The sequence below is a fragment of the Lytechinus pictus genome, chromosome 16 (genome assembly GCF_037042905.1).
Source record: "Lytechinus pictus isolate F3 Inbred chromosome 16, Lp3.0, whole genome shotgun sequence".
Lineage (NCBI taxonomy): Eukaryota > Metazoa > Echinodermata > Echinoidea > Temnopleuroida > Toxopneustidae > Lytechinus > Lytechinus pictus.
The window spans coordinates 26711506-26855684 of record NC_087260.1 but is presented as its reverse complement, the minus strand read 5'-3'; the positions used below and the strand labels follow the sequence as shown (position 1 = coordinate 26855684).

Here is a 144179-nt window from a genome sequence, read left to right as displayed (position 1 = left end):
AGGTTTATTCAAATTTTTTCCTCCAAGAACTAGAAAAATTGGATTGACAACTGATTTAGTGCATTAGATATTTATTGCTGCAACTTATTTCATTATAAGGGAGACATATTATTCACACAAGTATGAAATACTGAAAAAATTATGATTTTAAGTAACAAAATAAGAAAACGGAAAGTGGAGATGTGACATCATCAGCCCACCTAATGAATATTCATGACCACTGTTTTCACAAAATATTGCTAAACTTTATTAAACTTCAATAACTTTATTTGTTATCCGATTTTGATAAAATTTTCTGCATTTTGTTCAGTGAATTCTACTCTATGTATTAAGATATAAATATTTTTAGCCCGGACCATCCCTTTAAGCGGGACGAGTTTCACAATGAAAATGTTTCCGAGCTTTGTTGAATAAATATGAACAGAAAAACGGCATCATATCATTTGGATTTCAACAGGGTGAATATGAATGGTGAAGTAGATATATGCCTATTGAAAAAAAAATTCTAATGCCATATAAGAGAATAACCCACAAAATTGACATTCTAATTTTTATCAACAAATAGTTGGACAGGGGAATTTCAATTTGGGTAAAATATGATATTCCACAATGGGTGATTTCAAGTCCGGTGTTGGCATTAGAGTTGGTGTTACTGTTGGAATTTGGATTGCTTTCCCTAGCTCCAAAATCTATTCTGAGTTTGTAAAACTGATCCAGGCCACATTATTTACATCTCAAAAACTAGGGAGTGACTTTTCAGGACCATCTTCATTTTATGTTTGGTGTTATACTCGTGTAAAAATTGACCCAACACCAACACTGAACTTGAAATCACCCAATGACTGGTAAATGGGATATGACAGTCTATGGTTACAGAAGGAATCACTTGGAACAAGTTGAATTAATTACATGTATATCTAAAAGAGAAAATTCAATGGAACAGATCAATGACTTTGAAAAAAGTGAATGAATAATAAGAAATTGATGAGCATCGAGATCACTGATGTCATGTAGATCCTCCAGTTGGCAATGTGACCAAATCTGTGATGTCACACATGTACAAGTTCTCTCATTAATTTTGTGCATGTTTACACCTGTATTTCACTTAAATTTCCTCTTAAAATATTTATCGCAAGATCAAGTTTGTTTTTAATGAGGGAACAGGTTCGACATATCTTGGATGAATTCAGGGGTGGATCCAGGATTTTCCAAAAGGGGGGGGGCACATTTTCCCGACATAAAAATTGAAAAGCAAAAAATAAAAAGTTTTCAACCTAAAATAATGACATTTTGTCCACAAAAATTTTTGACAAGAAAAAAAAAGGTCTTCACTTTCAAGAGGGGGACATTTCTTTTCTAATGGCATCTTTACATTACAAATTTTAATTGTGAATCTCAAAAGGGGGGCACAGGCCGGCTGTGCCCCCCTCCCCAGATCCGCCAGTGGATGAATTGTTTGTCCTATCATTGAAAGGAGTTTTAAATAGTTTTTTGGGGGGTATAAATGGGGAAGTTATATATGTGTAACATCTTGTTCACATTGCCAATAGGAGGATCTACAAAGCATTAATTTTCTTGACATTTCAAATTCTTAAAGGACAAGTCCACACCAACAAGAAGTTGATTTGAATAAAAAGAGAAAAATCCAACAAGCATAACATTAAAAATTTCATCAAAATCGGATGTAAAATAAGAAAGTTATGACATTTGAAAGTTTCGCTTAATTTCACAAAACAGTTATATATACATCCTTGTCGGTATGCAAATGAGGAGACTGATGACATCACTCACTCACTATTTCTTTTGTATTTTATTATATGAAATATTACAATTTTCTCCCTGTTGTCGTGTGAAACGATGATTAATTCCTCCCTGAACATATGCAATTAGCATTGTTTAATACTATGTTTCAATCAAGTTGGTCCTTATTGTCAAATGTGTAAAAAATGAAATATTATATAATTCAAACAATAAAAAACAAAAGAAATAGTGAGTGAGGGACATCATCGACTGTCTCATTTGCATGTCACTGAGTTGTGCATATCATTGTTTTGTGAAAAATAAGCGAAACTTTAAAATGTCATAACTTGCTTATTTTACATCCGATTTTGATGAAATTTTCAGCATAATGCTTGTTTGATTTTTCTATATTTATTCAAAATCAACATTTTTCTGGGGTGGACTTGTCCTTTAAAACATTATTACTATTTGTCCACTATTACTAGAACTTTTGTTGATCTTATTCATTGATTGTTATGCTTTCACACAAGTTCTCATGGTTTCATTATCCTTTTTGCATGGAAAGATGTCTGTTTTTGAAATTTTGAACTCTGAAGTTACATACATGTACATGTGTTTGTAATCAAGTTTTTAAGGCAAACCTGTTTGAAAAAAATAAAAACAACACATCTAGTACCATAATATTTTCAGTGACTGCAACTCAATAGCATGTTTAATCTGTTTTTTAATTTACAACGTTACTGTATTTTTTTTTTCAAATTTCATATAAAAACTGGATCAACAAAAAATATATATACTTCATAAATGTTAAAGGTGCAAAATAGAAGCTCAATATATATATATATACAGCAGCCATTTATATGTAGTATAAAAAGTATGCAAATGCACATAGAGACTGGTACATTATTCTAATAATGTAGCTTATCTACTCTTTGTTTATGCTTTTTAGAGCCCATTGCCAACAATACATGTACCTACTACCTATTACAGATTGTTCATGTGATTTGGCAAGTGAACTTATCATTTGGCAATTGTCATGTGATAAAGTACTGTTTAAACATCATTAATGGCAGTGGCTATTCTGCAAACAAAAACCCTAATTGACACTTGATGCTTCAATCAACAAATGTGTCTACCACAAAGGAAACAAAAAAAGTCAACAAAAAGTCTACCACAAGTTGAAATGCAAAATACTGTACCTCTCTACTAGACTTAATAATTATTTAAGACCAATATCAAGTGCTTAAAAAAACCCAAACAGGGGTTTGTGCCTGAAATCAAGCAACTACCAAAAGACTCAATCAACTTATAACAAAAATCAAACATATCATCACTAATTTAGACTGTTACTATGTATGTAAATATGTAGCATTTTCAAGTTGCTTCTCTTGAATATAAGATATCAAATTGAACAAAATGCATACATGTAGGCCTACTTGCTAAATTTCCTAGTACTATAACATTGCAGCATATGAATACCTTATGATTAGAATTTACTCAGTCATATAGAAATCTGTTATCACATACAAGTTCAAATAATTCCTCACAAGATTTCCCTAAACTGGTTATTGAACATGAACCTTATTTCTTATGAGTCATAAAATACAAAATGAGTTTTGATCTAAAACTGCAATTTTCAGGGGAATAGCTACCATGAGAATTTGAGAAAACTACAAATCCCTGATAATTAAGTAATGGCTATGGGAAAGTTGTCCCTACCAGTTGTCACAACTCACAACACAAGATTGCCTATGATTCAAAATTTACATACAAGTACATGTACAATTTACAGCAATAACTCGTTCCTTGTCCAATTTCTTTTAAACTATTATCATTCTTTACTTAATTTTCTATTCTTTCATACACATTTTTATGATTAAGATTGGAGTCCTCCATAATTAAGAAGGCCTACGAAACATACCTAAATATTGAAATCCAAATATGGTTTTCAAAATTCCTTTTCCCTCTGCAGGTTTTTTTATGACAACAACAACGACATAAACTTGTATGCTTATACCCTACATTAAGAGAACACTAAATTCTGTCAATACCTAAACAACATCATTTATTCATCTCAATATCTTGTACTTAAAGGACAAGTCCACCCCAACAAAAACTTGATTCGAATAAAAAGAGAAAAATTCAACAAGCATAACACTGAAAATTTCATCAAAATCGGATGTAAAATAAGAAAGTTATGACATTTTAAAGTTTCGCTTCATTTCACAAAAGAGTTATATGCACATCCCGGTCGGTATGCAAATGAGGGAACTGGTGACATCACTCACTCACTATTTCTTTTGTATTTTATTATATGAATTATGAAATATTTTGATTTTCTCATCATTGTCATGTGAAATGAAGTTTCATTCCTCCCTGAATACGTGGAATTCCATTATTTTAACACTTTGTGGTTCAGGCAAGGAGGTCCTAATCGTCAAATTCGTAAAAATTGAAATATTGTATAATTCAAACAATAAAAAACAAAAGAAATAGTGAGTGAGTGACATCATCGACTCTCTAATTTGGATGTAACTGGCTCGTTCATATAACTATTTTGTTAAAAATAAGCGAAACTTTGAAATGTCAGAACTTTCTTATTTTACATCCGATTTTGATGAAATTTTCAGCATTGTGCTTGTCTGATTTTTCTCTATTGATTCAAATCAACATTTTGTTGGAGTGGACTTGACCTTTAACTTTTTACAGAACAAAAATGTAAGAGGTTATAAGCAATGGTACATTTGACCTATGGAAAAGCCTGGTGGATCTTTACAAGGGCACACGATGGGATAGTGACCATCTTACTCAGATTCCGACTGAGGAAATGCCAGCACCACCTCGTTAGCTGCCGGTGAGCAAGGTTACGGTATCTCCTGTGGAAAGAGTTACAAAAACAAAACAAAAGGGAAATACACTTAAAAATAAAACACCAATAAAGGCAGAACTATAACACCTTCCCCAACCCTCTACCACCACCACCACCATGTCTGTAATTTGATAGATGAATTTTACAAAATATGGTGTAGGAAAATATATCTTTTAAAAGATTTATTGGAATGGTATATATATAAGAGTTTTGTGGGACCAGTAATGCTGTATGGAAGTGAGACCAGGGCCAGTATTCTGAAGTACAGTTTAACTTAACTGTAGGCCATGGTCAAAGTCTTTATTTATGGGTAGCTAAAAATGTCAAAAATTTATCTACATTGTATACATGTATGCTTTTATCTTACATTTACTGTGATCTTTTACAACTCGGTGAAGAAATCTCTTTACAGTAACATGTAATTATTCCCAGAAAGATATGAATAAATAAAACACCAAATGTGAACTCCTACTTTTCTTTTAGCTAACTTCCACAAATGGCTATTCATACTTACATGTACATCACAACTTTAGACCAGAGTTTAAAATACTGTAGGCAAAAGCGACAGCAATGCGGAATGTAATGTTGATGGTTAGGGGGAAACATATACAGGGTGTATCGAAAAAAAGGAAACCCAAATTTGATCAATAATAATTTCAAAAATATAACTCTGGTAATAGTGGGGTTTATATCAACAGATAGATCAACTCATTACCTTTCTTATGATAGCACTCTTGGCTCGTCACGCTCATGCATCACTGAACACCATTGTTCTAAAAAAGTGTTACAAAATTTCAAGTGGTTCACTCTCACGCATCTTTCATTTTCAAAATTAAACTTTTTTAGGATGAAGACAAAATGATGATACATATCATCAATTATTCATTTTCAAACTTTGTTTATTTTTCTTCACTTCTTGGTCATTTCTTTTTTTAAATGTCTGTAACAAATAAGAATAAGTCTCTGAACTCTTCAAGCAAATGCTGATGAAATGAGAAAGAAAAGGTGAGTGTGATGAAACCAGATTTTTTTGCTTTTGCTTTTTTGACTTCTTCCTGATCTTCCTTTGTTGAGATTATGGCTCGTTCCCTCTGCTTCATACTTGCGCACATTAAGCCATATTGTCTTCTTGGTAGGGGGGTCCCAATCCGGAAACATTAAATGAAATGCTTCTTGAGTCTGGAGATAACTCCTTGTCTCATGATACTTTTTTACCAAGAAAGATCTCTGTGCAGTTGTGAGTTGCACCATGTTGGAAATCATGGAGTAGAAGCCTTGTTTAGTTAAATGAATAGACATTTCTAATTCATTCACCAAATTCATTTAATTAAAAGTAATTGGAATGCTTAACTGAAATCATTTGAATTGCTAATCATTTTGGGGCACATTCAAAGAAGCCACTCAATAGGCAATGAAAGTGAACCACCGTGTCTTTTGTATAAATATTTCAAAAGGATGGTATTTAGTGAAGCGTGGACCCTGTAAGCTATGTTAGGTGTCATTGGAAAGGGAAAGAGTTGTAGTTTTTAGTGATATGACTATTATAATAAAAAAATCCATATTTTTAAAATTATACTCAATCAAACTTGGGTTTCCTTTTATTCGATACACCCTGTATATATGGTGCAGAGGTTTGGTTTTGAAGAAATGAGAGTGAAACAGATGGTGAAAAGTGTGTTAGTTGACAATGACATATAAAGAGGAGAGATTGGGAGAGGATTCATGATTTTTCATTGAAAAAATAAAATCTGACTTACTCTATTCTTCAGATTTTGATCAATTAAAAAAAAACTTATCCACATTATCCACACTAGTCATGAAAAATACATGTACTGTTCAATTACCATACAAAGAAATTGACCAAGGTATAACAGCTGTCTTGACCTTCAAGGAATTTTTTGTTGCAAGCCTGTAAGCATAGGCGGTGGATGTGTCCATCCCAAAATTTCAGGTGGACCCCCCCCCCAGTTTTTTTTGGCTTCCGCCGCCAATGCCTTTAAGTAAATGTACATGCTTTAGCTTTAAACTTACTCAGTGTCATTGTGAATATATGCATTCTTGAACTCCTGAAGGAACTGGTAGAGCGCCGTCTCGAGAACATATTTGTTCAAACACACAGGTTGAAATCCTGGATGTTCCGTTATGCAGTTCAGGCCATATTGCTCAGCCTCAAATGCATTCATTTTTCTGATGATCATTTCAACTTCCTTGCAGCATACAGACTCCTTTACCGTTGGCATTGCTTGACAACCCCCACAGGAACACCTGAATTTGCAGGAAAGTAAAAAAAAAAGAAACGATAATGTTACTGCAGTGGAAAAGGAAGGTACATGGAAATACAGTTAGGACATGGCAAAAGACTGATAAAGAAGAACTTACTTCAAAGTGTGCCTTGATAAAACAAAATCTAATCAAACTCAAAGTAGAGGTTAACCAATGAGAATAACACAATAAATTTTTTTTGCCCCTATCCCCTAGAAAATCTACATGTAGTATGAACTTCTGGTAAGAAAGTTTCAATAAAAAAGACACAGTAGATATACGATGGTAAAAATTGACAATTTCACCCCCAAGATTTCTATTTTTGCTCTAAAAGCTAAAATTTTCTAGCCCTAAATCCTAGAGCTTCATTGATTTCATTTATTTAACATATATTCATTAAAAAAAAAATGTATTATGAGAAGACCGGGAAAAACTCTTTGAGACAAAGTAAATGACGTTGAATTTAAAAAAGAATGTCAAAAAGGGGCCTAAGCTTTCGATCCTAGCAGAATCTTTGTCGGAGGCAAAATGACAAACATATAAAGTGGAACAACCATAATATAGACCACAAACAAGCTACAGCAACACTAGAAACAAGGAGACAAAAGGGGCATTAGTGAGTAGAAAAGACCAATCAGGTTAGTGAAGGGGATGAAAGAAAAGGAGTAGGCAGACACAAAGGGAAGTTAGTGTAAGTAAGGCCAGTAAAAGACCTCAAGCCAAGAGGGATTAAGATAATGAGGCAGGCAACATCAAACAGGATCTGGAACAAAACAGTGATAGAGGGTATGATTAAGAGATGAATAACAAGAGAATTAGTGAGAGGTGGGTCAAACAGGTTACAAAGAAAGGCATAATAAACTGGTGAATAAGAGTGGGGGAAAAAAGGAAAAGAATGGGGAACAACTAATAATGTGCAAAAGACATATAAGTATATATGATAAAGCATTAAACAAACTAAGAGAAGAAGGTAAGTGTAAATATGTATCTATAAGTGATATGTATATAAATATATCCAAAAAAGAAATGTATATGAAAAAATATAAATACACATATGGTGTAACTGATATTGTAATCCACTAGGTGTGACGGGAAAAAAACATAAGACTATATAGTAGGGGAAAAAAAAAAAACCCTGTATTTGTGAAAAAGAGGAAGCAAATTGCCTAAAAAGGTAAAAGCAAATATAGAAGAGAGGGGGTGTATTATGAAGAAACCATAGTATACATGTAAATAAGCAAATGTGGTAAATCTAAAAGTGAGTGGAGAAAAAAAAATATATATTATATCGCCTGAATAAGGAAGAAAAAATTGGAGCTGAAATTGTATGAGATATGGGAGGAAAGTAGAGGAAGAAACTATAATGTAACTATTCAAAAGAGCTGAGGGGAAAAATTATATTTTTACATAAATTGAAAGTGGATAGGAAAGAATAATCAGTCGTTCCCCTCTTGGATGTTCAGGCCATGAGGTTGGGTGGTGCGAAGTCGTCTCATCCAGAGACCAGGGGCCTGTTGCAAGACGAGATGAGCGATACGTAGGAACGTCCTAGGACCATTCTTCCGAGATAGGAAGATTGGCGACAAATCAGCGCTTTCCGTTTCACGAAGGCAATTTTGTCTTCCAAGTCCGCGACATCGTTTGATATCGATAGTATCGGAAAAATATTTAGTCTTCATCGTCACCTGAACCTTTTATTTCTGAATGACGACTTTACATAAAATCCGATATTTCAATAAAAGGAGATCAAATAATGTTTTATTTATAACTGATAGTAGAATTGATGTATGGAGCTTACTTTATGAGGTTAAAAGAGAAAAAACTTTAAAGATTCACAAACATAACTAAATAAAATCGAAATTTTCATTATTTCCCTTATTTAGAACACGGTGTCTTTTTAGAGACACCTTTTATTGATATTTCAACGAAAGAGACCCTTGTCCGACATAAAAATTGATTTAACTAAGTAATTTCGACATTTATGAGTTCAATATTCTGTATTTTTATAGAATACTTGTATATAATGATAATTTTGCAAATTATGCGTTAATATGTAATTTGTTGAGGTAAATATAGGGTTTGAATGGAGTAAACAAAATCAACAGTGTCTGATTGTATGAGACTAAAAAGGAAAATATGAGAGGCTGCGTGTGAAAAATCTAATTTATTTATTTTATTTGTCAGATATAACGCAAGAAATACAAATGTGAGTGTTTAGAGTATAAACATACCTCAGTTGCATGATGAGTATAACAGAAGAAAATGAAAATATAAAAAATTGCTGCAAACATGTCCAAGTGGATAAAGCAGTACTTTGCAATAATAATTAAAACATAGAAAAAGGTGTGAATCAATCCGCAATGGAAAAATACTTTTACAGAAATAATGCTAAATATGACAACGATCATAAACGCTGGTCATATTTAAAGATGATCACTTAATTTATGGAAGTTAATTATATAAGAATATAAGGTTTAAGAAATAACATAAAAGATTTAAAATGCGCCTCTTCGTATGGACTTTCCATAATCTTTTCTTTAATGAACTTATCTTCATGTGTAATGATTGTGATGGATTCGTAAGCTAGAGGCTTAACCTGTATCTTAAATTCAATATTAGCTGCAGGTTTTTGTTTTTGTTTCACTGTTTCAAATCCAGCAATTAATTTTCATTGATTAAAATAAATCTCAGCAAAAAAAAATAATTATAATGAAAATAAAATAAAAATAAATAAATGAGTTAGCATGTTTAACATCTTAGTTTTGTTTGTCTTGGTTTTTTTTTGCTGAATGTTATTGAACACGTTTTTTACCTTACATAATTTCTTTTAAAGAAATTTGTTGTTTATCTTTAATGAGAAAGCATGACTGGGGTCGGCTAAAGAGATATAGTGCCGCCCATTTCAAGTATTTCAAGTTTATTTTTTTAATAGAAAAGGGGTGGGGATAAGACGGAGGGAGAATAGAAGAAAACATATTATTTTAAAAAATATTTGGCCCTATACATTACCCCCGGGAATAATACATGTACCCCGGAGAAGTTAAAATGACATCCGTTTTTGGTCGTCCTGCCGTGCAAAAAGACGACCTGAAATTGATGACAACTAATAGCCCCCATATAAAACATAACTTGGCACCATCCCAGATAAAATGCATCAGAGTGCAACAAAAAAAAATGTTTAGAGGTGATATGTCAGTGTGGCTTGCCGTAAATGCATTTTCTCTCAATGCCGACGGTGGCGGGCGGTGTGCAAAGAAGATCATGCCTACGTAGGACATGTCTGGAGGTGTCTTTCCAAGGACCATTCTTCGTATCGCCCAAATCGGCTTTGTGAAACAGTTGAGCGATATCTCGTTCTTACGTAGAATGGTTCTACGAAAGACCCTTTCATGCAACAGGCCCCAGAGCTTCTCTCTGCTAGTACAGACTGAGTCAGGACGGGTACCTAAAGATTCGATGCAATTCAAAAAAGCTCAACAACCAAATCCTTGCTTAGTCACTTAGTGTAAACATTACAGAGCTAGAGTTTAGTTTCCCTTTCTTATCTAGGCCAGATTTAGTCTTAAATTTGCAAAAGCCAAATAAACCGATGTCTATGGACAATTACACGCACTAGATCCTGCTCGAAATTGACGGAATAAAGCCATACCATAAATATTGGTATGTATTTCCACTCCCCCCATCATGCATCATCATGTTTTAGGTCTAAGGCTAGATTATAGATACAATGTATAGTATTTTAAATATTCTGAACCTTATCATGCTTATCCATGTTTTTATTTTCAATTTTAGTGGGGGGGTGCATATGGAACTCTTGCCCCCAAAACGGCTCTGATCTAGCCTAGCCTAGGGCCTAGGGCTAGGCCTAATTTTCATTTTCCCCTTTCTTCAAAACACTTGCCAGTCGTTGTTTCCAAGCCGGTACGCCATCGCTGCCTCAGCTGCTTCCTCCTTGGCACGTTTTTCAGCGTCGGCCTTGGCCTGAGCTTCCGGGACCAGCGGCTCATAGTCATACGGCTTTATTGTACCCAAGGCTGCTGAATACGCTATCTCCACAAGATCATCATCGTTAGACTCGGATGATTCTTCGTCGTCGGATATCTCGTCATCGCTATCCTTGTCACCCTCCTGAGCATGTTTTTGACATTGTTCAAATATTCTCTTTAGCAGCTCTTCCACGGCTATGCTCTTCCCTGGAGCTGAAGTCTTCGCCGAATCTGCCATTCTATAATTTCATTCAGGGCGGAATGTATCAATCTGAATTCAGCTACGACATACACGTGGTTCTGACTTTTTCTGACTTTTGTTGGTACATGTATGGTAAATGGTCCGTGGGTGGTCCCCCGATTTCAAAACTTTCTGAGAAATTGTATTGTTTGTTTGCAAAAATACAGGTTATTATTCAATTAAACACTTTTGAATAATTTTATTTATTTGAAATTATAGACCAAAATATCAAAAATGTGTCTTTGTTTACTTAATTTTGTATATTTTGTTTCTTTAATATACTTTTTAGTGAACGAGGATGTTTTCATTTGGCCCACACACGTGGATCACTGCAGAATTCCGCAGAAATGTACACGGAGCAATGGGGATCGGAGGATTGTGTACGTTTAAGCTACTGGGTGTCACATCGCATGACGACCGCGAACAACGAGTACATCTACATCATCCATGTATGTATTAATGATGTATTATTACTCTTTACCACTACCGATCCTATGCTAGTGGATCAAGTCTAAATAACGTTTAGAGATTTAACGTAGTTTCTTCTGCTTTGCGGCTTTGGGCGCATCTTCTTCTTCTACTGAAGTTCTAGTTCTACTTTCTAAATTCTAGTCATGCTAGGTAAATATAATTATAATTCAGTAGGCCTACAGTGAGAACGGTTGACAGGTCGAAAATTATCATGATTATGGGCTGATAATTTGGTAAGATACCGGTATTATTATTAAATATTATTATTATTATTTATATACTGCGCTTTTCCCAGAATGGCCCAAAGCGCTTACAACAAGAAAAATAAATTGTTACAACTATAAAAATGAAACCTTACAGTTACAATCCTAAAAATCTGGATTGGAAAAAAGAAAGGTTTACTTTTAAGTCCCTTTTTAAATGAAGCAACAGATGGTGATTGTCTAAGAGTAAATGAAAGGTAAGCGATTCCAATATTTTGAAGCGGTTATGGTAAAAGTCCTATCTCCAGCCAGTTTCCTAGTGATTTTATATGTGAGACGGAATGGGTCACTGGAGGCTCGTACATTCCTGCGAGGGGTGTAGGGTCAAACAATCACGCAGATATAAAGGTGCTTGCTTATTAAGAGACTTAAAAACTAACAAAAGTAACTTAAAAACTATACGATGTTGTATGGGAAGCCAGTGTAACGATTCAAGGAGTGGTTTAGAGAAGTGAAATCTTGTTACTTGATAAATTATTCGAGCTGCCCAATTTTGAAGCCTTTGAATGCGATCTACTTGAGTAATGGGGATGTACTTAGAGAGAAGACCATTGCAATAATCTAAATGGGACAGAACTAAAGAACGAATTGCATTGTTACAGGCCGATTGAGTAATATATCTTCTAATTCAAGAAATATTCCTTAAATGAAAAGTTACAGTAGTGCATATTTGAGAAACACGGTCCACCATTGACATTTCTCTATCAAAAAAATTACACCAAGATTTTTAACAGTAACTGAAGGGCTTATGGATATATCGCCAACTATTAACTTTAGATCTGGCAGATTGCGTAGGCTGTGTGGAGAGGCCGCTATGAAGAATTCTGTTTTTGAGTCATTTAACTTTAATTTATTAACTGTCATCCAGTTTCTAATATCTGAAATACAGTTCTGAAGTCGAAACATAGCAACAACTAAATCTCCTGGGATTTTCGGATTGAATGAAATATACAATTGGGTGTCATCGGCATATTAAAGATGGTAGTTGATACAATGATGTGTAATAATGTTACCAACTGGTAGGGTATATATAGAATACCCGATGGGGCCTACCACCGAACCTTGAGGAAGACCAAAATCAAGGTTAGTGGGTTTAGATAGTGCACCAGTAATGTTAACTCTGGAGGACCATCCTGTGAGGTATGACTCAAACCATGACAGATCCATGGTCGATCGTGTCGAAGGCAGCAGATAAATCTAAAAGTGTAATCAAAACAACTCTGTTACAGTCAAGGGAAAACATGATATCGTTTTTAACTTTAACCAGTGCCGACTCTGTGCTATGATGCGACCTGTAAGCAGATTGAACAGAATCAAACATATTATTGCTTTCGATGTGTTGAACTAGTTGTGAACAAGCTGCTTTTTCAATGAGTTTAGCAAGAAAAGAGAGATTAGAAACTGGTCTGTAGTTTGAAAGTTCATTTTGGTCCAAATTCGGCTTTTTCAACAGGGGTCTAACAATTGATGAATGTGCTCCTAAAGGGAAACTACCTGTAGATAGAGAGATATTAATAATGTCAGTGATTAATGGTAATAACTGCACAAGATTATCTCTTAGAAGCCACGTCGGGATGGGATCTAGCATACAGGATGTGTTAGTGAAATTCATAATAAGCTTGGACACGTCAGATTGAGTATATGATTGAAAGCTTTCAAAGAGAGGAATAGTTTCATCAACTGAATCAACGAACCTAGTTTTAGGGACAACATTCAGAGCGTCAATTTCTTTTCTAATCTTCCTTATCTTTTCCACAAAAAATTGAGAAAATTGTGAGCTCAAAGAAGATGCTGAGTCATGTATAGGAAGATGACCAGACTTCTTATTTAGAAGAGAATAAATGATATGATAAACTTCCTTACTATCACAAGAGCTCAATTTCTCCTGGAAGTAATTCACTTTAGCTACACTAATTACCTTGTTAACATTATCATTTTGCTCCAAAAATAGTTTTCGGTCCGAATCTAGCCTTGTTTTGCGCCATTTTCTTTCCGCTTGACGGCGTTGCTGGCGGGCCACAAGTGTAGACTCATTGAACCAGGGAGAGCGCGACTTTGGAGCACAGGTTCTTGTTTTGGGTGGCGCATGATCATTGGTACGTGATACAAAGAAGAATTGGCCGAATTATTTTAGTTTTCCTTGCTTTCTAATAATATAGATCTAGACTCTAGCACTATATAGCTTGGCTTGTGAAGTTGGTCATGTTGGTCGACGTCACATCGGGTAAAATAGAAGTCCACCGCCAGGCACAGACAGAAGTGAAGATAAGTTCCCAAAACCAATTTCACGATGATGCCAATGCAATTGTTTGACAGATCTAGATCTATATATCATGTAGATCTACCGGTCCGTACTTTGTCTTTTAATTCTTTCATGTCTTATTTTTTCTAACATTACAATAATAAAATGTCTAATTCAACTTATAGAGTTTGTTTTTCCAATTGTGACTTTCACCGCCGATCACCGGCCCTTTCACCAATCTAACGTTAGCAAGAGCTTAGTTAGAACTTAGAGTGCCCCAACAAAAATATGCACAAAAGTTTTTTATTGCTGTGGTGAATAAAAAAGAATGATTCCCAAGTTTGTAATGAAAACAAATCATAAATGAGTTGAATTTAATAGTATTTTTGTTACAAATAATAATTCTGATATTTCAAGGACTTTTTGAATGATTGTTATTGACAAGGTCCCAAGCGCTTGAATTAATCCAAGGGTAAAACTAGTAAAAAGGCAAAGGGTCTCTTACATTGTTCTTGGATTTTTGGAGACCTTGATGTTTCTATGTTTTGTGCATAAGTACATGTATTACCAGGTTCCCTGTAGGAAAGTGACCTTGTCCTATTAAACTGCTAATAGAGAGTCCAATGTCATCTGACAACTTAATGGTAAAATTCCTGTATCACTTTCTTTTCCTGCAATAGGTGATTCCTTGAGATGAGGAGAAAAGCACTCCCATGGCTTGAATTGGGGTGGGTTGAGATTCCTGTCAGTTCTCATCAAGACCAAAGGATTATCTGGACCTCAGCTGCTGCTGTTTTATGTTGGAGATGGACACCACAGATTTATATACCGGTACCTCAGATCTTTTGAACTATACAACATCAATTCCATATGAAGGTGCTGCCTCAGATGCTGTCTTTGTAACTCCACAGTGGACGATCATCCTGGAGGCAGCCACCCTGTCCCTGATAGCCATTGCAGCGGGTGCCCTCAACACCATCATCATCTACACCATCCACAAGAAGACTTACCTGCAGAATGCCAGCAACAGATTCATCTACAGTATGACCTTGGCTAACGCGGTAATGTCGTTCACCGTGTTGCCTTTCAACCTTGCAGCCTGTGTCCTCCGGGACTGGATCTTTGGTGTGGTGATGTGTAATCTGATGGGGTTCATCTCACTGTGTACACTGACTGGGTCACTCTTCAACGTGGCTCTCATTACACTCGACAGGTAATTCTTTTTCAAAGATTTCTCCTTTTTTTAATGGGGGGGGGGGAGCGGGATAGGTGGAAGGTGGGGGATGATAGACTATACTTCAATGCAAAATCATTTTTCGTACTGTTTATATTGTCAAATATATATATTTTTCAATATTTTTTTTGAGATTTTAATTACAAAGAGGTTGTAATACAACCCCTTCATGTATAGATTCTCCAACAAAATATAAAAACTCAAATTATGTTATATCTGATCACTAATTCAGCTTCAGCTACACATGGGATTGTTGGCAGAAGCAAACAGCTTTTCACTTTTCTGGCATACCGATTCTGATAGATTTTTTTAAGGTGGGGGATGGACATCTGTATGATGTATTATGATTTGATTACTGTACATTAAATCAGTAAAAGGAAAAGTTTTCATACAATTTGAATCGGCCAGTAAATTCGCATGATTGAATTTTAGTTCTTCTGGATGTGCCTTTCGAAAACCATTTTTCTAAGGACATTGTTTTAAGAACACTTTTGTTTTGTAATTGTTCTTACAGATATTATGCCATTGTTCAGCCGATGATGTATCCTCTGAAAGTAACATCCAACTATACCACTCACCTTATAGTGTGCGTTTGGATCCTTGCACTTGTGTGCACTCTGCCACCCTCATTTGGCTGGTCAAGGTACAGCTTCCAGATGTCCAAATCAGCCTGCATGGTGGATTGGCATTACGAGAAATCATTTTCATTATTTTATGCAATAATGACGACAGTCTTCCCTCTGTTCCTCATATGCTTCTGCTACGGGAATATCCTCAAAGTTGCGAAGAGATCATCGCGTCGGGTCAGCCATGGCAATGTGGTTGTGGAGGAAGCGATTCAGAAGATGACACGGAGGCGGTCAAGACGAACATCTCTGCTGGTGAACATCCGAATGAATTCTCCAACAAAAGCGTTACGGACGGTACTGGTCACAGTCGGTGCAATATTAATCACTTGGTGTCCTTTCATAATAGAATTGATGTACGAGATGGTGCATGGCGATGAGCTTATAGCTGATTGGTTAGAAGCCGGGGCCATGTGGCTCTCCTACTGCAGCCTTATATTCAACCCAGTAATCTACGCTATCTGGAACAAGACGGTGCGGAACGAGGTCCTTGGGATGTTCTGCGCAAGGTCACTTAAGCTGCAGTGGGCCTGGCGGGATGATGATAACATCCTTGCAAGGCGTAGGGAATCAAGACGTCTCAGCATTAGTGGGAGTATCACTGATCTAAGTTACACTTCTGCTTTGAGAAGAAAGTTCACTCTTCAAAGCACCCAGGTTACCAACACAGGACAGCAGACATCAAGCGGCGATTCAGGTTAGTTCTTCAAAACCCGATATCTGCAGTTTGATCATCAAGATTGTAACTTAACTTATGTTACGCATAAACCCAGGATCATGTGATGTGGGATGTGCCTTTGAGATTATACACGTACCCGATATCTCTATTTATTTTGTTTTTCAATGTTTTTGTTGGCCTAGCCTAGCTGTGGTAAAATAGGAGCGCCTTGAGCACCTATACTTCTTGTTAGGTGTTCAAGGTACTCCTAATTATAAATACCCCATATTATTATTGAATTATAATTTATATAGAGACACATCCATTCAAGTATTGAAACGTTGTTGTTGTTGGGGGGGGGGGCAATAAGTTTGTATAGTTGGAATCTTGGAAGTCAAAATTTATATCCTTTGGAAAATATAAAGTGAAACAAATTGGTTGGAATTTTATGAAATTTTGTTGAGAAATTAAATAATTTGAATTGTCAAATAATAGGCCACTCTGTAAAATCACATGTTATGAGAATATATGGATGATAAATAATTAAAACAAAAAAACTGTTTGCAAGTTATTTTGATTAAAATCAGATAGTTCCATCTCTTCATGTATCTCATATTATTCCAGTTGCATCTGGAGTTCACCTGGCGAGTATCATCGAGTCTTCCACCACCACCGCACCAGACACTGGAAACAGCTCTTCCGGAAAATCCAAGCAGGCCAAACTGAACTCTGGGGTCAAGAAGACAAGGGTTGAAAGATTGAAGACTGAACCGACCACACAGATCAGCACTACTGCACAGGTTCACCGACCTTCGCAGATGATCACCAGGTCAATGTCGGGTCGAAGTTCAACCTCAAAGGTCATTGCGAATGGAGGAGGGAAAAGTGTCGGGAGTGGAAGTCGTAAGCTCAGTATAGTTAGCTTTGATGAGAGCACTGTGAGCTGATGACTTTGATATGAATGGTAAGTTGCCACTTGGTCTACAGAAACTATGTCTACCCTTTCCTTTTGGTCTCATCCCAGTTGATCTAATCCTATCTTGTCTACAACACACTTAGTCTGTTTATGAGCCAAAATTGCATTTGACAAAAATTGTAGAAAAAAAAGCAAGTGTGGAAACTAGACCATCTGGCATGAGACTAAATAATTGTGAGCTCAAATGAGTATTAGACTAAGTAGTAATTAGACCTAAGTAATAGTAGACCAAACAATGGATTAAGTAAAAGTATTTATTTATTATCCATAAATGGAAATTTGTCTTGTTTACATGCCATGCAAAAACATAATGAAGACAAATTATATAAATTCATACACATTTACATTGAACACTGGCCCTGGATCGTGGATCCTAAGTTAAAAACCCACCTTTATAGTAGCTTTGCCATTAAAAGGAAAATTACCATGGTAACAGAGTTCAGCAGCCAATCAAAATCAAGACCATCATCCATAGTAGTTTTCATAGTGGCAAACTACACGTAGTATAGGACCGTATCATGGTTCTCTTATGGATAAACAATAAATACAGGTATTTAGCTTTTCTCTGTCTTGGGCTGAATATATAATACCCCTGTAATAGAGCATCTTGCCCTTAATCATTGTCGTGAGTTTTAAACAAAGTGTCATGTGCTTGAATTATCGTGTACGTCCCACCTTGAGTTTCTTGATTTTTTAGTCTTTGTATTAAAGTGTTTTCATTAATTGTGTTCTGAAATATATATAAATATATGCATCCTTGAGGCATGAGGCTAGAATTGCATATAATTACAAGTATGATGTAACATGAAAAGGCTTGAAACTGACATTCATTCTTGCACAATCTTATATAAAGATTTTAAAGTGTACCATGCATGTGAGAAAATGAATTAAACAATTCATAATTTAACCATACTTAAGAAAGCAATATTTTGTATTTTGCTCTAAGTGCATGAGGTAAATGTTATCTGGTTCATGTCTGTCTTGTTTTATACAAAATAATAATCGCCGTTGTATTGAACCCAATGTTTACAAATATTTGAAAATTTATGAAATATCCTTTACTCAATTACTTATTTATAATAAGTTTAATCATATTTACATGCTATCTGAAATTATTTGTTGCTTGCATTACATGTACAGTATGTGTATGTACATGTGTGGTTTGTCTGTCAGTCCGTGAATTTATATCTGTCCATGTGTCGAGGCTGAATATTTTGATATATACAGGTAGTTTGTGTCTATATATAGGCCATATCTGTTTGACATACTGTACATTGTCAATATATGATGTCTTCCCATCCCTAGTTTCTGTGCTATTTACTACAAATGCACTGCAACGTGGGGTGTATTTGTGTGTTTGTTAATGACGATGCAGAACACTTGATTAGTTGATTGTGTGCCACAATTACAAGCACAAGGCTCTAGCACAACGTGTGTGTATGTTTTTACAGTGCACATCCAAGATGCCTGCATCGCATTAACACCAAACCTGTGCATTATTTGTTTTATAGAATTGGTCAGCAGTGTTGACAGTTAATGTAATTTCCTATGCATTGCACTAAAAAGGAGGCCAACTTCTGCTTTCTATTGCGACATCACAATGATTGCCAGTATATGTGCCTCTGTTAGCAGTCCTTGGAATGAACCCTCTGAGAACATTTTTTGTTGTCTCAAGTGTTTTTTTTACCTGTTTTATTATCAGACAAACTAGTAAAGTTGAGAAAATAGGATTTAATGCATCCATGTGGGATGAGACCAAATGTGCTTTAGAATAAGACAGTAGCACTCTGCCATGCCTAGAGCTGTAAAGTTTATCTCTCTAATTCTTGTGTGCTATTTCTGTTTTATATGCATGTATGAGTATCTTGTATGAAATTCTAGAGTTGAGTTGTAAGTTTTTTTGTATACATGTAAGTTGCAGTTATTTTCGGTCCTTGTTGATTTGATTTTCATGTTAACTATACTTAATTATACGTATTCAGTAAACAATATACATACATGTATTAAAGATATATGCCAAAGAACCGAAAACAGTATTCAACTCAACAATAAATTCAGTATCAAATATTTTTTTTTTTTTAATTCCATGTAGTACTTTTTTAATACCCTCTTTTGTATTAAAATGAAGCTATTTGCCAAGTTTTTTTTATATAAAGGGAGGACAACAGCTGCTTCATCTTCATGAAGAAAAGTATTTGATAATTAACCTTTGATTGGAAATAATACATGCGTACTGAAAAGGGTACTCCACTAACTCCAGGCTAAAACTGGGCTGAAATTAATATGATTTGAAAAGAAAAAAAATTAGACAAACAAAACACTGAAAATTTTAAATATAATTTGCATTATTCTGGTGAAACAGTTCTAGGCATGTTTCATGAATATTCAATGAGCAAACTGATGATGTCATATCCCCACTTGTTCGTTTGTATTTTATTGTAAATGAAATAAGGTTTATTCAAATTGTTTGAATAAAATACATATCATTGAAGGTATGCACAATATACTTTTTAGTAACTGTTCCAACATGCCCGAGGAATGTTTCAAAGGTAACAAGTGTGTGTATTACATGTACATGATGTGCATTATTTGTTTTATATGATAGTGATGTCGATCCTTGTTATTTGATATAAAACAATACTCTCAAAACCCTGATCAGTCGTCAGTAGTATCAGTCATTAGGCGTATTCAACCCACCTTAATTAAAGGTAAAAGACAGTAGTTGCAGCAAACAATAATTTCTTGAGAAAGTCTTTTAAATTAAGGTTAATTGTCAAAATATTATCACACTTCTAGTCTAGATCTGGTACAATAAATAATGTAAACTTATCTATTTGTAAAATCATGAAAAATCGATAATTCTGTTGTTCACTAAGGCAAAAAATCATATGTGGGACAGTGTATTAATATTGCTTCGAAAAATGCCCAACATTTGATGGAATTCAGTGCTTATTTTGCTCATTTCTCAGGTATTACGCATTCTCTTCCAGAGATATTTGGCACATATTTTTTATTTATACATACAAACACTTTGGTGGTAATTTCATCGGATTCTGTTCAAACTCATTTTGAGATCATTGCAACTGGTATTTATCTTTAGCAAAGTACCTGTTAAATTACAAGAAATTGTTCAGGCTAGAAAATAAATGACAATTATTTTCCGCATTCAAACCGACCAGAAGAACATCCCTTCGGGGTAAATTATCAAAGTTACTAGCATGCAGAGTATAGTCTGATGAGCAGGCAAGGCGCAAGATTCATGATTGCTAACTCAGCAGCCACCCATGGCGCCCGCTCTTAACATGCTAGGCTAAGAAAGTTCCTGTAATTTGCTTTCCCACTGCCAAAATACCTGCAACCTTGGAAATATCCCCTGAAAGTTCTATTAATATTGACAAGTACGGTAGTACCTAATATTTAGCAGTATTTTCTTTCAGGGATATTACGCGTAATTTGCGTTCACACTGACAAAATTACCTGGTATTTACTGATCGGGGTAGATCAGGGCAAATTTCCTGATTAAAAAATACCTGGAACTGACAAACATTCAGGCGGTCTAAAAACACCTATGAGCATTTTTTTCCTGTTAGCCACAATAAATGGCAGGTCATGTGATAAACTTCAGCCAATCATCTATTAGGATTCATATCACCATCTCTGCCATATATGACAGAATTTTTCAATTTTTTGCTTGATCTCAATTTGTATAATATCAATAGCATTTTGTATTTAATTCTGCTTGCTAACTGCTTTAATTTGAATGTTGTATTCTTTGGAAGTAGATAGAATATTCAGTTGTGTGTAGTCTGTAGAGAACAAATAGAAATAACATTGATACTTGATAGTTGTCCTGTTCCAATCAATTTGTAAAGAATTCTGTTTTTTATTACTCTTACAGTTGACTATCAGCATTGGTGCTTGTGTACATTTGTAACTTCTATTTATACTGTTGAAATATGAAATAAAACTTTCATAGAAACCTCAAACATAAATGGTTTTTCCTCATCAATATGTAGATTAGGCTAATCAAGAGAATGACAGGAGTAAGAGATGCCTAGTCTACTACTGTAGACCCACATCTGCAGTGTGTGTATCACAGCTGATTCAAGGAGTCTGCATAGCAGACTAGGTCTACTAGAGCTGCAGATGTGGAAATGGCTCGCTTCGCTCGCCCTTTCAGGCTTGTTTGCTTCGCAAACCAGCTGTAGATCCCACTTCACGAGCCATTCAGAGTCTGCATAGCAGACTAAGAGATGCCAGCTTCTATGCAGTATATATTCATACCATTATCTGTCAAATTTCTTGAAAATTACTTTTTATATTGTCAGAACTGCTAACCATGATTGTGAAAAAAAAATGCTATTCTTTATTTCATTTTATCCTATTTCCAATCCTGAATTTCTAAAAAAAAATGAAAAACAACCCAAACTCATCATTTTTACAAGTTTCAAAAATCATATTTCTCGAGGAAAAATTCCATTTGGTGTTACTTTTCCCTTATAAATCCTACTAAATTTGATAATATCCTACTAATTGACAGCTCTGTGTACAGAAAAGAGGTGAAAATATTTTTGTCACCTAGAATGCTGTTAAAAGGCCCTAAAAATATATATTTTTGGCAAATTGGCAATGCTCTTTAAACAGGTTGGCATCTCTGTATAAGCTATATTGTTACAAGTGAGTGATCTGGGGTCCATTTCATAAAACTTGTTACAATAACAAATTTACAATAGCAGTTATAATCCACTGAAATCCTTCAATATCATTGGCTGATAGAAAATTTGTTATAGAAATCTCGCATTTGTTATTATAAAAAGTCTCTATGAAACAGGGCCCTGATGTTTGTGTAGCAAGCTGATTTGCATTTCAATCAAGGTAAAGGAAATATACATGTGGGCAGTTTCACAAATAATCACCCTTTTCGTATATACGACCCCCATTTTTCTCAAGTTTTACTTCACTTCATAAACTGACCAAGCCATGATCATTTTAGAGCATTACAGACTGTCGAAAGAACCAGAAATAAGAGACAGAAAATTTCATGATGAAGGTCTCACATACATGGGGTCTGACGTACATATTTTATGGAATTGCCCATGTAAGAAACAAATTCAGAAGTTTTGATAAAGGGAATATTATTCAGAAACAAAAATGATGGTTAATCACAATGGTTAATCGCAATTCTCACTCCTTTTTTCTGAGAGACAGAAGGTAAGAAGAGAGAGAGAGAGAGATATGATGATGAAAGAAGACCAGATGGTACACATTTTATGATTTTGGAACAGAATTATTATATTATTACTTTCTAAGCAATGATAACACATTTGACAATGGTAATAATGGCAATAGTAAATAAATACATGTACTAGTATTATACAATTATTCACAATATAATCTTTTCCATGAGAACCCCCCCCCCCCCAGCCCCGAAAATATTACTGTTAGTGTTAAAACAGAAGGGACATCTGAAATCAGAATTGACAATAATAAAAAACAATTAAACAAACGTACGGATATTACTAAAATTCTATAAAAGTAAAAAAAAAAAAAGTATGCCAAAGAAATAGAATGTATATGTATCAATAATTTCACAGAAGTGAAACAGAAGGATAGAAATCAAACAGAAAATTGAGTTTCATTGGCCTGAATTCAAAAGGTGGTTTTTGAAACCATCGATTGAACCCATGGTTCATGCAGATTTCCTGTATAGATTACGCTTTACCGCATATATTAAAAACGTCCAATGCTGATGCACGCTTTTGTCAGTGCGCCAAATTGACGCCTGTTGCCATGGTTATCCACGCTATTTTATTCATGAGTCCACTGTTTTTAACTAATGAGGCCACTCTTCAATCAGTGGACTCGTGAATTAAATAGCGTGGATAACCATGGCAACAGGCGTCAATTTGGCGCACTGTGACAAAGCACGCATCAGCATTGGACATTTTTTAATATACGCGGTAAAATAAGCGTAATTTATGCAGGAAATCTGCATAAACTATGGGTTTAACCGATGGTTTAAAAAACCATCTTTATGAATTCAGGCCTAAGAGTTCATCAACTTGTTCATACCCACTTTGATATATTTGCTAAATACATGTATGTATTGACCAAAAAAAATGTTTGAAAATATTTTTGAACATTTTCAATTTAATCATATTTCAATGTTATTGAACTGGATAAATTAGTTAATGCCTCTATGAAAAAAGAAGAAATAATTGGGGTTAATTTAAAAAAATACAAAAGTGAACTAATAACATTTTTTACTAACTAATCTTCATTCTGCAAATGGGTAAATGAGTTTTAAAAAAATAAATAATGCACATTTTAAAATGGAATTACATTGTCATTTCCATCAATTTTCTATGAAAATCTGAAATTGCTTATTCATACTCTGTTGAATGGGTTCATTTTAAATGGATTTGTTCCTTTGAATTCTATGAAAGGAATTAAGAATACATTCTTGCCATTTATTTCTAAAAAGAAATTAAAATGGTAAATTCTACCTTCTTAATTTCTTTAATCTATAAAACTAAACAATATATATTCATAAAGTGGACAATGTACTCCATCAACTTCACACAAGCTGTCTATTATAACATGAAACACTCAATAGTACTTTTTACTCATATTTTTTAAATAAAACAAAGTCAACTTTCAATACTCGCCAAACCAAATGTATTCATTCTTTTTGTTCAATTTTTTAAAATCAAAAGTACAACATGTATGTACATTTCTATTGAACAATATGTACAAGATAATCAGTTTCAGTAATAACAAATGCATACATGTACAAATAATATAATAACTTATATTTGGTCTGAATTGATAAAGATTTCAGTCACTATGAAAGGATTACAATTAAAATAATAACAGTTTTCTGAAATGCATAGATGCTCAATCTATGGAACTTGCATACCAATAATATAGCCTGCAATTTTGCAATTCACGCTTATCTCAATATACAGTTTGTGACATTTCAACCATTTTGAAGCACAAAAATTCATGAAATTGTTAACACTGGCAATATTTGTGAAATGATCTTGAACATAAAATTGTGATTGCTAAAGAAAGAATGATTGTAAAAGAGATGATAATATCATAAAGAACATATTTTTATGCTAGGCATACCATTACTACTCTCTATCTCAATACTTATTGAATTTCTCGTACATGTACATGTAGTATACACACAAATAAGCACCAACAGTTCGATAAAGTGTACATTTGTCACCTCGACAAGGTAAATGTAGCTGGCATTTTTAATAATTGCCTTTAATAACTCTCTATATATTGCACATTTTTTGTCATTATGCATCATTATGACCATGCCTAAACACTGACCAAATTTATTTACAAGTACAAGTAGCTGCTTTGCCGAAAAATTATCAAACACAATAGATGACTATGATGGAGGACATGGGCAATACATGTAGGTCACTTCCTATCCGACCATCAAATATAGTTTGAGTCTTCTATATGGACAGAGTTGGCTTGTCTCTATATTCCCTTCAAAATTGCTAAAGAATAAAGTAACAATCTAGATGAATACCCAAAATTAGTAGGCCAAAACTAAAATAAGTGCAGCTATAAGTTTGAAAACAAGATCTTAAGTTTTTGAAATATTTTACATACCGGTAATTTGTAATAAATGATCAACTAAACTCATTAAATCAAATGTGTCATACTTTTGCACAGTTAACTTCTTTTTCTAATATCAGCTATCCGAAACAAGTAATGTTATTGAAATTGTTTTATATCGTATACATACTGTCTGATGAATTTCATGACCTCAATTTAATTTCAAGGAGGTAGTAGAATAATTGTTCTATCTCTTTCAAATAAGCAAATTTTCAGAATTTTGAATTTTATTTAGAGGTCCAAATACCCAATTTGGCTCAATACATAAAAAGTAGTCTGGCAACCCACTGTGGGCTTTGATAAGGTGGTTTCTTTGGTCCTAGACAACATACTGTATGTCAATATGTGCATAATGCTAATCTCTAATGTAGTTGACATATTTTTGCCAAAAGTACTCAGATCGAAACAGGTGTTGGCTCAGTTGGTTGAGCGTCCGTCTCACAACCAGGAGGTCAGGGATTCAAACCCCGGCCGCGTCAGACCAAAAGACATTAAAAGATGGGAGTTGCTGCTACCCTGTTTGGCGTTCAATGATTAAAGGGATTAGAGCCTCGTTGATCTGGCGCTGCACAGCAGCCGCCAGGCCCATGATCAATTGGGCAAAGCAAACTTTCTGAGTATTTCATTTCATGTCTCTTTCGAACAATAAAATATGGATTTTCATCATTTTCATTTTTTTTTTCAAATTGAGAAGCAATTTTCTTTATAAATTAAAACCACACCTTCAAACATTCTTTGAATTTAAATCAATTTCATTCTTTTTTTTAAGTTACAAAAATTGAAAGCTAAAATGTTTGATGGGTAAAAAATGATGTGTCCCAAAGGTAAAAATTCTCAAGGCGAAAATTGGCATACTTTATTTTGTCAAATCAAAGCTGCAATGCAACATAATACAGTTTTGTTATATTAAAAATCAAAAGCACAAAGTTTTGAAATGCCATGCAATGAACTATGTGCATGCCAAATGCAGTTCTGGGGCCTGTTTCATAAAGACCAATACAATTATGGTAAATTATGCCATTATGGAAACTGACAATGATACATTGATTTTGATTGGATGCTGAGCCCCGGGGTAATTGTCATAATGGTTAACTTACCATAATTTGGTAGATTCACAATATGGTGCACCACCTATCGGTTGCAGCGAACAGGCCAAATTTGTAACTTTGGGGTCGACATTGCGCACAGGCGCAGGCAGCGCACAGTGCTAGGGCTTCAAAAAATGGAAACCATATGGCAAGAATTCACTAAAAATGGTCTAAATTTTGCAAAGAAATATGCAGGTAAGTTTCCCTCCTACCTCCTGGACCCTAGTAAACAGCATATCCGGTCGAGCCATTTTGGCAAGCACTGAATAACTGCATGTATGCATTCACTTTAGTACTAGCACGCGCAACAGACCGTACAGACGTCGACTTTTTTCCTCGTAATGCATTAATAATAATAATAATAACGCAGTTCTTGTATAGCGCATATCACATTATGTCATAACGTCCCTATGCGCTTCCAAAGGACTTGAATATTATTACCCCGGCTTTAGCCCCGCAGCCTTTTACAGCGCGGTGGCATTTCAAGGAATAAATTCCTGCCAGGTACCCATTCACAGGCATGAAAATTGGGTATGAAAAAAAAAGCTGAAAGGGTTTTGGAAATGTCGTTGACAAGACGGTGGGCGAAGCCCACCGGGCGAGCCGCTCGCTGCTAACGGGTGGGGTCCAGGGGGCAACGCCCCCTTAAGCTCCTGGGTTTTATCAATTTTACAACTCCAAAAACCTGTTTGAGTTGAATGATTGTAATGAAGTATTTATATTGATTTTTTGTCCAAAATTCAATTAAAAAAACTAAAAAAATACTAAAAAATAGCAATAGCACTTCCCTGGTTTAAAAAAAAATGTTTTTTTTTTTTTTTTTTTTTTTTTTTTTTTGGGGGGGGGGGGGAAATTCAGCAAACAAAAAAACGCGGAAATCCGCGGAAACGCGGAGAATTGTCATGCCTGCATTCACCTCACCTGGGTTGAGTGCAGCACAATGTGGATGAATTTCTTGCTGAAGGAAATTACGCCATGGCTGGGATTCGAACCCACGACCCTCTGTTTCAAAGTCACAAGACTAATCCACTGGGCCACAGCGCTCCATTGCAAATTTCGGCCTGTCCGCTGCAACCAAAGAAGGCGCATCGTATTGTGAATCCACCGAATCGTAAGTACTTTCTGGAGCAGGCCCCTCAATTTTTCTGTGCCATATTATACACTTCCTTAAAAGGTTTCCGAGATGGAAAATAGGGGAAAATTTCACAAGGTATCTTGTCAGTGAGTTACATATAAACAAATTTGCTCTTGGCAATTCACAAGCAAGGATGTCAGTATTTTTTAAAAAGTTTTCATTGAGTGTAAATCACTGACTTGTGAAACCCTGACCTGGTTTTGAAGGAGTGCTGGTGAAAATCACTGATAAATTTGTTCTTGGCAAAATTGTAACCAAGGATATCAGTAGCTTATAACATTCATCAGTGTGAAAAAACACCTTTATGAAACCATCCCCTAGTAGTGATAAATTATCAATGAAACTGAAAAATTTGCTATTGGCCAATCACATGCAAGGATTTAAATAGCTTATAACAGTCGTTGATGTAAACAAATACTTCATGAAACCCTCCCCTAGTGGACAGAAAGGCAGTAAACTTACTGACAAATTTGCTCTTGGCCAATCACAAGCAAGGATTTTGTACCTAACTTACAATAGCTGTCAGTGTAAAAAACACTTTTTATGAAACCCTCCCCTACTGGTGATAAATGACAATTAAGCTAACTGATAAATTTGCTCTGGGCCAATCACAAGCAGGGATTTTGTACCTTGTCAAAGTTCGCCAATACGTGGGTTTAATTAGGACACTAGTATCGGAATGCGATGCGTCCATGCGTATAATGATTCGCTGTCGCTACGTTAGGGTTGAGAGTTTTTCGCGCCACGTTGGCAGAATGCTAAAAGCCGTGTACAGGAAAGGCCGTATACGTGTGTGTGCAGGGCAAGTGAGACCAGGGCGTGGTGTAGTGGGAAGTGAGGTGAAAAGGCTATGGAGATTTCTTGTCAGAATGCAATGTTTTCCAGTTTATTAGCCGTCAGAACCAAGTCCCTACAAGGACCACGCCAACGCTGTTCTGCGGGGTTTCTACTACACTTTTGTTTTGACGAGATAAACGTAAGTTGAACTGGCTTATCATTCAACCTATATTAATTACATGCAATTGCTGTTGAAAGGTTGGAAGCATTTAAATATTGTACCCTGAAATTTAACTTAAATGCTCATTTGTTCTATATACATGTCAGGATTTTCGACAAGTTATCACTATAGTTATTTTTGTCCAAAGGTGACGAATAAGTTTTACTACTGAATTGTAAATGCGTCGTATGAAAAATAATAATTACTACTGTCACAAAAAGAAAACAAGACATGAAATATTCAGTTTTCTATGTATCCCTTGATTGGGTATAAAGTATGTATACAACATTTATTGTGATTTGTGTCGTTGATTTTTTTTTGGAGAGAAAAAAAAACAATTCTATAAGTATTTTTTTTTTTCTTATTTTATATTTCCTTAACTGAGAGATAAATAGAATATAGAATATTATGTAAAAGAAGAACTAATAGAAACAGTAATTCCCATTTCCACAGTCTCACACCTTGGTAAGCCTGTGATACCAGGCCGCCATTTGTGGAACCAGTTTTGTCTGCAGGATAAATGACTGGAGGAAATCTTCCTCGGCACTGCGATTGAGGAATTCGACCATCACTTGAAGACGTCGTATTATATAGCCCACGATAAGCTGACAAGATCGACGTCATGCCAACGGCAGAAAAAAAATGATATTAAATCATCCACAGACTGCTACCTGTATGTATTCATCGCGAATGTGACTCTTTAATACTGCTGTTAGTTTATCAAGAAAATGCATTCATACTTCAAAACAATTGTATTATATATATTCTTTTCTATGCAAATTAATTGCAACGAATTCCAAATGTTTGAATCATTGTACTCTTTTTTAAACCAAATCTTGTTTAAAGGTGAACCTTACGGTTGTATGGAACTATTGTGAATTATCGAGATTTGTTTGTTTGTTGTGATCAAATTCACCAGGTATAATCTATTATTTCTTCAAAGAGTAATAAAGATGGTAATTGGTTTTACCTAGTTTATAACCATCAAACAACTCTACAGACTTATTTAATACCTGTTTGTATTTCCCGAGACTAGTGGTGACAATTTGGCGACCACGAAGGGACCTCTATTTTTTCAAATTATATGTCAACCACTGGTAGTGATTTTATTTTTGGTGATACAACTTGTTAGATATTCATTAGTATAAGACGTTTGCTTTGATATACATGAACGTTTGGTATGTGGTATAATAAAACAATGTTTTGAAATTTTCTTGGTATAGGACATGTAAGTAGTGGATCGGTAGAGAGTGCAGAGCTGGCGAAAACTTGGTTCGAGTGGCGGCTTGGTTCAAGAACGGCGGTAAGTGTAAATCTTAATTATTAGGCTAGTTTAGATTTCAAAATGGAAGTCGAAAAACTCGCTAGCATCGGGGAATCTCTTGGCCTGAGAGGTACGGAGTTACGATCTTTTATAGAAGGAGAGCAAAATCGGGCACGAGAAGAGCGCATGCTCGATCGTGAGAGAGTGAAGGAAGAACAAGAGTTGGTTAGGTTGCAAATGGAGCTAGAGCGTTCGAGAGGTGAGAGAAGCGAGGAAACACTGAATGAAAGTAGAGTGCATGTACGAGCACCAAAATTGCCTACATTCAGCGAGGATAGGGATAATCTCGATACGTATCTTAGCAGATTTGAGCGATACGCATCGGCGCAATCCTGGCCACAGGCGTCATGGGCTACTAATCTGAGCGCGCTTTTGACAGGCAAGGCATTAGACACGTATAGTAGACTGAGCGATACTGAAGCGTTAGATTACGATACCCTAAAGAGGGCGCTCTTGAAGAGATATGACATTACTAGTGAAGAGTATAGGAAAAAATTGCGATCAGCAAGGCCGGACTCCGGAGAAAGTGCGAGCCAATTTGTTTATCGAATGAGAGTTTATCTCAAGAAATGGTTAATACTAGGTGGATATCAGGAAAATTTAGATAATATGAAGGAATTAGTTCTCATAGAACAGTTTTATGATAGTTGTTCAAGAGAAATGGCGATGTTCATAAGAGAGCGCAAACCTCGTAGCTTGGATGAGCTTTCAGAGATAGCGGATCGCTTTATAGAAGCTCGGGGTGGGTGGCGTTTGACCAATGTAAGTCACAAACCTCGAACTGAGAACTCACGTCCTGACTTTCGTTCTAAGATAACAGGTACACCAGAGGCGAGGAAGCAGCCGCCGTCCCAGGACAAACAGACCAACCGACCAAGGCGAGAGGGATGTTACGTCTGTGGTAGCAAAGGACATTTCGCTCGGAACTGCAATGAGAAGAGACAGGGAAGGCTTGCTGCGGGCATGGTAGAGTTGGCAGAACCACAAGGGTCATCGGGACGCGGCTACGCTGGTCTGGGACCACAGCCCCTGATGTCGTCGTATGGGACGGCCGAGATGCAGACTAGGACAGAGGTAGAGAGAGGGGATCACCACACTGAGGAGAGTAACTTCACTCTTGATATAGGTGAGGCAGCATGTCTGTTAATTGATTCATGTATCCCGTGCCTTGAAGCAGGCAGGGCAAACCGGTCTCAGGAGCAAGATTTACCGGTAGTGAGTGTGGCATGTGAGGCAAAGTCTGTGCGTTCAATGCCAGTTGTCCGAGGTCTTGTTAATGGAGTTTTAGTGGAAACCCTCCGAGATAGTGGAAGCACAGCTGCCCTGGTAAAAGAGAAGTTAGTAAAACCTGGTCAAATGACGGGGAAACAGCGACTGTGCCTATTGATTGATAGGACGGTTAGGAGATTCCCACTGGCGCGTATACATGTAGATACCCCCTACTTTACTGGGGAATTGGAAGTTCTGTGTGTTAGTAATCCAATTTACCCTTTGATTTTAGGCAACTTAGATGGAGTCAGAAATGCTAGCGATCCTGACTTAGATTGGAAACCACCAGAGCAAGGGACCATATCTTATGCATTGGCAGCAGAGACCAGACAACAAGCCAGAGAGAGATGGAAACCTATAAAAGGATTGAAAGTACCTGGACAGTTGACCGAGGTAACTCCAGATGGATTTAGGAAAGCACAGGAAGCTGACAAGACACTGGATAAGATTAGACAACGGGTTGCGGCTGAAGAGGTCAAGGTAAGCCGTAATGGGAATAAGTCTTCGTTCAAGATGTTGAATGGTGTGCTCTACCGTGAATTTCAAGACTCAAGGGCAGCAGCCGACGTCAATACTCAGTTAATAGTTCCGCAGCCATTAAGGAAGCAGGTTCTAAAGCTGGCCCATGAGTCAGTCATGGGTGGACACTTAGGAGCGAGCAAGACGGGTGACCGGATCTTAGCAAATTTCTTCTGGCCGGGGATGCACCATGATGTAAAGTTGTTCTGCAGGTCATGTGATTCTTGCCAGCGTTCTTTTCCCAAAGGGAAGGTGACAAAGGTGCCCCTCGGCTCAACACCGCTAATCGATGAGCCGTTTCATCGCGTCGCAGTAGACATAGTTGGCCCGATTGCTCCAATCTCGTCGAAAGGAAATCGATATATCCTCACCCTCGTAGATTATGCGACGCGGTATCCGGAGGCAGTGCCCCTTAGGAATATTGATACATCCAGTGTAGCGGAGGCACTGTTGAGTATATTTTCACGAGTGGGCTTTCCGAAAGAAATGCTCACGGACAGGGGTTCACAGTTCACCTCCGGTGTCATGAAGGAGGTGTCTCGTCTACTGTCTTTAAGGCATATCATGACTACCCCCTACCATCCTCAATGTAATGGTCTCGTGGAGAAGTTCAATGGTACACTGAAGAGGATGCTAGTGAAGATGTGCGAAGAACGCCCCAAAGACTGGGACCGGTACATTGATTCTTTGCTGTTTGCATACCGGGAGACACCCCAATCTAGCACCGGCTTCGCACCTTTTGAGCTCTTATACGGACGGGTGGTCAGGGGACCACTGTTGATACTACGTGAGTTATGGACAAAGGACTTTGATCATCCTGAAACCAAGAGCACCTACCAATTCGTTTTGGATCTAAAGGAGAAGATGGAAAAGACCTGCGAGATTGCTCAACGAGAACTACACAAATCGCATGAGAAATACAGGAAGAGCTACAATAGAAAAGCAAAGAAACGCTCATTTAAAGTAGGTGATGAGGTATTGGTTCTTCTTCCGACTGACCATAACAAACTTCTCATGCACTGGAAGGGTCCATTCCGCATTGTCCAGACCCACGGACCTTTTGATTACAGAGTTGATTTGGGTAAGAGAGTGGCAACCCTCCATGCCAACCTCCTCAAGCAGTATCTACGACGTGAAGCTGAGGAACCAGAGCAGACGAATGCGGCTGTGGTGGACTTGGTTGCGACCTCAGTTATTGAGGACGAGGATGACTCAGAGGTTGGTGGGAACAACCATGGTAAAGGTACTGGCAAGATTATATCATCGCCTAGCCCTCTACTACCCCTTCCCAGTTTGCACAGAACGCAAACATACTCAGATGTTCAAGTATCTAAGGAACTTTCTGATGTGCAGCACAGACAAGTGTCCTCCCTTCTTCGAGAATTTGATGACATACTCACTGATGTCCCAAGTCTTAGTACAGCTGGACATCATGACATCCAGCTCATCCATGACGTGCCAGTGAAAAGCCGACCTTATCCATTGCCTCATGCTAAAAGGCAAACCGTCAAAGATGAGATAAGGGAGATGTTGGCTCTCGGAGTGATTGAACCATCCTGCTCTCCTTACGCTTCTCCAATCGTCTTGATAAGCAAAAAGGATGGTAGTGTTAGGTTTTGTTGCGATTTTAGGAAAATAAACGCCATCACTGTCCCAGATGCAGAGCCGATACCGGACCAAGAGGAAATATTCGCCAAACTCGCAAATGACAACTTCTTTACCAAGGTCGATCTTACAAAGGGGTATTGGCAAGTGCCGCTAACGGAGCAGGCAAAGCCAATAACTGCCTTTGTAACCCCCGATGGACTTTATCAGTTTACGTCCATGCCATTCGGGTTGATGAATGCACCCGCCAGCTTCAGTCGCTTGATGAGAACAGTCCTCAGGGGTCTTGAATTTGTCGACAATTTCATTGACGACATCCTCGTGCACACACCTACCTGGGATCAACACATAGAAGCTCTGCGATCTCTGATGGTAAGACTGAGGGAGTCGAACCTCAAGGCAAAACCAAAGAAGTGTTTTGTTGGATTTGCAAAAGTCGACTTCTTAGGACACCAGCTGAGTAGAGGGTATCTCAGACCACTCCACAACAAAGTAGAAGACATTCAGACGGCTCCAAGGCCAACTACGAAGAAAGAGCTACGGTCGTTTTTGGGATTAGCCGGCTACTACAGGAAGTTTGTTCCCCACTTCGCTTCAACTGCTGTCCCTCTAACTGACCTGTTGAAGAAGGGGAAACCAAACATGCTTGACTGGGACGAGGTACATGAGAACGCGTTCACCAGTCTGAAGGTGATGTTGACCAAAGAACCCATTCTTCACTTGCCTGATGTGAACAGACAGTTCATCTTGAGGACCGATGCATCAAACAAAGGAGTCGGGGCAGTTCTCCTACAAGAATTTGACGGAGAGAAGTTCCCGATAGCATATGCTAGTAAGAAGTTACTAGTTCGGGAACAAGCCTATTCGACAATCGAGAAAGAATGTCTTGCGGTTGTTTGGGCTGTGCTTAAATTCGAGACCTTTCTCTTTGGTAGAGAATTCATACTCGAAGTCGACCACCAGCCCTTGTTGGCAATTCAGAAATCTAAAGTAGCTAATGGGCGAATCCTTCGTTGGGCGTTGGCTCTCCAACAGTACAAGTTCAGAGTCGAAGCCATCAAGGGGCAAGAAAATGTTGGCGCAGACTATCTGAGTAGGGTGTAGGATGCAGAGTCTCAATATCAGACACTAAGGCGTTTAGGTTTATTTTTTTTTGCTATGTCCTATTTCACTGTTTTACTTCTTAAAAACTATATAATTCAGGAAATTTTTCCCTTGAAAAATTGTCTTAAGGGAGGGGTAAATTGTCAAAGTTCGCCAATACGTGGGTTTAATTAGGACACTAGTATCGGAATGCGATGCGTCCATGCGTATAATGATTCGCTGTCGCTACGTTAGGGTTGAGAGTTTTTCGCGCCACGTTGGCAGAATGCTAAAAGCCGTGTACAGGAAAGGCCGTATACGTGTGTGTGCAGGGCAAGTGAGACCAGGGCGTGGTGTAGTGGGAAGTGAGGTGAAAAGGCTATGGAGATTTCTTGTCAGAATGCAATGTTTTCCAGTTTATTAGCCGTCAGAACCAAGTCCCTACAAGGACCACGCCAACGCTGTTCTGCGGGGTTTCTACTACACTTTTGTTTTGACGAGATAAACGTAAGTTGAACTGGCTTATCATTCAACCTATATTAATTACATGCAATTGCTGTTGAAAGGTTGGAAGCATTTAAATATTGTACCCTGAAATTTAACTTAAATGCTCATTTGTTCTATATACATGTCAGGATTTTCGACAAGTTATCACTATAGTTATTTTTGTCCAAAGGTGACGAATAAGTTTTACTACTGAATTGTAAATGCGTCGTATGAAAAATAATAATTACTACTGTCACAAAAAGAAAACAAGACATGAAATATTCAGTTTTCTATGTATCCCTTGATTGGGTATAAAGTATGTATACAACATTTATTGTGATTTGTGTCGTTGATTTTTTTTTGGAGAGAAAAAAAAACAATTCTATAAGTATTTTTTTTTTTCTTATTTTATATTTCCTTAACTGAGAGATAAATAGAATATAGAATATTATGTAAAAGAAGAACTAATAGAAACAGTAATTCCCATTTCCACAGTCTCACACCTTGGTAAGCCTGTGATACCAGGCCGCCATTTGTGGAACCAGTTTTGTCTGCAGGATAAATGACTGGAGGAAATCTTCCTCGGCACTGCGATTGAGGAATTCGACCATCACTTGAAGACGTCGTATTATATAGCCCACGATAAGCTGACAAGATCGACGTCATGCCAACGGCAGAAAAAAAATGATATTAAATCATCCACAGACTGCTACCTGTATGTATTCATCGCGAATGTGACTCTTTAATACTGCTGTTAGTTTATCAAGAAAATGCATTCATACTTCAAAACAATTGTATTATATATATTCTTTTCTATGCAAATTAATTGCAACGAATTCCAAATGTTTGAATCATTGTACTCTTTTTTAAACCAAATCTTGTTTAAAGGTGAACCTTACGGTTGTATGGAACTATTGTGAATTATCGAGATTTGTTTGTTTGTTGTGATCAAATTCACCAGGTATAATCTATTATTTCTTCAAAGAGTAATAAAGATGGTAATTGGTTTTACCTAGTTTATAACCATCAAACAACTCTACAGACTTATTTAATACCTGTTTGTATTTCCCGAGACTAGTGGTGACATACCTAGCTTACAATAGTTGTCAGTGTAAATAATGCTTTATGAAACCCTCCCCTTCTGGTGATAAATTGCAGTTAAATAGCTGACTGACAAATTTTCTCTTGGCCAATCACATGCCATTAATTCAGTAGCAACTGTCAATGTAAACAAAAACTTCATGAAACCCTTCCCTTGTGGTCATAGAAAGGCGGTGAAACTAACTGATAAATTTGACCTTGACCAATAAAATGCAAGGATTCCAGTGGCTTATGACAGTTGTCAGTGTAAACAACTGTTTCATGAAACCCACCACTTTGCTGATGGAATGACGATGACCCATGCAGTCCATGGATTGGAGTAGGTGTAGGAAGGTCATAACAAGGATTGCTCAAACATTATCTTGTCATATCCACTGGGTGGTGGGTGGTAAAACTCACTGAATTGGACATCTAAGATGGCTCCTTCATCCACTGGAAAAACAACAAAGAAAACAAGTTTTACTGTATCCACTGAAAAAAGAAAAAAAATTCTTTCAAAATTGGCCCTTGGTCATGGAATGCTTTTATTATGCCATTCTGAGCCATCCAATACAATTACATGTAGTAAACAAATAAAATTACACTGAATCTTCAAGACAATGAATGAATGAATATACATCATATCTAGAAAATATTTTGAACAAATTTGCATTTCAGATGTTGACGTTACTGGCCATCCATAGTTGGGGTTGATCAGATCAATCGCAACTCTTTGTAAGACGGGGCCCAGGCAGGTGTTTCACAAAGATTTACATATGACTTAAAGTTGCACTTAAAATACCAACACATACATGATATGCAACGCGCAAGCTTATTGATTAATATGCAGTAATGCGCGTCCTCTTGGCATGATCTGACCAATGCGGTCATGCCTTTTATAACGCACGCAACTAGGCATTTGCGACTCTAAGTCATACTTAAATCTTTGTGAAACCCCCCCCCCCCCCCTGGTCATTCAAGGCCATGACCTTGCTTAGATGACCTGCTGATTGCCCTTAATTACCCTTTCACTGGCCTTGGATTTTTTTTCTGCTCTTCGTAACTTTCTGCATTTGAGGTGTACCATAAAAAAAAGTGAAATCTAAGGCTTGACAGTATCACTAGTCAGTAATTTTTTGTTTAAATAATCATGACTAAACTCACCATAGACTGCAGGATATAACGTTCCTTTGATGCCACTGACCGGTATTTGAAGATTCTCACCATTCTTAAAGAAGTTCAATTCCATGTGGTCGTATGTCACACCCTATCAAAGAAAGTCAAAATTAGAAAATTATCATCACTGGACACTGTTTCATAAAATATCTAGTCAGTGATATTCACTGACAAATCAGATGCTTCACTTATTACAAGTGTGAAAAAAAAATAGCACATTAATAATTTAATGAACTTCTCTATTGATTTGATAAACCAATTAACTGCCGTTGAGCATATATATTCTCTCTTTGGAAAAGAAGATCACTAACAAACTCTTCCCAATAAAGCATTTGAAAATATAAAGGCAATATTCAGTCAAGTATTCTCAGTAAGATTCTAAATGAATAACAGATCAATAAAATGAATTTTTAAGAAATAATTAACAAATATATTAATAAAATCAAAATGAAATGAATATGTGCAAACAAAAATTAAATGAACAATAATAAACAAACAAACCAATAGATAGATAGATAGATAGATAAATAAAAAGAGAAATGAAACTTACAATGAGATCCCCCTCTGCGACTTCTATGGTAGGTTTATGAAGAGGCTCTCCTGCATGACACACCGTACCATCTGATCTCATTACCCAAGATTCAGCACACTCTCCCAGCGGAACACGACTTAGATTACTCTTCCTAGTGGCAAGACCAACACCCCAAATGCCTGATAAGAAAACAATAATAAAAATGTATCAAAGGTAAAAGAAAGTAGTTGCAGCAAATCAAGGTTAAATGTCAAAATATTATTATACATGTACATCGAGATCTTGTACATTAATAGGTGTTGTTTGAAGGTTTGCATGGTGGCATGTACAATCGCTGATGTGGTTTACGGTACACCATGTGGAGTATTATAGAAACAGTGGATAGAAGAAAAAGAAATGGATAGGCGAGATAGTGGAAATTTCTCATAGGAGCAAGTGGAACAAAAACTTGAACATTTTCGAACAGACCAACAGGAAAAGTGATTACTATGTCTCTGCCGAACTTGATCAGGAGAGACAAAAAGCATATATGGGACAGTGAATTAATATTGCTTTGAAAAATACCCAAAATTTGATGGAATCCTGTGTTTATTTTGCTCATTTCTCATTTTTTTTCCCAAGCTACTTGGAACACATTTTTTTCTATTTATATATACAAAAATTTGGTGGTAATTTCATTGGATTCTATTTGAACTCATTATGAGATCGTTACCACAACTGGTATTTATCTTTAAAGTGACAAATTTTCATCTCACATTCATTCACAATTTTGACACTAGGTGCACTTGTCATACATCATGCATGAAACATTGGGAGGAAAAAAGTTATTCACACATATCAGTTTTGGAATTTAAAGTGACAGAACATAAAAAAGAAAGGTGACCTTTTGTGGGTGATGAGAGGTGAGTAGAAAAGGCAAGAGGGGGAAAGACGGATGTGAGGATGAGAAAAGAAAAAAGGGAAAGACAGAGAATCAGAGATATGCATACCGGAGTAATATAAATACAGACAGAAAAATAGAGATTTTTGGAAGGGGGGGCAGGCAAATAGAATAAGATAGGGAAAAAGAGAAAGCAAAAGAGGGAGAGGGAGAAACAAAAGGAAGAGAAGCTATGGAAAAAAAAACCAAGAGAGGTAGAAAAGGTAAGATCAAAATGTAAAGATGAAGGAAAGATAAAAACTATAAAAAAGAAGCAAAAAGAGAGAAAGAAACAAAAAAGCGAAAGAAAACAAAAGAGAAAAGAGGAAAAGTAGAATCTGGCATGTGATGATAAGACATATCCCACATATTTAATAATATATCAATACTAATTGTTACTTCTACAAGAAGTAATACCATTTGTTTCCAACTCCAACTTTCTTTAGAAAGTATTACTCACTCTTCTCGAGCTAAACCTCTAACATGTCTGATGCACACACGTATATGTTTCTTATTCACAACATTCATCCTTCTCACTGACTGGTAAAGTTATGATATACAGATTGTTTTGGTCAAGTACTCAAGGTTGACCAACAGCTGGACGTCTTGAATGGACTATTATAAAAAGGGTTCATTTCTAAACTCCAGGCAGATTGGTTTCAGATCAGCTTTGAGTTTATATTCTATACTGCAGCAGTTTGCCGAGTTATCTCCATCTTCAGAGTATAGTCACCATTAAACTTATTATTTGTCATCAAGTTATCATCATCGTCGATAAATGTTTAATATGAACTCTATATCTTGTATTGCTTTGCCTTCATTTGCGCTGGTTGAAAGTTAAAGTGTTATCGATCAAACAGCTATATAACACTGGTATACAAGTACCTGTTGATTGCAGCTTGATTTCAAAGTATGCTTTGTCTTGGACTAACGGTGCATTGCCCAAAGCTCCTCCTGTCCCACAGATCCGTCTTCCTGATTTCACAATCACAACATCATTACCTGAAGAATGACACAAATATTTTCAACAAAAGATGAGTTAACAAGTGATTGGCTGAAAATGAGATCTAGTCAAGATGTATTTATTTTCACCGTCTCATTGACCATGCATTTTTTTTTCAAAGCAAGCATGAGGAAGAGTCTATTGTTGAGGGCTCACAGTCGCTCACTTCTTTTCTACACAAGCGGGTGGTAATTAGATGATGGCATTATCGCATAGGATTTAGATTTTACTACAGTACTGAGATCAACCCTAGTATCAGATCCAACCATGCATTAAAAAAAATCATCATAAGTTGATCAAATTTATGAAGTCAAAGGACCAATGATGGAACTGACAGGTGCCTTACAGGCAACATTGATGAGCCAAACCTATCATTTGCTAAATATGTTTAAAGCAGATGTTAAGCCTTTTATTTTTAGGCATGAGTCTATTAAAATTCTCCCTTTATTTATTTCAACGTAGACTAGCAGATCCACTCAAGGGTTCATTACCATCCTGCCTGTGGGGAATCTACAGGTAGGACTATGGTATGCCGATGCTGTACACAACACACAATTTAAAAAATCATTAAAATATCACTTTTGTTACCAAAAATACTAATTTCCATACAGTTGCAATTTATTTTTCATTAGTAACTTGGGAGTAATTTTTGTATTCACCAGAGTGCTCGAAAAAATTTTGGCATATTTTTGTGTACGCCCTCTATTGGTGGAAAGTAATATGGCAAGACAATTGTCATTTTCCAATCTCTATTTTTAATTAAGAAAAAATAATTTAAAAAAATCAAATTTACTTAAGAGCCAAGTTGAATAGCTGTAATGGAAACTAACAGTGACAAAAAATCAAGCATTTGTCCCAAAGAAAAAGAGAAAATAAGCCAAACATTGCCAACCTTCTTTCACCAAACAGGGAGTAGTAACAGAGAACAAGATTATATCATAACCTTGTCCATAGAATGAGTGAGCAGATCTAGATTCTACTAGCTGGGACAGGGTTACGCGGGCCACGCCCCTGGAGTCGACTTGAGCGTCCATCCTATGAAAAATTCATGGCTATGACGAGGCATCAGATACATGATTTAAGGGAAAAATTACAAGGGGGCTCGGGAGATTTCACCCCTGAAATGTGAGTGTCGTCACATATTTGAAAAAAGAGCCCTAGCCTACCTGGAAAATAAAATAAAAAAGGGCCTCGCGGCTCGCCCTCACCTCCACTCTAGGCGACACCCCAATACTTACCCGTGTTAATAAACTGGGACTCCACTCACGCGCATTTGGGCCGCCCTAGCTTAGAACTAAGCAATATTATCTAGAAATTGTTAAACTGTAGTCATAAAATATGTTCTATTAAATAAATTGATAATGTTTAATCGGTACTCACCGGTTCTTTTGTTGCATTTTCAGACCATTTCTCACAATTCTTCGTAAATATTTGCGGCAAATTTGTCGCCATAGACAGCTATACGTCCATCTTTATTAATAAATGGAGCGCCCTTTACGATAGTTGTTAATGCCGCGGAGAAATCGTTAGGCATTTTGGCCTGTGTTCAAGGCGTTCTTTCTGTTTTATTTTTTATATTGAAGATTGTGCATTTGTTGAATAGCGCCGTCTATGTCAGGTATGAGATCGAGTGTATAAATACACTCTTCCAAAATAATTATGATTCCGACCTGGCGCTGTTTAACTAAATTAGCGATGAATGCTAGCATTATAAAATATATATTATTAACTTCTGACGAAAAGAATAATCAACCGATCAGCTGACGAGAACGCGAATCACGTGATCTTCATATCAGCTTCGATCGCGAGTCAGAAGTGAAGAGCAACTGCCCAGAAAATCAGGAAAAAGCCGTGAAAATGTAAGTTCCCCTTCATTTCTCTCATTTTTTTTTTTTGCTAACGATGCATTTACACTATAAAATTATAATTTAAATAAGAGAAAGGAATATAGCTTGTACTTGTGATATAATATAGAAATATCCTGTTCTCAGAGATTTCTAACCAAAAATACTACTGATGTCGCCTATGAGGTCCATACATGTAATGTTTGGACCTCATTGGTACTAGTAGGCACTTCAGGTGAAAATTAGGAAAGGCTGTTCCAGCATATTTGATGGGCTCACAATGAGGCTCAATATCTACGATTCACAAAACTGTTTGAATTGTCAAATTCCGATATCTAGAAGTCGAGTTATTGTCATCTTTGTGATGAAAAAAGAGGCCTTTTTGTGGACAAAAGAAGATTGCGAAATCTTATTATTCTCTTTGTTTTGGGCATGGCACATTTATAATACATAGCTTATGGGGAATTGTACAAGCTTTTTATTTAAATCTTAAAGTACTCAGATTGATTTGACATATTGGCATATGATTTCTTTGGTTCAAGGGCAACTACCCCTGGACGATAACCCCCCACCCCCACCCCCCACAGACAATTACCCCCCACCCCCCACCCACCCTGGACAATTACCCCCCCCCCCCCCCAGACAACTACACTGTACCCCTATCCAAAAATCTACACCTAACCTAACCCTATTTCGGGGGTAATTGCCCTGTGGTAGGTTTGTGCACATGGTAAACATGACTTGATATTGATTTTCTTTGCTTGAACATTAGAAATTAAGTTTTCAATGAATATAATTTGTAATCAAAGAAAGAGAATTAGAATAATAATCTTAGGATTTCTAGAAAAAAATAAAAACAGATTGATTTCAATTGTCTATTATCTCATTATTGTCTTGTTATTATGGTCTCAATAAAATTGTTGATATTATTATTGTCTCATCATCGTTTCATTATTGTCCCAATTAGTATTATAATTATAATAATTATTATTATGATAATTATTTTTGTTTCATTAATATTATTTTCTAAATAATTATTACAATTATAATTACTATCATAGTAATTATTGTTATAATTATTTCATAATAATAATTATTGAAATAATAATTATTATTGTCTCAAAAATCAGTAGTAAGATAATAATTATTTATAATCACGTAATAAGTTTTAATATTCATAAAATATTTTTTTTTTCTATGAATTGTTTTTCAAAACGGCATCGTGCATCGAAAGTACGTAATACCTACGTAATACATAAGCAGTTCAAGGGTCGTAGCCATTGTATTTGCGTTGTTTACATGTGGAACGAGGGGGTCTTCGCGACATCAGTCTGGTAAGAAACCCTATTTTTTATACTTTTTAAGTGACCATTTGTAAAACCTTCCTACGCATTATGCGTGGGAAGGTGTAGAAATTAATAAAATAAACATATTTCGTGCGATTCTAGTGCACAAAGATGGATTTCCTGGGGAAATCCATCTTTGTGTACTTCCTTCGCTTACGTGTATATGAAACCCTGTTCAAGACTCCCATGATAAGAAGTATATGTCAGATTGATAAAACATCATCATGGGAGTCCTCAAGACTATGTACTACTACTAGGAGTAGGAGTGCTCACCTCGGGAAATCCCAATTCATCTAATTTCTACTCTAGAGTCGAGAAATTTTATTAAATACTGCAGATTTAGGCTGCAGGTACTGTGAAAAATAGCCCCCGAAAATTAAAGCATTTTCCTTTTTGCCTGCATGAATCATTTTTCACACTTTTTGTTGCATTTATAGTAAGACTAAGAGGACGCCGTCACATATTCAAATTCACTGTCACACTCACATCAATTCATGTGTGTGGGACTGATAACTATTTTATCATAATTAAAACAGTCATACTAATGTCTTCATATATTTACCCATGTGTGAGGTATCAAGAACAACCGATGGTATTTCTTTTAGTGGGACGTGTCCGCTTCCAAACCCAGCTCGCCATGGAAAGCATCGAAAACAGCAAAAACAAGCGGCCATCTCAACTTATTTTTATCGACAAAACCGCTATGTGTCACCAGTAGAGGGCGTAGAACCGGAGTCGTCCGTCGATAAAAGAGTGCACTGAAGTTTGTTTGTGTTTTTTTTACTAGAAATCTTTTTCAAATGATCTGTTTAAAATATGTACGGAAATGGCCTACTGATAGATACTTAAAATGCTTCTCCATGAGATAACAGCCAAAAAATCGACATTTTTTTATTGCTGAACGAACAATGACCCTTTGTGTCAAGTTTTAGGCTTACTTTCTATAATACGACTCTTTCAAAGAGTAACATTTGCATAACTATATAATTATGTTTGATTTATTTGCCTCTCTGATGATTGGTAAATATCCCAGAAGGTAAAACCAGTTAGACCAGTAAGAATTTTTACTGGTTTCCAGTAGAATTTTACTGGTTTCCAGTATATTTTTACTGGGCCAGTTTATTTTTAACTGGACCAGTAAAAATCAACTGGAGACCAGTTCCAACAATTGCATTCCAGTTGAAGCAATTAGTAATACCAGTTAAATTGTTTTTACATCAAACTGGTGTTACTGGTCCAATAAATGGTTTCCAGTAGATTTTTACTGGTTTCCAGTATATGTTTACTGGACCAGTAAAAATCATCTGGAGACCAGTTCAAACAATTGCATTCCAGTTGAAGCAAAGTAGTAATACCAGTTAAATTGTTTTTCATCAAACTGGTGTTACTGGTCCAATAAATAATGACTTTATTTCAAGTCAGATCATTTGACGAATTATGGAAAATGAATCTTGCAATTCAGAGAAAGTTATTTTCGTTATCGATTGTTATCATCATTCTTCTTATAAATATCATAATCATTAATTTTATGATTATTATGTTATACCGAGGTTGTTTTACCTGACTGCTAAGAAAGCACGAATGCCTGTGAGCAAGCAACCAGGGGACCAACGGCTTAAGGTCCTCTCCGAGGGACCTGGTAATGAGGATAAATGCCTTTCCAAAGGGCACTAGCGTACCACTTGGGAATCGAACCCGGGTCACCGGAATCCGAAACCCCCGCTCTACCGACTGAGCTATCGCGCCTCCCTGAATGATTATTAATTTGTTATCATTTTTATTACTGTTATCATTGTTATTGATATTGTAATTATTATTATTTATATCATAATTATCAAGTATTAACATTATCATTAAAATAATCATTTCCTTTAATTATGATTAAGAGCTAGATATATTCCTTTGATATAGTCAACTGGTCTGAAGTAATTCATCGTTTGAAATTGAACTGGTCAAGACCAGTAATACCAGTGATTCTGATGATTCTGATCACGTGGTTTACCTCATTTGCATATTTCCTATTTTAAAAAGAAAAATCAGGATTTAGAATGGAATATCCTTACAATGGCACTCATTGTTGTGTAAAAACTTTTTAAATAAGTGTGTGAACTAATTCACAATGAAAATGTGTAATTTCATACATCACATTTAAAATAACAGCAGAAAAATTAATTTACTAACCATCTTTTCCATCACATTTCACTGACCATGGTATATAACAACCCAAAATGCAAGTAATAAATTGATCCAGTAAGACCAGTACGAGGACCAGTTCAACCAGTTCGAGGACCAGTAGAAAATACCAGTAAAGACCATACCATTATGAAGACCAGTGAGACCAGTAACAACCACCAGAAACAAGACCAGTATAAAATTCCAGTAATTCAAGACCAGCTTAATTTTTAACTGGACCAGTAAAGTTTTAACTTGACCAGTATGACCAGTTAGACCAGTAAACCGATGTTCCAATTTCCAGAGTTACCAATTAAAATTCTACTGGTCTAACTGGTCCAGTGGAACTGGTTTTTCCTTCTGGGATGTATTTGAATTAATTTATAAGTGAGAATTGGCGAGATATTTCACGGACAAGCGAAATGTATGTTTTACACAACACACCAAATCAACATGCCAGTCAGTTTTTAATTTAGTTAATACTTTCTTGTATGTCATGTTCTTGTATTTTATTTGCACTGTCATTTTATTAAACACAAGTTGAATAATTATTATGTATGTTCGTGGGTTTCGACCACTGAACTATATCTAGTTCATTGATCTTGCACTTCTGATTGGATCGTGTTGTATTAACTGGCTACCATAATTAAGCCCCATTAAGCCTATCTGACGTATAAACATAATTGTTTTACCGAGAGATCCGTATCATTTTAATTATAATGGACTAAGGGAATTTTGTATTATCTATCTCTCTACCTTTCTTTCTTTCTATCTATCTATCTATCTATCTATATATCTATCTATCACATCCTGCTAAAAAGTTTGCCAAGTATAGGCAGGCGGAGCCATGGACCCCCGGAAAGTTCCACGATTAAAGAGGACAGGGAGATGGAGTAAAGAAATGAAGGGAAAAGAAAATGGGTGAATTAAATTATGTTCTAAACATCATGTCCAAATCTATCGAAAAATGCAATTCTTGTATTTAAATTTGAATTCTTGTATTGAAAATTTTTGTTCGCTCGCTCACATTTTTACAAATAAATTACGGCACCCACACCTTGTCAGGCCCCTCACATTGTGTGGTTCTCGCTAGATTGCTATGATTTGCACGTTTTCTGATTTTTAGGTAAACCTGAGTGAACCGTAGGTGTGGTTTGACAACGGACGTCGTTTGCAAGAGAAATCATGGGAACAAAGAGTCACATATAACGATGGATAAAAGAAAATTGACGTTGCCGGTAAAGAATCAAACGATTAACCCAACTGGAATGATATATTATGTGTAACAGACACATTTCGTCGATGTAGTTTAGTTTAAATGTTTACAAAATAAGTGGCAACAATAACTGATTTTTCTGTTTTATCATAGCATGCATAAAAAAAGTACATACTGAAGACAGAATAGCGGGAAATAATATTGACATATTATACGTGTCCTGATATGCACGTCAAGGATGGGATGGTAATCGATAATCAACTTCCTGTATTTTGTTTTATCATGGGGGGGGGGGGCGGGGGTGCTGGTAATGTAATCCGTTTGTTTATTAAATTTCTGGTACTAGAGAGTAGTGGCGTAAAAATTAAGGGGGGGCTAGATAAGGCGTATATGGTGCCAGTGCTAGAGAGGAAGGTTAATGTGAACCATTTCTTTTCTTTTCTTTTCTTAGCGCTTTAATTGTTCAGACGTTTGTATAAACTCTTTATAAAATTTGTATATCATTATTATCATCGTCATCGTTTTTCGTCATTATCATATACTATAGCAAGTGTTTGTTAGTTTGATTTTCTCTCTTTTTACTTAATTGATACTTAAATAATTCGTTGTCATTCATTCTGCTCATATTATGATTATGCAAATGATATATGTTTCGATTTGTCATAATTATATTCAAGCATTAATGCTTACAATGGCAGTCAATCTTCTGCAACTGAATTTATGTTCAATGATATAATACGTCTGATTTATTGTCAAAATGTATTTGCTATATTTATGTTATATTATATAATATGTGGAAGAAAAATTAAATCAAATCATACTAGGCCAAATCAATATAAATTTGACTACACCCCCGTTTTTAGACGAATAATACTAGAGAACAAGGGATATAATAGTCACATCGCCGAGCACAGTAATAGGGAAAATTTAGACTTTTTGCATTGATCAATAGATGACAGGGGGCTTTCCACAATTATTGGCAATGCGATCATTTTATTACAATATGTTTTTTACACGGGCACAACCGTAATAGGTGGAGTCGCAAGGCTTATGGTGAAGGCTCCTTCCCAAAGTTGACATATGTTTTGGTTATTGAGAGAGGGGAGTCACAAAAAAATGGCCCTTAACATCAGGGGCGGAAGCAGTATTTTCCAGGGGGGATTTTTGTACATAAAAGTATTTAGCAAGCAAAAGATGTCTTCATTCCCAATTAATGGTGATCTATGTCAAGATAAACTTGACAAGCAGAAAAAATGTCCCCACTTGCGTATGCACGACGTTCTCAACTAACAAATATTTTTAATGGTTCTCAAGGGGGGGGGGGCACGGGACGGATATGCCCCTATCTGGATCCGCCTCTGCTTAACAAGGATGACAATGGGCTTAATGTTGAACTACATCACCTACTACAGTTGAACATGCTTTAGCGACCTCCGACCTGCCTAGAAATTAAAAAAATCTAATAAGAATGTTTTTTTCTGACCTGAATGCAAGAGCACTGCTTCCGATTTTACCAATTATCATGATTAGTCTTTATGAATTTCATGACATCAAACATTTACAATGACTTCCATCCACTGATCTGAATATTAGTATAGAGATCAGTGCTTCCATCTCTCGGAGCTGACCCCTTTAGGCAGGAAGGGGGGGGGGGGGGCGGCATGGCAGGGGGAGATGACCGCCTGACCCGTATTATATTAAGTTGTGGAAAAAACAGGGGAGGGGTGGGGAGAACAAAAAAGATAAGAAAATGGGAGAAAGGAGAAAGATAAGTATTAGAGGAGAGATATATACATTGTCTAACTTATCTTAATCACTAATGTTATCAAATTCATTTTAAAAAAATGACGTTAAATTGTAAGTCGCTATGTCCATTTTCAAATTACCCTTGCCCCGCGTAATTTTAGGGCTTAGATTTTAATGCATGCATGGGGGCTCGTGGGATATTCTGCAATTTATATTAAATTGAGAGTAACTATTGTTATTTCGAATAATTGATAAATAGTTGGTTGTTTACAATCACCCCAAAATCAACAAACATCAAATATTGTGGTTTCAACGTGTTATGCGAATTATGTCCTTCGTTTAGTTCCTCATTCGTTTCAATTCCGTTGCCATGCCAATCCCACTGGGGCGTGAAAACTGTGTAAATATGATCGTAAATCATGCAAATAGTTCGTTGATTTTGAAAGAATGAATCACAATTGAAATAGCTAGCTTTCTCGATAATAAAACTGTGTGTGTCTAATGACACTTACATGATCATACATATTATCACATTGCTTGGGTAGGAATTGGGAAAACAACACACATACACGTTTTCTATCTTTGTTAGGCTTATTATGACTTCAATTTTTGTCAGATGATGAAAGGATAATGTGGGCCTAACAAATATTTCACGCGATCGTTTTTTATGTCAAATTAAATGCGTGGGTACGGACTTCCCTGTCAGGGAGTTTATTTTTATTACGCTTTCAAGTGGAACCTTGTTGAGTATGCAATATTTAACCCCAAATTATGAAAAGGAAATCCGGTAAAAATCAGACAGAACTCGGAGATAAGTTTACAAAAATGAGAAACATCGATATTGAGCGTGTTTCCCATTCAGCGGTACATTATTACATCCATCGATACTGAACTTGCTGGTAGTATAGAACGGTATTCTGTCGCGGATTGCTTTTGGATCAATACATCAATTCTGACTTTGGACTATTACTGAACTTAGACTCGTGCTCTATATCAGCTAGTGATAGTAAGTAATGTATCCATAAAGAATTTTACATTATGTTGTTTTGAGATATTATAATTGTATTTTACAGCTATGCATTATGTTTGTCTGGTCATAATATTATTGTTGAAGAAGCAAATAGTTACATTATTGTGTATTGAAGAAATTGATATAGATATTTATAACTTGCATTGACACGTTTTTCTCTTAACCCGATTTTTTTTAAACCAAAGCTACATTTTTTCTCTGAAACAGGAAGAGATTTCCATCTTTTTGTATTCTGATGTGATATTTTGAGTGACTTTCTGTATACTAAGTTAGTCGTTTGTTTCGTTAAAAGAATGATTGATATACACATGTACGGTGCTAGATGCAGTGTAATTGTTATTCTTTAGATTTCCTACTAAACGATTGATAACCTTGTCTTTCCCTGTCTTTCAACTCAGATAAAAGAATAGAATTATCGGCTTTTATAAGCAGTGAATTAAAGAAAAAAGTGAACTATATAGAATGGGTTTAGTGAATGGTCGAACATTATATTTATTTTTAATCATAAGGATTAAGTTTTTTAAATCTCAAGAGATTGAGTCCTTAATTAAAAGACAATCCAATGTTCGACTGGTCACTATTCACAGTCAATCTAGATTTATTTCGAATCTTTGAAAATAATAAATTTCTAGGTATCAGAGCCACTTTAAAACTCTGAAGAGAGGAACATATTTATTTAAATAGAGAGGTGACGTAATTGATGGAATCAAAATGGTTGATGCCAGAGATTTGGACTGATAAAGCAACAAGGTCACAAACCATGTGTCTGTTTTGGATATATCGAGAAACAAAACAAACAAAAAACCCTTTACTAGGAACTTGCCCTAACTTTGTACTATTTGAATTTGAATTCACGTTTAGTCTCAAAGATTTAATGTTTATTTTTATATCTTTCACATTTAATTTGTGATCGGCTCGGTTTGTATACAATCTATTATGCTACGGCGTTTGCCTTCCGCGGTTCAGTGTCAGAATTAATCATAAGTAAACATTAACTATTTCCTCTGATTGTATACCAGTTTATCATATTCTGATCTTCGTTTGCTTTAGGATATTTATAGAGTCATACAGTAAAATGAAAGTACGGAAGGATAATTAAAGGGAATAAAGGGGTACACCCATTTTTTGCCCCTTTGGATATACCCGTTCTGGCCATAATAATAATAATCTGGTCATTCTCAGTGTTTCTCCATTTTTCGGAATACCCTCATGCTCACTTTTACATTTAGCAACTCTCTGAGGCCCACCTTCGTCATGCACAAGATTTTTTTTAGAGGGGTGGGTGTCCAATCGCCCCACGATTGAGAGAGCGAATCGACCAAGCTGGCAACTTTGCGATTCCAATATTGAACGGTCTGGTGAACGCTAGCTGTGGTCGAGATTTTCGTGAAAGTTTCAAACAAAAAACAAAATAAAATATCGAAAATGTTCTGGTCTATTTGCTAGTAGCACAATTAACAAAATTATAACCTTTCTAAGTTTTCCAATTGCACCTTCTGCAATCGCATTTGGATATCATTTTTGTTGACAAGATAAATGAAATAACCAATCATGCTCACTTATTTTACAAACTGATATTTTTCAAGAATCGTTTGGGGGTTCTCGGATATCGAAATAAATTTGACTGCCATTTAAATTAGTAGCAAGGCTTTGCCTTTATTAGTCTTGTGATTCTCAAGCTCAGAGGCAGCTCCATGGTATTTGGAATGGGGTGGGCGGATGGAAGACCGGGGGGGGGGTGTTGACCTAAAATGAAGTCATATGTTTTGTCAATTAAATTACAGGGGTATTGTAGAGCTATGCGATAAAGACTTCTCTTTCTTATACTCTTTATTATTTCTTTACTCACCCTTTTCATTAAAAAAATCCTAGGGATGTTCGTCCCATGTCCTTGTCTCCCTGTAGCACCACCCCTGCTCGGCTTCTATCACTTAAGATTGTCGACCTTTTGTATCATTACAGGTGACTAACAATGGCTCACTTTGCTGACCATGAATGTGAAGGGAACGGATGCGATTCAAAGACCAATGTCTCATTCTGCGTGAAGGAAAATCAGATGCTGTGCTCCATATGCGCCGAGAAGAAACGACATTCAATCATCAGCAACGGCGATGGCTGCGAAGGGAAATGGCTGTGCAAGGAACACGAATCAAGAATTAAATATTTCTGCCAGACCCACCAGAAAATAGCGTGTCAGTCCTGTGCTACCATTGAACATCAGATTCCTTGCAAGCTAATCGATATAAACAGCCTACTGAGAGAGGAACGAGAGCGCTTCTCAGGTTTCCTGCCAAAGTTGGAGCTGTCGAAAGAGAAGGTTGATCAATATCGGAAGACTGTCGACTCCCATTCGGTTTACGCCGCCTCTCTCCTCAGGGGCATCCAGAAATATGTCCTTGAAGCATTTGCAGAAGAGACACAAAGGGTCGAAGAGGAAAGACTGAAAATGGACAATATAGCAAGAGAAGAATTAGAGAAGCAGATTCAAGAGTTGCAGGATCAGCTTCAAAAGCGTCTGCAGCAAAATGAGAAGGAGGCCACCGCGAAATATTTGTCGATTAAAGTTGAGGCAGACGCACTCCTTTCGAAATTAAAGCAGTCCATAAAAGAAGTGTCGATCATTCCAAAACGAATGCAAGAAATGGCAAGGAGTAGGTCTAAAAGTATTTTAGAATTCAGGGAGAGGATTGAGATGATGCTTTTGAATGATCCTCTACTGTTGGCGCAACGCCACCTGGCGAGTGTCATCGAAGATCACATGATGGATAACCTTGATTGCAGCGTTTTAGAAGAGCTGGATCAGATTGTTGAAAGGATCTCATTCACACGAGAAGGTGGTAGCAGGGTTGGGGAGCTCATCGGAACAGAGGGCTCTTGGAAGCTTGCTGGAACCATTGACCTCCAGAGTGAAATTAGACTTCCTTTGCTAGCAGGAAGTGCAGACGACAAGGAAGTTGTGATATCTGATGTCATGAATAGGACATTACACGTGGTTAACCTCAAGACCAAGAAAGTGACGCCAGTGATGCAATCGAGTAATCTTGGATGCGTTTCCGACTGTGCAACTCTTGACGAGAGTACCTTGGTGTGTGGAAACTTCTTCAGCGGTTCCGTCTGCTTCTTTAACAAATTCTGGAGACATCGGCGTGAGGTTCGCCTACAGAATCAGCCAGCGACATCGGGAGAACCTGTATACCTGGACATCGAGCCGAACGGTCAAGTCCTTGCAATTCTTTATGGCCAACCGGTCATCTTTGTCGTCAATGACTCAGAAGGTATCGTAAGAACTATCACACTCGCCCACTGTAAGACAGTCCTTGACGTCCATGCCTTGGTCTCAGGAGATATCCTTGTGCAGTCTGGTATCAACAGATTCACTATTTTTGACGTGAAGTTTGAAGAGAAGAAAGTGATACAGCGCGCTCACTGGGAAACAGCGAGCTGTTCCGTTGACAAGGCAACCAACCTTCTCTACATCACATTCAAGGAAGTGGGCAAGGAGTCCTATGCCATCGACATCTTGTCTCCAGAAGGTGAGGTGTTCTCGGAGAGGTGTATCGAGTTCCCTGCTTCCCATCTCATGGACAGTACTCCTCGTTGCAAATGCTTGAAGAACGGCAAACTCGTCCTCTGCAATGGAGGCCAACTTTCCATGTACAAGAAGGTCCTTGGAGTGAAAGACATCCGGGTCCTAGACAGACTGTCAGCTAATTCTCCTGTCGCGGAGAAGTTCATCATACTCGATGACACGGAGAGTATCACATCTGATATATATGTGTGACTGTCTTAACTGATCATGGCCAAAGGAATTTCAAGTGGGGGGGGGGGGGGCAACGACGGGTATTACAGTCCATCTTAGCCGTTGTGTGAGGTTGAAGCTACTTTTCCCAAAGCCCAAGAAAGGGAGACTCACAAAATGCACAACATCCCTCTGAGGCTACTGCTGGAGCGGTGTTGGGGGGTGCTCTTGCGACTTTTATGAGCCTCCCTCTGTGTTTGGCTTCGGGAAAAGTAGTCCCCCCTCACACAACGGTCAAACTAGACTAATGTAACCAGGGAATAGAAACCAATGACATTTTAGTTAACGTAGATAAAAAAGAATTTGAAGCTTCAAAGTGACAATCCTGAACATGGTGACAAATAACTAGTCAAAATTGTTTAACTGAAAAAGGTAGAACGTTTATTACAACTTGGAACTCTTGTTGGAACGCTACCCAGGGAGTGGAGAGAGTTGGTACATTATGTGCGGGCCAGTTTCGGGTGACCAGTGGTTATAATTACGATGTAAAGCGCTTATGAAAAAATATATAGTAGGCCTATTAAGCGTTATATAAATGAACTAATATTATTATTATCATTATTATTATTATTATCATCATTATCATTATTATTATTATTATCATTATTATTATTATTATTATTAATGTGCAATAAGTTCAGTGTGGGGTTCAAGATGGTGGTTGCCATTATGGCAAAGTTATAGTCATGGAAGTTGTAACTCTGTATGAAGCGGGCCCCTGGTGCACAGCACGGGTGGACTTCTGTGAAAATTTCCAATAGAAATATATATGTATTTATGTTGCCTGTGGCCATAACCTGCATGACACTTCTTATTATTATGTATTCAATGGCAGTTTGTTTTCAGGATAATGATTCATGAATATTAACAATTGCTACCATTTTATCAAACACGTTGGTAGAGTATATCAGCTTAATATATTTATGCAAATATTTTGGTCTATCGCATGCAACTCTATTCATGGTATCTTTATCACGAATTACCATATCATGAAATACTCGCTTTTGATTGGTTGTCGATTCATGGCACCTGTCAGCTGTAATTTATGACAGACTAAGTTAACATAACGTTTTTTTATACAACTGATCCCTTGCTTAAACCTGAATTAATCCCATAAAATTTAGGCTTTTCATTGTCAGTATACAGTCATTATCATTCGCATCATGATCCGATGCCATGTACACAGAGGTTGGTTGTTAAGTTGAAAAACGTAACAAAATAACAAATTATTTCAACAATTTAAATCTATAGCATTTTTAAATAGCAAAGACATCATGATCAATATCGATCATTTGATTTTATGTTTGATTTTATGTATAATTATGGTGGCAGTTTTCTTATTGGAGCCGCGGATATAGAAGCCTCCAGTCCCTTGTTCCAGGTGGCCGAACCACAAAACTTAGAGATTGATAAAAAGTTGATTGTCATGCTTGATTGCACGTATGTATTCAAGAGTATTACATCAACCCTTGCATCAATGGCTAAGCATTGTGTTACTGGGCCAAGATTCTCTGATGTAAATTAGGGGGGGGGGTTCCCCAAGGGTCTTGTTGATGGGTTTTCACGGAAATTGTATTGACGAAATGAAAACCTCGTTTCTGATTGGCCGAGAGCATCATTTCAGTGAGAAATCAATGTAATGCCGCTTGGGAAATCCCTTGTGGATGTTTCTAAAATCCATTAATGTTATTAATGTTATTTATATAAATCTTCTATTGATATATATCTTATATCTTATTAAATCCATGAATATATTAATATTATTTAAAAAAATCATATATTAGAACTTATATTTTTCATTTGAAATATAATTTTAATGTTCATTTAAAATATCAATGAATATAAATGCGTGGTTGGTATCGCAAAAAAGTTCACATTTAAAAGTTATTTTTTGTATCTCCCTACCTACTGTATCTGGAATATTATCTATTTCATGTATCTGGCAAACTGGTTTCACTTCAAGTATCATCGCATTATTGGAGAATAAAATATCCTTACAGAAAAGATGAGAAGCTTAGTAAATCTTTGTTCGTCGTCAGGCATGTGAACCAGTGTAGTTTTGTAGAGATCGAGCGAGGGAGGGAGGGAGAGAGAGAGAGAGAGAAGGGGGGGGGGGGAGAAGAGGAAGAAAGGGAAAGTATATATTTTTTTCAATTTAGACTAGTCATTCGATTAAAGTAAATCACACACACACAAAAGCAAAACAATAAAATACGTCTAGGTATGTTTTGGTAAGTTATTTTAAACCTTTCTATCTGTTAAATGTAATTCATATAATTATAACTATAAACATTATATCAATATTCATGCATGGATCCTCTTCACTCGGAATCTTATGTCACAGATTAATACAATTTTTAACCATCATATCAATGCTATCAATTATATCAATCAGTCAAATATACAAATAAATTGAATTCTAAGAAAAGAATTCGGTCATTCAGAAGAATAAAGTCGTGTTTCGGGGGGGGGGGACATTTTTTAAAATAAGTGACAAAATAGTACCTGCAGAGAGAAAGAAAGCTATACACTGCAAAAAACTCTGGTGTTGATTTAACACCAGCTCGGAATCTATATATGTCCACACCAGAGAAGTATTGAAACAACACCAGTTTGAAATCAAAACGATGCTGTTTTGATACTAATTGGTGTTGTATAAACACCTATCTGGTGTTAGACTAATACCACAACCGGTGTTATTTAACACTTCTCTGGTGTGGACATATATAGATTCCGGGCTGGTGTTAAATCAACACCGGAGTTTTTGCAGTGTACTTTTATATTTAGATGCCATTAGGATTGGTAGGCATATGCCTTGTACTCAATTTCGTTTAACTACGATTTGGTTGCGAAAGTAACATTTGCAACCACATTTCCTCATCCTTTAGAAATTTACAAGATTGATATCAAAACTTAAAAATACGATCATGATTATTCATCAGACACATTAGTTTTCATAGAATCAATACTCTGACGAAAATGCCCTTATACTAGGATTCATAGTTGAATTAAATAAAATCAAGTTTCGTTCTCTAAAACGTATATACTACTATTAATAATACTATTTACTTTATTGCAAGTATAAGATTTGAGTAGTTTGCACGTGCCCCGGGGGGGGGGGGGGGCCACTTCCATTGACGAGTGGATACCATGCGCGACCACGGGGTCTCGAAAAGCACCCTAAACACGTAATTTCCATATTCTTAAAATGCACCCCTTAACAAGTATTGGCGTGTGAAACCCTACCCTTAACAAGTATTGGGAACAAAACGATACTCTTGGCAAATATTCCCTGAAATGAGCCCCTAAACAAGTACAGGAATATTTTATTGTTATATGTCACGGGTCCTTCGGTTGTCGGTTTTCATTTGGTTTATAGTACGACCCCACCTCCCACACCTCGCGCAAATCGGACCGTAACACGTAGGGTTGGGGCAAAAAGGACATCCTTTATAAAACATTTTAATTTTGTTTTATCATCCCCGCAAATTTGACCCTAAACACGTAACTTTCCTAGCGAAATAGATACCCTTTTTTCATTATTTTTGTGTTTTTGACACCCTTATGCTATCTTAAAAAAGACATCCTTTTTACGTGTTTTTTTGGTCGCGCATGGTATCCACTCGTCAATGTAAGTGCCCCCCCCCCCCCCGGGGCACGTGCTTACAAAAATTTCAGAAAGAACAACTACGGAATTTGAGCAAGAGAACAAACAATTAATGAATTAGAAAGGGGGCGTTATAGTTATGGTTTAAGGTATAGCCATGTCATCCCATTTCTTGAGAAGCACATCTTGTTGGAGATTCACCTCTCGGCTCTTCTTTCCTCGCCTGCTATGCTTTCCTTTGCTCTTACTCCCTTTGCTATGTTTCCCTTTGCTTTTACTGCCTTTGCTGCTCTTACTGCCTTTGCTGCTTTTACTGCCTTTGCTATGTTTGCTCTTACTCCCATGGCTGTGACTACCTTTACTGCCAGAGTGAGAGCTTTTGCCACTGCTACCTCCACTGCTACTTCCACTACCACTTCCCGAAGAGGAAGGCTGAGGGGCAGGGGCGGGCGCAGGAGGGGGCTTTGGTGCCGGTGGACGGACTGGTCTGGGTGGTTTTGGTTTAGGAGCTGGGGGTCGGACGGGCTTTGGAGGGCGTGGTCTATTACCACCACCTCCTCCTCCACCGCCACCGCCGCCGCCACCTCCGCCACCACCGCCGCCACCTCCGCCGCCACCGCCGCCGCCACCACCACCTCCGGGATTAGGTTTGGGCGCTGGTGGTCTTGGTTTTCCACCTCCTCCTCCACCGCCGCCGCCGCCTCCTCCTCCTCCACCACCTCCTCCTCCCCCTCCCCCATTTCCGTCGCACTTACAACCTCCATCATCACCTCCTCCTCCTCCTCCTCCTCCACCGCCTCCTCCTCCTCCACCACCCCCGCCGCCTCCGCCACCCCCTCCTCCACCTGGATTTGGTTTTGGTTTTGGTTTTCCGCCGCCACCCCCACCGCCTCCTCCGCCGCCTCCACCACCACCACCTCCACCACCGCCGCCTCCTCCTCCACCACCTGGATTTGGTTTTGGTTTTCCGCCGCCACCCCCACCACCTCCTCCGCCGCCTCCACCACCACCACCTCCACCACCACCGCCGCCGCCGCCTCCTCCTCCACCACCTCCGCCTGGATTGGGTTTGGGTTTAGGTTTTGATCCGCCGCCACCACCTCCTCCACCGCCACCACCTCCTCCACCGCCACCACCACCTCCTCCACCGCCACCACCTCCTCCTCCTCCGCCACCACCATTTCCTTTACATGGTTTCTTTCCGTTACCACCACCACCTCCTCCTCCACCGCCACCGCCGCCTCCACCACCGCCGCCACCGTAACCCCATCCTCTGCCGCCGCCGTATTTTCGATTTCCCCCTCCTCGAGCTTGAAGTTCCAAGTCATTTAGTTCCTCGCTCAAATTCTCTTCTTGAAGTGCCAAAGGATAGTTCTCGTTTGGTATCTGTTCACCAGCGCCCTAGTAAGGAAACAACAACAACATTTTTGGACATACTATCACAGCTTTAGGATGAAGTTAAATGAATATGCGTTCATACTTTCCCTTTTCATGTTATTGGAAATTTGAACAGAGGCATTTTCCTTTAAAAAAATACGCAAACAAGTTATTGAAAGAGAGAGAGGGGAGGGGGCAGTTGCGTACCTGGGATTTTTCACAGGGGGGGCAAAACCGTCCGCCAAAAAATTTGACAAGCAAAAAAAAAAAAAAAAAAAAAAAAAAAAAAAAAAAAAAGGTCTTCAATCACACAATCACAAATGAAGGATTTCGTACCAGAAAAAATTTGACAAGCAAAAAAAAAAAAAAAAAACGGCTTCAAGCTCGTCAGGGGGGCAGGGATACGTCCTTTGCATGGGTTGTGGCTCATCAGGGGGGGCAGACTGCCCCCTCTGCCCCCCCCCGTAGGTACGCTAGTGGGAGGGGGGTGGAGAGAGGTAATTAAGGGAAGTGGGTTTTTAAGACGGATACAATCGTACATTAATACACAAACAAAATGTTAAAATCTTATACCGTATATTGCGTTTTGACGAATTTCATTTTCTTTCTATACGACGGCATTACAAAATGAGCAAGGCTTGAATCTGAAACATTCAAGATATACCCTTTCAGAGCTTCACTAAATCGAGAGTTTATATCAAATTTATCAAATACAAAATGAACCTAATTATATTGGTGGACATAATGCAGTAATATTGTAACTGATAGTGGTCCTAAGAAACGTCCCACGAAATGTATTTGACTAAATTTGGCTTTATTTGTCTTGTAATCGTATTAGTAGCGATATCGAGCCTACTTATGATTCTTCTTAAAATCAGCAACTATTTTCAACGAAATACAAATAGTGCAATGGCATGAATTTCAAGGGTCAATGTTTCCGATGAGCGTTAAATGACGATTTAAAAATGATTTCAATTGATCAATGTTATACTGAAATACTTGTCTCTGATTAGCTGAAAGCAGAACTGTGAATGAATTCAAACACAGACACTTTTATGAAAACCTAATTTGAAAGTAACATATGGCATGATACAGGCAGTATACATGATAATATCAAATGATTAATGCGCAAACATTGAATTAATTTCTTTGAAAATATAAAGGTCTACTAAAAAGCGAAGCTGATGTGAAAGAAATGTGAAATAGCATTTATTAGTAGTTATATTTCACACATGATTACAGTCCCATCGAACAAACCGAAACAAGAACGACCAAAGATTTTGTGTTATTTCGAATGACACCATCGGTCTGTTTAGAGTAGGTTCCATCGGAGGAATATTCTGCTTTTGAAACTGAGATTTTGCTTTCTTTTAGCGTTTTCTTTCTCATTTTTTTACCCAGTAATGATTTATTTGAAGTAATAGAAATGCAAATGAACGTCTCACCTGGTCTTGCCTTTTGAGAATAAGTTCAATCAAATTCTTATCGCCATCATCGTCACTGTTAGACTTAGCCGGCACCAAACCGACTTCGTTCATCCCATTCGGCTGATCGTCGTCGCCTCCGACATCAACATCGCCAGGTTTCGATTCACCTTGTTTGTGGACTAGACGAAGTCTCTCATAGCCTGGTCCGTACTCGCCTTCATCAACGGCAATTTCATTGATGTCATCGTTCACTGGTTCGTACAGGACGTCCTCGCCCTGATATTGTTCATACTCGTCATCTTCGTATTCAAACTGCTCATAGTCATCGTCAACGTCACCGTTATCGACCTTGCCATCGTAACCGTTCCCGCCATTTCCGCCATCCAGTGATTGGGCGTTTACGAGAAGGTCAGCCACTTCGTTTGCCTCTGCGATGCCCTGGGGAAGATTCGCGGTGACTAGACCGAACACCACCAGGAAGAGCATCAAGTAGGGCGGTCTACCTCGCCCCGCCATGACTACAGACGTGTTGCACCATGAACGGAGCTCTTACTTTTGACAAGTCCGACCAGTTTTCGAATCGAATTTAAAACAAAATTCTCCTATACTTACAGATTTTGCATCGAAGCTTATTCCAAACTAGTTTCTGTATAAGATGTTTATTCTAATCTCAAAGGCACTTCTGTCTGAAGTGGATTGGTTAGGCTACTGGGATATGTGGGTTGGGTTTAAATAGGTCCATGGTTTAACATTTACCGAATGCTTCGAATAAAGATCAAGGGCTTCCCCAATAAAGCAGAGACAAGAAAAAAGTAAAGGTATTTTTTGTTTGGAAAAGGGGTTTGATAATGTTATTATAAAGCATTATTTAGCGTGCCAATTGGCACTCCAATGGCGAAGGATATAACAAGACAATATGAGAAACACACGTTGATTACAAAAATTTAGACAAGTAGAAATAATTACCACGACGAATACGAAGGTGATGATGATGATCATGATGATGGTTGTCATCTTTATGTTGATTTTTATTATGATTTCGGTGATGATGATGATGATGACAATAGTGACGACGATGATGATAATGATACGGTGGTGGATGCTGGTATTAGCAATAATGGAGGTGGTGTTGGTGCTGGTGATATTGTTGGGAAACGATGGTGGTATTGGCCGATGGTGGTGGTGATGATGATGATGAAACCCGCATCGTCAAAATGGAAATTAAGGTGTATTTGTATCATTTATACACGTTGCATTTTTTCAGCTAGAGAGGGTACTCAGGGATCGGTTGCCTTAAGAGCTGTAATAAATCTCAACTCTAAAAATCATTCGCTTCTTGACTTCCAGCCAATCATAATCCCGCATTTACGACTTTTTGGTATGAATTTTAAAGTCGCTCTTAAACGCCACTCTTCCCTTAACATACCCCTCTAAGACAGTACAACCATTAAACCAAACAAATCATTGAATAAAAAATGTCATTAGACTTGTGATTGATAATGTTCTACCAAATGTTACCCGTTTCCCATAAAAAAAAATCATGTAACTATTAATTCATAGACTATATCTCCAATTCGCACACTTGAAAACCTGTAATTTGTGCTAATACTTGAGGAGCTGTGTTAGCTATTTGAATGTCAACAATCAATCGACATGACAAGTGTTTGAGCATGCATGTTATTCTTATAGACCGTTAGGAATAAGAAAAGGTATACTTCAAATAGAGCAGTAGTTTAGGAGGTCGTGATTGAGTACCTTCTCAATCGCTGTTATTAGCAACTTGCTGAACTTCAAGATTTAAAACACATTACAAACGGTTTATAAAGCTGTATAATTATTTTCCAATTTGAAATACTAAACTGTATGGTTCCGCTTAAGATATAATTATTATAATCTTCTTCTTTCTATGATCTACCACTTCAAATCATCTCAAAGAGAAATAGAAGTACACTACAGGGGGTAAACATAACTAGAAGTGACATGCATGTGATGTGAAGAATATAAATATTCTGATGTAGTTATGTTTTATAAAGCCCTAAAATATACATAACTCCAATATTATTTGCATCATGCCCAAAAAAATCACACAGCAAGAAATAATATTCCATTTTATCAACCCATACCCGAACTTTAATACTTAACACGCTATAAAAACCCTGAGTAAAAGTTTACCCAATGTTGTTCAGAAAGGAAAAATGCATGTTTGCTGTGTATTTTTACACTTTATTGGGCCTTTTTTACCCAACCAACATGCATGTTCCCATTTTACCCAGTATTGGGTTAACCTTTTTATAGAGTATAACATCACGTTTAACAAAATTGATTGAGATAGCCTGCAATACACCAAATACAGACGGAAATCAATCATTCTATGAGTAGCAAGCAGTATTCATGTTGTAAATGATGAAGCAAATATTTGACAATCACCAAACTTCGGCTTCCTGAAATTAAACAATTTGAATGATGCAGAATTTTACCTTTCTTTTCCGTGTTATTCTGGACGCGTAACGTTCCGCTACAACTGTCATGTCATGAACCGAATTCACCAAGGTTAGCTATTGTTAATGGAACAGTCACATCCACTAGACCGACTCCAAACAGACCAATAGTATGCCATTGGAAATAATGTAATAGCTTTGATCGGTATAGAATCGGTATATCATCGGTATGACTGAAAAATAATTGTTGATTGGAAATGACAGGGCAATTCATCAAAATGAAACTATTCAGCTGCAAGAGAGGCTAGCGGGCGTAGTAAACAAATATTATGCACAAAATATCAATATTTTCACTTGTTGACAAACAGTCGGTTAACCACTTTGGAAACCCTTTGTTAATTATAGCTTCATTTACACGAGAAGGCTACATTTTGGCAAGGTTAATTGATATTGTTCAGGTCTTATACTCTACCAATCTGTATATGAGCTGAACAGATCAGATAAACACATCATAGAAAATGACATCAAACATGTCAAAACTGGACAAGGAATAACGAAGATATGCCATTTTAAAGATTGCATTATTTCGGTGAAACAGTTCATGTTTTCAATGAGCAAACTGATGATGTCACTCCCACACTTGCTCCTTTGTATTTTATTATATGAAATTATGCTCATTCAAATTTTGTCCTCCAAGAACGAAAAAAAAAATGGATTGGCAACTGATTTAAAGCAGTAGATATTTATTGCTGCAACTTATTCATTTATAAGGGAGACATATCATAATTATGGTTTCTTGTATTAACATAAGAAAAAGGAAAGTGGGGATGTGATATCATCAGCCCACCTAATAAATATTTGATTTTATTTATTAATTTACCAACAATATTCACATGTTTCCAGGTTATGAAACAAATTGCATAACAGTTACAAATGTATAAAATACGATGGTAAATGGGACCAGAAAATAGCACATGTGCTAATCAAGCCTGGCCCCACAAATATTACAAAATGCACATTCATGACGACGTGCATATAACTATTTTCACAAAATATTGCCAAACTTTGAAATTCAATAACTTTGTGACATTTTATGATATTTTAATGCAACTTTCAGTGTTTTGCTCGTTGGATTTTTATTCTATTTATTTAAGATTTCAGCCCAGATTACTCCTTTAATTGATAGATTATAGTGTTAATGTATGGAAATTGTTATCGGGTGAACAGTAGATACCAAAGTGCAATAGACTGGGCATTAATAAGGGAATTATGTTCCCCTCCTCACCTCCATATCTCTCATTCGCTATCCTCCATCTCTAAAAATCCATCTCTTCCCTATCTCTCCCCATTTATCCGGCTACCCATTATTTCACCCCCCCCCCGTCCTCTATTGAACAGAAAAAATGGTTCCCAACACCCATGCCCAAACCGTTTTGTTATTAGGATATTTAAGAAGTAATTTCATTTATAAATGGGAAAATGTGTTTAGAGCCTCTGTGAAGTGCGTAAAACTTTTGGAACAATCCACAAGATGCCTGATGAAAAGTGGTAATATGTAGAAACATCTTGCATTTTGACCCAAGCCCTGCAGTGGGATTCGAACTTCAGACGAACCGGTTCACACTCATTGTTATGCAATGCCTATTCATCTTTTTTTTTAATGGGATGAGGTTTAAAAAATGCACAAAAATTCTTTTCTACAATATATTTATGATATGAAGCCTGCACCGTTACAACAATTTCACAAACTTCTTAATTAAAAATACTGGTGCTACTTATTATGTAATAACGCGCGTAGAAAACGTGTTCAGCGTTGATAATCAATAATATTGATTTCTCCTATAGAACCCCTCAAGAAGGGACTCAGAAGTTATAGTAGAATGGTATTGTGTGAAATAGGCACACTGTAAATTCCGTAAAGGTATATTCCTGTTTCCCCCGTTATGATGATATTTTAAGTTCAGTTCTTCGTTTAAAGTTTAAGATGTCGCATGAAGGGTTGTGTCGTAGGTTTGACGAATCGCTCTGGACATAGTTTTATCCTTCAAGACTGACCAGTTTATCGGATCGAAGACCTTGCTTGAAACTAATTTCAAATATATAGGTGAGTGTATCTTCTCTTCTCTTATCTTCACGGTTCCAGTAATAACGATATTACCTTAGTTTCGCTGGTTACAAATATGTGATTGCGAATCTGTTATTCTGTGTAGCCTATAGTGTAATTCCATAATCACCCCAGAATATTATGGCCACTACTAGAGACAAACACCACCAACCCTAATCTAGATGTTCATCAGGCTTTGGCGAGAACCATCTATTAATGAACACAGATTTCATGATAGAAGTAGAAGTAGACACGTAGAAGTGTTTAAGGCATGCCGAAAAGCTGAATTTCAATATTTTTGTCATCCTTCCACATTCTATAGAATTGTTTATTTTAAAACATCAATAGAGTGTTCTCACAACAATTATTTTTTCAAAACTCCTTCACGGGTTAACATGTCACAGATAAAGATGAATACAGATTTTAACTTTTTGTCCCACGTCTATTAACTGAGTTAAAAAATCGAAACTTTATCTTTGGAATCATTTTCTACCACTTTTCCTAAATGATAACATATCTCTTGTTTTGATTCCATGTTTTAGGTGAAGAAAATTGGATTCCATGTTTGTCAAGCCGAATTACTGTGTATCATTCGCACAATGAGAACGAACCGTGAAATTCGGATCGCCTCGTATTCGGTATTTATCGGCTTTCTTTCGGCTCTCATCCTCGTCCAACTTTACTTGTCGAGATCAGACGCCCGGAGAAAGCGCATCGAAGATATTCATCGCCAACAGGAGGAACGATTTCGCGTATTAGGTGACTACCAAGCAGTGTTACAAGAACCTTGTCAGAACCAACAACCTCGAGCCTGTCCGAGGTGCCCGGATACAAAGGTTTTACTTCCGGAGTCACTTCATAAGTTTGTGGATGATCACATGAAGACACAGAGGGGTAGTCCACTGGTGATCGCCAAGGCGCAGAGTAAAGGGTAAGCTCAAACAAATTACTTTTATCACTGAACGTCTTTGATCCAATGCATATTGATTGCAAATTTAAAATCATCGTATTGATTATATTCAATTATCACAAAGAGGGGGGGGGGGGGGTGTGAGTTGGTGGCGGCCATATCCCTATACTATAGTTCCACAACCAAGTAAAAAGAAGGAATGGGTCAATAGTAATTAAGAAAAAGGGGTAAGATATTAAGTGATTTTCTGAATATTATGTCAAAATCTATCATAAAATGAGATTTTCATTTTTTCTCACTTGCTTCGCTCACACGGGATTTTTGTGAAATGTTATAACACATGCTATATTGTGCCCCATCAATTTTTTGGTGCATTACGCTATTAACATATTTTTACAATTTTCCTTTCTTCAGAATTCCAAGTTACTATCTATCAACTCATCCAAAAGAGAAAGACCAAGAGACAGCCCACCTGTTATCAGGACAGACAGGTTGGCAGGATAAAACATTGATAAGACTTTGTCATCTAATGAACAATGCCCATGAGGACGCATTCTTTGTAGACGTTGGCGCGTACGTAGGTAAGGTACTCCAAACGGTTCCATGACATTTGTTCCTTTCTCAATTCCACACACTAATCGAATGACCAACTTCAACCCTGGGTTTAACACTATACTCTACCCTAAACCTAACATAAACCCCTATTGCACCCCTTACCCTAACCCTGCATCTTAGACAAAATTAGGTCCGGATCATTTGTCGCAGGAGCAAATGTCGTGTCACCCTCCAGACACACTGGCTCGTATTCTAAACTCGGGTTTACTTTAAACTCTGGTGTAAAAGTTGTGGTTTAACTATGGATATAGCCAATTGTGACACAAGTCATTTTATCAACTCATATGACACTCAATTGTCAGGGAACCGCAAAAAAAAAATCCTTTGCCATTTAGCAGGAGGATAGAGTAAAGTCAACGTTAGAAACAAACATTTATTGTAGATATTTTCGACTTTCCATAATTTTAGCAAAGATTTAGACAATGGTGTCAGTCAAACCAGACTTCAGAGATACGGGATCCCTCTAGAAGGGAGGGGGCGAAGGGGGAAAATAATGAGGGAGAAAATGAGAAAGGAGAGCATAAAGAGTATAACTAGGAGCAGTCTATATGCCTCTTAACTATACAATACCCCTGTATTTGATTGAGAAACGATATTACGCCACTTTTCGGTCGCCTTACACTATAAAAATATTCTGGCGCTACTCGTGGTGTTTCAAATTCACTTAAAGATCCATTTACTTAACCCGTTGATTTCGTAGGACGCAGCAGGTTAGGAAGGGAATAGTCTTTAAACAAAAGTAATGATGGGAGATGCAGAAAATAGGTAGCCGATAGGTTAAATAAATGGTCTACTATAAAAACGGAAGCGGGGAGTCTATTTCATCAACACCTGTCGTTTCACAAGTTGTCAGATCTTACAACTTTCCTTGATCATCGTATTGATTTTGATTGGCTGTAAAGCTCATGTGCCTGGCTGTTACTGCCGACAAGTCATTTCGTGAAACGCTTCCCCATATTCATGATATTCCAGTCTCGTCTTACAATAAGCATGATAAGTTGCGATTCAACTGCGTGCAAACGTGCTTTCATCCCCGTCTCTATTTGTATTTTATTTATTTAATCACGGTTAAAAAGCCTGCTTTCTGCTAGAACCTGCTTTTCAGCAAGGCCGTGAACAAACAATAATAACAAATAATACCAACATAAAATAAGCATGCAAAAATAAAAACGAAAAACAAAATATACCAAAGCACGAATAAAATACAATTGGCAAAAGTAAAATTGGAGCAAACAAAATGAAAAATAAATAGACGAAATAATATACAAAGTTATGTAAAAATTAAACATTAAAAAAATTAGGGTATATCTATCTATCTAACTATCTATCTATCTATCTATCTAACTATCTATCTATCTATCTAACTGCATCATCTAGGTACTATAGCAATGGGCGTGGCTGCTTGCGGACATCGGGTGGTTGCCATAGAGCCGCATCATCAAAACTTCCAGCTCCTCCAAGAGAGCGTTGCTCTTAACAGATTAGCTGAAGACAGGATCTTTCTCTATAACATAGCGATTGGTAACCAAACCGGAAAGACATGCATGGCAGCTAGCTCCAGTGATCATAGCAATGCCAGGATACCACCCTCAGGTAAGAGAGAAGGTTGTGGATTCAAATCCCAACCGTGTCGTGGTGTCCTTCTGCAAGGAATGATCCACATTGCGCTGCACTCAACACAGGTGAGGTAAATGGGTACCTGGCAGAAATTTATTCCTTGAAATGCGTGTGCGCTGTACATAATTATGACCGCCAAACTAGGGGTAATTATCCAAGTCCTTTAAAGCGCATTATGATAATCGATAATAATGTTTATGATTAGTACACGTAGTATTTAGGAGAAGGAATCTTTTTGAACATTTATGTTCAATTAGGACAGGGACAGGGGAATATACCAGGGCATTCTTTCAAAAGCAGGCCGATGGATTTGCCTTTGAAATATTTCAGTTTTAATGGTTTTCATAATGTAGATAATGCATATTCTAACTATGAAAATAATAACTTTGGATTTCATGAAGTATACGCACTCTCAAATACGCAAACACGCTCAAAGAATTTTCAACGTCTTTAAAATCAATGTTCCGCCTCTCTGGTACCGATAATTTTTGTTTCAACAGGGGCAAAAATCTCAATCAGATGGTAATTTTTACGTTTTTGTACACGACTTTGGAAAAAAGTGGAGTGAGGCTGAAGCCCTCCCCCCCCCCCCCCCGGTTCCGCGACCCCTTCTCAATAAAACATTTCTTATTATTCTACAGAACTGAAGACTTTGTATCACGGGGCCCAGATATTCTTTTAAGCCTTTTTTTTTTCTTTTTTAGGGAAAATAAATATTTCGTAAGATGCATGTATTTGATCATTTGAATTACTTTCTGTTAACGATTTATAGAATACCTTCATCATCCTGGCAAATCTGAAGTCTGCTGAATGGACTCTTTTGTGCCCTTTCTTTAATTTGTAGATCAGAAAAGTCCGCTGTACTGCAAAAATGGAGAAATTCCCATCAGCAGACTGGATGACGTCACAAAGGAACTTCCAGTGTGGATCCTGCACATCGACGTTCGTGGTTATGAACCGGCAGTCATCGCCGGAGCCGAGAAACTACTCTCAAGAGATTCCCCGCCAAAATACCTCATGTTTTCCGTTCAACGCCAATACAGCACAAATGCCTTGGGGAATACCCTGGACTTCTCCGATATTTTGGACTGGCTAATCAAGATTGGATATAAACTAAAGACAGCTAAACATGAAAGTATCAAAGTTGGTAAAGAATACCTCGCCCAACTGGGCTACGATACAGATTACGTCACTGCAGTATTTGAACCAGAAACATAGACACTTTCATCTAATCTATAAACTGCTCTCAACCCAGGTGAGGTAAATGGTTCCCGGCAGGAAGTAGTTCCTCAAAAAGCATTGCGCACCGGAATATTAGGTAGACTAGCTTACCCGGGGTAATAATAGGAGCGCCTTCAGCACCTAGCAAAGTGGATATGTGCATGCGTTATACAAATCCTATACTATTTATTATTTTATCTATTAGATGCGAAATTAATCTTTACAAAATATTCTATGTATAGGCCATATGCTTAAAGGGGATGTCCACCCCAGCAAAGAGTTGCTTTGTATTAAACGAGAAAAGGCGAATAAGCTATCATGAACCCCTTAAAATTCATCAAAATTTGATGCAATCTAAGAAAGTTGTGATATTTTTAAAGATTTCGTTTATTTTTTTTTCACAAAACGGTTATGCACAACACAGTGATATGCAAGTGAGAGAGTCGATAGTTTAACCCACTCACTCTTTCTAATGTATTTTTATAGTATAAATTGTATAATATTTCATTTTGAAGAGACTTGACGATAAAGAAACTCTTAATCATAATAATATAGGTAACAATTGCCGTTCTACATGTTCAAGAGGAATCAAATTTTATTCCTCATTGTGTAGACGATAAAAATAAAGATATATACCATTTCATAAAGAAAACGCACACACGCAGAAATAGTGAGTGGGTGATGTCATCAGTTTCCTTATTTTGATATAACTGTTTTGTGAAATTAAGCGAAACTTTAAAATGACATAACTTTATTTTACGTCAGATGTTGATGAATATTTTTCAGTGTGAAGCTTTGATTGAATTTCGTCTTTTTATTCTGTTAAATTTTTTGTTGGTATATGAAAAATCACTTTACAAAACTGAAATGATTCAATAGATAATCGAAGTATTTTTTTTCCATTTTTGTTCGTAAATGACAGTCCACCAATATAGCCGAGACAAACAAAATTTGAGTGATTCTTTCCGGGCGATTCTCGAATATGTTTTAAATTGTATGCCTACATTTCTTTCCACATAATGAGGAAATGTACCGGAGGGTTAATACTTGGTAATACCAGGAATTCCCTGGTGATACGGAGAAGCCTGCTCAACACATCGTAGCTGGGCTGTCCAGGGGAGCATTTTATGAACTAGAATTGTCATGATTGTCGGACGTTTTATCCGACATGTCCTGTTTTATCCGACAGTTACTATAGCAACAGTGCTTCTAAGCCAATCAAAATCAAGGAAAGTGGTCAGGTCTGACAACTTGTCGGATGAGAAAGTTGATGAAATGTCCCCTCCCATGCAGATGATAAGTTAATTAAAGGGCAAGTCCACCCCAGAAAAATGTTGATTTGAATAAATAGAGAAAAATAAAACAAGCATTATGCTAAAAATTTCATCAAAATCGGATGTAAAATAAGAAAGTTATGACATTTTAAAGTTTCGCTTATTTTTCACAAAATAGTGATATGCACAACTCAGTGACATGCAAATGAGACAGTCGATGATGTCACTCACTCACTCTTTCTTTTGTTTTTTATTGTTTAAATTATACAATATTTCATTTTTTACAGATTTGACAAATATGGACCAACTTGATTGAACCATATAATATTAAACAATGCTAATTGCACATGTTCAGGGAGGAATTAATCGTTGTTTCACACGACAACAGGGATAAAATTTCAATATTTCATATTTCATATAATAAAATACAAAAGAAATAGTGAGTGATGTCATCAGTCTCTTCGTTAATATTTGCATACCGACAAGAATGTGGATATAACCGTTTTGTGAAATTATGCGCAACTTTAAAATGTCATAACTTTCTTATTTTACATCCGATTTTGATGAAATTTTCAGTGTTATGCTTGTTGGATTTTTCTCTTTTTATTCAAATCAACTATTTGTTGGGGTAGACTTGTCCTTTAAAAGAGGGGGGTTGCTAATCGGTGCCAAACCTGATTAGGTCTACGTGTCCTCTCTGAAAATTAATGTGTTAATGAACGAACTCAAAACGCCAAACGGAATGCGAACGTAGATGTCGAAAAATATTCTCTATGCGAGATGATCCCCAAAACTCAATTGAGGAAACTGACACGATACGTCTTTTCGAACATTTGCCAAATATTATGAATATAAAGAACACAGTAATCGCAACTCAGACTTGCCTCACACGCGTATTAACTGACTTTTTTTTAATGAAGGGGGGGGTGTATAAGCTGATGGGAAAATCCCTCCTGCTCTCAGGCTGTTATTTTGCTCGTTAACACTCCTTTCCCATAAATTAGTAATTAAAATCACCTTACTGTTCAAATCTTCGGCCTAATGCCGTGGGAGGAATTCGCGAAGTAATTTTTAAATGTAAAGTGCATTTAAAAAATTAATACTAGTATAAGAACGATAACTGAAAAACAAATGCATCAAATCTGGGCTACTTTTTTCACACCGATGGGAGAAAAATTACAAAACAGAAAATTTGCCACCAGTGTAATGCCATATTTATCGTGGACAAACTTGCAGCCCTTTCAATATATAGTTGCCAAGCTCAGTGTATTGCGCACCGCTATACGTATAGTGAGAAAGTAGACACAAAATTTAGAACGAAAGTCATAGAGGCCGGTTTGATTATTCCGTACTGATCAGAACACATATTAATGCATGTAGAGAACGTGCAAAAAATACTGCTGCCTGTTAACTTGGTTAATATAGAAATTTATAAATTATTTATGCTGATGGAAAATAAATTAAGTATTATAATAAACTCCAATTATAGTGTACTATTCTATCCTATTGGTTTTTTTTTTTCTGAGAGACGGGTTGTACGTGCCTATATATCTATTACCTACTTTGTTTGGGGTACTTTTAAATAGGCCTACTGAAGGGCGAACACCTATCTTCTAATTATCTGTCACTGTTTTGTATAAAGCTCGAGAGAGAAAGGGGGATATGGAAAGGAAATTATGTGTGTGGGGGGGGGGGTGTGAGGGAGAGAGAGAGGTGTGTGTGTGTGTGTGTGTGTGGGAGAGAGAAATAGAGAGAGGTTTGAGGATTGAGAGACATAGGAGAGTTTAACGTTTACATTTTAATAACGAAATTGTCTTTGTTAGCTTCTAGTCTTTAAGAGAAATGACCCAAGCCCCTGCGCGACAATAAATTGCTCCTATGAAACTGCACACGTTAAGCCTAAAAAAACCGAGCTTCAAATCTTACCTATCCAATTACTCACATGATTTTGGACAAAAATCCCGCATATAACAACTCTCACCCTACCCTTATATACTCTTGAGAAATTAGCGGAGGAGCATAATTCGTAAGAGCAAATGTCGCGTTACCATTAATACTAATGTTTATTAAAAAAAAAAACAAGACATGCATACGTCACTGCTCCTATAATGGCCCTGGAAACGGGGTCGGTGCTGGTGTGGAAGCACCCCCAAGATTTTCAGGGGGGGGGGTTCTGCGTGTATCATTCTCCATAGACAGCACCCCCTGGAATTCTGGTAGGTATGAAAAATTAATAGATGTAACCAAAAGTGGCCTTCATTCATTGTTTAGTGACCCCCTTTTTTTCTTTTTTTTCTAAAAAAAAATCGTTCTCACGGCCCTTTGCTCCTGTACAGTATCCCTGACTTTCTCAGCGAGAAATGAATGCTGACGACTGTAGGCGATAGTTGCATTCGCCAACTGTGGCAAACAGGCCGCGAACGTTTGTTTGCGAAATCAATAGCTATCGGCGAACAGTTTTGAAACGGACTAAAATGCAACCGCAAACGTTGGGTGCCCATTTCATCTCAGTGGATTGATAATGGAGCCATGGGGTCACGTGGTCGCCAGCATTGGCGAATCAAAATAACGCAAGACACCGTCTATAATGGTTTGTAAATGTCTCCGACTCGCTTTTCTGCAAAAGCTATAGGGCAACAATTTGCGGGAAAGAAATTTCGACAACCAAAACCTATACATGATACAACTGTCATCATGCTCATACGAGGCCTTTTTGTATTCCTGAACTTTTTATCGTTCGGTAAGAATATTTTAGAAATTAAAGAATATACAAGCTCTACTCGCACTTGGCAAAAGAAATATATAGGGGAAGAAGAATAAAAACAAGGAGGAGGGATAATTGAATATGGATGAATAGGAGAACGAGAAAATTAATAATTATTTATCATTTAAATCAATGATATCCATCTAATTGATATTTTCTGATAAAGGAAGAAAAATAATCAGAATGAAGAGAAAACATATCAATAGAATAGTCTCCCTATTTTGTATTCATTTGTAATGATAATGCTGTACTGTTGTTATCATGACACGAAAGGCAATACGAGGAAGACTATTACACTTCATACTTAATCGGAAGCGGGCTTTCCCGAAAATTCAATCCTTATTTTATTAGTTATTTCTGTGTAACATTCCTACATTTGATTATGTTTATGTGCTTCCTCATTCTTTACATATATTAATTGATATTCTGTATTTACTGTCGTAAAAGCAAACCTCACCAACCCCAACCTTATCCGCATACATTGGTAATTCCGAAGCTTCGTTATTCCGAAGGTTCGGATACTCCAAAGGTTCGTTATTCCGAAGGTTCGTATTTCCGAAGGTTCGTAATTCCGAAGGTTCGTTAGTCCGAAAACGAAATGAGGTTCGTAATTACGAAGGTTCGTTAATCCGAAAACGAAATGAGGTTCGTATTTCCGAAGGTTCGTTAGTCCGAAAACGAAATGATTAACGAACCTTATTTCGTTTTCGGACTAACGAACCTTCGGAACAACGAACCTTATTCGTTTTCGGATTAACGAATCTTCGGAACATCGATTCTTATTTCGTTTTCGGATTATCGAACCTTCGGAATAACGAACCTCCGGAATAACGCCACAAATGTTCGGATTAACGAACCCTTTTACGTTTTCGGATTAACGAACATCGAGGTATAGGCAATTTACGTGTTTCGGAATTACGAACCTTCGGAATGAAGAACCTTCGGAATAAGCCAGTTCACGGTTAGCTCATGATCAACTTTTCTCAAATGACCTTTGTGATTTTTCATTAGGATAAGCACTATCATTTTAAAATGTAGATGTTGCGTAAGCTTTACCGGTAGAGTATTCAAATTCTAAGAACAAAAGGCATTGTATAGACCAGGTGACTAGAATAGTACATCAGGGATAAAGTTTGGAAATCTGTTTTATTGTCTGCCTTTGGCACATTTGACTATTGTTTAGGCTACTGTCAAATACCAGTGATTATGAAGGCTCTATTTATTACTCTTCAGCTTGGATGTGATAAATATTTTGAAAGGAATACATGAATAATCATCAAATCCCAAATGCCTATGTAAGTGAATTTGAAAGCCACCTTCATGGTTGTCTCCAATGACCTTTTTCTGCTCGTGCGCAGTTTACAACCGTGAACAGGCTTATTACGAAGTGTAACCAAATTATCATGTTCAATCCTATTTGGATGTTGAATTGATCAGTATTAAAGTCCTCGGGGGTTTTAATTTCATTCAAAGCCTCGTTCGTTTCGTCGAATGAAAACGAAAAGCCGGTCACTCGCTGTTCAGATGGCTTCGGTCTGGATTACACCTTGACAACCTTCAACCAATGTAAGAAAAAACTCCATCACAATGGGAGCATGGTCCAAACAATTCCAAAGCTCATTCCCTACACAACGTTTACTAAAGGGGTTGCTTACCCGAGAAGGGATAGACCTAGAGCATCGGGGAGTACGCCTGGACACCTAGTTTGTAGATTTCCCGGTAAGTTATTTTTTAAATTTCATCATAATTAAGTAATGATAAAAAGAAAGAAATTATAAACAAGGGCAATGAGGACGTGATAATAATGATGATGACCATGATGATAATGAAAATGATGATAAAATGATTCTGAAGAAAATTATGATAATGATGGTGATAAAAATGATGGTGATAATGATGATGATGATGATGATAATTCTAATAATAATGTACGACATTTATAAAGAGTTTATACAAACGTTTGAACAAAGCGCTAAGAAAAAAAAGAAAATAATATACGAGAATCTAGGTAAACGACAACAAAGAATACGAAAGTGAAAACAACATTACGAAAAATATTTAGACATATAGAGATACCTTGAGGCCATAAACGCAGAGTTATAAGCAATTAAAACACGCAAATGCAGCAAATATTATTGATTGCTTTAATTCTAATCCTTATAAATATGCGCATGTATCAATAAAAATATTTTTACATCATTAGAAGCAGTGATGCATTATGTTCATGGGAAGGAAAGAAATATAGGTGTTATAGAGTGGAAAGAAAGGGGAAAAGAAAGAAGTTGAAGACAAATAAGTCAAAGATTTAGGATAAATTATTTTGACGCAAGCTAAATAAATAAATTTGTCATCCCTTGGCAAAGCCTATAAGAGTAAACATTCGTTGAATACTAGACTATTGTCCACTGAGTTTTAATACTTTTGTTTCATTGTTTGAACTTTCTTATAGTCTCCGAGCATATCATTTCACTTACTTCAGTATTATTTATATATGTATATATATATATATATATATATGTATATAATGAGATGAGGCCAACTCAAAAGATGACGCATGACACCATTCTTAGCGTCATCTTTTGAGTTGGCCTCATCTCATTCATGTCATTATGTTTCATACTCACACCTCAAAAGCGTTTGGTACAAGTAAACTTGTCATCACATTAGCTATACATGTATATATATATATATATATATATAGTGTGAAAGAAATGGATGAAGAGAACAATGGTAGGTGTAGCTTATATCATATATATATATATTCTACTCTACTCTTCACACATATATTATAAACAATGATCAAAGCGATTGGTACATATATCCACGCCTCTCTCGTTATATATATATATATATATATATATATATATATATATATGGATATATATATATATATATATATATGTGTGTATATATATATATATATATATATATATATATATATATATATATATATATATATATATATATAAACAAAAGAAGAGGGCCCTTTGCATAACGTGTATTACAGCGCGTCATGTTCTATGTACACTTGTAAATAATTCAGCATCAACGCAAGACGTAGCTTCCATGTATCTCTTTATTACAAGCTTTCGGCCAATGGGGCCTTCATCAGGCCTATAATGCATTGAAACAAACAGAACAAACCATACAAATAAGGTCGAAATAACAAAGTAAATGTGTAACAAAGGGTACAGAACAGAAGGGTTACACTAAGATAACAAAAATAACAGAAATTAACAACAGAGGGGGTTGAGTACAGAACAGAAGGATTATAGTAAGATAACAAAAAATAACAACAGAGGGGGTAATGACTTGAACGAGATGGTGGAATACAATAGAAACGATTGGGAAACTTAAGTGTGTGAAAGGACAAGGTATTTACCGGCATTGAAATTAACTTGGGATTCTGTTCATCAGGAGGAGTAGTGAGTCTTGTGTAGGTAATACTGTGAAAAAATTAGGATAATGTTTCAAGTAAAATGATAACTCGTTTCAATATTGTATCTTGTATTTGGGTACATAACTATATTGATCCGTTTACATAGTATTCAAGTAACTGGTGATACAAGTTGTAGTTTGAGACATAAAAGGGTACATTGTCATGCGCGGGGAAATATATACGTGTAATTTATATTGATGTTTGAGCGGTAAGCAACATAATAAACAAAATAACAGATTAAACATACAGCCATCAGGAGCAAAATAAACATACAGCCATGAGGAGCAAAGAAATTGTAATAATCAATCAAATAATCAGATATAATCAAGTGATCAAGATACTAAAAGCATACCAAACTGTATAGGGGTAAAGAGATGTGGCTATTAAACTACACTGTTGGTCATAAAGGTGGAATATTTTTTTTTCACCAAATTTTCACAGCGTAATTATTATAAAATGACTTGAATATGGCATTTATGGTGCATGATAACCACTTTACTTTCTTATTCTGCCTTTTACACACGTTTGACGGTGATATTTTACAAGTTTATGTCCTAAGCGATGGATGTCATGAGCATAGAACAACAATGACGACAATATACAGTAAATCAAAGGATCATGAGATATTTATTTTCAATCTCTCTCAGTTTTCCAGATGACTTCTTTTTGTGATTTCATGGACAAATTTGCATCAAACTTGAGTCATTGTTCTTACTCAGTCACTAGTATCGGGTATGTCCACCCCTGGCACGAACCAGCGCATGCAGACGTCTTGGCATGCTGTCCACTAGCTTGTTGATGACGTCAACAGGCATAGCGTCCCATTCTTCCCTCAGAGCATCTGCCAACTCCTGCAGATTTTGAGAAATTACCTCTCTGTCGTTGATGGCTCGACCTGGGCATCCCATGCATTCTCTATGGGGTTCATATCCGGCGAACAAGCTGGCCATGGCAACTGTACGACGCCCTCTGCCTCCTGGAATTCCGTTACTGCAGCGGCCCTGTGCGGTCTAGCGTTGTCATCCTGCAGTCAGAAATTGTGCCCATACACTCGTCTTGCATATGGAAGACAGTGGAACTCCAAGATATCCCTGTAGGCGGCGGCGTTGACGTTTCCATCCGGAACCACCAGTGGTGTTTTCCCTCCATAATGGATGCCGGCCCATATCATCACTGGGCCACCTCCGCCTTTAGTCGTCTCGTGGATACATTCATCGCGAAGGTTTTCCCCGGCTAATCGACGAACTCGTTATCTCCCAACCTTTCGGTCAAGGATGAACCGGCTCTCGTCCGTGAAGACCACATGTTGCCAATGTCCTGGATGAAGCCTTTTGTGCTCCCTAGCCCAAAGAAGACGAGCTACTCTGTGGCGAACAGACAGGCGTGGACATTTGGTCAACCGTCGTGCTCGGTAACCATGTTGGAGCAATCTGCGATCAACGGTTGACCGGGAAACGTTGATCCCATGATATCTCCTCCACAAGCGACGAAGACGGTCCTAGGGCAATTTCCGGTTTCTGCGGCTGAACTTCAACAGTTGGCGATCATCTCTTCTTGTGGTCAATCTGGGACGTCCTGGAGATTTCCGTGGCCGCACATTCCCCGCCTCACGTTGACGTTTCAGGATCTTAGAGACTGCACTCTGTGATATCCCTAGGACTTCTGCGATATCAGTCTGCTTGTAGCCCTCCTGTCGCAGGACTACCACTCTCTCGCGTGTTGCTGTTGCCGTTGGACCAGGCATAGTCCAGGGAACGTCTCTACCGATTTTTATTTCAAACGGTACAAGGAACTCGAAAAAATGCAACCTTCTTATACACAGTGCTAAATCAGGGAAAGTGACAGAACATCATATGCATAGGCTTTTATAGTCTACAACAAAATAATTTATTACGTAATACAAATTTCTCATGTTATAATGTCACCTGTGTAATGGGGAGACATTATGTAATCACACAAATACCATTTTGTCTACGCGTAGCCTTTCAAATACCTACAAAACTGTCGATTTTTATTCAAAAAATATTTTATTCCACCTTTATGACCAACAGTGTATATGAAGTGGCCTGTTGGGGCGGGTGAGACTGTAAATTAAACAATGAAATAGGTCGAAAAGGTATGTAACGGGTTTAATAATTACCAAACATTATTATGCATATATATATGAATATGTATATATTACACAAGATCAGATAAATTCAAATACAAAAGTGGTTACCTATAATTCCAGTGTCAGTGAGAGTGTGTCGACTGGGTGTGCAGGTATGAGGTAAAGTGAGGTGAAGTGAATGCGTGTGTGTATGTGCGTGTGTGTGCGTGTGTGGGGCATGCAATGGGTCATTGGTTCTAATTATCAACATTGATTCCGTTTGGGGTGAGGGTGCGTAGAGTGGTGATCCAGTATGATTCTCGGTGTAAGATGATTGAGCGGTATTTATTGTTAATCTGTTCTATTGCCATGATTGAAACATCGTTTATAGAATGATCAGGGAGGTTAAAGTGGAGGACATAGGGGATGATTTTATTGTTGTGATTGGTGGTGCGGTTGTAGTTGCGGATTTCTGATCTGGTGTTACTGAATCTGGTGTAGAGTGTGTAAAATATATATATATATAAAATATTTATATATATATATATATATATATATATATATATAAATATTTTATATATAAATATATGTATTTTGTTAACATAGAATCCATGAAAAAGGCCTAAGGCCGAAAGCTCGGATTAAATTGTGGTCTATCAGTATACGTCCAATCGTCTTGTCATTTTCGCCTATATATATATATATATATATGTGTGTGTGTGTGTGTGTGTGATGGTGTGATATGGTGTGTGTGTGTGGGTGAGGGTGATGGTGTGTGTGTGTGTGTGTGTGTATGCATGAATGTACACACCAAGAAATTCGGGTTCAATTTTACACTCGTAGGGGTGTACAGTGTGCACCCCTATTTGGGGTGTCCATCTGCACCTTAGAGGGTGTACACGTCTACCCCTTAGGCATGTTAGGTAATAAAAAAAAAATTGTCGAGACTTCCCGTCCATTCACTTTCTGTTTCGAATTTTTAGTTACTCTAGTTGGGACTCGAACTCACCTCGTTTATCTGTAGTCAAGATTTCTCCCGCTATGCCAGCGAGAAGCGCTGCGACCGGATGAGGTCTCTCGCGAAATGATCCGATTCTTTTTTTGTGATCAATGTGATTCAAGTAGCTCTATTTACTGTTTCTCCAAATGTATACGTAATCAAATGTGTTTTGAAACAAATGTCATCACATAAATATTACATATATAACAAATCATTTCACTTAGGTAAAGTGTGGCGTTAGTGCATTGTTATTTCGGGTAATCTTCGATCACAAATCAACTTTATCTATACCATACGTCTATCAGCATGATCAGCGAGACTGGTGGGGTGCACGCAAAGGGTACATAGGTGTACAACAGACACGTACTCTCGCATAAGAGCTGACTTGCACCTCGATCGTATTGCGAGGTGTACACACGTATCGTACACCCCATTTGTACCGGGATTTCTTAGTGTGTATGTATAATCTGCGCGGAGATTATGAAAAAATAGAATGCTCGGACAAAGAACCTTATAAATACTCGGTGAAAAATAATTTCAACGAATTTTCTGTGCAGGGAATTTAAAACAAAGTTCTTTTGCATGAAAATGAACATTCTCAACTGTCGTCAAAATAATGCATCACTAATTTAATTGATTATTGATACGTTTTTATTTTATTGATACGTTTTTATTTTCTTTATCTATGCTTTTGAGGGATGAAATTAAGCAATAAATAATATTTACTGCCTTGCCGTGTTTTAGTGCTCCATTACTCTGCCTTAATACCTGAAGTTGCCTTAATGCATATTTCTTCAAAGGAATAAAACCAAAATTATGTTCAACTTCCATTGAATCCTTGATTTTGATCGGTTGTTAGCTAGTTACCATTTGATATTACCACAATCTTGAATTAATGCTTATTTGTTTGATATCCTCTTAATATTTGACCAAAGTCTCCAGATTATCACGGACCCATGACAGATAATGTTTTCACTAAAAAGTAAAGGCTAATTTTCTTTTTTTAAACATTCAGATTGCAATAGTGATACTTGCCAAGGCGGCTGGTGTGAAGAAACTATAACTGCTTTCAAATGCCATTGCTCTGACGGATATAAAGGAAAACTTTGCGATCAACATGATCAACACGACGCCCCTTACCCAAGTATTTAATATTTAATTATAAGCCAACACTCTTGTAACCACTCTAAATTGCCGAGATTTCAAGTAAATTCGGGTGGACCATAGTCTATGCCCAACCGAATTGTGGATTTGTTTTAATCGTAAAACTACATTTTTTAATCTCGAGGATTTGAATTTCAATCCTTTGAGATTAGAAAATTAATCTTTAGAATTAAAACTAAACCAAAGATTCGATTGCTTTCTAACTACAGTCCACCTGAATTTAATTCAAATCACTGCAATTTAGAGTGTACTAAAAACTAGAATAGATACCTTCCACCTCACAAGAGGGGGAATGATAAAATTTATATTAGCAGGGTAACAAGATTTTTGAAATAAAAGTGAATGTAGTATATTTTTGCAACTACAGAAGACTAGTATAAATTTGAGAGGAATCTCGGTTTTAATGACTGAAAATTGCCCCTGAAAAGGGATATTAACGTGTGGTATATGATCTTCTGAAGAGTATATTCAGTTTAATTCATTTTCGATTTAGTACTAGGGAAGTTCACCCTGACAAAAACGTTATTGTAAAATAGAAAAAAAAAATATTGGCGGAGGTTTGAGGAAAATCCATGAAAGAATAAAAAAGCTATTAGAATTTTAGTCATTTGATTTGTGACGTCATATGCGAGCAGCTTTCCTACATATCGTTTGGTAAATAATGAATGAAATGTCATTTTCTCAGAAAAATAAAAATGATTTTTATTAAACCTTCAGCATATCAATACACAAATGATTTCACACTCGCTCCAAGAAAGAAAAAAAAAAGTCATCACGAACCGTTAAAAAAATGAAAGTTATGCATTTTATATTACATAACATGTAGGGCATCTGTTCGTTTATGACGTCACAAATCAAAAACGTGAAATTCTATAACTTTCTCAATTTTTTAATGGATTTCCCTCAAACCTTCAACGCTATTTATTATTATTTTTTCTGCTATTTCTCACAACAAATTTTTCATCAGGGTGAACTTCCCCTTTAAATATGAAAAATATAGAAAATTGCATTATTTCATATATTCATGTTTTTATGAATATACTTTTTGTATTTGTGTATTCATACTAATATATTAATAAGAAATGAATGTCAAACAATAATAGTAATGATAATATTAATAAAAGTGATGATTTTGTTGTTGATGGTGGTAATAATAGAATTTGATTAAGGTTTGATATAATGGTCATATGAAGTGATAATTGGTATATTCAAACCAAATGCATGAGGGACCAAATATAAAAATAACGGTAACATCAAGAGCAGTGATGTTTTTTGTCGATGATGATAATCATAAAAATTAATAAGGTTTGATATTATGATGACGATGATAAGGATGATGATGCTAATTAAAAAAATAATGCAATTTACAAGCCCTCATCCCCCACGGTAAAGCGTGAACAGGGTGATTATCACTTTAAATGATTTTTTATTTATCACAATAATGCAGCTCCACCATGCGCACAGTCATGACAGTGTTAGCGAAGAAATTATGTACAGGGTGGCGCCAATACGTCGCGACGCTTGTTTGTAACTACGGTAACATGTTCTTTGTTTCTCTTTCAAAATCAGCTTCTAAAAAAAGTATTACTACTATCTCCTCAAACGAAACGACCTTGTATCCTGCAGCTTCACTGCTAAAGCATGGTAAGAAAATTACATTTCGCTACACCTCTCTCTCCAATTAAGCTCTGGGAACCATTTGGGTGCTGGATTTGAAGATTAATGTTAAAATTAATTTAAAAAAAAAAAAAAAAAAAAAAAAAAAAAGCTTATAACTAAACAAAGAAAATGACTTTGGTCATGAATATTTTGAGAAGCAAAAAAATAATAATGATAATAATAAAAGGTTTTCACTAAAAATGATTTTGGTTAGCCAAAATTTATAGAAAGCGTAATGATATACTAGGTTTTTACCACAAAATGAGAGTGAATTTGATCAAATTGCTACTTTTTTTTAGCACATCTACCCAATTTACGATGGGTGCTCCCTATGGTGGTCGAAAAACACAAGCAGCACCCGGCCAGGGGCTTCCCAGCGCCATGACCCTCTCTCTCCGTATACCAACTTTGTCACGTAGAACGATCTGTTAGGATTGCTATCGTGGATTTTTTTTTAATGTTATCTTTATTTTGTTCACACAATGTCGGGAAGGTCTTGTCAGAAGAGCGTCAGCCTAGTAATCACGCACATTATAAATTATTAAAGGAGAATCCTACCCCCTGAAGGAAAATTCAACCCCAGAAGAAAATTGTAAGAAAGAAAGAACAACCCTATATAGAGAAACAAATAGGCGAGTTTGAACAATATCCAACAGACATCATGATACTTTTGAACTTTAAAGACCCAGACTGGACCCAAAAGTAATCACCGGAATTAGAAAATAAGCTTTATTGTGCTTTTCATCGGCCTCAGATCAATGCATGACTGAGTTAAAAGCGTTGTGATTCCATTATGTTTGTGCACAGATTACGCATTTGATTTTCTTCACCTCTATCGATTATAGATGTCATAAATATATTTTCCTGGAAGCTTATCTTGGTGAGATCTACATGTTTTGACTAGGTTTTGCCATATTTGATTCCATTTCCTGGTTATTTGGCGCAGCTTTCCAGCTCTATTTGCATTTAGATTATGTGTAACAGCAAAGAAATCACAAAAACGAGTGAAGAATTTTGGGTCTTTATCCATTTAAGCATTGAATATTCTCGGTGTCATTTTCCTCTGCATGTTGAAAAAAAATAAAATTCATAGAAAATAATCCTTTCTACGTACAAACCTATGCACTTACAACCCCCTGACACGTGTTTCTGAAGAAGCACAACAATAAAAAATCCTATAAACATACAGTGGCGCCCAAAAGTTAGTGAACCCCACCCCGAAAATGAACGTAATTATTTTATAGTGCTCAAGTTCTGCCGTGTTTCAGATATTTAACTTTGAAGTCAGGTTATAAAATGTTGCATTAATTTGTTTGTTTCTCTGGGCTTACCGAACATTGTAACGTTGTTGTCTACATTTTACACTCGGCATGAGCATGTTAACGATGGGGTGCATTTTGCAGAGGAGTTTTACGAGCTTTTACGGATCGCAAATAATAAATTTATTGAAGTTTAAAGCTTAGCAATATTTTGTGAAAACAGTCGTCAGGAATATTCATTAGATGGGCTGATGATGTCACATCCCCACTTTCTGTTTTCTTATGTTATTACATAAAATCATATTTTTTTCATTATTTCATACTTGTGTGAATAATATGTCTCCCTTATAATGAAATAAGTTTCAGCAAGAAATATCTAATGCACTAAATCAGTTGTCAATCCAATTTTTCTAGTTCTTGGAGGAAAAAATTTGAATAAACCTATTTTCAATTAATAAAATACAAAAGAACAAGTGGGATGTGACATCATCAGCCCACCCAATGAATATTCATGACGACTGACTGTTTTCACAAAATATTGCTAAACTTTGAAATTCAATAACTTTGTTATTTGTTATCCGATTTTCATGAAATTTTCGGCATTTTGCTCAGTGAATTCTACTCTATTTATTTAGATATAAATACTTTCAGCCCGGACCATCCCTTTAAGCTCAGGTTTAATGATACTTAACATTGCGTGGATTTGATTTATTTCAGCTACATGTCCGCTTGAGTCCTGGACATCTTTTCAAGGATGCTGCTACATATTCGTAGACACTCCACTCATCTTTGAAGAGGCTTTATCCTTCTGCAGGAATTTGACTAATGAGCCATCCTGTCCTGTAGATCTCATCTCCATTCATAGCCCAGAAGAGAATGATCTCGCTCATAAATTAAGTGTTAATTCTGTGAGTATTCACCAAAAATTCAGCGATTCACTAGTTTTAAAAGAAAAGGGTATGCATATCATGCCTACAAAATTCCCTTTGATAGCTGTATAAAAGCTACTAATCCCGGGTTAGAGACACCTACTCCTTATAGTGTACCTTATTGAAAACACAAGACAATTCTTATTCAGGAATAACTAACGTTGAACTTTCTGTTGACTGTGGCCATATAGTTTTTCTGGAACAGACTTTACCAGCTAGCAAATGTTTGAGACTGATGCCCGTATTCTGAAGTCGGATTTAAACTCAGGTTTAAAGTTGTGGTTTAAGTATGGATAGCCAGTTCTCACATAAATCGCTAACAGTAGAGATATCATATTTCAGGTCATTTGGCTCTCAAATCATTCATAATGGTCTAGGAAGTATAAATAGATGATTGTCTTCACCATCGATGAATCAGGAAAGAGCACAGTAAACATAAGAAATATACAACTTAATATACATTTTGACACGTTTGGCTTCCCATAATTTTAGCACAGAGTTAGACCATGGTCTAAGTTAAACCCGACTTCAGAATACGGGTCTGAGACTTTGTTTTACTACAGAATGTCTCAGTCACTCAAGGGTTTATGACTAGACAGTATCCGTCAATACCTGCCACTAGACTTTGTACCAATACAGATCATGGAAACTGCAGTCACCATGGGTTTAGATCATAAATAACATAGGATTTGTATAGCGCACGTATCCGCCTTTGCTAGATGCTCAAGGCACTCCTAAACTACCCCGGCTAAACTAGTCTACCGATTGCGGTGCTTTTTGAGGAATTACTTTACTTCCTGCTGGTACCAATTCACCTCACCTGGGTTGAGTGCAGTGCAGCACAGTGTGGGTAAATGTCTTGCTGAAGGAAAACACGCCATGGCTTGGAATCGAACCCACATCCTTCAGATTGAAAGACGAGAGATCAGAGAGTATTAGTCAATATCTGACAGTAACTTTATTTTATTACAGACTGGCTCTGACCACACTTGGTTTTGGATAGGCCTGTACCAGCCTGAACCAGACAGTGACTTCGTTTGGTCAGATGGCACCCAGCTCGACTTCACTTCGTGGATACCGAGTGAACCAAACAACGCCCGTTCGTCCGAGGATTGCGTGCTTTCTCATTTTAGAGCGTCAGTTGGGCCTGCATGGTATGACATGGACTGTGATGTGTCCTCACCCTTCATCTGCAAACATCCTGTCCTCTGCCAGAGTACTTCAACTCAATTCCCATAGTCAGTAGTCATATAATAGCACAGCGCTCGAACAGAATATGTGAGAGGAAGAAGGGGGCATGGGCGGATATCACAGGGGGACGCGTTCCCCTACCAAAATAGTAGGGGGGGGGGGCACAATATAAAATGCCCCATTATTATTGATACATCATTCACAATCGAAATAATACATTTTTGTTTAAATGACCTTACATTTTTGGTGAAACCCCCCCCCCTTTTTTTTTTTGCTTGTCAGCCCCTGGTCCCCGTACCTTTGGGGACATATTTCCGCCCTGGGGGGGGGGGAGGGGGTGAATGCCATGATGAGTATAGGTATTCACCTGCATTCTAATACGTGTTGTACAACCTACTTATTTCGAACTGAGGTATGATACCAAAGTTAGAAATCATAACTTTGATATAACAGTTGTCAAGTAAAGGCCTACACAGGTCAGTATCCTACACTTGAACATACTTTTCTTCTTTATTGTATGTTTCATGAAGCTCTTTTAATGTAAGAAATACTAATTATATACATGTATATCCTATTTCTGATGCAATATTAAGAAGAACTTATCGTGCATATTATGTCTACATGAGAATTTATTGCAACATGTTTGTATAATTCAAATTTTTTAAATCTAAACATCATACAGCTTCTTGAAATAGACAATGTGGAGCATTTCGTATTATTTCCATTGATTAATGAACATGCTGCATAATTAAGTAAAAGGAAAGTGAAATGAAGTTAAGTTAAGAAAAGAGCAGAAAAAGAAAAGAAAAGTAAAGTAAAAAAAAGTAAAGGATAGAAAGGTAAAGAAAAGTAAAGTAAAGAAAAGTGAGGTAAAGTGTCGAATTTCAGGCCTTTAACTGGCGGTATTTTTAGGGCAAGACCACTTTTCTTTACACAGTAAAAACGGTGTTTAAACATTTGTATGACTCTGTTTGCTATATGCACTTTACAGAAGTTGTTCAACAGTTTAAATTAAACTTTGTTTCGGATTTTAAACACCTGTTTAAACTATTAAAACTACTGTAAAGTTCATATAGTATATATAAAAAGTGTTGTATTATTTTATTAAAGGCAGTTTGACTGTATATGGAATGCCGTACATTTTTTCCTCATATAAATAAATGAGGCACCAAATATTTCTCAGGCTAAAAAGAGTGAGGAAAGACATCGGGGATTTCACGATCATAGTCCTGGGGGTCATAGGTTATAATCAAATTAGGGCAAATTCACCCCAGCACCAATAGAGTACCGAAGCGATGACGTCAGTGTCATGGCGGCCTGGTTCTAAACAAAATAATGAACCCGCCGAATGAAAGCGTGTGTTTCTCATAAGAGAAAATGGCTGCTATCGGAATTTGATCGCTTGCAACCTATTTTTCAGACGAGCCAATATAATTTACAAATACAAATGTGGCAACTGACGTCACACTTCGGTACTCTATTGCAGATCACCAAGCCTAGGCATGAGATGTAATCATGGCGACAACCTCTATCTAAGATGGCGGCGCCATAACATCAGTGCGTAAGGTATGTTGACCATTGGAGTGGTGTAGTGAACCATGGTATGGGTGAACGTATTGAACATAAAATCAAAGGACAAGTCCACGTACACAGGAAGAATGATCTCATACTACACAATTATATCTTGTAATCTCATTTCAAGAAGGCACTTTTTAATGATGAATTTCAAATTTACACTATATCACTAGGCCTAATACTTCATTGTAAAATATTTTAAAAAGATAACTCTACAATAATGTAGCAATAATTACCCTGCACAATGGCGTAATGTGCCTCCCACCCCCCCCCCCCAAATTATATAATTCACCCTTTTCCCTCCCTCTTTTTACCATCCCCCTTGACCGTTGAAGTTTTTTTTTCTTTTTTTCAGACGGGAGGCCCAAAGCCCCCATACGTTTGTCAGTGACTCTGTATGACTTGGCAGGGTAGCTGTTACACACGTCCTGGGTTTCAGGAAATGAATTCCTGCCAGGTCACCATTTACACATATTATAAATATCAACACACAATAATTTATTGCACAAAACATGGTTTTTTAAGTACATCTATGAATATCATAAATTTGCCTAAATATTGCCCAGTATAATCTTCACACATCTTATTTCTCTTGTGATCAAAATAACGCGTTACGTTCGAATCTGGGCTTAAATGATTAGGAATCGGTTCCATCAACGCAAGTAATGATAGATTGGGAAGACTACACTCTATCACTTCATTGATATTTAATCGATCGTAAAGCAAAACTTTAGTGGAATGCAATAGTGATAAACAAAAGTATTTGCTTGGATAAATGACTAACACTTACTTCATCAAAAGTACAAGTACATGTAACTATTGTAAAGTGAATGTATTGCCTGTATTTGAATCCATGATGCAAAACGTGTACAAAAAGGAAGAGATAAGGCATTATTGGAAGACAAAAACACATTACGTACACGAAGTTGCAGAAATATATTAAATGTAGAATCATATAATTAAGCTACAATGATATATATATATATATATATATCGAACTTTTTTATTAAGTTGTCAGGAAAAAAATCCGAACACATTTTGCACGCAATTTTGTTTTAACCAAGAGTTGGTCGGTTCATATTCGAACCAACTGATAGGTTGCTTAAAACAGCTGAGAGTGTTTGAAAATTCAGTCTCATCTTTTCAAATAAGCTTTAAATATAAAACAAATAAGTACCTTATGGGGGATATAAATTATTAATATTGCACATACATTCGTGAAGAGCTGCAACAGCATGATTTCTTTGGATTAATGAAATCAAACTGGTAGAAAGACAACTAAGAAATGTACAAAAATATAAAATTTTTAGTGATTTCTTGTTTTAAATCTCTTTTCATCAGTTAAACAACTCATAATGTATAATATATACTAACACCAACCATAAGACTAAATATTAATGAACTGTATAGCTAGTTGTAAATTTACATACTTTAAGTAGTAAACAAAGGTGATACTTTGTTTTCTAATTGCTATCGATACTGATATAGCCTTTTAGAAGAAGTATAATGCGATTGTTGTTTTTTGTGTTTGCTTGAACTCTGCATTTGTAACATAGCGGGACCAGACCCGACTATCACTTGTGCTTTTTTCAGGTCCCATTCACCTTGTATATTATGCTTAATTTGTGTATATCTTTTCCGTTTTGATTAGTTTCAGTATAAACATGTGAGTATTGTTGGTAAATGCCAGTAAATTAATTTTAAAAAATTATTGAAAATAAACAGGTAGTTCATTTTTTTAAAACAATGTTTTTGAACAACATTTTATTTATAATACACAAATTAAACGCTAAGATAATCCACATTTTGTTATAGCTGAACTCCATACTTTTTCAGATTTATCAATGATCTGCAGAAAAATAAGAATTGTAAAGGCCGTCCAAATTTCATGTGTTCTCCACTAGTTCATACTGCTGGCCTGGTGATGCGATTCTGTGTGAGAGAGAAAGAGGAAGAGAGAGAGAGAGAGGAGGGGGTGGAGCAGAGTTGAATAAAATGAAATAAATTTGCTGATATCATCTAAGATACGCCGATAAGCCAGGGCCCTGGGATCTATTTTTAAAGCGGGGGCGTTGATGTAAATTTGAAAAAAAAGAGGGTTTTCACTACAAAATGAGGGTGATTTTGGTTACATTTATCAATTTTTACACATCTTCCAGAATACCTTGGGGGTGCTGCCCATGGAGCACACCCAAAGAATTTTTTGAGGTGCTGCACCCCGGCTCAGCACCCCCGATTCCCAGGGCCATGCGATATGTTAGCCCATCCATTCAACACAAAGCTGTTTTATTCATTTGTTTTGAACTTATCATGCTACAGTCATACCAAAGAAACTGATCCAAACCGAACAATGGTATGCCATTGCTAATAATGTACTAAATTTGGTAGAACCAGAGTCGGCTTCGTCGTTGTGTGATATGCCACAACGTAAAACAACGTAGAACATTCATTATTAAATAAATACAAATAAAAACACTCAGCGTTCCAGGAATGAAAACTATTATGAAATAAAATCTAGCTATATATATTTTTTGTTTATGTTTATATTGCAAAACCATATCGACTGAATAGTATTACGCTGGCCTTCATTACAGTAAAAGTGAGTCACATGCTCGTTTAGTGACACACTTTGTAAAAAAGAAAAAATGAGTGAAAGTGATGCATTTTTAGCCAAAGTGTTTCACTCAAGGAAGGATACAGGATTTTCCAAGGGGGGGGGGGGGGTGTGCATTATTTTAACAAGCTACCCCCCCCCTCTCCCCCCAAAACAAATAAAAATAAATACAAAATCAAAAGGTCTTACTACCAAATCGACTCGAGGTCATTTTGTTCTAGGAGAAATTTGACAAGCATTTCTTGCGTATGCATAACAAATTCCATTATTGTTATTTTTTTTTTTGGGGGGGGGGGGGTGTTGCACGGGCCGGATATGCTCCTACCTGGACCTGAATCCGTCACTGGTTTCACTGTGGACATACATGCATTGGCACACCTTTACGCGAATAACCTTTTTATTGTATATGTATATATATATATAATGATAATATAACAGCTAAAAAGCAGAAAATAACTTACTCCGGCTTTTTGGATTTTTTCTAAATCCAAAAGTGATGAAAACTATGACGATGATGAGAGCTACGACTGTGATAGATACGAAGGATATAAGAACCCTAAGAACCCACCATACAATAAACTCTGGATCCGTCCTGTACTCTTCAGATGTGATTGAATCGATCCTAACTGTACGAAATGTGAACAGAAGTGGTAGATAAATTAATGAAAATATGGAATTTCGCCGTCGCATTTTAGAAATACGTTTAGAAGATGATTGACAATAATATTAAAAAAACATTATTCACTATTCACATAAAATAATTCGCAAAATCCAAGTGTAAGTTTCAGCCTTTTTTTTGTTTTTACAACTTTTGTAAAAAAAATAAAATAAAAAAGAGTAAACTTTTACCATTGGGTGTCTGTCCTAAAACTTCATTAGGCATATCCGACCCGCCTCCTTCAATAATTGGCGCGGCTGTACTGGTAACATGTGTCATGATGGGAGTTGTCCTTGTTTTTGTGGTCGTTGTTGCTTCATTTATTGATGTAGTCGATTCTTTTACCGTCGTCGTTGCTGCTTTTATCATCGGCGTTGTTTCAACACTTACTACGCATGTCGGTGCGTCATAATCCCACGAACCGTTATGACACGTGATCTGTTCCCGACCAATCAGAGCAAAGCCCTCATTGCAAGAGAAATTTACAGTTCTATTACAGGCAGCCAATTGAAAGGTACCATTATCAGGTTTTCCAGGAACGGGGCAAGTAGCATTGCCTAAAAAAACAATTAAAAAAAAGATAAACGTGTTCCATTAAATAAAGTGTAACCGTATCCATCAGCAGTCCTTTTATTCATAATTAGAATGTATTTGATTTTAATATACCTGTAAAATGTCTATGTTCATTGGGCAATATGAAATGTTATATTCGAGATTATAGCATGGGTGTTTCACAGGCCTATGGAAAAGGAAATAAATTGCATTTCGTTAACACTGACCCACATACAACTCTTTCTTATCTTCTTTATTCTTTATAACTTTTACTTTGTATGTTCATATTTTACGGTCGAATAAACAACTATAATTTGTATTAAAATGATTATATTTTAATAACTACACATTTGCGTGTAAACATTGTAATAGCATTCAAACGTTTTACCTTCTCGAGAACAGACTGGTAAATCATCACTCCACTGCAGATCGTATTGGCACGAGAGTGTTAGATTCCCAGTTAATTCGTAGCAATCATCGCATGAGAAAGTAACAAAGTCTTTAAAATACCTCCCAGTAGATTCTACTATGACTCCATGAGGAGGTGCAGATACGTCGGAGCACATTAGAAAACCTGTATTGGATAAATAAAACGCCTGTTATTTGTGTACCACTGGCGGACCCAGGGGGGGGGGGGGGCACGGGCCGGCTGTGCTCCCTGGTTCCGCCAGAGGTCTGATACAAGGTTTGCCTTATTACCACAAAGTGTTACACTTACACTTTATACCACAGGAGAGAAGAATAATATTGAAAATGTTTGGTAATTGCTAATTATGTGCCTTGGTGAAGAATATTGATGAATATCAAGGAAGTTTGATTAATATTAAATATTCAAGAATATTTTATTGGTCAATGTACACATACACAAAAAATTTGGCTTCCAATGGCTCCAACAATAGGTATACACAAAGATGAAAAGTACAATATATCATAACAATATTGAAAACTTTACATGAAAAAAATATATATATATGATACATAAATGTATTTCGAATATAAAAAAGAATATATATAAAACAAGAATATAAAGAAAAACAAGTAAAAACTTACTTTTATCCACTTCTTTCAAGTCATTCCTTGTAGCTTGGAGCTCATTTTGAGCATCTAAAGTACCCCGAGCAAACTGTCTATTATTCGTGCTTACAGCAAGGTCCACGGCACACAGTCTACTGTCATCGCAAATAGTCAACGGATCTGTTTCCGGTTCCGGGTTAAAGGTGATTGGCGGTTGCTGGGAATTCAAATATACCTCACGTGAGTACCCGGGGAGATAGTAAAAAAGAGATTCAGCATCTTCTGGTATCCGCCCTGCAAAGTTTTTAGAGAAAAAAATATCATTTTATGTATTTTTCTAGAACTATCGTTTCCTTTCTTCATGCTCTTTGGTTATCGACTATTAACAGTTCTCTAATTTCGTTTAATAAACAAGTTATTTGCATAGGTGTATACGAAAAAGAAAGAATATTTGATTCATTATTCAAAACCCTGTCTAAATGTCGCACTTTGTCATGATGACGTACGTTTTACATGTTTTATAAAGCTAAATGTCGAAAGATTTAAACATTTATATATCAAAAGTAAACTCTTTTAGTGCTAAAGAAGAAAGTAATTGGAGCAAAAAGGATACGTTTAATTGAATTATTAAAAAAAATGCTTAAAACACTTGATTATTATTTGTTTAATGTTCCAAAGCTACGTCAACACCGCGATTCTACATAAACAATACAAGCAATCATGATCAGGAGGCCGTTTAAAAGTGTCAATTCGAAAGTAAACACATGCCTGGTATTTTACTTTCGCCAATTCTAGAGGAATCAATTGGGGGTTAGGTTAAGATTGGCTTCGTTTGTATTTTTATATTGGAAATGAATAAAAACGAGTTTGATTCTCACACTGAGATCCAAATGACCTCACAATGTCCTCTCCTAATGAATCATGGGATAGAATAGTGCCATCATCAATCCGCAGGTCATCTTCCGGATTCTCATTCCATGATCCGAGCAAACCTTCCGTTCTATTCCGGAATTCCGGCGGACATATGGCGATTAATCGGATCGACTTGCCCGTGGCTTTCACCGTGATCCCCACTCCTTCGTCGAAATATAGTTGGACGCCGTCTTGGTAAACGGAGTCCGAATAAAACAACTCGACACCTTTTCGGAAAACGGAGTCAGTGAGAAAGAGAGAGAGAGAGAGAAAGAAAGAGAGAGAGAGGAGGGGAGGGTGAACGAGATGCATATTAAAACCTGCTTTATAGTTATGTTTATTTTTTATGCGAGATTTGGAAATAGAAATTCAAAATCATGATAAACTATAAATGTGCAGGGCATTGCGGTAATTTAAGATTTGAAATTTGGAATGCAGGTCTACCTTGCCCTGTATTACTTATGATTTATAGCTTATAGCAGCAGAATATGCATTGCTTCTCGTAATCTTTGCCCCATGTCTGATATATGACTAGACATAGCCAAATTCATACTTCAAGTATGTTCTGGAGCTGAGGAATAGTTTACAGTTGCTGTGCCAAAAGGTCAAAATCCAAGCCCTCTTCAGAAGGGTAGATCTGGGGCCCGTGACACAAGCTTAGCAATGATCGTAAAACATTTTTCTATGATTGATTGCATTAAAAACAATGTACACTCAATCGTAAAAATCAAGTGCACGATTAATCGCTAACCTTTGTGTTACGGTGCCCTGTACCACCGAACTTTAAGATGGTAGTTAAATCCCATCTTTCCAAAGCGACATATTTTATATAAAAAGAGGATATAGTTCGTATGCACCGAGTACATTGAAATAAATATCGAAATCATTATTATATCATTAATAATCCTCACTGGAGCGTGCTTATCACCACGGAGAGCAAAAAAAAAGTTGGACAATTACCTTTAAAAGACCATGTATGGGACTGGAATGAGTCCACCAATGTAAACTGCTGGTTCTCTCTACCAACAAATAAATCTAAGTGTAAACGAGGACTGGTCTGTACATGTATGACGTCACTATTACGCTGCTTTATGGCGATGGCAGTCAAAACGGAAGATGTGGCACCGCCTCCTGTGTATAAACATATCATATTAAGCATGATAAAAGAGAAACTTCTAAATCAAATATAAAAAAGAAGTATGATCTATTACAGGGATGAGGGGTTAGTGGATTAAATATAGAGTGAGATAGATAGATAGATAGATAGATAGATAGACAGACACACACACACAGAGAGACAGACAGATAGATAGATAGATAAATAGAGAGAGAGAGACAGAGACAGAGAGAGAGAGAATGGCAGATGGAAATAAAGAGAGAGGGCGGGAGAGAGAGGGGGGAGATAGAGAGGTGGAGGAGGGAATTTGAAAGAAACTCAAACAGTCATCATGTTGAACCATGTTAAGTAAACTTATACTTCAGTCACTTTTCTCCTACAGGCGGCCGTACGGCAAGTCGAAAACAGCTGTTTTATTCATTTTTATTCTAACCACCTATATGTATCTGGTACAAAGAATGTTAAAACGGCTGTTTTTTCACTCGCCGTACGGCCGCCGTAGCGGATATGTGACTGAGGTATTAATCACATATTTTCTCATTATTCGGCACTGCAACATTTTGCATATTGCTTTGTACACTGACGCCATTGCTTAGCCTTTTTAGGGGGTATAAGAATGTAGAAAAGGGGATAGAGAAATAAAAAGTGAGAGAGAGAGAGAAGAGGGGTAACAGGATGGAATAGAAAAACAAGACATTTAGATTTTTTAGATCAATAAAAAACACCTCATTTATAACGAAAAAAATGATTTTATTACCCAGTTAATTTAAAATCAATTATTTATTAAGCAGCCGATGAAGGCATCTTTGGTACATGTTAAGTACATTTTAGTTAAACGTATATGCATATATTTGAAAAGAAATAAAACAAGTGCAATGTAGGCTGTAGCTAATAAAGGCAACACAAAAAATAACCCGACTTGCCTGTATCAATACGTTCAAATCTACCCTGGATCAGAAGATCTCTCTCTGTTGTTTTAAGGAGTATGTATTCTCCTCTAGCGGGGAAAGTGTATTCCAGACCGTCAAAGGTTGAGATGTGCGAAGCGCCAAATACTGAAGCTGTCACAGAGAAAAATAACAAAATAAATGCAACTAAACAAGACAGATTGGCAGCTGAAATGATAAATGTTTCACTAAAAATACAATATTAAAAGAGTATGTTAAAAACAGAAAAGTATATACACAATAAGAAGAACAATTATTGTTGTAGTATAATATATATTCCTGATCGGGATCACTGAGCACATAAAGTAATACAGTATACCCAAAGATAAAAAAAAAAGATATAATATATAATAATATATAAATTGTTATCTTTTTAAGACAGATGAAAATATTTTCTGAAAAAACACACACAATTAGATGCACCCAGCTAACCCTTTCATGTAGAACACTTTAGTTGTTTGTTTTTAAAGTGTGGCTCAATCCAAACCCTATATAAGATATGCGATATTGTCCCAGGAAAAATATCGGGTCATCAAAGACATCACTCCTTCTGAGCGTTGATGTGTACACAGTTAAATACTGTCCTTCGTTTTATTTAGTTTCCTTACCCGTTTTCGGCACTTCATAAAATCTACACGATTTACTAGGTCGGCATGCCATAAACCGATCGCAGTGCGCATTCAAATCTCCCGTCACATCTTTGGAAGACGAAAACCGACAGCACTGCATCTCGGGAATGACGTCACGGTAAAAGTGAGAGAAATAAGGCAAGCCTTGTTCGATTCCCTCGCCATCTGGAATCGAGCTCGTGACAGGGCTCTGAAGACGGGCAACACCGAAACCAGAATGAGCGAATCGGTCTTCGATCAGAGTGCCATTTTTGTCGTAACAGCATTCCTGGTCGGCAAGTTTTTGTCTGAAAAATAAAACAATGAAGTAATTTCTAAGCTAAAATATCTATTATTACCTTTGCCAAAACAAATACAAAATATTGTCTTCTTATTTGGAGAATGGGGCAGACATTTTTCAAGCTTTGTTTTGATAAATCTATCTTTGATAATCTATTTTTTTAACGTGTTCCTAAAATGGAACAGTTATTGGTAAGTTGGCTAGTAAAGTACACGAATCAAGCCTCTCTTAAGACATGCAGTTATTGTATTCTATTTCTTGTCTTAAAATTATGGTGAAAATTATTAAATTAACGTTCGTTTTACCACAATAACTGAGGGAAAAAGCATTTTCTCGTCACTTTGTTCTGGATTCATATCAGCGAATTCAAATTGGATCACATGTAACGAGATATTTATTAAGAAGTTATACCCGTTTGGCCTTGCGATGACACATTGAAAAGCACCAGGCCTATCCTCACAGTTGTCGGGAAACCTGTTCCAAGCATCGTCTCTGCAGTCCTGCCTTGGCATGTACCTTCCAAGATCTCGCTTTGCCTGACGTAGCAGACACGGGCAAGAGGTCCGATTTTCGAAGAAGCCATGGTCTCCTGGAACTCCATTGGTGTTTGTCCACTCGGTACACCAAGATGAGGAGTTTTGAGGGAAGAGCCATTGAAGAGAATCTACCTCACTCCATATGGACCTTGGGATTCTGCGAAAGAGAGAAACATTGATAGGAATATTAGAGTGTAAATTAGAAAGAATCCAGAAAAGAGTTTGTAAAATTGTCCTAGGCATGAAGATGCTTTAATACGATGTAAACTGGATTCACTAAAATATAGACGTGAACAGTATCTGTAAGCAAAAACCCCATTGTAAAAACTGGTTACCGGAAAGGAGCGTTGTTGGCATGACTTTGCACAATAAACAAAAGTATATGCAATACAGATACAGGACTTCCCGTTTTAAACATAGTTCAATAACGTATTTATTAATCTCCTGAATAACTGCTGAACTGCATATTTTCTCTATCATTTCATATTTTTTACTGGATTTTTCTTAATGTACCATTAGTTTTATAATCATTATATTATTGTTTTATGCTACATGTATTGTGAAATTGTTATACTTATGTAAATGCATACATTTCAGCTTTTTGACTGCAGTATGTGTATAATTGTTTTACTTGAAATAGATAAACCATGAAATGAAATGAAAATGAATTATATTCCTACACGAGAGAAACGTGTTCTCCGCAGTGTGCCCAATGTTAATTTTGACACTGTTAAATTTGAGCATCTTACTTAACAGTGTGAATCATACTTTCATAAATTAAAGTCCAGTATGTAAACAATCACACTACGTCTGCAGTGTGATACTATCTTCGTTGTTAAATCTTAGCATATTTAATATGGCGAATCACATCTTTGCCTAGTCTATACTGTGAAGACACTCTGTGACACTGATAGTAACGCGAGGATAATTATCTTGACCAGACCTAGGTTCTTGAAGTCGTGTGAGATGTTATTGAAACTTTTGAAATGGCAAACACATTTCAGTTATACGACTATTATTTGTTTGATCTTATTGGTTCATAGCCTTGTCTTTATATTACAATGAAAAATGCACCTAAACCGTCTGAATTTTAGACATTTGCAATTGCATGAAAATTACGTTAGGGACTCTATTCAGTTGTGCTACTCATAAAGCATGTAACAGACTGCCAAAGATATATAAGGAAAGCGCCACCTCCTACCAAAGCTATCCTCAGTTTTGTCAAATGTTAATATGAGGTTCAGTATTATGTTCTCGGAATATTTTAATTTGTCAGATTTTATTTCATTCAATGTTTATTTGGGCTTTTATACTTGTGGCGTAGCTCAGGGCCCTGTCTTACAGAGTTGCGATTGATCTGATTAACAGCAACTATGGAAAGCCAGCAATGTCAACTTCTGAAATGCATGTTTGTTCAAAATATTTTCTAGATAATTATGATTCATACATTAATATTTTTTTCTCGAAAGTTCGGTGTCCTTCACTTTGTTTGCAAAGGACTTTGTGCAAATTTTCTGTGCAAAAGAAATATGATATTGATGGATACATATAGTTGAGGTCGGACGGATCAATCGTTACTCTTTCTAAGAAGGGGCCCAGAACTCTACGGTAACATAAAAATAAAGTATAGCATTTTTACTTAGCATATTTCATCTGATCATTTTCAAACTCGGAGAAATAACTCCCTCTCTGAGAACAAACCTGTTTTTGCCTTCGTCGATATCTTCAACAACACCTATGACACCCATCAGATCCGCAACATGGCTCATCTCAGGTTTCACGAAGTTCAATCCTCCCTGGCTGTATGCCACACCTCTGGCTAGCGTCTGGACAGTGTCCCAGTGGAAGCCGTTGTGGCCTGGAGGTTCCCAGTAGGAGTACACAACCACGTGTACTGTCTCTATACCCGCAAGAACTTGCGTATCCCACATGAGTTCGAGTTCGTTGGATGTCAGCCATTTATCCTCCTCGACCTTGAACACCATGGGTGATGATGAGGGAAGCTCTGCGAAACATGAAACGAATTGATCATGTATTCATGTTAATAATTGCCGATTCTATTTTCGTTGGCCGTAAGCAATGCACCACCGTGGACGTTTAACATCATTGGTGATTTTGAGGAGAGCTTTGCGGTAAAACCCCAAATTAATCTTAAACTATTTGAATTGGAGGAAACAAAACTATGTTTGACGTTACTACCTGCACATCCCATGGCAGTGTCAACCAAAGAGACAAATTACAACCTGAAGCAGACGAACATTGACATTAGTACTCTGATAATACTGAGGATGTTCTAATCATGATTGTCGTCAGATCATGATTGTAATTTCGACCCCAACTGACACGAATCTTTGGCATACCTTTACCTTGGGTGAACAGAGTCTGGTCTAACCTACAAAAGATGTCTCTGTTACAGGAATTTCCAATTCTTTTTCACAAAGTCTTGGGTCAGCAAATAACAATCCATTCCCCCACTAAAAATGATGCCCATCTAACTTTCACAACATACTTACCAACCTGCAGGTTTCCTGTATAGGGAAAAGTGTTGCCTCCATCCAAGGAAACATGTACTGCCACATCTCCTGCAGTGAATAGCGTTGGACTCACACAGGACGCCCTCAGCGGTGATTCAACGGTTCCAGCTGAAAGTGCGTCTTTAAACTTGCAAACAACATTGGATGCGGTGACATCATAACACGGACCTTGTATGAATATTTTGTTACCTCCTAACATCGTATCAGTAGCTGGGTACAGACTGACAGTCCCTGTCAAAAATAATGAAGTATGAAAATGACAACTACAAATACCATCAGGACTAAGTGTTATATGGTTTTACATTTAATCCAATATTCCACTGAACCGGTGAGTATGTGTATTTTGATGAACACTTTTCAGGATTAATCTAGTATGGTCTATACATGCATAATGTCTCTCACTATCCAGAGTTTAAAAAGGAAGATAAATATATACTACGAAAATACCCATTTCACATTAGCATAAATCAGAGTCTCACAGTAATAAATACAGGATGAAACCACCTTCATGCTGTTAAATCTGATCATCTTAACAGTGTGAATCGCATGCATGTTTACATAGTCCTATTTTATAAACATAATCATGAACATTCACACTGGAGACTCCAGTGTGAGTGTTCAGTGGATAGATCTCCACAGTGTGGAATTAACTTCCCACTAACAGTATTTTGAACAGTGTGAATAAGAAAAGTCTACTCTGTGAGCCCTCTGTGAACATTCACACTGGAGAAGTGTCCACAGTGTGAAATATCTTCACACACAGTGTGGTACATGGTGTGATATCGCCTTTAACACAGTTTAATCCGAACAATTTCTGAGTGTGAACCACATCTTCATATAATCCACTATGTGAATGTGAACACACTGTAAACGCATTGTAGAGGTGTCGAAAGTATGCAATCAAGCTATTGAATTTGAGCATTTAGCAGTGCATGTGAATCACGTGTTCACACGGTGTACTATGTGAACACATCGTGAATATAGTGTGTGACACTGTGTCCTATCACGCAGGGATATTTCTGTTCACACCACTAATAAGACGGTTCAAATAACATGTTTTACCTGTGCCTTCTTTACATGCAGGATCAATGATCTCGGGTAGGTCCACTCTAAAGACAAACCGACCAGGCACGTTCACATTGGATAAAATGGTCATGTTTATCACCTCTTCAGTTTGTGATGGATGCAGTGTAAACGCATGAATGTCATCTCCAGCATTAAAACCAATCTACAGAGCAAATCACAGGGAGAAGGGGATGGTTATGGCCTTTGAAGGGGGTGCTGCTTTTTTCTTTTTTATTCGAATTTCTTTGGTACCAAAGTCTTTAAAATCATTACTATTCATTTAATAACATTATGAATTAGAGTAGATGAGTTATCGACTGCAGGCAGTGGGATATATGTCATCGCAATTTTTAGACCAATAATTTATATTACACGCCAAACTTTTAATACTTTCAAATAATGACCTATGTGATTTGACCTTTAAAATGACACAAAAATCTAATAAAATCATCGCCCCTCCTATTGCATAGTTGGATCAACTTGTTCAGTTGATCCGTTAGATGGTTCTGGGGGTTGCGAGAACGGAGACGAGACGGACGTACGACCTGGTGGGTGTTTCATAAAGCTGTTCGTAAAGTTACGCACAACTTTACGCACGACTGGAACATGCTCTTAGGTCATAACTCAATCGCATAGGGATATCACATACCACAAGAAAGGATCAACAGTCGTGCGTAAAGTCATTCGTATCTTACGAAGAGCTTTATGAAACACCCACCTGGGCTGAGGCAATAAAAAATATTTAATTTGAAATTTGAACTAAAGACTTTTAGATTTGTCAACCGGACAAACCGAATACCATATGAAAATTTGTAACATTCAAAAACGAGCTGTAATCCAGTAAAAAAAGGAAAGAAAACAGTCCATGCAACAATACCTTCAATACTTTCAAGTTGTAATTATAACTTTTAATAAGCACAAAATTAATGTAATGAATCCATTTTATTTTGACAGACCTGAGCTGGAATTCCTCCAAGTCCAGTGAATTGGTTCCCGCCATTGAATATGTCACTGGTCCACCGTATAGTATCGTAATTGAATATCACACCATGAAATCTCCCGCCAACCACCAAGATGCATTGGAAGGAATTGACCTTGAATGAAAGACATATAATCATGATAATTGTTTTAAATAAGCGAAAGGAAAAATTTTCATTCTAGCCATGTTATCTAGGGAGAGTTGCACAAAATTACTTGTAGGTTGTTTTATCCCTCATTTACCATAGAAACAATCACATATAATGTGCTTCTCAACACTAGGGAAGTTGTCAGATCTGGCATCTTGTTTAAAGGTCAAGTCCACCCCAGGAAAATGCTGACCTGAATAAATAGAGACAAATCAAACTAGCAAAGTGCTGAAAATTTCATCTAAATCGGATATAAAATGAAAAAGTTGTGACATTTTAAAGTGATATGCACAACTAGGTGATTCAGTCGATGGTGTCCATCACTCACTATTTCTTTTGTTTTTTATTGTTTGAATTATACAATAATTCATTTCTTATAGATTTGACAATAAGGACCAACTTGACTGAGCCATACAGTATTAAACAATGCTAATTCCACATTTTCAGGGAGGAATTAATCGTTGTATCACTTGACAATGAGGAGAAAATTAGAATATTTCACATTTCACATAATAAAATACAAAATAAATAGTGAGTGGATGATGTCATAGTCTCCTCATTTGCATACCAGCCAGGATGTGCATATAACTGTTTTGTGAAATTAAGCGAAACTTTAAAATGTCATAACTTTCTTGTTTTACATCCAATTTTGATAAAATTTTCAGTGTTATGCTTGTTGGATTTTTCTCTTTTTATTCAAAACAACTTTTTGTTCGGGTGGACTTGTCCTTTAAGGACAAACGTTGATGAATTTTCCCAAGATGACAAACCAACCTGATGCACCGTCATAAGGCAGTTTTCATTTCACGTCATTCATTTCTTCATTTTTTATTCGTGTCCTAATAGTTATGTCTTTTTATTTTTTTTCCAAACATAATAACAACAAGTACATGGTGTATCTTATAAAACACAACGGATGCTAATTAGACACATGTTTAATCCAGCTTAAACACAGAACTCAAATTTTATCCCATAAACCAAGTTTAACAGGGGAGGAACCTCGTCTATATATCGTTTTCGAATATACGTATTCATGCCCCATAGGAAGAAGAAAAAAAGAGTTCGCGCTATGCTTTATGCATACAAATATATTTCATTGAAAGGGTGAAAGTTTATCAGCTCGAACTGAAACATGTTTTACTGTTATTATACTTATGATGGTGGTCCCCAAGTCTGCGCACCTCACAAATTGAGTTCGGATTTAATATGAATTTCTTTTTATTTCACAAAATCTTTCAGATAATAATGTTCCTTATATTATTATGAGTAAATGTACCAAATATCTCATTAAACAAATTGAAAAAAATATAAGATTTTCTTGGAAAATCCTCGAGCAGTCTTTTTCAAATTGAAAAAAAAAATGGTACCCCATGTCTGCGCACCGATTCAATTTACACACGAGTCTGGGATTCTGATGAGAAAGGCTGCAGTTTGAGGCCGTCATATGAAATGCCCAAAATTCATTATTTTCCACCATTTTGAGTCGGATTTCTTAATCAATATCTGTCTATGTATAATGTATTGCATGCGTAAAGTATATGTTCATTGCGTATCTTCTTTTACTAGAATAGCGCAGATACGCTTGTGCGCAGACAAGGGGGACTGCGCAGACTTGGGGGAACTTGCCATACTAAACATTTCGTTTTCACAATTTAGATTTGATCTATTGGGAAAACACAAACTTCAAGTCAGAAAAAAATAATGATTTTTGCTCATTGATCTTATTTTACATTATATTGGTTCCTGAAGTCAGGTATATACCTTTTCGAGACAAATCAATGCAAACATACCAATGGAACCAAGCCCGGAAAAATCAGGGCTATTTATGTTGTTTCCAGTGACATATCAACGGTCGGTTTTTAGTCAGTTCCGTTGGTGTTTATACAAAAAATCCAAAATGATGCGATCACTAATAGAAATAATTCTACAACGTACTCGTGAAGAATCGATCTGAGCATTGAATCCCACTTTATTCCACGATACCATGAAAATCCATTCAACCGAAAAATCCTGCTGATCAACGAAGGCTGATCGAATGATCTCAGTAACTTGATTCAAAATGGCATCGTCGCTACCGCTCCACAACAGCTGACGAAAACTTATGGCGCCAAAATCGCGCGTGTCCACATCCGCCCAGTAAGGCGCCACGAAGGGCGTGTCCGCGACGGGTAGCGTCTCGGTAGAGAAGGTCGGTAGAGGATTCTTGAATGTGATTAAACCATTTATATTGACCTGAAGAAATATTAAGTGAGAAAGATTACTACTAACAATAATGTTTTCAAGATTTTTTTTCAAATTGCATTGTAAGCTATTATTAAATATTAGGTTTATTTCATTTTCCCATTATTGTTGATTTCTGCATATTTGTATTATGAAAGCTCCAACAACCACAATAATTCTAGACTACTAAAAACCTATGAAGAAGCAGAATACAACAATACAGGATTTGTGTATTTTCATTGCCAAATATTGGATAAATATTGATTGTCAATTATTATCTATTTGTACACGTTGTATTCGTATTTGTAAATTTGTTGATAACCAGCGAACACCAAATTTCCATTTAATTGGACAATAAATTCAATTCAATTCTGTTCGGTTCAATTCAATGCAAATAAGAGGGGGAAAAGCAGGCCACTTACGTAAAGTTTTTGAAAGCTTTTACCCAAGAAGGTAAAGTTCCTTAAAAGAGTTACTGCCTCATGCGAATAGTCATCAGCGTTACGGAGAAAGATGTCACCTTCTCCAGTGCCAAAAGGTAACATAACTCCTAAAAAAAAACCGAAAGGACATCAAAATAGGATAGATCTTAGAATATTGCTCAACGTTGCAAATAAAAATGACAGCGGCTATTATAAAGTAATATGACATCTCGAACATGTTATTACATTTGATTTGGTTTTAGTTTTTTTTATTATATACAATTTCATTATACATGATAACAAAATATGAATGATTAAACTATATTTGGATGGATCTATTCTCATCCGAAATGCAAAGTCAGAGGGAAATTTTCTTTTCTTTGTTTTTAAGGATAAATGCATCATTTTTACTTATGCTTTAGGGTATTCTGCCTATATTTTTTCATAGGGTTTTGTACATGGCCTATCTAGAAACATGCACTTTTCATCTTTATTCGGACTTTGTAAAAAAAATGGTATTTGATACATATTTATCACTCCAATCTTGTGCAGGGTAAGCAATTAACTCTAAGTGCATGGAACAACCTCCCCAACTCTATAAAGAACGCAATTATTTCACTCATTGTATTAAAGAAAATCTAGAATCACATCTTTTCCGTTAACGGCAACTTGCCAGCATTGGCCTTTCAATGTCCTTTAGTTTTCATTCACATTAACATACATTGATACATATAAATGTTTATGTTTTGTTTTTATAGTATATTCGTTATATGTAATGCGCTTTGTATATAGCTTTCGAAGAAACGGCGCAAAAGAAATATTATTATTATCATCATTATTATTATTATATTATTATTGTTATTATTATTATTATTATTATTTCCATTGTCCACAACTTGATGTTATGTTGGTATATTAAACAGCAACCGGACTTCTTCCAGAAATCTAGGGTTATTGTTCTATATTCTATCAAATGGGTCCTCTTCTCATTGTTCACTTCTCTTTCTAATTCAAGACCTTCCGTAAGATATGAGCTGTTCCAAGCAAGCTTGCCTTCTGTATCGTTTCAAAGGACACCTCGACTCCTAGAACAGCCAGAAAGCTTCTGTGTCTTGTTGTCACTGTTCCTAAGGCTCCGATGACTATTGGTACCACCTTCGTCTTCACCTTCCATATCCTTCTCAGCTCCCATGCCAGGTCGTTATACTTCTGTATCTTTTCCTCCTCTTTACGCCAAGCTCTGCAGTCTCCCGGAATCGCAATATCTATGATGAGACATTCCTTTTCCTTCTTCTTTAAGAGAACGATGTCTGGTCGTCTAGCTTCAATGACCTTGTCTGTCTGGATATTAAAATCCCATAAAAGTTTTACATCGTCGTTCTCTACTACAGGCTCTGCCCGATGTTCGTACCATTTTTCCGCATGGGGTAAATGGTACCAAGGAGCTTGATGGTACTTCTTGGCTAGACCCCAATGAACTGCAGCTGCTACTCTGTCGTGCCTTCCTTTGTACTCTGTCTGTGCCATTTTGCTGCATTCACTCACCAGATGAGACACCGTTTCGTCTTTGTCATGACACATTCTACATGAGGGAGATGTATGCTCCTTTGCAACTTTGGCTCTTCGGTAATTTGTTCTAATTGCTTGGTCCTGAGCAGCAACTAGCATACTTTCCGTCTCCTTCTTTAAACTTCCTCGTTTCAGCCACTGCCAACTCTCTGGGCCAGCAAACTCCTCTGTCTGTCTTAAATGCTGCCCGTGCATCACCTTCTCTTTCCATCCTTCCAGTCTCATTTTCCTTTGATCAGCCTTCAGCTGTTTCGCTGTCACATCCTTTCCTTTCCTCATCGACTCTTTGACTGCCGTCATGATGGTATCCATCTGGCCTTCAATATAGCAGTATAGGCTTTGTTCCTCATATCTTACAGTCTCCTCTATTCCAGCCAGATTATTATTATTATTATTATTATTATTATTATTATTACTATTATTATTATTATTATTATTATTATTATAAACCTTTGAGGCAGTCAACGCAATGGCAGCTCATTCAAACCGCTACATACTTTGATAATGAAACATTGTGGACGAATGAAATGCAATAATATTCTACACATACATCCATTTCTATACAAGAAAGGACTAAAAAGGCAGAGCCTGAGGTGGTAAATTCCCATCTGGTCAATATTAACTTTTTCTACTTTCACACAGTCACTCATGATCAAATCCTCGTTTCAACAACAACCAGTTCTTCTAGTAACGATTCGGTCCAATTGCCATTTACCATTTAGCCAATTCCCATTTCGTCTATCCACTTGACCGTTCATAAACAACATTTGCATTTGACAAATTGAAAAAAAAATGCATGGGTCTGATTCAAATAATGTTCAGTTCATACATGCAACAGGTTCACGGAATATCACGTGATTAGGCCTACGCATTTTATACAACGATAGAGTCACCGTGGAAAAACAACAACCCTTACATTCTTATTGCTTCTTATTACTGAGCAAAGCCACATATCCACGACCATTTTATTATATACATCATAAATAGAACCCGTAGAAGTATCCCGGCCTCTGCATTCGCATTTTAGATGCTTCATTGAACACTTATACATGCATTTCTACAGGACCTTTAAGTCTGTCCCGTACTGTACTACAAAGAATCAATATAAATGAGCTTGGATTAGAGTATCATTTAACATTCCAATCTAACAAATTAAAGTGTAACCTTTAGTATTTTCAAGGAATTTCCCCTTTAAACTCCTTGGCATTTCCTTTCTTTTCATCTGTTGATTCCTTGTAAAAATGCTAATTTTAGATTATTGATATTCAGTGTCCTTGACTGGGTGATGCTTGTATGTTACTTTTGAAAAAACTTTTTTAAATCTGAGCATTAGGTCCTACATAAACTCTAAACGAAAATCAGTCAAAATGACTAGTAAATCGGGTCAGCTGGGTGCAACTAATCACATTTGATGTTTTTCTAGTCGTATTTCACAAGAACAGAGTTGTTTCTGACTAGAATATACGTCAGAAATGTGACTAGACATATCAGCTGCACCAGGTTGACTATTAGTCAAATTGATTAGACTAGTCAATTTGACTGATTTGTTTTAAGAGTATATGTATATATATATATATATATATATACTATATATATCAAAGCTGGGGGCCCGGGTTCGATTCCCGGCAGAGACATTTTTTCGGCATCGCCAATTTTTTCAAAGGGTAGATAGCTCTGGGGAACCTTGATTTAAGCTACGCCTACCTTTGTTCTCTTCATCCATTTCTTTACAATATTTAAATAAAAAAGAGTTGCCAAAAGCTGTTGTACATGTATAACTTTACACATTTATATATATATATATATATATATATATATATATATATATATATATATATACACTGATTTTTTTTTTAAACAACACTGTTTACTATATATGAACCTTACAATAATTGTTTAAACCGTTTAAACAAGTGTTTAAATCTTTAGCATCAAAGTTTAATTTTCAATATCTAATCTTCAATAAATTAAACATGATTGTTAAAACGGTTAAACAAATACTGTAGGGTTCATATAGTAAACAGCGTTGTATAAAATCTTAAACAGCGTTTTTACTGTGTATATATATATATATATATATATACATGTACATACAGTTATTCAATGGATGCTTTCATTTTACAACTTTTTCTTCAGTTTTGATTATTAGGCCTAGCCTACCTGTAGTCTTTTCTGGGGTCATTTTCGTGGTGCAATATGCATGTAGATATTAAAGTCCAAGGTGAATACTCGAGTGTACTACGGAAATGAACTCTTGATTTCGAAAGTTACTTGTATATTCAATAGTATCTGATGTTTACTCTTATTTGTAATATATGTTCAGTTCATTTTGGTACCGCAAGACATGTTTTTAACAAAATCCATGTGAAAAACAAAATGTGTTATTCAAAATCATTTAATTACCTTGAACCTTGAAGGAATAATCCCTTAAGCAGCTCTTCCAAGCTAAACTGGGATGGGATGTGCTGTGACAGAAGGTGATGGTGCAGACAATTTTGTTGGAATTCTATTTACAATAAAATTGGTGAAGTGCAAGTAAAAATCATGCTCCTAGTGCTTACAGCATCCTCTGCCTCTGCCCCATTTGTCATATTAGTTGACGATTTCCCAACTATTATAATACTACCTTTACCATAGTGAATCGTACAATCATTTAATACTTTCCTAATAATATTAGACATAAATAGTTACAAATTCACAATAAGCTTGAGTACGAAATCAAATTTAATTGATTACATTACCTTCAGTGTACTGAACGTATCCATTCCCTAGGAGTAGAAACCATACGGCCACTAAAGTGAAGTCACACACCTCAGTCATTTTGTTGTTGTACGTGTTCATATATGGAACATGTATGTGTTTAATCCCATATATTACAAAAAAGGTCAAACTACTTTATTCCAGCAAGTTGCTACGACAAACTTCGAGGCCTATATATAGCCCCATATCAATCATTAAAGCACTTGATTCCCATTTATAAGGCAGTCATTTTACCCTCCGTTTTCAAGTTCGATGCCATCGAAGATGACTCAGTCACTGTACAAACCCTGCAAACTAGCCGATTTGCATTGCTCTTTAATGTTTTAATACCGTTTTAAACGTGAATGTAGTACCTCTCACGATGAATATTGTAAACAGAGAACATGTTCCTAATACTCCAGTGATTTGGAACCTGTTGCCGAGCTTATGATATTCTCGCGGCTCTCCACACACCGCACCCTTTATCAATAATCATATCTGTGGTGCGAATTTACTAACGAGAAATTATATTCCTTTCAAATGAAAATAATAGGCAAGGTGAACAGCTGTGACGTGTTGTGAGTAAGAGAGAGGGCGAGAGAGAGAGAGAGAGAAAGTGGGAGGGGGGGGGGGAGAAAGCGGTCATGCGTTGATTACGCCGTTGTTCGCTGCATAATAACAATAACCAACACTTTTATAATTGCATTTTTTTTTAGAAAACAAACCGCCACGTAGAATGCAGCCAAGCCATGCCAGTTGCACATAATGACATGGAGATAACCGCAGATGGCGCTACACAAACAAACACTTTATTCCTCAAAGATATACCCGAAGCCAATACAGAGAGAGGGGGGGGGGGGGGGGGGGAGGGAATTAGAATGACTTTATGCACTGTGACAGATCACCTCTTAATTTCGTCAGAATTTTCTTTATTAGGTGGTCTGTCTTTGACAGATCACCTCTTAATTTCGTCAGAATTTTCTTTATTTCTTTATTTATTTTTCGCACCTATGTTTGTCGCCAACTTTTCTCCAAATCGGCTGGACCAATTTCGCTGAATCTTTTGTCATATAAAAAGTCTATCATAAAGACGCTTAACTAAGCTTTTCAAGGTCATCTGGTCATGATGACGTCATCTACGCGCCATTTTGTAAAATTCTTTATTTGATCATATCAACATAACGGATCACCAATAATCAATCATATTCACATCAAATAAACTTTAGGTCAATGGTCAACTGTCAATGTTATCAGAGGTCAAGCAGAGGTCCATGACGTGCGCGTACGTGCGCATCAAAATTAAAAAAATGCTCAAAATCGTCTATAATTAATATTGGGTACGTATCAGGTCATTCTAAGAATTTCAACATTTTGCGCGCGCGCACGTATGCGCGCGTGTTTTCATGTGTAATGGCGTTATGCAGCATAACTTTGCTGTTTTTTCTATGTGTTTGTATTATTTATATAATTCTGATCATATTAATACCTTGATCAGCTCTCTACGATCATTAATGAGGGAATGAGCACCCATTAAAGTTTGCAGCACGTATGCGGGCGAGCTCTTTCTTTAGGCTCTATATGGGCAAAAACATGCCTATTGAAAATTCCCTGTAGCTCTTCAGGAAGAAATAGGACCCCCGATTTTTTTTCATATTTCGATAGAGTGTGAATCATAGATACGATTTCATGTCTCAATTGACCCTCACTTATATCATGACGTCATCAAAATGGCGTCGGAACTCAAAACTCCTATTTTCCGTGTTATTACGTTATCATAATTATGCAAATTTGGCTCTCACTCCGTGAATATTGGTCAATTTTCGCCCAATTTTAGATATGTTGGAGCTTAGGTCTTACTTTTTCTGAATTATGCCTTTTTTTTCCATTTTGATAATCGGATCATCCTGAAATATAGCAAATGATAAAGGCATGTCATTTTTGCCCATTTTGCGTGTAATCTCTATGGAAGATGACTTTTTCACAAAACTGGATTCTAAATTCCTCTATTTCGTGAGCCATATCTCCACTTTTGCTTGTCGGTTTTCTTTGCGCTTTTAGTATGTTGTAGCTGAGATTCTAAGCTTTCGTTAATGTTGCCTTTATATTCCAATCAGATGCCGGGATCATGCCCGTATTTCACTTGCAATATTGGATTTGAGATTATCGTATTTAACATACGTGTAAAGTCTATGGGAAATATTGTAGCTCAATGGGTAAGGAGTGAAACTTGCATCTCATTCAGTCATGCGGGCACGGGTTCGAATCTTAGTGTGACCATGATTTTTTTTTTTCTATCTCGCACATGATCTTTTATAACAATTGCAATTAATGATAGTTGAAACATTGCAAAATAAAATAGATAATACTTACTTTTTTCATATCCTTCTAATCATATCTGTCTATCTATGTTATAAATCTATCTGTATATCTATCTATCTATCTGTCTGTCTATCTATCTATCTGTCTAATATATATCTATCTGTTTGAATATGTCTATCTTTCTATATATATACAGTGCGTCCCACAAAAAACGAAACCGATATTTATTGATGATTTATCATAACTTAATCACAAATACAATAGACAAATGACCTACCATTGTAAAGCTTAGAATCTCTTCTTTCATCTGGAATTACTTAGATTATTTCTCATGTACGCATGAGTGAGCAAAAGCAATTTGAAGAGGGGATACCAAAAAGTCATTTGGCGGGCTGTATCTAGGTTTCAAAAAGAAAACCACATGTTTAAAAAGGTCAATATCTGCTCTTTATTTTGATACCTCAATTACAGAAAATGGTCAAGAAATACAAAAGTTCTGGTTATTTGAAATAAGCACCATTAAATGATTAGACGTCAATCACAATAATCTTATGGTCTATATTTTTAATGACAATGTACCTCTACACAGAGCTGGCCGGATAAGGGCCGATGACAACGATCGCATGTGTAACATATACAACCCTGCCCAACAGAGGGCAGCAATCCACAATGGCGTGACCACCTTTTCTTTCCCTCTACTAACTTTCCCTTCAATCAACTTTCTAAATTATTGCAATTACTCATTTGACATCCGAATAGCTTGTTAACTATAAAATCACGTTTTAACCATACGATCACATTTAAGCCATGAAAAATACAACTCAACTGTGAAAATATAAAGCAAAACAACTATTTAAACAATAACAGTAACAGTAATGCAAACTGGCCTTCACATAAATTCCATTACTAAATTTAAATAAAGGAATGCTCAACAGTAACAATTTTGACTCTGCTAATAATCATTGCCTTATCAATCATTCAAAGTGCCTGTAAAACTATTACCAACTATAGTGCATATACCAGTTCACTTACATAAATAATGATTGTCTTATTAATATTTCAAAGTACCTGTATCACTATAAATAATCATTGTCTTATCACTAATACAAATTACCTGTATCACTATCATCAACTACAGTGTACATACCTGTTTACCAACATAAAATACATACAACTCAATTAAAATAACACAATTACTTTTTCCATCTATTAACCCATCACAACATGTCGTAGACAGATAATAGCTTACCATGGCAACTTTTTTTTTTTTTTTTTTTAACATAATAGCCTAATAGGGAACTGAATAAAAGCCAACTTCTTTTAACAATGAACAAGCTATGTAAATACAGCAACTATAATAAAAATCAATTTCCACCTATGCAAAACATTGCCCATATAAATCAGCCTAAGTTGTTTGTAAAAGCAAAAAATAAGATATGTGTCTTAATCACCATGAACTAAAATAAAATAAAAAACCCGTTCCTTTACACAAAGCCTTGGAATAAATACTGTGCAAGGGGCATGCAAACTAATACCCCTCAATCTCTACATATGGTTACAGTAATAAGTCTAAAACTTACCACATGTTATAACATATATACAAGTCAAATAAAATCATCCATAAATCATAAATAAACTGCAACTTTTTATATATAAATATAATAAATGAGTACAAATTACCAAAACATACACATAGGCCTATTTGTACACAACTCCCTACCTGCAACATGAAAATAATTACACCAAGAAATAATAAGACAACAGTCCATCCAACCTGTACAGCTAATAAACAACATAAATAAAGGTATTAACTGATAAAGTAATATACAAAATGACCACTCTCAATAAAACCATCAGTCAAAAGGGGGATATTTAAAACTATAGTCCAAGCAATTCACAATAAACAATACATAAATAGCTCACTTCATATAGCTGTAAAAGCCCGTGTAAAAGAGAGCAATCCTAATCATACCAAATAATCACAAACAATTAAGGGCAATAAACTGGGGGGGGGGGGGGGTACAACAATCAAAGCTTATCAATGCAAAATACATGTATCATACAACAATGTCATTGTCATGATATATAAAGTTCAAATAAATGAAACAATTTTATACACCCAAAATAATTCCAGCAAAGGAACAACAGGCATGCATTAAAACAAACTCATACCCATGCATAACAAACATCTGTTAAAAATAAAACACGTCTCATAATTACGAGCAGACATCAAATCAGTTTCTGTAGTAAATCAATACATGAATTGCATAAAAAGCTTTATTCATATAGCGACTTTAATTATCAGGGTTATTCTATACCCCAAAAAAGTCCATACAAACAAAAGTATAAAAACATAAAAAATACATAAGGCAATCAATTATTTTCAATAAAATCAGATTACAACCACAAGCAAGAATGTCCATAATGACATCAAAGTTAAAGGAAACCAATTAAGCAGTCCAGTTTTCGCAAAAACAGAAGCAACCAAATCCTGGGTAAAGGCTAAGAGTTCATAGTTCATCCAGCATGGTACATGGGAATAACATGGTCCAAGTGTCCAGAGAATCAATCACGGGTAGCGATTATAGGTGTGGTCCGGGGGGCGTCCATGAGGGGGTCCCAATCTCAAGCTGAAAGGGAGACCTGGCCGAGTACGAGCGATCAATGGAAGGGGCAGGGCAAACCTCCTTACGTCAGACATCATGGGCGTGATAGAGACCATCCTGGAGTGCACATAGGCAGGGATGGAGGCAAACAGTCCAAGGGTAGTAGGAGGAGTCCAATCAGGGGGGCGTCCTGGAGGGTACTCAACCTTCAAGGAACAGTGAAGGTTTGGTTCGCCATTGAGGTTGGTGACTAAGGAGCAATCCCCGGGCTCATGAGTAGGGGACGCATCTGCCAGAGAATCACCAAGGCGGCACTGGTCGGTATCTGATGATGGTACTTGGGAGGACTGAATACCGGATTGAGGTTCCGGTTGGACTGTGGTGATCTCACTATCAGGATGGACTTCAAGAGCAGTGAAGGTACCACCAAGGTTGTACGATCGGGGTATCTCAGAACAAACTGCATCCTGACGGGCATCCACGGTGACTTGGTTACTGGTAAGTATAGGCTTGACGTGAACGTGAGACTCGTCATTGACGATGCAGTTGGAGGAATTTGTCTCCACATTGGCCAGAGGATCAGTGCGAGGTACCCGAGATGTAATGCTATGATCGCTAATGGGAGGAACGACTGACGAGGCGACAACCGAATGCGCTGTATCGAAACGCGCAGGGGCCGGCGCTGGGCCATAGGTGTAAGAGGACCCATTAGCAATCGTGACCGAACGCCGAGAAGGACGAACAGAGATATCATTTACATCTAAGAAAGGGATACCAGCTTGGGCTAATTCCGTATCAGCCTCGACGACTAGGCCTTCAAAGATGAATTCATTATCATCCCTTGTAAGTACGAACTGCGTCTCTCCAACAATTACATAAGGTAGGATTGAACTATCGAGATGACACATACCTGAGGACGTGTCAAAGATATCAGCACCAAGACTCATAGCAGTTGAGTAACCTATGAAATTCTGTGATGACCCACTGACTAAGGTGACCCGGACACACTGCTGACCATGATACAGATCAATAAATGGAAGTATCTTGGCCTGCTTAGGCCCCACGGATGAGTCAGCCACTAGACAATGTGGCAAAGACTGGTATCCTTCGTGTAATCCATCGGTCTTCGATGAATCAACTTCATTAGTACCACTGAGAGCAACTTCAAGAACTAGAGGCGACTCGTCTGACTTCGACGTGTCGACAAGGCAACCAAGAGGACTATCACAATGAACATGTGACTGACGACTGATTCCAGAAATATCTGGATCTGCGGTTGGAGCACTACCAGGAACTTCGTCACAATCAATATTGGACAAATTGTCAAAATCACTATCATAATCTAAATCACTGTCACAATCTGACAAATTGTCAGACTCACAATTATACTTTTCGTAACAATCATTCACTGTGAGTTTTCTAGTGTATCCTAGCATACTTGCTGCTTGGCGAGCTTGCGCAATGATATTATTCTCATGTTGAGGGAGGTATTCACAGTCACCGATGTGGTGGTGACTTGGGCGCTTAGCTCCTAAACATAAAGGGCAACTATCTAGATCTACTAGATCTATAGGACCTAGACTAACATTTGGCCTACTGTTGTTACTAGTATGTTAAACCTTAACTGAGGGAGGATGATTGTTAGGAATAGGATTGTCCCATATGGGCTCATCATCATACTCAGACTCATTGTGATTGTAATCAAACTCAGACTCATTGTGATTGTAATCAAACTCAAACTCATTATGATTGTCAAACTCAACTAACTCAAACTCTGACTCCGAGATCTTTTCTCTACAATCACCATCATTTAACTTCTCAGCATAATCATCAAAATCATCATAATCAAGACTGTTACATTCATTCGCATTCTCAGTCACTCTTTCATTCTTCTGATTTGTATTAATGTGTAAGTTATAGTGATTAAAGAAATCTACGTGACGGCGGCCGCGGGTTGGGGCCTGGCACTGGGGGCGAGGTTGAGGGTGCAACCTCTGTGGGGGTAAAGCCATAGCTGAGGCTATACATGGGACTACAGCTACTGCGAGAGGTACGAGCCAAGACCGACAAATGAGGAAAGATTACCTATCACGACTAGTTTTGGCCGACCGACTGACTGCTAGTTTTAGCAAATGCCATCATAAACAGGCAATGACAGGGTAGATCCCAGCTGTCACCACACCATTTAATGATTAGACGTCAATCACAATAATCTTATGGTCTATATTTTTAATGACAATGTACCTCTACACAGAGCTGGCCAGATAAGGGCCGAAGACAACGATCGCATGTGTAACATATACAACCCTGCCCAACAGAGGGCAGCAATCCACAATGGCGAAGGCTTGAATTTCAATAATTTCATAAAATGAAGAGGTTTTACAGGCTAGCGTTCAAACTCACTTGACACTCCGTTTTGTTGACGATCAGCCATGCATTAAGTCTTTTGTTAACCATGCGATAGCTTCTGTGGGAAACCAGTGAAAACATGTTTATTTGAAGGTCAAGTCCACCCCAGAAAAATGTTAATTTGAATAAATAGAGAATAATCTTACAAGCACAACACTGAAAACTTCATCTAAATCGGATGTAAAATAAGAAAGTTATGACATTTTAAAGTTTCGCATATTTTTCTCGAAACAGTTAAATGCACAACTCAGTGATATGCAAATGCGAGAGACTATGATGTCCATCACTCACTATTTCTTTTGTTTTTTATTGTTTGAATTATATATTATTTCAATTTATACAGAATTGACAATAATGTAAAACTTGACTGAACTACATAATGTTAAACAATGTTAATTCCACAAGTTCAGGGAGGAATAAAGCTCGATTTCAAATGACATGGGTGAGAAATCAAAATATTTCATATTTCAGATAATGAAATACAAAAGAAATAGTGAGTGCGTGATGTCATCAGTCCCCTCATTTGCATACTGGCCTGGATGTGCATATAACTGTTTTGTGAAATTAAGCGAAACTTTAAAATGTGATAACTTTCTTATTTTACATCCGATTTTCATGAAATTTTCAGTGTTATGATTGTTTGGTTTTTCTCTTTTTATTCAAATCAAATTTTTGTCGGGGTGGACTTGTCCTTTAATGAAATTATGGAAATACAAGCATTGTTTCGAGGGAACATAACTTTTTTACTTCTTGACCATTTTTTTGTATCAAATAAAAGAGCAGATATTGAACTTTTTAGGCATGTGATTTTCTTTTTGAAATTCAGATACCCCCGCCAAATGAGTTTTTGGTATCCTTTCTTCAAATTGTTTTTGATCACTCATGCGTGAATGGGGAATAATCTAAGTAATATCAGATGAAAGGGGAGATTCTAAGCTTTACATTGGTAGGTATGGATCTACTTAGAGTCATCGTTTCTGTGCATTTCGTGAGTTTATATTTGCTATCGTTGTCGATTAGCTACGTCGTAGACATCTATGTAACGAACCATACCAGGGGCGGATATCCTATTAGTCCCTTTCTTATGCAAAGCACTGCCACGAAAATAACAATGGAAGGCGCTCAAGCCGAATCCGGGACAGCGATGCGCTACTCAGTCAACGAACTTTTACGATTACGTAATATTGTCTCGTCAAAACAAATGCCACCGGAGTGGCGTTGCGTTGCGTATTGAGAGGCGGAAACGGGGAAGGAGAGGTGGCCGGCACATTCGGCGCCCAATTAAACAAATCTTGGATTATTTTGATAGAGCCTGCTTTTTGACTCCTTATCGGAATATGGATCAGACAAATTTGATTGAAATTAGAAGAAACAAACAGAATAAAGATCGATCTAAGGTATCATTCCCTTATTTTATTATGAGTAACGCGAGATCCTTGAACAATAAATTTGATGAGTTTGAGGCCTATGTGTCATCTACGAATGCTGATGTTTGTGTCGTGACCGAAACGTGGTTCATGGATAATGTACCTAATGACATGGTCTCCTTATATGACTATGATTTGTTTGTGAAGTCGAGGTCTGGTCGCAGAGGGGGCGGAGTAGCAATATATGCACGACAATCCCTGAAACCTGAACCAACATCAAGTGTGATCGTCCCTGAAGACGTTGAGGTGGTGTGGGTCAAGCTCCAGTAATACGACTTCCTCGCTGTGTTTCCATGCTGGTTGTTGCGGCAATATACCATCCTCCTAATGCAACGACTGCGGATACATTGATCGACCATTTGCTGCACTCAATGGACACTATTGCCTCCGCACATCCCGAAGCAGGATTCATTCTGTTGGGGGACTGCAATGAGTTAGACAGCATCTCGACGTTGACTGCAAACAGGGGGTTCCGACAAGTAGTCAGCGTACCAACGAGAGGTAACCAGATTCTGGATAAAATAGTAACCAACATATCAAGCTACTACAAATCACCGATAACACTACCCCCGTTAGGTTCAAGTGACCACCTCATCGTTTCCTGGTCTCCTACCCAATACTCTCCAAAGCCTAATAGCAAACGGACTCAGATTGCAAGACCACTCAAAGACAGTGCAATTCGTGAATTTGGACTGATCCTTCAGAACTTTGATTGGTCTCCAGTTTACCAAGCCGAGAACACGAATGATAAGTGTGACAATTTTTATTCCGCACTTATGCCACTGATTGACGAGTATTTCCCATTAGTTGTTGTCAAAGGCCACGACAATGACAAGCCATGGATTACCACCAAGATCAAGGCTCTTATTGGTGCACGTCAGCAGGCTTTCGCTGCAGGGTCGAACAGATGGAAAGAACTGAGGAATAAGATAAACAGACTTATCCATAAGGCAAAATCGGAGTTCTACGTCGGACGAGTAAAGAGGTGGGCCGATAACATAAATAATAATACACTCGCTATACACATATAAACTTCACACCGGGAGAAAGCCTTACCTTATTCTTGTTCTCTATCCAGGCACTGACAGCTCTCTTATAACAGGTCCGCTACGACCGGGGGTTGGGTATGGAATGATGAATGGCGTGTGTAGTGTGTGTGCCGGGTATGTGTGTTGTACAGCTGACTGGTCTTGTGTTTGTTCCTCCCGCCGATGGGTCATGTGATGTTGTGTGCTTAATTACTACTAATCCCCTAACACCATACTTCCCCCCACCCTAAAAAAATTGGGTGGCCCATTTTCTATATAACTTAGCATAACTTGACATACTTAACATAAGGTAACCCTAAACATAAAACCATAAAATATACATCAACGTACATTTGTTTTTCCTTTTTTTTCTTGATCATATCTTTTTCTTTCCTTTTTTCGTATTCTTTGATCTTTTTTCTTTCTTTTCTTCTTTTGTTTTCTTTTTCTTTTCTCCTTCATTTTTTTTGTCTGTGATCTTTTTTCTTTTTCTTTTCTTCTGTAATCTTTTTATTTTCTTTTGAGATCTTTTTTTTCTTTTCTTTGTGATCTTTTTTCTTTTCTTATTTGTTCATGACATAGATATAACATAAATACATCAATATATACATTGTACATCACTATCAATCATAAAACATATTCTTACCTTGTCTCTGCCTTGTTTATGTATCTACGTAAAAAAGTAAGCAAATATTTAAATCGATACATACATACATATATATATATTATTACTTATCTGATCTAATTTTCCAATTTCAACAAAAAGCATAACTCAATAAGAATTGTAAATCATATAGGCGTCTATTTTCCGTATTACATATATAAAGCATAATAAACACATATAAAATACAACTTTTGTATATAAAATAAATAGCCTTACAATGAAGGTAAAAGGCAGAGACAGGTACGAGGGAGTAGCATTGCCCCATTATTTGAGGCAATAGAGCTCCCTTGCTTTAATCTGCCATAACCAGGATCGATACTGAATTCAAGATGGACACATTCCAAGGGGGCGCTCTCATGAAAACGTTTCATAGGATGCCTCCCAGAACGGGTCGCTTTCTTGTTTTACAAGTTGCACACCTGGCTATATGCAGATGAGTGTCTTCCGACATGCCGTATCGGTATATTACTGAGAGCTACCGATCCCAGCATGCCCTGCTGAAGGAGGATCATGACTAAGCTGGATGATGTAATGTCGTAGTGATTCAGAAATCATCATGACCTCACGCTCATCCTTCTCCATCAAGATGACTCCTTCTCTGTAATGGTAGAAGAGTTCCCTGTTTGTCCACAAAAACTTTCCCTCTGGCGGGAGGAGAAACAGAGTCTCTTCAGCCGGCTCTTTCTTGTATGTTAACCACCTGCAGGGGGGCTCGAGGAATTGGTTCCGCATGATCTTGACTAAATCGTCAGAAGGCGGCTCCTCTGCCACCTCAGCTGGGTCAACTATTCGGATCTCAAATGAATTGGCTTTGTTGAAGGATATTTCCATGCACATTACAGGAAAAGATTCAACAGCCTCATTTGGGACCCTTTGTCTTTGACTTAATGGCACATCTTTGTCTAATCAATCGACAAGGTGTACCAATCTATTTCTATTTAAGTAGAAACCTTCTCAACTCCTGTTCCCCTGGGGCCAGCCCCTCAATAGAGCGGCTCCAGGGATCCAGAAGATGAAGAGTATAGACCTGATTCATGAGTATCCACAATGGGACACATTCTGAGGGTTCTACGTCAGGTCCTACAATCAAGACTTATAAGCCTTCCCAATCATATCACCTTGTTTTATGGATCTTCTCTTTGTATGATTGGTAGGTCTTCACCATTCATAGTTATAGGCATTGTGTTTTCGTAACAAGTCAATGCCAAACAACATCTCATCTGCTATCGGAGCTACATAAATCTTCTCGCTGAGTATTTGGGCACCCAGCTTGATATTGATAGGCCCTACCACCATGCCGTCCATTTTCATGTCTCGGCCAGCCCCCTTAAGGATTACACGCTTAAGGATGGGCGGCCGAGGCTGGAGGCGTTTGAATAGCCTATCTGATATAATGGTGACAGCTGCCGCAGTGTCCAAAACAGATGTAATGGGCTCTTTGCCAACTGTCAACCCAACACTCAATGTTGAAGTAGACATAATTCTACAAATGACTACTTCAATATCTTGATCTTTAACCTCACCAGGAATGTCTGGTGGCCATGGTGGATTCCTCCAAGGAACATCTATTACCTCAGAGAATTTTGGGCTCCCTGGACTTGCTTGTGAGTCCGGTGCCCGTGAGCTACCATGGTCTTGTGGCATGAGGCTGTCCTTTAATGGAATGGAGATGGTGGGGATCTGTGATCGGATCGGGGATTCCCCATCTCCTCCGATCCCTGTCCATTTCCCTCCTCCTCGAAGGTGACAGCCCTAAGTCGTCTGTTCTGAGCAGGCGATCTCCCTCTGGGGCAGGCCCTACTGAAATGGCCTTCTTCCCCACAGTTGAAGCAGCCTGCGAAGTTTCGCTGCCGATCGGTTGGTGGAAGGCCCGAAGATGGTCTTCTGCCTCCTTCTGACCGATCCGGCGTTCTATTAGAGGTATACCTTGACCTGTCTGATGTACCCGGAGCTCGACCAGAGGTATACTTTGGTCTGTCCGGTGTTCCCAGAGCTCGGCCGGAGGTATATTTTGGTCTTTCAGGTGTGACAGGGGCACGGCCGGAGGAGTAACTCGGCTGGCCTCTTGACACCGACAAAAGTTCTTTAGTACTCCGAGACAGATCCGTGATTGCAGCAACCATCGAATCCATCTTGGAGGCCCACATTGCATTCTGAGCCTCCAGAGCACTGATTCTAGCCTCAAGGCTAGAATTTCCTTTGGTGGCAGCTTCCGGAGGAGACGACTCTTGTACCCTGAGGTCATTCTTATCTTCTCCTACAGAGAGCTGCCTTACTTCGCCTAGGGCCATGCTTCTGCATGGTCTTCTGGGTAAACTGAAACCATTTGTACTTGGTCATGGCTTCATCTAATGTCCCAGGCCGAGAAGTCAGGACATGATGCCCTGCATCTTTGTCTTGGGCACCTTGGCAGAACCTTGCCACTACAAGTTCTTGGACGAACTTGTCAGGTAGGCCTACGAAGGCCTGACCTGCAAGGGCCATAAGCCTATCTGCCCACTTGATGATGTCTTCATCCGAGCGTTGAAAAGCCGATTGAAATTGCATCCGAGTAACTTCCGGCTCCTCCTGGAGAGCGAACCGCTTCTCCAACTTGGTAACCAAGTCAGAGAAGGCGATATTTGGATTGCTCTCCTGGATGAGGGCCATGAACTTACTGGCTTCGGCCTCCAACGCCAGACACAGCTGATATTTCTTGTCTGCATCAGACATGCCATGTCTTTCGGTGTAAAGTTGGAACTTTGAATAGAAGGCCACCCAACTTCCTTTGCCGTCGAACGAAATAGTCTTCGGCAAAGAGGTTGGTCTAGAAGGGGGCCTTCTGTCGTCATACTCCGGTACCACAGGTCTTGAGGCCGAAGTAAGTCTGGTGACGCGGGGCGGCTGATTTCTTGTTGACAGCCCCCTGTATCCAGGGCTTACTGATGGCCTTGTGGTGTTTCTATGTTCGCTGTATACTGGGCCTCCATGTCCATCTCCTTGAGGTCCAGCGCCTTGATACACAGGGTTGCTACCCCCATATTGCAAGTCACATGGTCCTTGGGGAGAGGTTTGCGGGGCCACAGTGTTAGGATAGTGTGGCGGATATCTGCCTCCAGCCCATGGTGGGCAATACCCACCGTAGGCGGCAGCAGGGTTGCAGTATGGAGGAGCTGGCTGTCCAGTTCCTCCGAATGGCATCATCTGCATCATCCTAAACATCACGCCATACATTTCCTCGTACTGTGCTTGTGTAAAGTGTGGAACAGCCTGTGGATAGCTATGTGGAGGTGTCTGGGTAGTTTGGTTTAACATTGCTGGTCGGCCACCCTGAGCTCTGGGAGCCTGACCATGCAAATCTACCTGTGCACGAGGACCACATTGGAACTGGGGTCCTGGTGGGGTAGCTAGTGGTGGTGTAACTGGATGGGGACCCTGTGGTGGGAACAGGCCATCGTTCCATCCTAAAAATCCAAATTGGTTAGCCCAGAGGGACTTAGCCCTATCTTCTGGAGAGGCCGAAGGCTGCTGAGTAAAAGCGCCACCTGGCCTCCCCCCTGTGAAAAATGAGGGGGCCTCCCCGGCCTGTGTCTGAGAAGACTGGCCTACAGCACCCTGTGCGCTATGTGCATGGGTGTGCTGTGGCCAAGCCTCAAACGCCTGGCTTACGGGGGGCTCCTTAGACGGAATAAGTGGAACGCTCGTAGAAGGCTCGTCTCCTTCGGAGCGCACTTCTCTGCGGTCCACATTATGAGCCGTTGTTGTTGGCTCATAATCAAAGGCGTAAACTAACAGTTCCGCCTTCGGTATATGAGGTATCGACAAGAATGTATCCGGAGTAAGGTCGGCCGCCTCCCTCGCATGTAGAATGCGGTTGGCGGTGGCCATACCCACTCCGGGCAGACTCATCAATTCCTCAGACGAACACAAGTTGATTTTGATTCTTGGTATGTTGCTCGCCATCTTGATGTAGAAATTAATCAGTAACAAAAATTAAATTCCAAATTTTAACTGTAATTAACCCAAAATTATCCTGCAGACTACTTTGTCTTGCGGATAAAATCAAAATAAATCTGGGACAAAATTAACTTTTTGAAAAAAAAATGAAAGAGAATTAACAGAACTAACCTCACAATATCCTGAGAATGTAATCAAATTAAAATCCAGAGGCTACCTTGCCTAAAAAATAAAATTCCTGTATGATTTAATTCTTAGGAAAGAAAAGAAAAAATGCAAACAATCGAACGCTCACTTGTTCAAAGAAAGGTATGAAAAATATATAGAAATAATTTCAAATAAATAAATTCTTATTATTTATTTTTTTTTTTCTGTTTTTTGAACAAAAGTTAATATTTACAAGTACAATTTATCTAAATATGTACAAAATTTATTTAATTATAAAATTTATAATTAATTGATTGAATATGAATTTAATACAAATGTCAGCAGCACAGCTCACAGCATTCACTCAACGGCAGCAGCAGCAACAAAATATATTATACAACAGCAGCAGCAACAATTCAATTACACAACGGCAGCAGCAATAAACAACAAAATATTCAATACAGCAGCAGCAGCAACAATACAACAGCACAGCAACAGCAGCAAAATATTCAATACAGCAGCAGCAGCAACAACAAAATAATTAATACAAGACTGAATTTCCTTATCTCCTGAGACGCGTGACCAAAAATAATAAATTCCTAACAATTAACAGCAGCAGCAGCAGCGAATTTCTGGTGTTTTCTCCAAAAAACACCCAGAAATATAATTACAAAAAAATACTAACAGCAGCAGCAGCAGCGCGGCGGTCAAAGGAGAAAAGCAAATTCAGGCTTGTAATAAAATAATCAACTCACAACATCAATAACATTCACCAATCCATTCACACCACATCACCCAGGTAACAAGCCAACGTTGGCTCCACGTTGGAAACTTGAAAGTCGTTGGACGTTGGGAAAACTTGATGGATTAACGTTGAATCGACGTTGGAAACTAGTTTGATGGAAAGATGATGGACAATCAACAATGACACGACGTTGGCAACGTTGGAAACTTGTTAGTCGGAGAGTTGTTGGACAGTCGACAATGTCACAACGTTGGAAACACGTTTGATTGGATAGTTGTTGAACAGCCAGCAAAGGCACAACGTTGGCAACGTTGGAAACTAGTTCGCTGGAAAGTTGTTGAACAACCGACAATGGCACAACGTTGACAAAGTTGGAAACTAGTTTATTGGAGATTTGTTGGACGGTCGACAATGGCACAACGTTGGAGACTAGTAAGTTGGAGAGTTGTTGGACAGTCGACAATGTCACAACGTTGGAGACACGTTTGATTGGATAGTTGTTGACAGCCAGCAAAGACACAACGTTGGCAACGTTGGAAACTAGTTCGCTGGAAAGTTGTTGAACAATCAACAATGACACGACGTTGGCAACGTTGGAAACTTGTTAGTTGGAGAGTTGTTGGACAGTCGACAATGGCACAACGATGGAAATTAGTAGGTTGGAGATTAGTTGGATAGTCAACGATGACACAAGGTTGGCAACGTTGGAAACTAGTTCGATGGAAATTTGTTGAACAACCAACTATGGCACAACGTTGTCAAAGCTAGAAACTAGTTCGATGGAGATTTGTTGGATAGTCGACGATGGCACAACGTTGGAAACTGGTAGATTGGAGATTAGTTAGATAGTATACAATGACACAACGTTGATAAAGCTGGAAACTAGTTAGATGGAAAGTTGTTGAACAACTGACACTGGCACAACGTTGGAAACTGGTAGATTGGAGATCAGTAGGATAGTCGACGATGACACAACGTTGGCAACGTTGGAAAGTTGTTGAACAACAGACAATGGCACAACATTGGAAACTAGTGTGTTGGAGATTTGTTGGACAGCCAACAACGTCACAACGTTGGAAACGCGTGTTTGATTGGATAGGTGTTGAACAGCCAACAAAGGCACAGCGTTGACTACGTCGGAAACTAGTTCGATGGAGAGTTGCTGAACAACCGACAAAGGAACAACGTTGGAAACTATTTTCTTGGAGATTTGTTGGACAGTCGACAATGGCACAACGTTGACAAAGTTGGAAACTAGTTTGATGGAGAGTTGTTGAACAACGGACAATGGCACAACGTGGACAGCGTAATTGGAATAGTTTATTGGACAGTTAACATTGACACAATGTTGGAAACTATAGTTTGTTGGATATTTGTTTGACAGTCAACATAATATCCCGGCATAATATACACAGTGTTGAGAACGTTAGAAACTGGTTCATTGGAGAATTGATAATTGATAAAGTTGGCGGAGTACAGCAAGTCTGCATATGCCGACTTAACCCAAGACAAGACAAGACTACTGGCATAATTTCCAATGGGGCCAAGGGGGGGGGGTCGATCAAGTAAGTTTGCTTGTCTATCCATGTCACCCTTGGTATCCCCCAGCAATAAGGGGAAAAGAAATCGAGAGAGAAGGAAAATAATGGGAAGGGAAAGAGGAACTAAAACTAAGTCTAAGGGGAAAACAAAAATAAAGATGGGGTAGAATAGAGAGGCTGCATGCACCTGGGGATGCAAATGTGTCGATTAATATAGAAAATAAAGAAGAAAAACAAGAAAAAAAATGTAGTTCAAGACCAGAATTTCCAGAAACGCCCTCGTCGATCCTTTGCAGCTGGCAAGGCCTTTCACAGTAAGTACGAGATATGTCATAGGCCTACCGTCACATAACTAGAAGAAATTGAAGAAGGAAATACAAGCATCAAATGTGCCTATTTAAAAATACCATACTATTCTGATGCGCAGAATTAGTCGCGACGTCGGACTCCTTCTGTCATGTCTGTGTAGTCTGCTTCCTTCAATTTTGAACTTGAAGAATCTGGCAGAATTTGGACTGGATAGTGGATATAGATAAGTAAATTCCAGAATATCTAGTGATCTGGAACAGTACTTATAAGCTGTATATTTAGGACCTACAATCTACAGTTGAATTTTCTTTGCACTTGCAGATAATCGGTAACTGCAACCATTGATCCCCTCCGAAAGATCACGGAGTCAGCTTCTGTGTGCGTACAGTCCGACGCTAGTATATTCGTGTACCGTAAGTATTAGTAAAGTAGTACAGTTCGACCTCTCTTATCCGGCCTCCCCTTATCCGGATCTCTCTATTATCCGGACGCACACTTGCCGAGAATTTCCCCCCCCGCCCCCCAATTCAATCTAGTACAATGAGATTTCAATCTAAACTCAATCCTACGCAAACTCCATTTGATCACATATATTTCCCAACATAGTCTACCTACAACCACAATATTTTTCATAAAAATATCTCACCCAAATCACCGAAAGAACTTTGAGATGGATAATTTTCCAGTAAATCAGGGCGCAGCACAAACATTTCATCACGTTCTCTTTTTATTTCCAGGGGAAAAACAACACATGTCTCATTAGCTAGCGCTAGGCCTCAATACGGACAGCGCCATCTATCAAGTTTGAGCCTACAGTCAGTATAACAATGGCTGACATTGCGAAGCTGCGATACCCGCCGCGATGATCCAATTGTAAAACTTAGATTCATCGAGTCATTCTCTTTTTTTCGAGGTATGCTCAATGTATACCTCAATCATTTTAGCAGGTAAATTATCCAAGAGTTTTGGCAATCAATCGATTTCATTTCCGTAAAAATATCGCCTATAATTTGCACTGACACTGCAGTGAATACTGTCTGTAGGCCCACTACAATAGATTACGTGTTGCTACCGCCGTTGCGGAGGCAGCTGCGTGTATTTGATATTGGGTCTCCCAGATCCGGATAAATCCCTTATCCGGATTGGTGCTGGTCCCAACGTGTCCGGATAAGAGAGGTCGGACTGTACTTAACACCAGTCACTGCACAGTATAACATACTATTCTAACCTCGTAATTAGCTTGTGTGAGTGACTAATACTAACCTCGCAATACGTGTGAGTGGGAACGAGTATGCGATACCAATGGCAAGGCAACAGTCATTGGATGATTTTCAAAATTCAAGTACAGTGTTGAAATCTGGTGTTGGTGTAACCCAGGCACCCAAGGGTTCATTACATGCCGCCGCGCACAGAAAAATCAAGCCATAGAAGTCGTGTGTTGTGGACCCAAGAAGTGAGATCCCAGCACGTGCGACCCACTAGTAAGAAATCCACTGCCAAACGCGGTTCGTGGTGCGAGGTTAGTATACTAATACTAACCTGGCAATACGTGTGAGTGTAACCCAGGGAGCTCCGACCCGCTGTGCGGGCCGGAGCCCAGGGGCTTACCGTGTAATTCACCATACCCACGGTAGTAGCGTGAAGTATGGTCTAAATAATTATCCGAATAAATAGTTAAAACAGAAATTAAGCACTTACCACGATTATATGGATGAAGGTCTAACGAGTGGCAGCTTCCTGACATCGAGGCACAGACTGGAACCTAAAAAAACGAAAAGTTCTGTCGCGGTAGCTCTCCTCTTTCAGAATTCAAAACAAAATGGCCGATTGAGACCGAGACTAATAGCACTAGTGCATTAGTATACATCTCTATGATATAGACTTTGTCAAATTCGCGCATGCGCCCTACACCCTCGGTACCGGTCTCGAACGGCCATTTTGCTATGAATTCTGAAAGAAGGAGAGCAACTTTTTCGTTTTTTGAGGTTCCAGTCTGTGCCTCGATGTCAGGAAGCTGCCAATCGTTAGACCTTCATCCATATAATCGTGGTAAGTGCTTAATTTCTGTTTTAACTATTTATTCGGATAATTATTTAGACCATACTTCACGCTACTACCGTGGGTATGGTGAATTACACGGTAAGCCCCTGGGCTCCGGCCCGCTGAGCGGGCCGGAGCTCCCTGGGTTAGTGTTGGTGTTGTGACAACACCGTACTTGAATCAGGCTGGTGTTAAGATTGACCTCGGAAAATATGGTGTATTTCCGGCAGTTTGTGTTGAAGGCTGGTGTTGATTGTCATCTGCTGAACCCAACACTGCACTGTGGCTGCATGGTGTTGATGATCTACAAGCAATTTCCCCATTCAGCAACACCGACGTACCCCAGGGATTGGGAGAATCGTGATTTAAAGTTCAGTGTTGGTGTTGATGAACTGTAGCTTAATTACGAACAGGGGGCGAACACGACGAACCATCTCCGTAAAATTATCTTTTACATTTAAGATGAGAGCAAATCATTAGAGTTTTAATACATTTCAATGAAAAATAATATTACGCTTGGTGTTGGAGCTCAGTTCAGCAGCCCTTTCACGCTCTCAACACCGTACACCGTACTTGAAATCACCCAAATGACTTGCTACCTGGCATTCCTGCCTTATTTATTATACGCTGCCTTGAATTGACTTGGTCGGTCCTGCCTGGCCTAGCCTGGACCGAGTGTTTTCCAACTGCAGTCAAACCTGTAGTTGCTATGTGAGGCATGCTACACTTGACGCTGAAATATCATTTAATAGTTATGGCACGAGCGAGACTAGGCCATGGCCATGCATATTGAGATATCAGTTGACTTTTATCTTAATCAAAAAGAGGCACTCTTTAGTTACAGTAGGCAGTAGCTACGTTACTCTGAGTGAGGCCAAGTTACGCGACCTCCTTTTTTGATTTTGTAAATACTGAGAGACTGCAATTACACATGTGAGTTTTTGTGATGATTACTGACGTTGCAATTGGCATTGCATACCGAGTCATTAAACAATTGTAGACAGAAACAGAGATTGCAACTCGCAAGAAAATGTAATACATCTTAATTTTTATTACATATGCATATGTTTTTTTGGTATTAGTCTTGTTTGAGAAAAAGAGGATGTCAAAAAAGTTTGAATGCTACAAAGGCCTCAATAAATATCACACGTAATTATCTTGATTTCTCTTAATTATGTGAAGAGACTTGTAACAGAAAGAATGAAAAGAAATGAATAGCTGTAATAATAGTTGTAATGTTTTTTGATAGAATCATGAACAGATTACAGATGATGATGGCACAGTGTTGAAAACTGTTTGATGGAGATGGCGCATCGTTGGATTTGTTTAGAATTAGACCAACAAAGAATCAACGTTACAACAACATTTAACCGATATTAGACAAACATTGAATCAACGTTTACGCCAACGTTGGACTAACATTGGACTAAAGTTGAATCAACTTTTCATCAACATTGGACCAACATTATACCAACGTTGGATCAACGTCACCCAACGTTGGACCAACATTGGACCAACGCTGCCATACCTGCCTCATCTGGACAATGATTATGCACTCATGAATATTCATTACATCAGTAAATGACCAAAATTTTAGGTAATATTGCTATAATAATTAGAGTATTTATGTTTATTCAATATTTCCACCATGAAAAGTTTCAGAAAAGTATGTGGCTCCATTACCATATCATATATAATCAAAACATAATATTCTAAGTGAAATATTCAAGGTTAAGTGTGGAAAATGATATTAACTGTATTCTGCCAAGTATAGCAAAGTTGCTCTATATATAGGAGTCAATGACAGGATACAGTGGATAGGTGTAGGATGATAGGAATAGGATATAGGATTAGGATGTAGGATTTTAGGATAGGATAAGACATATGATGATAAAGATTTGAGTGTAGAGTTGTAATGGTGGACTTCACCTTGAAACCAATTAATGTTTTGTTAATTACTGCCATACGTTGGAATAACGTTGGAGCAATGTTGGAGCAACGTTGTGACAACGTTGTAACAATGTTGGAGCAATGTTGCCAGACAACGTTGGAGCATTGTTGCTGGACAGCGTTGAACCAACGTTGTAAACATAGTTGGACTGACGATGTATGCAAGTGCACGTCCATCGCTGCTTCAACGTTGCCCATCAACGTTGCAGCAACGCTGTTATTGATGACTCAGCCGACATTATACCAACGTTGGAGCATTGATGGTGGACAACGTTGAACTGACGTTGGAAATGTTGTTGGTCTGACGATGTATGGACGTGCACTTCTATCGATGATACAACGTTGCTTACCAACGTTGTAGCAATGTTGTATTTGACTATTTAGCCAACATTGGATCAACGTTGCCAGACAACGTTGAAACATTGTTGCTGGACAACGTTGAACTAACGTTGGAAATGTTGTTGGTCTGACGATGTATGCGCGTGCACTTCTATCGATGATGCAACGTTGGCCTGCCAACGTTGAGGCAACGTTGGGAAAAAATTTCCCAACGTTGATCCAACGTTGGTCCAACGCTGTATTGTTACCTGGGCAGTAAACACAGTCAAACGCAATCAAAATTTCATCAAAGTCAATCACACTCGGTGGCCACAAAAATATATCCTAACGAGGGAAGATTTAAATATATGGTCAACAAAATGAGTGGATATTTACCCTAAATAGTACAACGTATAATGTTTTGTCCAAAAAATCCGATTAGCTCCTGTCGAGCTAGCCGCTGAATTCCTTCAAGGCCAGCACGGCAGTGCCGATCGGTAAAAAAATAGAGTATATTTACGGAACTAAAAATCAAACTTTTTCCACCAAAAAATAAAATCTCAAACTAAAATAATATGTTACTTTTTGTTTTATTTACTATTATGGACGAAACAGAGTCAAACAGCTCAAATTAATAAAAAGCCTAAAATTTTCAAGATGGCGGCGGCTTTTTTATATTCGGCCACGGCCAACGCAGATTCTGCAACGGCGTTGGCTGTGGCGAAGTAAAGAAAATGTTTTGCCGAAAATAAAATAAAAATCGCTTTAATCCTCGTCGCCAGTAAAGAGGTGGGCCGATAACATAAATAATAATACACTCGCTATACACATATAAACTTCACACCGGGAGAAAGCCTTACCTTATTCTTGTTCTCTATCCAGGCACTGACAGCTCTCTTATAACAGGTCCGCTACGACCGGGGGTTGGGTATGGAATGATGAATGGCGTGTGTAGTGTGTGTGCCGGGTATGTGTGTTGTACAGCTGACTGGTCTTGTGTTTGTTCCTCCCGCCGATGGGTCATGTGATGTTGTGTGCTTAATTACTACTAATCCCCTAACACCATAGCAAACAGGGGGTTCCGACAAGTAGTCAGCGTACCAACGAGAGGTAACCAGATTCTGGATAAAATAGTAACCAACATATCAAGCTACTACAAATCACCGATAACACTACCCCCGTTAGGTTCAAGTGACCACCTCATCGTTTCCTGGTCTCCTACCCAATACTCTCCAAAGCCTAATAGCAAACGGACTCAGATTGCAAGACCACTCAAAGACAGTGCAATTCGTGAATTTGGACTGATCCTTCAGAACTTTGATTGGTCTCCAGTTTACCAAGCCGAGAACACGAATGATAAGTGTGACAATTTTTATTCCGCACTTATGCCACTGATTGACGAGTATTTCCCATTAGTTGTTGTCAAAGGCCACGACAATGACAAGCCATGGATTACCACCAAGATCAAGGCTCTTATTGGTGCACGTCAGCAGGCTTTCGCTGCAGGGTCGAACAGATGGAAAGAACTGAGGAATAAGATAAACAGACTTATCCATAAGGCAAAATCGGAGTTCTACGTCGGACGAGTGCGCAGAACGAAGGAGAGCAACCCATCTCAGTGGCACCGGAATATCAAATCAATGGCAGGAACTAAGCCCAAACCTCCTGTCATTAAGGTCGAAGGGATCAATGAGTCGGACACCACTGGTATTGCCAATAGGATCAATAGATTCTTCGTCAGCATAGCTGAAGACATCAGTAGACTTGGTCTGACTGATCTCCCAGCCTATCTCCCTTCTCTACCCCTGCCTACCATTCAGCCTTGGGATGTCTACCGGGAATTGCAACACCTCAACGGACGGAAGGCTCCCGGTCCGGATTGTGTCCCAGCTCGGATATTTCTGAATTTGCACTGGAGCTGAGTCACCCCCTCACCACTATTTTCAATGAATCTATTAGAGAGTCGGTGGTGCCACATATTTGGAAGCGAGCAATTGTGGTACCCATCCCGAAAACGACAAACCCCACCATAGAAGACTTGAGACCAGTTTCGCTAACAGACCATTTCGCAAAGATCCTGGAGAAATTTATTGCGAAGTGGTTGGTGGGTGACATTGGCAATGCGATCGATAAGTCACAGTTCGGCAACAGGAAAGGTCATTCAACTGCACATTATTTGATAGATATTCTAAACACAATTCATCAGAATGCCGATAAACCAAAAATTGTCTCAACCCTGGTGGCTACGGACTTCAGCAAAGCCTTCGACAGGATAGATCATGGGCTAGCTGTTAGGAAACTGCTTGATATGGGGGCATCTCCGTCCTTGGTGGCTTGGATCTCCAATTTCCTCTCCAACCGAAAGCAGAGTGTACGTTATCTGTCTCAACTCTCTGATTGGATGGAGATTTCGGCAGGTACTCCGCAAGGCACTCGACTTGGACCGATAATCTTCGTCTGCATGATCAACGACTTGTTCAAGGATAGCGACCACCAATATTGGAAATATGTCGACGACCTCTCCCTGCTTGAATGTAGGAAATCAACGGATCAATCAAAAATCCAAGAAGAAGTAAATGAACTGGAGAAATGGACCAAAGACAACTGCATGAAACTGAACCCTAAGAAATGTGTCGTAATGAACGTTCAGTTCATTACCCAACATGTGTCCCAAAAGTAATAATTGATGATCAAGAACTAGGTGAAGTCCATCTTGTTAAACTTTTAGGTGTGTTCGTACAAGATGACTTAAAATGGTCATACCATGTTACAGAAATGGTCAAGGCAGCGAGCATGAGGCTACACATGATGCGGATCCTGAAAGGTTTTCGGCTACCAGTTGAGGATTTGAAAGTAGTATATTGTTCTTATGTGCGCCCGAAACTCGAATACTGCGCCCCGGTTTGGCATTCTGGCCTAACGCAGAAAGAAAAAAAAAATGATTGAGAGAATTCAGAAACGTGCGTGTCGCCTCATGCTTGGCCAAAGGTACACCAGTTATGATGATGCCCTCACTGTTCTTCACCTCCCAACATTAGAAGAGAGAAGGGAAACGTTAAAGGTCAAGTCCACCTCAGAAAAATGTTGATTTGAATCAATAGAGAAAAATCCGACGAGCACAATGCTGAAAATTTCATCAAAATCGTATGTAAAATAAGAAAGTTATGACATTTCAAAGTTTCGCTTATTTTTAACAAAATAGTTATATGAACGAGCCAGTTACATCCAAATGAGAGAGTCGATGATGTCACTCACTCACTATTTCTTTTGTTTTTTATTGTTTGAATTATACAATATTTCAATTTTTACGAATTTGACGATTAGGACCTCCTTGCCTGAAGCACAAAATGTTAAAATAGTGGAATTCCACGTGTTCAGGAAGGAATGAAACTTCATTTCACATGACAATGACGAGAAAATCAAAATATTTCATATTTCATATAATAAAATACAAAAGAAATAGTGATTGAGTGATGTCATCAGTTCCCTCATTTGCATACCGACCAAGATGTGCATATAACTGTTTTGTGAAATGAAGCGAAACTTTAAAATGTCTTAACTTTCTTATTCTACATCCGATTTTGATAAAATTTTCAGTGTTATGCTTGTTGAATTTTTCTCTTTTTATTCAAATCAACTTTTTGTTGGGGTGGACTTGTCCTTTAACACTGAAATTAGCAAGTAACCTTACAAAAGAGACGTCCCCATTCCATCACTGGCTCCCTCCTACCAGAGCCATTAGCACCTCCCGTAACCTGCGGAATCTGGGAAATACTCTGAAATTAAGTGCAAAACCCAGCGCTATAAAAAGAGCGCACTGCCATTCATTGTGAGGCTATACTCAACTCAAAATCTGAATAACTGGCTAAATTATAATAATGATAACAAATAATACATTGTATGATTAATTGATTTTTTAGTTGGCAGTATGAAATGAAATGATTAGCATCAGAGTTACTTATTCTACTTATAATATAGATGCATATCATAAATTATGCTCAAATTATAAATCTTAATGCTCTTGGACACATTTTTTTTTTAAAACACTTTTATACATTTCAAGCTGGATATCCCGCTAGTCTTTATCATGTTTGCCAAGGCAATATATCAGTGTTTTAACGATACAAAAAATATTTCTATTGCCACCCATATTGTATAAATTATATGACCTTAAACTTTGTATCCTTAAGCCTATACTTGCACCGAAAGATGCATGGCATATATATCACAAAACAACCGTATTGAATTATATTATATTATGAAATCTTCATCTAGTAAAATCATTTGTTAAATCCTATTACCAATATCCATTTATTCAGATCAGAGTTTAGTTACTTATGTCTTATTTCAATATCTTATTTTTAACAACTATTGTGTGTGTATTGTTTGTATTAATCATTTTTGTAAATTGTACGCAATTCAGCCGTGAGGCTGCTATGTGCAAATGTTTTTATACCGAAATAAATAAATAAATAAATAAATAAAAAGGTCATTTGTCTATTCTATTTGTGATTAAGTTATGATAAATCATCGCTTAATCTCGGTTTCGTTTTTTCTGGGACGCACTGTATATCTATCTGTCTGTCTCTCTCTCTCTCTCTATCTATCTATCTGTCTGTCTGCCTGTCTATCTATCTATCTATATATCTATCTATCTATCTATACCTACATGATATATCTATCTTTATGTCTATTTTCTATCTACCTATCTATCTATCTATCTATCTATCTGCCTGTCTCTATCTATCTTTCTATCTATCTGTATATCTGTCTGTGTGTCTATCTATCTATCTTTCTATATATCTATCTAAATGTATATGTTTAAATCATTATATGTATGTTTATCTATCTATCTTCTATCAATCTATACACCTATCTTTTATAAATCCTCCAATCCATCTATACATCTATCTATCTATCCGACTATCTATCTGTTTTAAATATGTATGTCTATATCTGTATGTCTATCTTTTTATCTTTCAATCTAATGTCTATTGATCTGTTTAAATAATTATGTATGTTTATTTGTCTGTCTATCTAATATCTATCTATCTAATAAAACTATTCAATATGTTATTCTATCTTTTTTTCTATCAATAAATATATCGATATATTTTCTGTCTGTCTATCTATCCATCTATCTTTTTATCTATCTGTCTGTCCATCTGTGTATATTTAATATCATAATCACCGTTATCATCATGATCTTATTTGTCATCATTATCATCATCATCATCGTAATTGTTGTCATCAATCATTTTCTATCTACTTATCTATGAAAGGATTGCATAACATAGATGCGTTACTAGTAAGGTCAGAGTATAAACTTAAGACGTATGCTCAATATTTCTTGCCCTCTATGAAATACCATTTAACTGTCAATGATCTTTGTAACGTACACACGTTTAAAGGATCTGGATGCTCTGTGTAATAGATATATTAAAAAATGGTCTGGTCTTGCCCATCCCGCAACCTTAGCTTTTCTACACATGCCAGAAGGACTTGATATTCCTTGTATTTCTGACTTATATGTCGAATGCCATACCCTTGCCCATGTCAGGATGCGATCACTCGGAGATGTGAAAGTAAATGCTTGTCTCGACTCTAAACTCGAGCGCGAGCAAAGTTGGACTCGAAAAAAATCAATTACATGCACAAACGAAACAGTTTGGACTGACGTTTGCGACGCAAATGCTAAACCTGCTAAACAGAAGAAGCAGGCCAAAAACGAATGGAAAAAACGTGTCTCCGAGTTTTGGCATTCCCACGTTAAAAACCTAGCAGTTCAGGGAAAACTACTCGAACTCATTGTTTTGGAGGGAAGCGAAACAAACTGGAAGAGTTTTGCTTACAATCTACCAGAACGGGTTGCAAAATTCTTATTCAATGCCTCTTGTGACACTTTCAATACAAATGTCAACCTGAGTAGATGGGGGAAAAGATCAAATGAGAAATGTTCGAAATGTAACAATCGTGAAACTCTTCACCATGTTTTAAACCATTGTCATATTTCACTAGACCAAGGTAGATACACCTGGCGTCACAACAATTTGCTTAATTATATTCGCTCAAGCGGGTTTCAATTGTATCAATTTGTTGTGCACCTTGGAGGTTGCCCATAACACACAGCTCTCTGCGAATTGCTGGGTTTTACCTGGATTTTTATATATTGTGCTTTTTATATTGCAAACATTGTTTTATTGGAACTTCTAGCATCTTGTGGACTTATTCCCTAATTCGACTCTCAATCGTGAATAAATTATTTTCAGTCACGCCTCACTATCCTTAAGCACAACCAGTGCAACAACATCAACACCTGAAATAGAAAACATTTATATACTTTACAAAAAACATACCTGTTTCGAGGGGAGCACCAAGCTTCGACGGCAAGACAAGCTAAACTTATAGCTCCCCCTCTCAGTCAATCAAAGAACGGGTAAACAAGAAAATGAGTTACACGACGCAATCATTTCAATTTAACCAACTTTAAATGTATAATGATAATAATACATGTCTCATTCAACAATCTCATCGAACGCCTACAATCCATCTTTAACAAAGTTATACGTATAATCATACTAGGCTGAGGCTAATTTACCCGGTATAAAAATAATTCTAAAGCCCCAAATTCATAGAAATTGAAAGACAATCCTTCATATTGTCTTTAATATATCCATCCTTAGCAGTCTCCGACCTCCACCTACCATGTTTCTTAAACAACCTGTCTGGAACACCAAAGTTCGCTGCTGCTGTGGCTCCGCCACTTCGGAGGCTATGCATGCCAAAACTCTTTGGATTCAACCCTACTTTCGCCAACGCCTCTCTCAATAATTCTAAACATCTAGTATAAGACAACTGTCCACGTCTTAACTTGTAACTATTACTGGATTTACAGTAATTTAGAGGCCTAAAAAGAAATACTTCATCAGAGGCATCGTTAAGCCCCGCTGCAATCAAATATTTCCTCAAAGCTAATACGGGGCAGGTGGGGAATTTGTAGCACCTATAAGAACCCATGCTCCTTGCCTGTAAATATCGGTTTTACTTTTCATGATGAAAGTATTCACATGAGACAAATACAAGTCTAAATCACATTTACGAATATGTATCATTTCATCAAATCGTAGAATGCCTGCGTAGGAAATCAAAATCATAGCACATAATCGAATATCTAATAGACTCGTTGAAGATCCATACTTCTCAACAACTGCTTTCAAAATGTCTGGGGTTATAACTTCTTTCTTAACGATCGGTTTGTTTAGTAATTTCTTTAAACATTGTAAAACAATATGTATGAACTTGCGATCACAGGGATTAACATTCATCCTTGGCTTGCAGTCAAAATGCCACTTAATGGCGTAAAAAGCCGATTCTATCCTCGAATAAGGAGCTTCTCTTTGATACAAATGAATAAGATAGCGACTAATATCTTCTGGTTCTGCTGTGTCAGAATTTACTTTATTTTGCTTACACTAATCTCTCCAGGTATTCAACGCTCTGTTGTATTTACTCATAGTGTTATCAGCTCTCGAAGCTGTCAAGACCTTGTTCAAAGTTATATCATATCCTTCATGAAGAGAATTTCTGGATTTAAGAAAAATTAAACAAAACTTATAAGCTGGTATATATTTATCTCAACACAATATATTCAAATTGTGATAAATTCTCAAGTTCAGTCATTCTTATCAAATTCTCAAAATTTAATCACTTCTAATACGTTTTACAGCCATGACAGCAAAATTAAACATTAACTATGCAGCTATCCTCAAACCAGGTGGTTTTATATTTTCACTAAAATTTCAGTATGAAATTCATTAGATCACAATTCCATATCATAATTCGTTTCAATCGTCTTGAAGGCTTAGCAAAACAATAGCTTTGGGATTCATTTCCTTTGCGAAAATATTTATTTTTGCCTTAAAACACTTGCAAAAAACTTTCTGAAACATTTCATTCACAAGAATTCTGTAATTTTGAGACCTTGAATGTTTTCAATCATCACCAATTTCTTCATTCTGAGCTCCGCCGCCAGTAAATTATAACTAATTTGAGAATGAAATCTCATATCAATGCCTTATCAACCTTTACGATGGTTATCCTTTTACATAATCATAACATTCTCCAATTTCCATCACCACTTCTTTGCTCTGCAGCATAAGTGGATCCTAGCTATGCAGCTATCTGCCATGCGGCCGTGTAAAAATTACATGTTGCATTCCAACAGTATAATTTTGAATTAACCTCCATCAAATGGATTTATTACATACCAGCATTCATGTCAGCCATCTCTCACAAACCGTTTTTTTATTTTTATTTTTTTTTATTTATTATTATTTCTGCCTTGAACGAAAATTCCTTGAGGATTGTCAATTTTGAAGTATTCAGAGAATAAGGAACGAAAATCACTTTGTTCAGAGAAAAGAATCGGCCAGAAGGGTGCAGACGGCCAGAAGGGAACAACCAAAGTCCCCCTAGCAGAACAAAACCTTCAGATGCTTAAGTACTTGCCCTATACATGCTATACATTCGATAGGTGGAACCAACCAATTATTCTCGCCCGACCAATCACATGAGAAGGGATCAACATGATCTATTAGGGGACACCAATATTTAGAATTGAACTTCTTAATTTTGAAATTAAAATCGTCCGCAAGTCTGTCCACAGTGTGAGGGCCCCAGATTTTGTCCAAAAATCCGACAAATTCATCTGACACACCCCAATCATCAAAATCTATCATGCGACTTAATGCATCTGCAAAACGGTTCTCCTCTCTGGGAGCCCAATGAACGTGAAGACTAATGTTGTTTCTTTTACACAACTCAAAGATGTGTAAACTCATCTCATGCAATTCTGCAATCATACTTCCTTTATTTACAATCGATCCTACTCCTTTATTATCACAGAGGACCTTGACAGTTTTATGTCTCATGTGAGATACAACTGTTTGCAGTGTCATACTTACTGACTTGAGTTCTCTCCAAGTGGAGTTTTTAACCATTTCAAACTCAAACCAATCTCATCCCATTTCATGCCTGCGCACTCAGAAACCCAGGCCCCGCAGCCTGATGGACTTGCATCAGAATAGATGAAAGTCTGTGGAACTGAATAAGCAGAAATAATGTTTACGTTAAGAATATGCAAATTCTTCTCCAGAAGAAGAACACGAATATCAATTCATCACTATTGATCACATTATGTCCTATCCCAATGTACCCTCCGGATGATTTCGTGATGCATAAATCTGGTTTTAATTTGAGTAACTGTGCCAAACACTGGATACAATGTATCTTTCCAACTATAACTACGATCTTTCGTTCTGAAACCTCAGGCAATTCTGCTTGAAATGAATCTGAACATAACTCAAGATCCTTCATCCTTCTTTCAGTAATCTTTATATAAGCTACTCTGCTTTCCCGTGGTATTCCTAACCAATCCAAACACTGGACAGGAGTCCATTGAGATATTTCTCAACATTTGGTATCAAACCTGCTTCAAGTAAGTCATTTTTCACCGTCTTGACCATAGTATCATACGAATCAAAGGAAGCAGCACGACCCAATCATCTATATACAAAACAAAAATGAAAATACCATTTCTATACGCCAATGATTAACGATAGGCTTAAATCGTGTAATGAAAACAAAGGTAGCTGTTGCCAACCCAATTACAACACCTAAAAGGAGAAAAACCTTGTACCACTACCAAAATCCCAACTAAAGCCTACAATTTTTCATGCACTTGAAAAATGTAATAATGATGATAACCTTGCTTAAGTTCAAAGGAAAGCATAAAATCTCCCTGTTTTAAATAAGACATGACTACATTCCAGTCTTCAAGTATAATAGTGTTCTTCCACAAGTGTTAGTTGACATAACGTTAACCAAGAATCAGTCTCTTTTTATATCTGAACTCTGAATTGAATCTGAAAGGGGGTAACATCATGGGGTGCAGTGGTGGATTCAACAACCAAACCCTTTTTAATAATAATTCGTTAATGGCTTCAGAAACGAAATCGGGATCGATGTCAATGCTGACTTATCATCTTATTGTAAGGTAATTTGTAACCATGTTCATTGACATCTAGAACAAATTGAGATGCATCAGTTGATTTCCAAATTGTAAGGAAGCATTCAATCTACCTTTAACCAAAGGTTCTGAATTTCATTGATCATACTCATAATTTCTCAAATAAAATTCTTCCTCCTACCCTGCACATCTTGTCGAATCAACACTAACGTTACTCGATGTTTCCCAACCGAAACAAATTCAACAATGCTCTGTTTCTGTATTTCTTAATTTAGAAGGGCCCGCTGACGGACCAGGAGTAGTCAATATATTCCAGATTGTTTGATCTGTGTCATATCTATGTCTAGGTTCATTAGTAAGAGGTGGAATTCAACCAAAATAACACATCTTTTCTTAACATATAATTATGGACTAGGTAGAATCAAGAATAGATTCCTTTGCTACGCCCTTCTGATCATTCTACTCTTCAGTTCTCAAATACCACACTTCGTCAAATACAGAACAAAACTGACATTTACCTTGCTCAGTTTGACCATGATCAATGGATCATTTAACTCTGTTGAGCATTGTTATCTCTGAAGGATGAATCTTGCTGGGATCTTGCTTCCTGATACCTGGGCAACTTCTCCAGTGCCCATGTCTACCACAGGCAAAACGTTCGTCGGTGGTCTGAGGCAACTTGCATACCCGCGCCAACTATTTTGTACATATAAGTTGGCGACACTGCCAAGCGAATATCGATTTCTTGACCCAAAGGGTATACGAAATAAGTTGTCGGAAGTAGTAGAAGAACCTTGAAAATTTCCAACATTCTTGCCCAATATAACCTTTGTTTGTTGAACGAAATAACTTACGCTTTCTATTTACACAAGCCTGAGCTTGCCTCATTCTTTTCTCCCTCATCAGTATTCATCCAATGCGGACCAACCTAAAATATAAAAATGATCTCTATATATTTATTTGATTAATCTCCCATAATTAAGTCATAAGGTAATTCCGCTGAAAAACGAACAGCTTCCATTAACAACATAAGGCCATATCTATTATGTACAACCGTTCATAAATTTCAAAAGCAATAGCCTAGTTTGGAATTTTCATTCATCTTTATCTCACTAACCTGCTTCAGATTCATCTGCTTTTCTGATATGTTTCTTCCTTTTAATTATATCTGCAATACCTTACTTCAGCAAAGCAAGGGCTGCGCCCGCTGCTTACCTTACTCTAATAAGGCAAATTTCTTATCCAACTCCTCCTGGCGTCTAGAATTATATTCATATTGAACCTTATTACCTTTCGAAAGACATCTCCGACGCCCTTTTTTAGTTGTAGAAGCTCCGCTGACCCGGGCAATGTATCGAGAATCAACATAATCAAACAGCCAGCCCAATCTTTAAACGAGCCAATGCTTCCTTTGTAGCATTGCTTACAAGAAGGCGAAGAGACTCCAGATTATTGAGTAAAATTTTCTGAAACTGCCTTTAATGTGTGGCATAACCCGAGGTTAATTTCTTGATTCGCCATTATTTTATATTTAACATCGAATCCAAACGTAGATCTATTACGATAAGGCCTATAGAGTTTAACACGTGGAAGAAGCGTTGAAAATAAGACGTCCGTACTGTGCTGTGTCGAACTCGGTCAGTGAATTCCGAATCGTTTAGGAATTCAGACACTCCTCACGCAAGCATTGTTATGCTAATCGGATACTTCTGCTAAGAAAAGAAAATGTATAAACTTTGAGGAGTTGTTTTGCTGGGTTTGTGCGGGAAATTTGAGAATGAATATGCTGGCTATGGATGCTGAAGAACCTGATACAGGTCTACATGCACACCATATTGCCAAATCTACATGCAGTCAGTGTCAAGACTTTTCCATGGTTATGGATTACAGATGGTATCTATGGAAAGTTTTCTTTTCAGTAACTTGATACAAAGGACATTAACAGCTGTACAACATCATGGTATTGAAATGGATCATTGGTGTTCTTCTTTTATTAACCCTGCTTGGATGTGAATGGAATACATTTCATTGTGTTGTTACTAACTGTACATCTGCTAAGAATTCACACTTTACTCAACCCTCATTGATTACGAAATAAGATAAATAGAATGATAAGTTATAGAAAAAAATATTATTATAATACTCGTATATCACATCTCAAAACTACAAACCCAGGTGCTTGGTATAAACAAATTAAGGTAATAACTAAAGGCCAAGTAAACACCCCTGTTATAAGTGTAGAAGGTATTTCAGATAATGACCCTAAATGTTATATAAAATAGCTGATGCTATCAATGAACAATTTATATCAGTAACTAAGGATCTAGAACCTCTTGACAAGAACAGATTGCCTGCATACTTGCCTTCAAATTCAAAATGCCCAGGAGTTCAACAATATGAAGTATACAATGCCCTTCGAAAGATAAAGAGCAGTAAAGCAGGTTTGAAGGAAGACCTTCCACCTCGCATTTTACGTGAATTTGCTTATGAATTTAGTAAACATGTAACTGATATCTTAAATGCATCTTTTAATTTAGGTATTGTACCATGGCAGTGGAAAAACAGTCAAATTGTTCCTCTCCCAAAGGCACAACCCCCTACTATTACTCAACTACGCCCAATTGCTCTAACAAGCCGTCTCTCTAAAATAGCAGAATCCTTTATTGTTAAATGGCTTTTGGAAGATGTTTCTCAATGTATTGATTTAAACCAATATGGCAACATTCCTGGATTATCAACATCGCATTATCTCATCAAATTATTACACAGTATTTTAGTAAATTGTGAGAAACCCAAATCTATATCAACTATTATTTGTACTGATTTTTCCAAAGCGTTTGACAAGTTGGACCATAATATTTTAGTTAGAAAATTAATTGATTTTAGAGTTAGACCGTTTATTATTGATTGGATCATTAGTTTTTTAGAACAAAGATCTCAGTGTGTAAAATATCAGAATAACTTTTCAGAATATGTAACCACCCACGCCGGAGTGCCCCAAGGCACGAAATTAGGACCCATTTTATTTTTGATTATGTTTAATGATGCTTGTCAAGAACAATTGTTGCCTTATTTCAAATACGTTGATGATCTCACGTTACTTGAAAACAGAAACTTACAAAAACTATCAATATTACAAAATGTATTAGATGATTTATTAGAATGGACAGACAGTAATCATATGACACTAAATCCTAGTAAGTGCATGGCAATGAACATAACATTTATGAAAAATGCACCCTTATGTGAGTCTTTGCATATCGGCGAATCAGAACTGCCTTATGTTGATACCTTAAAGATTTTAGGAGTTTATATCCAATATAATTTAAAATGGGACTTCCATATAAATGAAATGTTAAAAAAGTGCAATAAAAAGCTCTATATGTTTAGATTAGTGAAAAAATATAAATTACCAATTTCTGACTTAATACAAATATATATCGGATACATTCGCCCTGTTTTAGAATATTGTGTGCCTGTGTTTAACGGAAGTTTAACTTTAGATCATGTACAGAAACTAGAAAGAATCCAGAAAAGAGTTTGTAAAATTATCTTAGGTCAAAGTTATTCTACTTATGAAGATGCTTTAAAACGATGCAAACTGGATACACTAAAAGATAGACGTGAACAATTATGCTCTGATTTTGCAGTATCTGTGAGCAAAAATCCACACTGTGAAAACTGGTTACCGGAAAGGAAAGTTGTTGGCATGACCTTACGCAATAAACAAAAATATATGCAATACAAATGCAGGACCTCCCGTTTTAAACATAGTGCAATACCGTATTTTATTGATCTTCTTAATAACTCGTAAAGTGTATATTTTCATTGTAATTTTATTGTATACTGGATTTTTCTTAATGTATCATTCGTTTTATCATTATTACATAATTTTTTAATGCTACATGTGCAATTGTTATATATATTTGTAAATACATACATTTCAGCTTTCTAGCTGCAGTATGTGTATGATTGTTTTAATGGAAATAAATAAACCATGAAATGAATGAAATGAATGAATGAGAGAGGATTTGGTAATGACGATATTGCAATTTATTGTGATCTTGGCTCCGACACTCCCGTTGGTTCACGTGGTAGATCAACTATTCCCGTTGAGTTCACACAAACCGACCTAATTCCCGATCTCTGTATTGTCTCTAAGCAACGAAACCAAATGCTAATTTTCGAATTGTCTGTTCCGTTTGAAACGAATATCGACAAAGCACACAACTACAAAAGTAACAAATACGCACCAATGGTCGCGGACATCGAAAGAAAATATGTCAAAGTTGTTTTTCTTCCAGTTGAAATTGGTTCGCGCGGCTTTGTTTCGAATGACAACTTTGCAAGGTTAAAAGAACTGTTGTCATTTTGCAAAAGGCCAATCTCTCCCAAAATCTTCAGCAAAGAGTTATCCAAACTCGCTATCGTCTCTTCCTTTGTGATATACAAAGCCAAGGAAGAACCTGAATGGGAGTGTCGGCTACCCAAAACACGGGGAGGGAGAGGGTCCTGTCGGAGGGGGTGGAGTGGGAGGGGCGGTCTGGGGCTTGTCTTGTCGGGGTCGGTTGTGGGATGAGCGAGATGTGGAGATTTGGAGGGTCCCGTCGTGCTCCCTGGGGGTCCTCGGATTGGCGGACGTGCTTCGTAATGGCTGACTCTATGGGCTGCTCTCCATTTGTTTTTGTGCACAGATTTTCGGATTTTTCCTTTTCTTCCCAATTTGAGGGATAGTAGGGAGGATTCGAGGATTTGTGTGCGGAGCGGGTGGGGGTTGTCGGCGGGGTCTGTGGTTTCGGAGCGCGTTGGCCGCGCCGGTTTGGGTGCCCATGGGGAGTGCGGCGGGACTCTTCGGGCTTCCGCGGCTTGCTTATCTCGGCGCCGATTCTGATGAGGCTTGCTCTGGATCGTTCCTCTCATTTTACTCTTTCCGACGGATTCGCTTTTCTTATTTTGTTTTGGTTTCCTTTAAAGATTCTTTTCTTATCTCTGTCTCTCTCACTTTATACTCCTAATACAATGTCTTGCCACTCTACGTTGAACTTTATAATTATACCGAAACTACAATTAAATTCAAAGGTTATCTATTATCTAGCATTATACACAACTTATGAGATATATATTTTTTTCTGCTCTAAACTTGATCTTTTATATTTTGGTATGATTTTTTTTTCTATTGTTCTTTATATTGTGATTCGTTTTCTTTGTAATTTACATATGTTGCCCTGCATGTAATTTATTAGTTCATGACCTGGGCTTATTTCCTTTTTATGTGCACCTATGTTCCTTTCTTTGATTTTGAATATTGAATAAAGTGATGATTTAAAAAATATCTATATACAGTATGTATGTATCTATCTATCTATCTGTCTATCTATCAAGATATAATATATATATCTATCTTCTATCAATCAATCCACTTATCATTTATCTTTCCATCCATCCATCTATTTATCTAACTTTCTTATATGTATCTGTTTAAATAAGTATCTCTATCTGTCTGCATATTTATCTTTCAATGTAATATCTACTCATTTGTAT

General features: G+C 37.4%; 9 protein-coding genes across 13 annotated transcripts; 5 read left to right on the top strand and 4 right to left on the bottom strand.

Annotated features, from left to right (window-relative positions):
- Positions 1–2423: 2423 nt before the first annotated feature.
- On the bottom strand, positions 2424–11234 carry LOC129278479 (uncharacterized). 2 transcript variants are annotated; one of them, XR_010296040.1, is made up of 4 exons: positions 10773–11234; positions 6641–6874; positions 4434–4616; positions 2424–3827 (listed from the first exon to the last, which is right to left on the bottom strand). XR_010296040.1 is itself a non-coding variant. In XM_054914626.2 (3 exons), exons 1-3 carry the CDS (start codon positions 11093–11095, stop codon positions 4490–4492), a joined length of 684 nt encoding a protein of 227 aa, XP_054770601.2. In that variant the 5' UTR covers positions 11096–11213; the 3' UTR covers positions 2424–4489. The 2 variants fall into 2 exon arrangements, 1 of the variants encoding a protein (XP_054770601.2); XM_054914626.2 differs by having other exon boundaries at positions 2424–4616; positions 10773–11213.
- Positions 11235–11441: 207 nt separating this feature from the next.
- On the top strand, positions 11442–21463 carry LOC129278470 (G-protein coupled receptor 161-like). The gene is made up of 4 exons (XM_064111320.1): positions 11442–11547; positions 14755–15287; positions 15823–16631; positions 17217–21463. Exons 2-4 carry the CDS (start codon positions 14872–14874, stop codon positions 17537–17539), a joined length of 1548 nt encoding a protein of 515 aa, XP_063967390.1. The 5' UTR covers positions 11442–11547; positions 14755–14871; the 3' UTR covers positions 17540–21463.
- Positions 21464–23938: 2475 nt separating this feature from the next.
- On the bottom strand, positions 23939–43335 carry LOC129278579 (SPRY domain-containing protein 7-like). Of its 3 annotated transcripts, none has more exons than XR_010296028.1 (6): positions 43178–43335; positions 39308–39424; positions 37522–37682; positions 36960–37062; positions 35771–36248; positions 23939–29442 (listed from the first exon to the last, which is right to left on the bottom strand). XR_010296028.1 is itself a non-coding variant. In XM_064111109.1 (5 exons), exons 1-5 carry the CDS (start codon positions 43287–43289, stop codon positions 36151–36153), a joined length of 591 nt encoding a protein of 196 aa, XP_063967179.1. In that variant the 5' UTR covers positions 43290–43335; the 3' UTR covers positions 23939–36150. The 3 variants fall into 3 exon arrangements, 1 of the variants encoding a protein (XP_063967179.1); XR_010296027.1 differs by having other exon boundaries at positions 23939–28061; positions 35805–36248; positions 43178–43331; XM_064111109.1 differs by having other exon boundaries at positions 23939–36248.
- On the top strand, positions 29775–34250 carry LOC135156956 (uncharacterized). The gene has a single exon (XM_064110983.1). The coding sequence runs from the start codon at positions 29775–29777 to the stop codon at positions 34248–34250; it is 4476 nt and encodes a 1491-aa protein (XP_063967053.1).
- A 5132-nt stretch (positions 43336–48467) lies between the features above and the next one.
- Positions 48468–52623, top strand: LOC129278655 (uncharacterized). Its single transcript, XM_054914802.2, has 2 exons — positions 48468–48755; positions 50742–52623. The coding sequence occupies exon 2, from the start codon at positions 50752–50754 to the stop codon at positions 52558–52560; it is 1809 nt and encodes a 602-aa protein (XP_054770777.2). The 5' UTR covers positions 48468–48755; positions 50742–50751; the 3' UTR covers positions 52561–52623.
- Positions 52624–56329: 3706 nt separating this feature from the next.
- On the bottom strand, positions 56330–59505 carry LOC135156955 (uncharacterized). Its single transcript, XM_064110982.1, has 2 exons — positions 59008–59505; positions 56330–57586 (listed from the first exon to the last, which is right to left on the bottom strand). The coding sequence occupies exons 1-2, from the start codon at positions 59503–59505 to the stop codon at positions 56330–56332; spliced, it is 1755 nt and encodes a 584-aa protein (XP_063967052.1).
- A 3763-nt stretch (positions 59506–63268) lies between these two features.
- Positions 63269–70661, top strand: LOC129279705 (uncharacterized). The gene is made up of 5 exons (XM_054915804.2): positions 63269–63531; positions 64074–64462; positions 64856–65022; positions 66434–66649; positions 67518–70661. The coding sequence occupies exons 2-5, from the start codon at positions 64131–64133 to the stop codon at positions 67889–67891; spliced, it is 1089 nt and encodes a 362-aa protein (XP_054771779.2). The 5' UTR covers positions 63269–63531; positions 64074–64130; the 3' UTR covers positions 67892–70661.
- A 2617-nt stretch (positions 70662–73278) lies between these two features.
- Positions 73279–85743, top strand: LOC135157026 (echinoidin-like). Of its 2 annotated transcripts, XM_064111392.1 has the most exons (5): positions 73279–73651; positions 79476–79604; positions 81194–81268; positions 83260–83450; positions 84444–85743. In XM_064111392.1, the coding sequence occupies exons 1-5, from the start codon at positions 73528–73530 to the stop codon at positions 84708–84710; spliced, it is 786 nt and encodes a 261-aa protein (XP_063967462.1). In that variant the 5' UTR covers positions 73279–73527; the 3' UTR covers positions 84711–85743. The 2 variants fall into 2 exon arrangements, with proteins under 2 accessions (XP_063967462.1, XP_063967463.1); XM_064111393.1 differs by lacking the exon at positions 79476–79604 and having other exon boundaries at positions 73440–73651; positions 84444–84802.
- A 605-nt stretch (positions 85744–86348) lies between these two features.
- On the bottom strand, positions 86349–107639 carry LOC129279445 (sushi domain-containing protein 2-like). Its single transcript, XM_064111391.1, has 17 exons — positions 107175–107639; positions 102865–102992; positions 102158–102454; positions 100052–100189; positions 99093–99258; positions 98010–98261; positions 97198–97501; positions 95372–95653; positions 94660–94967; positions 94028–94165; positions 92948–93118; positions 91954–92214; positions 91112–91369; positions 90450–90635; positions 89701–90066; positions 89313–89477; positions 86349–88169 (listed from the first exon to the last, which is right to left on the bottom strand). Exons 1-17 carry the CDS (start codon positions 107272–107274, stop codon positions 88138–88140), a joined length of 3552 nt encoding a protein of 1183 aa, XP_063967461.1. The 5' UTR covers positions 107275–107639; the 3' UTR covers positions 86349–88137.
- Positions 107640–144179: the final 36540 nt, after the last annotated feature.

Coding starts and splice junctions, on each gene's coding strand:
- LOC129278479 (XM_054914626.2), bottom strand. CDS start 11,095: ATGGCAGATTCGGCGAAGACTTCAGCTCCAGGGAAGAGCATAGCCGTG. Junction 6,875..10,772: donor CGGCTTGGAAACAACGACTG/GCAAGTGTTTTG, acceptor CTGCAAATTCAG/GTGTTCCTGTGGGGGTTGTC. Junction 4,617..6,640: donor TATATTCACAATGACACTGA/GTAAGTTTAAAG, acceptor CTCTTTCCACAG/GAGATACCGTAACCTTGCTC.
- LOC129278470 (XM_064111320.1), top strand. CDS start 14,872: ATGTTGGAGATGGACACCACAGATTTATATACCGGTACCTCAGATCTT. Junction 15,288..15,822: donor GCTCTCATTACACTCGACAG/GTAATTCTTTTT, acceptor TTGTTCTTACAG/ATATTATGCCATTGTTCAGC. Junction 16,632..17,216: donor GACATCAAGCGGCGATTCAG/GTTAGTTCTTCA, acceptor ATATTATTCCAG/TTGCATCTGGAGTTCACCTG.
- LOC135156956 (XM_064110983.1), top strand. CDS start 29,775: ATGGAAGTCGAAAAACTCGCTAGCATCGGGGAATCTCTTGGCCTGAGA.
- LOC129278579 (XM_064111109.1), bottom strand. CDS start 43,289: ATGGCCGCTTGTTTTTGCTGTTTTCGATGCTTTCCATGGCGAGCTGGG. Junction 39,425..43,177: donor TCTTGATACCTCACACATGG/GTAAATATATGA, acceptor GTCATTCTTCAG/GTAATGATGTTGTGATTGTG. Junction 36,249..36,959: donor GTTATATCCTGCAGTCTATG/GTGAGTTTAGTC, acceptor TTGTTTTTCCAG/TGGATGAAGGAGCCATCTTA.
- LOC129278655 (XM_054914802.2), top strand. CDS start 50,752: ATGGCTCACTTTGCTGACCATGAATGTGAAGGGAACGGATGCGATTCA.
- LOC135156955 (XM_064110982.1), bottom strand. CDS start 59,505: ATGGCGGGGCGAGGTAGACCGCCCTACTTGATGCTCTTCCTGGTGGTG. Junction 57,587..59,007: donor TTCTCAAAAGGCAAGACCAG/GTGAGACGTTCA, acceptor TTTCCTTACTAG/GGCGCTGGTGAACAGATACC.
- LOC129279705 (XM_054915804.2), top strand. CDS start 64,131: ATGAGAACGAACCGTGAAATTCGGATCGCCTCGTATTCGGTATTTATC. Junction 65,023..66,433: donor AGACGTTGGCGCGTACGTAG/GTAAGGTACTCC, acceptor TGCATCATCTAG/GTACTATAGCAATGGGCGTG. Junction 66,650..67,517: donor TGCCAGGATACCACCCTCAG/GTAAGAGAGAAG, acceptor TTTAATTTGTAG/ATCAGAAAAGTCCGCTGTAC.
- LOC135157026 (XM_064111392.1), top strand. CDS start 73,528: ATGGTCCAAACAATTCCAAAGCTCATTCCCTACACAACGTTTACTAAA. Junction 79,605..81,193: donor ACACGACGCCCCTTACCCAA/GTATTTAATATT, acceptor TTTCAAAATCAG/CTTCTAAAAAAAGTATTACT. Junction 81,269..83,259: donor AGCTTCACTGCTAAAGCATG/GTAAGAAAATTA, acceptor GATTTATTTCAG/CTACATGTCCGCTTGAGTCC.
- LOC129279445 (XM_064111391.1), bottom strand. CDS start 107,274: ATGAACACGTACAACAACAAAATGACTGAGGTGTGTGACTTCACTTTA. Junction 94,166..94,659: donor TTATGAAGTGCCGAAAACGG/GTAAGGAAACTA, acceptor TCTCTGTGACAG/CTTCAGTATTTGGCGCTTCG. Junction 89,478..89,700: donor TTTAGGACAGACACCCAATG/GTAAAAGTTTAC, acceptor CATTTCGTACAG/TTAGGATCGATTCAATCACA.